Genomic DNA, 144,179 nt, shown 5'->3' with positions numbered 1-144,179 from the left:
TGATGCAGTCAACCCATTGCCCCTTGACCCAACCCCTCCCGACCCTGATCTGCTTCCTGTGTCTGCGAACTTAACTGGTTAGTCTGGGTATTTCACACAAACACCATCACACGATACCTGATCTTTTGCATCAACGTAACATTTTCGAGTTTCCCCAGGTTGTTACATGGGTTAGTGAGTCATTCCTTGTTATGTCTGAATATGATTCCTTTGGATGGAGAGGCCACATGTTGTTTTTCCACCCGTCAGCTGATCAAGGCTTCTCTCACCATCACTGTGAGGGCCACCTCCTCTCCAACGCGGCCTCTCGGTCCCGAGGGAGCCTGGCCTGCTGGCTTACCTGTGCCGTGTGCCGAGAGAAGGCCATTGCCAAACCAAACTGAGCCAGAGCCCCCTCTCCAAATCAGCAGCCACCCCAAGACGCTGGACTCATGAGGGGGGCCCTCTCCCACCTGCTGCTTCCTCCCAGGGGTGAGCCCCAGTCATCACACAGAAGGCAAGAGGGCGGTGCTGTGCTTTATGCTCTGAGAGATGACGCATCTGCGCCCCTCCGTGTCTGATGAGGACTCAACAAGCGGGCGCGTTTGGCCCCAGAGGTGCAGGATGTCCTGGGGCAAGTCACCGGCGCTCTCTGAGCCTTGGCCTCCTCATCTTTGACCTGAGGGAATTGGACCTGTGCTAGGGGCTGGGCTGCCTTCTTGACCCTCCCTAAGGTGGATCATACTCACACTTCGGGGAGAGGATGTAGTCCCTGTCTCCCTTTCCATGTTTCAGAGAGGTGGAGGGAAATCGGGGCTCCAGACCTGCCTTACCCCAGCTGAGAGAGCCCCTGCCCATCCTGTCCCTTCTGACTTCACTCGTCCCATCCATCATGTGAACAGCAGCTGCCCCACCACCTCTCAGGGAAAGCCTGATAGGATTATGAAAGTGCCCTAAAAATGCTGAAGAGGAAGTAATGGGTAAGAGCCCAGAGCACTGGACTTCTCGAGGGATCAGGCTTGATTCAGAAGGTCCGTTGCTGCCATCCCCAGCCTGTGCCATGTGCCCCCCCGGGGCCGGCCCTAGAGCTGCAGACGTGGTGAGCTTCCAGGTGGGTGAGCTGGAAGGACCTCAGGCAGCGGTCACAGAATGCACAGGGGACGGAGGTGGGAGCCAGCACCACATGTCTGGTTGTCCACGATGGCAGGGGAGGTGGTGAGACGTCGGGGGAACCCCGTCAAGACCAGGTCACAAAGGCCCCTCATGTCTTGCTCAGGAGTTGGGGTCTTGATCCGAACCCAGTGGGGAGCCCCCGGAGGCCTCTAAGCAGAAGAGGGGCCTGATGTAATTGGCTCTTTAGAGAAATCACCCTGACAGCCAGGTCCGGAGGAAGGGGGAAGACTGGAATTTGGAGACCATGTAGGAGGCATGGCTCAGCTGTGCGAGGTTAACAGTTGGAACCGGAAAGTGGAAGGGAGATGGAGAAGGGGACAAGCGGGGAAAGAGATTAAAGGCTACACTGATCATCACTAGTGGCCGGGGATTGGAGGAGCACGGCAGTGGAGAAGACAAGCCAAAGAGGCGGTAGTGATGGGGTTTGCCAAGCCAGAGCTGCTGTAGGAGGAAGTTTCTAAGCCGGACACATGGACTTAGGGGGCTTCCAGGTGTCGGTGGGAATTGCAGCCAAGGGTATGATCGTCCAGGGATAAGGGGAGGGAGAAGAGAAGAAACTGGAGTCCTGGGAAACACTGTCGGTATGGACAGGTGAATGAGAAGGTGTGGCCACGGAAGTGGGAGGAGTACCCAGAGCCTCTGGTACCCTGGAGGCAGAAGGGGGGTCCTTGAAGAGGAGGGAAGTGCCCAGCGCACCACACGCCGCCACATTAAGAAATCACAGGATATTCTCCATGAGACCTGACAACAAGGGGTCGTCCATAACCAAGGTGTGAGCGGTTCCACCGCTGTGGTGGGGCTCATGGCAGATTGCAGTGGGTTAAGTGGAGACGCATCCTCCAAACCTCTGCCTGGGAGAAGGGAGATGGCAGTGGCCAAAGTGAGACATGGAGTCAGTGAGGGATGTTTTAGAATGGAGGAAATTGAGAAGGTTCTTGGGCTGAGAGGAAGTTCTGCAACTCAACTTTGCACAACTTGTGTTATCTCAGGCTTGCTTCCTGACCCGAGGGCTGGCACAGAACGCACACGCTCAACATTTAAGGGACTGACATTTGGTCATGTTGTCCACTACCTCATGCTCTACCCTACGGGCCTCTTACTCATTCTTTTAAGGTAGCTGGGAACCTCCTGCCAAAATGAAGCCAGCACCAGGGAGAGTGCAGCCAGTTTGCCTGGGAGCCCAGGTCCCCCGGAGGTGTCGGAGGTGTTGGCTACTGTGACTGGTCAGGAGGTTCACGTGTCGACCCCTAGGAAGACACCAGCCTCCTGGGGAGGAGGCAGTCTCTGGCTCACTGCTCCATAACCATGGATTTTGAGGGTGTAAGGATGGAAGAGTGAACGGGAGGCTGGTTCCTCTGCTCCTGTTTTATCAACACCTAAGCCTAGGAGGTGCTTATTGTGCTCCACCCATCACCCCCAATCTACACTTGTTACCCAGAAAGCCTTTTTTTTTTTTTTTTTAAGATTTTATTTACTTATTTGACAGAGGGAGACACAGCGAGAGAGGGAACACAAGCAGGGGGAGTAGAAGGGGGAGAAGCAGGCTTCCCGCCGAGCAGGGAGCCCGATGCGGGGCTCGATCCCAGGACCCTGGGATCATGACCTGAGCCGAAGGCAGACGCTTAACGACTGAGCCACCCAGGTGCCTCCAGAAAGCCTTTCTTCTGCGCGCCAATTCAAGACCGCTTTCAGCCCCTGTAAGGGTTCCTCACATTTCTTACTTCTTCCTTGTGGCTGGATCCTGGATTCCATGTCTTCCTCTTGCTGCTCTCGTTTAACCTGGGGATGGGGGGGATTTGGAGTCAGCAGCTATCTGGGCAGAGAAAACTTGCCCAAGAGTAGATGTGCTTCTTGAAAAAGTGCTTGGGGTCAGCCCCCAGCCACCTAGTGCGCGCTGTGGGTAGTATTCCCTAGGCCAGCCTGCACCCCCCCCTTCCCCCATCCTGCCCAGCTGCAGTGTTGCGGGGGCAACACTGTGGTGTTGCCCAAGATGAGGGTACCTGAGGTGGGAATGAAGAGGGGCCTGAGGACCAAAGGGTTTACCTGTTTCTCCCTGAGCCTGTTTCTGCACCTGCAAGACAGCACAGGAGCTGGGCTTATAGTAAACACATAATGCTGTCACTGAGGTTTCGCCAAGACTTTGGCCTATCCCATGTGTCAGAGTATCCTTATCTCCTGAAGGCAAGGTTGGAATGAAGGAGGCTGAAAACCCTCAGTCCCAGGTGGGAAAGAGGCAGCTAGAGCTGAGGATTTCAGTTCCCTTGGACCCTTGCTCAAAGCCCTTTGCAACTCTTGTGGGCAGGATTGCAGGAGGAGGGGTCTAGGGGTGGGAGTGGGTGATAAAACATTGCCCTGCTCTTGTCTTCCCCGTGGAGCTTTGTAGCAGCCCGGTGAGGCAGGCAGCATGGGGCGCGAGTCCACCTTTGTCCTAGCCGTTGGCACATGCTTAGTAAGGGAGAGAGCCAGAAAGAGAATCCGAGTTTTGACTGCTGCTATAATTCTCCTCCCTGTTGCATCTGGGCATGTGGCCTCCCTGTTTTCACTCGGGGCATGTCACTTGATAAATCCCTATGGTTTCCGGTGGGTACCCTAGGGAAGTTTGTGGAAAAGGCATATTCCTGGGCCCTGCCCGCAGAGATTCTGATATCTGGACCTCCATGCCAGCCCAGGAATCTGCAGCTGAGACAGATCCCCAGATCTTGCTGACACAGGGGGTCCTTGCCTGCATGTTGATAAACACAGCCATCTCTGGATGAGTCAGCCCATGGCAGGGCAGTGTGGCCAGGTGCCTGTCTCCGCGGAGGTTGGGTGTCTTGGAGCTGGCTTGTTCTAGCTCTGACTCGGACTTGGAGCAGCTGTCTCCAGGCCACCATTTCCCCCTTTGCGGTGGGAGGCTGGACCAGGAGGTGTTTCCACAGCCCTCTCCACAGCTGGCTTGGGCTGTTCTGTTTCCATGGGCCGGGTTAGGAAGGAAAGGCTCCCCCAGAGGAGGGTGACATGAGCCGGGCCTCAGAGGACAGATCCTGGGTGGGTGGGCCAGCAAGGAGGGAGGCAGGGAGCCCCATGCCCCAGCTGCGCGGCTTGTTTCTGTGGTACTGCTTCAGTCCTCCAGCCGCTCAACTTCCATCCCTTCCTCGAAGCCCAGAGGCTCGGAGCGCGCTGCCTGCTGCTGGCTCCTCACCTCGCGGGGGTTGCTGGCTGCAGCTCATGCCTGGCCGGCTCCCTTCTTCATCCCCCAGCCCCGCATCCCCCGGGCTGCTGCTTGCTTATAAAGAAGAGGCAAGATTCCTTTTATAGGAGGTTCCTAGAGGAGTCAACCTCAGGAACAGAAGGTAGAACAGTGCTGGCAGGGGGGGGGGGGGGGGCGGGGGGGGGGGGGGGGGGGGCGGGGAGTTCGTGTCTAGTGAGTACGATGGAAAACTTCTGGAGACAAATGACGGTGACAGTTGCATGACAGTGCAAATGTACTTAATGCCACAGTACACTTTTAGAAATGGCTAAAATGGTAAAATTTATGTTATGTGTATTTTACCACAATCTTAAAAGAGGACAAAGGAGAAGGGGAAGCAGCAGGAGAAATCCTCTTCGGACCAGGCCCTGTTCCCCTCTATCCTGGCCTGCACTTTTTGCTTCAGGAGCCTCACAACTGAGAATTTGGAGTGGATGTGGCTGGTGTGACACTTCAGAGGCAACAAAGACCAAATTTCAATGTCAGCACAGTTAGATGGATTGAACAGCAACCAGAGAAACCAGGCCCATGGTGGTTACACTGCTTGAGTATACTATGCAGAATCAAAAATGTCTGGGTCCAAAGGCCAGCTCACCATCCAATGCCTGAGTGACCTGGGCCGCCTCCTTAATCTCTGTGAGCTTCAGCTTCCTTCTCTGCAAAACGAGAACCACATGTGAGGAGGGCTGGCCCAGGGCCCGGCACTTATTGGTATACAGTAAATGGCAAAGGTTAGTTTCATAAAGAATTGGAAGATTCATATCATTTAACCCATCTCTCTGGCAGAGGGGAAACTGAGGCCCAGAGAGGGGATCTGACTTGCCCAAGGCCACACAACAAGTCCATTACTGAGCTGTGATCTCAAGATATCTTGGACCTCAACCCAGATTTCTGTCCACCCACTTGGAGCTGTCTTACAGTTAAGCACGGGTCCCCTACCCGGGAGATCAGGAAGCCATGTGAGAATGGACATCAGGCTGTCACATGACCTTCTCTGTTGTCAAAGGTGCCGCCAGCATCCCACCTATTCATTCCTTCGTGAAAACAGGATAGTCTTTTATAAGGAGGAGATGAATTTTATCAGCCAAGCCTTTTTGTGGTTTAAGTGTGGGTGGAGATCCATGGGCTTTCACCAGCTTTGTTGAGTTCAGATGGCTGGTCCTGTACTGCAGCACGTGGGAGAATAGACACCGTCTGGTGTGAATTACTGTGAACTAGTCATCTTGGTTTAAGAAAGGGCCTCCAGACAAATGTACCAGTGTGTAAGTATTCTCTTTGGAGGGAGATGTATGTAGCCTTGATGAGGAAACCTGGCCTGAAGGCAGCAGCATTGGAATAAATTACTAGGGGTTTTAAGGAATTAGTCATTCATGCGTGCATGTGTTCATTCACTCAAACCTCACAAGCATTCCGTGTCTACTCTATGTCAGGGGTTGGGGGTAATGGAGAGAAATCGGTGTCTCTTGAGCCTTGACTGGGGCATCAGGGAGGTAATCACCACAAGGTACGATGAAGTGCCGCAGAGAGTGACTGATGTTCCAAGTTCTACAGGAACAGCAAGGAAAGAGGCACTGAGCCCAGGGAATGTGGGAGAACTTCATGGAGGTGACATCTGAGCAGAGGCCAGAGGGACAGGAAGGCCTTTTCCAGGTAGAGAAAGGAGAGGGCACTGCTGCTTAGCGCACAGGCCACGCTACTCTAACAAGAAAACAGAAAACACAAGGGCTTCAACAAGGCAGGGTCCATTTCTCTCTCCTGGAAGGACAGGTGGGGTGAACGGCTCAGGCAGATGTGGCGGGTGGGGCCGCTGGGGACCCAGAATGCCTCCATCTTGTCGCCCGGCCCGCCCGCCCTGAGGATGGCTCACCACCACACCTGCACGTTCTAGTCTTTGGGAAGAGGGAAAGAGGAGCCTAATACCTTCCACGGCTGGGAAATGCCAGCTGTAGCTGGGTGACCATGCTAATTATCCAGTTATTCTCTAAGAAAGAGAAGAGATGGGGTGGGGAGAGGGGTGAACAGACAGTCTGCCCCATGCAAAGGCAAGGCAAAAGAGGAAAGAGCTTGCATGTTTGTAGATTTGTGGCATAGACAGGAGTGCCGGAGATGACTGAGGAGAGGGAGATGGGCCTGAGTGCTTTTCCAAAGGCTAGGAGTATATCCTGTATGTCCTGGGAGCCCTGCAGGGTGTTGGGGTGCAGGGGGAGGCTTGCACAGATCGTGACACAAACCAGGAGCTGAGGCAGCGTGGTAGAGAGGGCATGTGGGCTGAGAAACAGCGGGTGGTGAAGATGTTTTCCATTACCGAACAAGGATGCAGAGCCGGAATCTTCTCTGCTGGGGGTAGGGAGGGGCAGGGGCTGGAGAGCAGTAACTATAATCTCTTCTCTCATTTCCTCTCCTCAGACTGTTCTGCGGATTGTGGTCCTTGGGATCTGGGATTATATTGAAAACAAGATAGAGGTAAAGGCCAGTGTCCACGCCCACCCCCCACGCTGGCCATCCTGGGAGCTGGAAAATGTCCCTCCGGGTGGGAGCATCAAAAAGGCCTGCTCCTTCCACACTGGATGCAGGAGACCCTGCAGCTCTGTTGTTGGGGTTGAGGGGAGGGGGCAGGCAGATGGAGAAAGTTCCTGGCAAAGGGACCGTCTAAAAATTCCCCTCAAAATTCGGCAAGATTTAAAAAGTTTTTCTTGAATCATTTGGAAAAGCTTTGAAATGTGTCTTAAAACAAACGAGTCCACTCTAAAATGGCCCATTGGCCAGAGAGCTAGGCCAGAAACCATCTAGGCACTTCTCAGCCTTGTTTCAGCAGAGCATCCAGCTGCTCTGCTTCGTGTAGAAGGGCCTGGCGCAGTGGGTGGGGATGAGGGGCTGAGGAAGCCTGGCTGTCGCTGGGAGTTTTGTGCACTTAGGACAAGGCAAGATGGTCAGTGTCTGCTGTCCATTCCTTCCTCGCCCACCCCCTGCCCCACATCCACACTGTAGCCTCTTTGGGCTTAATGCTGGGAACAGACACGGAGGCCTGGCCCATAGAAGTCTAGATGAACCCAAGCTTGAGCAGGTAGATAGGTCAGGGCCCAAGGCTGAATCGCCGCATGCTGAATTGCCCATGCTGGACCCCCTCTTCTCCTAGCCCTGCCTCCCTGTGTGGTGAGAGACTCGGCATCAGATAGAAATGAGATGTGGGCTCTGGGCTCCTCTGCTACCCAAGGGGAAGGGTCCTGCCTTCAGCCCCTACTACCAATGAGGGATTCAGCGAGGCTAGAATAGGAACCCTGGGACATGGAATACAGGCCCCATCGCAGGAAGGGATGAGATGCTGGGAAAAGATGCTGGGAGCAACCCCAGGCCATCAGAACAAAGGCTGGGGATGGGCTGAGGTAACTTAAGAGGAAAAAGAGTGTTCAGGAGCATGTCTAGGAGCGGGGAGGTCACTAAAGAGACTGAGGAGAGTCAGGAGAGACAGCCGGGGATAAGGGAGCCTGATGTGGGGACAGATCTCCTGGAGAAACCGGCCGGCACCAGCTGCTTTGCCTGACCTGCTTCTGGGACATTCAGGAAGGTGGCCCAAGACACTGAAATCCAGTTCCTCTCACAGGTGTTTGACGGGGCTGTGATCATCCTGTCCTTGGCCCCGATGGTGGCGTCCACCGTGGCCAATGGGCCCAGGAGCCCCTGGGATGCCATCAGCCTCATTATCATGCTCCGGATCTGGCGGGTGAAGAGGGTCATTGATGGTGAGTGGTCCAAAAAGGGTCAGCAGAGCTGGCTGGGTGACAGGTGGCTGCTACCGAACCTGGAGCTATCAACTAAGAGAGGAGAGAGACCACATGTTACGGGATGGGGGGAGGGATGACCCAGCCAGCCTCAGGGATTGGCGGACGGAGACTGCTGGCTCAGAGAGACCCAGCCTGTCCCTGCTCATTCAATGTCACGTGTTCGGGAACCACACACGGTGCCCAGAGGTCACATGCAAACACTTGAGCGTTCATTCCAACAGAACTATTTATTGTATGTTCTCACATGAGAACTTACAGCAGGGCCTGCCATTCTGGAACACCAGTGTTGTACATCCTGAGTGTTTGGATGCACGCCTGCCGCTGACTCACCACTGGCTCTGTCCAGCTGACTAGTAAAGGGGTTGCTCCCTGCGGGGCCCATCTCCCCTCTCTGTCCAACAAGGGGTGCCCCACCCAAGCCTGTCAACCCACAAACAACTTGAGAGTGTTTCCAGGGAGGGGCTGGCTTGGTCTGGGTTTTGGCTTGTTTTAGTCAGTTTCAGTGACGCATGCTCCCATCTGGGCCTCCGTTCCCAGAGAGTGTCTGATCCGCTCTGCTCTCTCCCTGCCTTCTACCATCAGAGGCAAAGGCCACCCTCCCCACAGAGCCACCTCATTTAGAGAGCTCTGCCCTGACCCGGGTGGTTCATCTACTTCCAGAAAGTGGTGACAGACCTGAGTGTGTCTCCCCCCCTCCACCCCCTGAGGAGGGACGCCTGGGTGAGAGAAGATTGGAAACCTTGTCCCCGAAGAACAGGGCAGGGAACTAGGATGGGGTGGCCTGGGGATGGGGAAGAGGGAGGAGCCAACTCCAGGTTCCAGAGGGTGGTCCTTGGACCTCGAAGGACATGACAGGGAGGCCCACCTAACCTCAGCCAGACTAGGCACAGAGCCACTGCAGATGGTCTGGTCTGCCTCTCTGGGAGGTGGGCTCCTGTGGGAGTGTGGGCAGCCTGAGCCAGGTGGTCGCGTGGAGGGGCAAGGCCTGACAAGGAGGTTGTACAAATGATGATTCCCAAGCTTTTTTTAAGTCGCAAAACCCTTTCTTCTGCAAAATCTTATGCAGCTCTCCAGTGTGAAAGATAGATTAAAAGTGGAGTGTTTGGGTTAACTCAGAGTTGGGGGGTCAGAGCCCACTTCCTTGCCTCTCTTCTCTGGGGGGCATCTCTAAGGACCTTCTGAGCCTCTGGAGCAGGTTCAAACCACTGGGACACACTGTTAAGACTATAGACTGTATAGGGCGCCTGGGTGGCTCAGTTGGCTAAGCGACTGCCTTCGGCTCGGGTCATGATCCTGGAGTCCCGGGATCGAGTCCCGCATCGGGCTCCCTGCTCGGCGGGGAGTCTGCTTCTCCCTCTGACCCTCCCCCCATCTCATGTGCTTTCTCTCTCTCTCTCAAATAAATAAAATCTTTAAAAAAAAAAAAGACTATAGACTCTATAGTATATAGACTCTAAGGTCACTCTGGCCCTGAATTTGGGTTGCAAATGTCAGAAATCATGGCTATGAGAATACCCCAACAGCATTTGCCAGGCAGTGGGGGGAGGGTATGAGGCAGGAAGGACAGCCTCTGGGGTCTCTCATCCCCTGGCAGGGCACCCTCTCCCTTTTCCCTGCCCCCACATCCCACCCAGTTAGCTCTGTTGGGTGTGATGTCTTGTCAGGGAGCTAGCTCCTAATCCAGAATCTTCATCAGCCTGGAATGTGACTGGTCCAACTTTGGAAGGCCCGAACTGGGAAGGCTCTGAGAGGTCGTGTAGTCCATTCCTGTCATTTGACAGATGGGGAAACTGAGGCTAAGAGGGATAAGGGTCACACAGCAAAGCAGGCTGTGAGCCCGAAGCGGAACTCAGGCCCACTGGCAACCACCAGTGTGCTCTTTGTTCACTCACCCCCATCTGCTCAGGGCACTGTCCTTGGCTCCATTCACGAGAACATCCTTTCCCTGCAGAACAGGAACAGCGCCTTCTGGCTCTTCTCTGCCGGCTCTGAACAGCTGGACACCCTCACACTGATGGATCTGACAGCCCGTTGTGAATGCTCTTCCCAGCTGCGCCCCCTTTTTCCTGACACAGCAGGCGTGGCTGTGCCACTAGGTGCCTCAGGATAGGGATGTGCTGTGTGTACGTGGGGGTGTTAATTTGCTTCTCTCACCCTGGGTGTGAACTGGCTTCAGCAGAGATCTGAGAAGGCAGAAGCCGCTGGAGCCAGCCTCTGGAGCCTGGAGACAGGTCTGCGGGACAAGTGAGCTGCCCTCCAGTTGAGAAGCAAACAGGAAAATTCCGCTTCCTCTGCTCTGCATGATCCCTGCGGCAGCCAGAGAACGCCGGGGGTGGGAGACCGCGGGTGGAAAGGGACTAGAAGAGTGGAGATGTGGAGAGTTGTAGAATACAGTTTCTGACAGGTCAGGAAGAACTGGGTTCTGTGACGTGAAAAGAGCGTGAAGGCCAGAGGCCAGGGTCAGGTCAGGAATTGATACTGAGACTTCACAGAGCCCAGAGAATTGCGCAAGGGAGGGGCCTGTGGGGCTACCACTAGCTGCAAGATCCTGGGGCCCTCCAACCCGAGTCTAGGCTCTCTCCTCTGGGTCCATAGGACTGTCCATGAGTAACAGAGACCCAGAATAACTGACTTAGAGCAGAGGCCTCTTTCTCTCACATGAGAGTCTGCAGGTTGGCAGCCCCGGGCTGACATGGTGCTCTCTGTAGTCGAGATTCCAGGGTCCTCCTATTTGTTGCCCTGCTGGACATTGTCTACTTTCCAAAGTCATCCCCATGGTCCAGGATGGCTGCTGCAGGGCCAGCCATCACATCCTCATCTCAGCCACTAGGAAGAAGGAAGAGAGGAAGAAGATAAAGAGGCAAAAGGAAAGCCCCAGCTGCTCTTTCTCTTTAGACATCTTTATTGAGATACAGTTCACACACCATGGACCACCCATTTATAGTGCACAATTCAGTGGCTCTTAGTATATTCCTAGAGTCATGCAAATATCACCAAAACCTAAGCTTAGAGCCTTTTCACCACTTCAAAAAGAAAGCCTGTACCCATTAGCAGTCACTCCACATGACCCTCCCAGCCCTAGGCAGCCGCTAACCTACTTCCTGTCTCGGTGGGTTTGCCTCTTCTGGACGTTTCCTATAAATGGGACCATAGGATACGTGTCCTATTGTGTCTGCCTTCTTTCACTGAGCAAAAGCATCTTCAGGGTTCATCTGTGTGTAGCATGTATCAGAGCTTCATTCCCTTTTATTGTTGCGTCGTGCTCTTCTGTATGGACAGACCCCATGTTCTTTATCCACCCATCCGTTGCCAGACATTTAGCTTGTTTCCACTTTTGGCTTCTGTGAACATCCATGTCCAAGCTTTTGTGTGGAGGTATGTTTTCGTTTCTCTGAGGTGCCTAGGCATGGACTCGCCAAGCCCTGTGGTCACTCTGTCTTAGCCATCTTAGGAACTGCCCAGCTGTTTTCCAGAGTGGCTGCCCCATGTTACTGTTCCACCAGCAGTGAGTGAGGGTTCCAGTATTTCCACTTCCTCATCTGCCAGCTCCTGGAAGCTGCTGCATGACGCCTGCCCTTGCCTGCCAGTGTCCGGACTGTGGCCTCCTGGCTGCCCACAGCCGTGCAGGAGACTCAAAAAGCCAGCCCTTGCTCTGGGCATCTGTGCACACGGCCGGAATGAAGGGTGCTGTCACTAGGGCAAAGGAGGAAAACGGATCTCTCAGTCACCTAGCCCTCTTAGACTGGGTGCTCTGGGGGTGCCTAGCATCCCCCTAGCCCCCACACTCCCTGGCTCCTCTAGGAACTGCTCCTGGACTTGAACCTGTGGCTGGCTGGCTGCTGGGACCGGCCCCTCCCCCGCCTGAGCCCCGCTATTGCCAAGTTCTTCACGGAGCTGTCTCTGTCTTCCAGCTTATGTCCTGCCGGTGAAGGTGGAGATGGAGATGGTCATCCAGCAGTACGAGAAGGCCAAGGTCATCCAAGATGAGCAGCTGGAGAGACTGACGCAGATCTGTCAGGAGCAAGGGGTAACGCCCTGCCACTTCCGGTTCTGTTCAGGGCCCAGAGTCCTATAAAGCCGCAGGAGGCCAGAACTGCAGGGCCCCCTAAGGCCCAGAGAGTGGGAAACCAGTCTCTTAAGGTCACTCCTGCTCAGCCTAGCCAGGCCTGGGCTCGGCACCGACTCCCAGGCCTGGGTGCTTTTTCTTTGTACCACAGTGACCAGTCAGCTCTCCAGCCTGAGCCAGCTGAGTCACCAACTCAGTTCATCAGAGTCTTCTCAACACAGTGGTCTCTAGAGCAGGGGACAACTTCTCTCTGCAGAGGTTGCTGGGCAACACTGTGGGCCAGTCACCACCCAGGACCCCCAGACACCCCCAAAGAGGTGTTAGCAGTTCTCTGTGCTTTCCAGGAGCTGTGGGGGAAGACAGAGAGGTGACAAGCCCTGTGAGGCCATGCTCGGCAGAGCCAAGGGGGCGGGCAGCTGGGTCCTGCAGCAAGGCTACAAAGCTCTGTAGAAACACAGCCTCCAGGGAACGAATGATCTGGTACCCGGTGTGCAAGGTGGGAATGCCATAGAGGGGACCAGCTAGCAAGGTGGTAGAAAGTGTGGAGGAGAATAGACTGACATATATGGTCATTCTGGCCTCTCCATTGCATTCTGGGGAAACGACAGGGCCACTGCCCTTTGCTCTATGAGCCACATAAGCTATGCCCCGCACCCTTAGTCCCCAGGGCCAGTCCAGGCACTTATCCTGTGTGGGGCTCAGCACTTCTGGTTTGCAGTGCAGTGAGGCTGGACACCCCTCAGTCCTTCCCTCTGCCCCACTGCCGAGCACCCGGGCACTCCCCATGGGGGTCTGAGGGCCGCACGCGTCTCCCTAGCTTGTCAACGTCATACCTCCTTCATCTCGTATATAAACACTCTGACGGAGTCAGATGGAGTCACCTGCCCTTCTGACAAACCCCGTGCCATCCCATCCCTTCGTTCTGGTTGTGCTGTGCTCCTTGCCTGAACCCTTGCCAGCCCTGCCTAACTAATTTGTGTGCAGCCTGCAAGTCCTGGCTTTTCCACTAAACACGGCACTCCCCTCCTGCAGCAGTCACTTCTCCCTTACCCCCCAGCCCTGCTGTGGGCCTCCACAGAGCACTGGGCACTCGCTGCCGCGGGCTCTGGTTATCTGCGCGCGGAACTGCTTCTCCCGCTGAATGGGATGCTCCCCCAGGGCAGGCCTCGTCTGACTTACATTTGCCTGCAGCCCCGCACCCATTCGTGGTGGGTCTCCTGGCTCCTCCACCCCAACCTCTCCTAGCTGGAGGAAGAGCTGGAGGGAGTGGGAAACCTGTGGAATGTCACCACAAATTAATCTCTAGAAATGTCCCACAGGAACAGGCACACAGAGTCTTCAAAATCATCTCCCTGGAATGTCTGTCAGGGAGCTAGATCTTTTTATCTACTTTGGGAATACCATGGCCTTTTATTTCAGCACAACATGCTTATGAGTGACAAGAGGGGACATCAGGGGACACAACCCTCAGGAGTGCATCATCCATGGGATCCTGGGTGTGGGGCAGTCTTTACAGGATTGTGGACCCGGAAAGACCGGTGTTCTAGTCCCGAAGTGGTTGGCATCAGCTTCATTCTCCCATGTGCATCTGGTCCACCAGCACCATCCCAACCTGTGCTGGGCACTGGGGGCACTGCCATGGAGAGGATTTGGCCCCTACCCCCAGGAGGCTCTGGGTGACTCTAGTCTGGTAGGCCCGTAAATGAACAGGGGCAGTCTGGTACATGCATGTTTCAGCAGGGACATATCTGGGGTTCTGCACGCCGGGGTTTGGGGGCAGGGGAGTGGATGGGTTTCCAGAGGAGCCAACATTGGGCAGGGCCACTTGGAAAAGGGTGCCTGGCAGAGGGGACAGGTGAGGCATTAGGGTGGGTGTTGTACCAGGGGAGCTCAAGGCCATTCAGGGTATGAGCAGAGAGAGGAGGTAGGAGGATCTGGAGGCAGGCTTGGGAAAGGCCCACGTGGCTGACCTAGGAATTTGGGCTCCACCCTGTAGGGAAGCGGGAGGCCTGGGAATATTAGAAGCAGGGGTGGGAGGTCTGCTCAGGTTGGAGTTTTTGATGGATCTCTCTGGCAGCTGTTGGAGGCAGGATGGGTGAGGGCAAGGAATGGAGATAGAAAGCCTGGGTTGAGAGGCTGTTGCAACCACCCAGGGGAGAGAGGCCTAGGTTTGGGGCAGACAGAGGTCTGGAGGAAGAGGGGAGAGGACAGATCTGGGTGTCATCCAGGACCTGGCTGGAGCTTGTTCAGGCAGCTCTCAGTCTACTGTCTAATAGGAAAATGAACACCATGGGGCTGCAGTTGGCCACGTGACAGACACAGACGGGGTGCCACATGTGCCCTTCATAAACTCTCACACAGCCTCCCAGCCCGGCAGAGAACAAGCTGACCCTACCGCATGCCTCACGGTAACAGTGTATGGGCCATGGGGCTGAGAGAAAACCCTAATGGCAACCCCACCCCCAGTGCTTTCCATCAGGAACCCCCGTCCTGAGCCCACAGAGACCCCACATGTGGCCTCCTTCCCCGGGGTCCCGGCCAGAGGGAGACTCCCTTGGATTCTGCACAGGAAAGAGCTAATAAATAAAGACAGATTCCCTCTAGGTAGCGACATCTGGAAAAGAGATGAACAGAAACAAACCATTTTAATTTAAAAAACACCTGAAGCCTGTCATCTTAGTTGAAACAGCAAAAAGGGCCAGCTGGGCTGGAATCCCAGCGGGCCACAGGGAAGGCAGGAGGGGCCGGTAAGAGCAGAGAAACCAGGACTGCTGCTCTCCCAAAGCTGAGTAATGCCCACTTCATGGAGTGGGGCACGTGGACGCCTCATTTTCAGCTCTATTTTAGGACCAGGTTTGAGACTTGACTGGGTCACAAATATCCTTAAAAAAAATGAGAGTGCCGGCTCATGACACATCAGGGATGGCCAAATGCTTTGAGAGAGTAGCATCTAGAACGGTTAAGAATAGACTTTAGGGACAGACCTGAGTGCAAAGCCAGCCTGGCCACTTATGGGCCTTGTGGCTTTGGTCACTGAGGGGACCTGCGTGGCCCTTGATTTTCCTAATCTGAAAAAGAGGAATAGTTAATAAAATCCTTGAAGGATGGTTGTGAGATGGTGTAGCCTAAAGCCTGACCCATGATGAATGGTGACTATGCAAGCCCATCGCCTCTCCCCCACATAGACCCATTTATTTTATAGATAAGATGACAGAGCAGTGGGTGATTTGCCTGAGAGCTCACGGCTAGTTGAGGGCTTTTAGAGCCAGGAATAGACCCAGCTGTCCTAATGGAACACTGTTCTTTCCCAGCCCACCTTGCTTAGGGTCATTTTTCTACCCATGTCACTTCTGGGCGCTCGGTGGAGACGCTGGCCAGATAAGGCGCCAGGGTATCTTTAAACTGGAGCCTGCACGCAGCTCTCGGACAGGCACAGACGCAGCTGTGCTCAGCTGTCTCAGTGGCATTTCCGAAGAGTCCCTTGCTGCTACCCACCTCCCCACCGCCCCTGACCCCCCTCTAGGTCATTCTAGTCCTCTTTGTCAAAAACTCTTGCTTTCTCTCTCCCTGCTGGAATTCTCAGTTTAATAAAGCAATCTCCACATCCAATTCATATGTGCTACCTAAAATGCTGAAATTTACCAAAGTTCCCATGAAATGTGTAGAATCTCAGTTTAAATGAAACAGTCAATTTGCATTCATCCCACTCTCTCCCTGAGATATATCTGTATAAATATTTCCCAAGATTTTATTCATCTTAGCTCTTTTTAAAATAAACTTTATTTTTTAGAACGGTTTCAGATTTATAGAAGAGTTGTAAAGATGGTACAGAGTTCCCACATACCCCATACCCAATTTCCCCTGTTAACATCTCACATTAGTATTGTGTGTTTGTTGCGATTAATGAATTAATATTGGTATGTTATTATTAAAGTCCATACATTGTTCTGATTTCCTTAGTTTTTAGCTAATGTCCTTGATCTGTTCCAGGATCCCATTCAGGACACCGCATTACATATGGTTATCATATCTCTTTAGGCTCCTCCTGGCTATAAAAGTTCCTCAGACTTCGTTTTCGATGACATTGACCATTTGGAGTACCGGCCAAGTATTGCATAGGATGCCCCGTGACTGGGATTTGTCTGATGTTTTTCTCATGATTAGACTGGAGTTATGGGTTTTGGCGAGGAAAATCATCACATCACATCACATCACATCACATCACATCACATCACATCACATCATGTCACATCAAGGGTGCCTACTATCAACATGACTTCTCACCGCTGACGTTGACCTCACCTGGCTGAGGTAGTGTTTGTCAGATCTCTGCTCTGTAAAGGCACTCTGTTTCATCCATCTTAGCTTTTTTAGAAAGCTTAAATTGCTTGTCGCTGTGACCCTGTAGAGACTCCCGGGTGACACAGTTTGCTGGTTTCTTGCCTGAATATCTTGTACAGTTGATCTTCTGCGCCCCATGGCAGCTCCTTTCTTACCACAGGCACACCCAACATGTCCCAGGACCACTGTATGTTATAAATGAAAGGGTCCTTAGAGGGCATCTGGCCCAATCCTAGATTCAGCAGATGGGGGCACTCTGAGGCACAGAGAAGGGGAGAGGTGTGCCCAACATCACACAGCAATTAGGAGATGAAGATGGCAACAGGGGTCTCTTAGGGCTCATTGCAGTGCTTCCCCCCTGGACCACACTGGCCTCTGGTCTTCGCAGGGAGACAGGATACAGTGTTTCCCTCATTTCCATCATCTCTTCTGACCCCTGGGCTCACCTCATCCTTAACAGATTCCTCCTGGAAATCTGGGGCGAGCAGAGAAGGAGGATACTCTGTTGGGCAGTCTTACCTTTCCAAAGCCCTGGCTGGCCTTCAGCGGTCTGCTTCCAGATTGCTCACTTCAACAGAAGCAGATAGCCTCAGACCCTCTGCAGAAAGTTCCTCCCCATTCACTTGTGTTTTGCTCTCTGTTTGGATCCTGGCCAGATTTTCTTAGGCGTTAATCTTGCTGGTACACAGATGGAGTCCAGAGGCGGGATGCTAGTTACTGTCCTTCAGAGAGATGGTGTGAGTTTTTTGTCTCTGTGTACTGGCTGCTTTAAAACTTTTAGATGCAGTGGTTAAGTCACTGCAGTGATATATTCTTCCAACTCATCTTAAGAAACCACTTCTGAGGTTTTATGTACAGCTGTGTGCAGGATCTAGCTCGAATTTTGAAACATATTCTGAAGTTCCCATTGTACCTGCTCTTTGTCCCGTAAGCTTTGCCTTTGGCCTAGAGTTAATAGGATCCAACTTGGCCCACTGTCAAAATGTATTTCTCTTCTCTGCTGGGTCCTGTGGAAAGGATGGAAGGAAGTTAATTTCTCTTTCCTCAGTACCATTCACCCTGAGACCATTAGCAAAAACCCAGGTATCTAGGGTGACTTGAGGCCCAGCCTGCAAAGGAGGCCCATGGAGCTCTGTGAACCCCTTAGGGACAGCCTTAGGCCTTGGGCCAGCGTCAGTCCCTGAATAAGGAGTCCTCCGTGGGGGCAGCCCGGAGGGGTGGAGGGAGTCCACTTAGACACGGAGCCAACAAGCGAGATTCTAACCTCCACTCCAACAATGACTAGTCTCCCCCTTAATCCCTGGACCTTGTTGGAAAAATGGAGGAAACAAGGCTTATGTCACGAGGATGCTGTAAGGATCAGACTAATTTAAGTAACATATATAAAGTCTGGTCTACTGGTGTCTTTCAGTAAATGTAAAAAAAAAAAAAGGAAAGGAAAGAGAAAGTAAGATAATACTAAATCACTCATATAATGGTGGCCACTTAACAAATGCACTCCCATGTATTTTAGCTTCCTTTGATCTTACGGTCAGAGCAGGTAGGCTAGGTCTTATTAACCCCTTTATGGATGGAAAGACAGCAGCTGAGAGAGGCCATTGCTTGCCAGGGTGGCAAAGTTTGTGGTGCAAGGGCTGGTGGGGGTGGAACTTGGCGGTAGGGTCCGTTTGCCTATGCCAGAAACAGGGTGTCTGGACAAGTCACTGTCAGGAGTAACACAAGCTGCTACATGAAACAAATCCAGAACTCGCAGTGGCCTAACACAAGAAGAGTTTGTCACTCACATCACAGCCCAGAGTAGGTTGCCGTGGGCAGTGGGTGACGAGCCACCATTCCCCAGTCACTCTGGCCTCCAGGCGCCTCCCATTTTCTAGCTGCTGCTTCTAAGTCCTCGGGGCTTTCTCCCTTCAACAGGGGAGAAGTAGAGAATTGTGCAGTTAGCTAGGCTTCTGCCCCCGTTGTGTAAGTGGAACTCAGTTACGCCGTCACACCTGAGGCACCTGAGGCATACCGAGGTGGTCTGTGTGCCCAAGAACATTCTCTGCCCCTTTCCCTAGTCCCCATGGGCACAGTCACATTTAGTAATCCTCCCTGGGTGATGCAAGTCTCCCTGGCCCTTTTCTGGGAGAAACTGGATGATAATCTTGACCCCAAGCAACAGGCTTTTCTGGTGGCAGTCGGAGTGCGGGGAGTCCTGCTCTTCCCCACTCCATCCATTCTACTTTCCTGTGCAGGGGGTCAAAGCCCACTTGTTAGGTGGTCGGAGGTGCCTTGGAGGCCTTGCTCTGCACCCACAGCTCCCTGGTGCTCAGCACCCCTGAGAGAAGGCCGATGGCTGCACAAATTCTCACCTTTGAGGCTGGGCCGCCAGCCCTGAGAAGGGCCTCTGTGGCCATCAGGAGATGGGAAACTGCAGAAAAGGGGTCCTACCCTGGTTCTGGGGCTGGTGCTTGATGCTGGCTCATTCCAGAGAGTCCCCTCTTTTCCTGCAGAGGCCACAAGTCCCCAGCTCAGCACAATCGCCTTTGTTAACCTGGATTATTCAAGATCTCCACTGTGGGAACGGAAGTGCGCGCGCGCGCGTGTGTGTGTGTGTTTAAGCATGGGAAGTGATTTGTAAAACAGCCGATAGCTTTAATGACAAGCCTCTTTAGCTGATAAAATTAGCCATCAGAGGAATAACTTATGTTATACTTTTGCCATAATTTAAATTTATGGCCAACTACCAGTCATCTTCACAATGGATGGAAAGGGGCCAAGGTCGAATTCAGCTTCCCCCACTGCTAAATCATTAGTTTGCAACTGTCTCCTGATTTTTATTGTTACCAACAACGGCAAAGCTAATGGAAATAAACATTGGATGCCATCCCAATAGCAGATAGGTTTAAAGGCAGGGCAGGCTGTGCAGACAGCACTAATAGGATGGAAGAAAATTACTGCTGTTGCATTAGGATGCCATTGAGCTTCTGGCCAGAATGTGCATTGATCAGGCCAAGGCCTTGTCAAGCGTACTCCACAAACCAGACCACTAAAGGCAGAGATGGACTGGGTGTGCCGGCCCTGCCGGCCCTGCCGCCCCAGGGGTCTGGCCCCACCTGAGCAGGCACTAAAAGCCCAGCCCCAATGGAAGGGGCCTGACTCACTCTGTAATGCACGCTGAGGACTTCCCTGTGGATCCTGGCCAATCTGCTCAGGTTATCTGATAGAAATACTTAGCAAATGATGTGCATTAAGAAGGGCTGTGACTACACTTTCATTCTTCCTGAGTCTCGGGATGGTCTTTATTTCCCCAGGCCAGTGTGCCAGTGAAAAATATGCTTCATTTTGCCCTCAGAGCCCCCATGTGCCTTCAGCCCTGGAGGCCCATGCAAGCCCTGGAAAGCCGGAGTGCTGCTTCTTGGCTATTTTCATCAGTCTGACTGCAGAGTGTCCAGGGGTGGGCTTTTGTATTTATCCTGTTTAGGATTCTGAGTTCCTTGAATTTGTGGATTGATGTTTTTCATTAGATTTGGAAAGTTCTTGGCCACGGTTTGTTGACTGATTGCTTCTGTCTTCACCCTTCCGTCTCCTCCTGGAGCTCTGGTTGCACGTTAGGCCCTTGGATCATGTCTCCCATCTTAGACCCTCTTCCATTCACTCGCTCCTCCCGCCTTTTTTTTTTTTTTTTTCCTCTTCTGGCCCTAAGTCTAGATGTTTTTCTATAGACGTATCCTCAAGTTCAGCAGTCTTATCGTCTACTATGTCCAGTCTGCTGCTAAACCCATCCAGTGGAATACCCAATTTCAGACATTGCATGTTGAGGTTCTAGAAGTTCTATTGGATTCCTCTTATAGTTTCTGTTTCTCTGCTGAAATGCTACATCCATTCTGTTTATCTTTCCCCCACTTTAACATATTAATCACAGTTATTTTGAAGTCCTTATCTGCTAACTCAAATAGGACATAGGTCCGCTTCAGTGGGAATTCTAAGCAGCCTCTGAACTGCTTTATGTCTTAATAATCTATCACCTTTTTTGCTTATTTGCATGACTAGTAATTCTTATTGTGTGCTACACACTGTTGATAATGTGTTTTAGAGATTCTGGATTATGTTATCTTTCTGTAAAGAGCTGGCCCTCTGGGAATGGGGCATTTCATCAAGGAGCAGGGGGTGGCCCTCAAGACAGGAGCTACCTGTCACTTGTACTTTATTCCCTCCCAGCGGGAGTCCCAGAGCCAGCATGGAGCTCGTCTTAGACTCAGAGTTTGGCTGGTCCATTTGCCTTATTGAACACACAGTAAAACCGAGGCCCAAAGAGGAAAAAAGACTCACCACAAGTCAGAGTGAGGGAGGGTGATGGGCCCAGAACTCAGGCTCCTGCCTCCTCCAGCCCTTGCTTTTTCCCCACTTGGAAGCCTCCTGCTTTTTCCCGGCCCCTGTAACCATCAAGCCCTCTGTATTCTGCTTGAGCTCAGTCTCTTCCATCTCTCCCCTAAGGCTTCCCCTTGACACAAAGTCTGTGAAGCTAGAGGCCAGAGGCCTGGGTTCCAGGCCCGGCTTTGCTTCTGATGCATCCTGTAGTCTTAGCTTTTCCCTATCCTGTCTGCCAGGACAGAGGCTCCTTCCCACCCTAGAGCCCCAGCTCACCCACTGACTAATGAGGTCCTGATAGCTTAGGACCCCCGACAGCCCTTCAGTCAGCTGGGGAAGCACACGTGGCCCTGTTCAGTATGGGGGAAGCAGCAGCCAGGCTCTGAGGGTCCCAGGGTCCTGCCAGCCCCTTGGAGCTGAGCTGGGCTGAGCTGAAAGCCACTGAGCTATCTGCAGTTCCCCTGTAAGGAATCCATCATTCCTCCTCAGGGCAAGGGCCGAGAGCATCCAGCCACCCACACCCTCTGAAGCTTGTGAACTTATATCCCTGTCCTTCACCCATTCCACTCATGCCCATGCCCACACTTTGACCTCCTAAATAGCTCCCTTACTTCCTGTCTCCACTGTCCCCAACCTCGTCCAAATCCTGGTCATCAGGCCCGTGTTGCAGAAGTAGCATCCTGGCTGCCAGTCCCGCCTCTACCCTGGCCCATCTCTGTCCGATCCCCCGCTCTGCTGCCAGCACCGTCCTCCCAAAGTGCTCGTCTGAATCACCGCAACACCTCCTTCAACACTCTGCCCTTCTGCTCAAAAGACCTCAGTGGTTTCTTGTCGCTTTTTTAAAAAAGGCTGACATCCTTGTAACATCTTACCAGGGCTAATGGGCTCCGCCTGGTGTGGCCCCTACTCATCTCCCCAGCCTCTCTCACCCCCCAGCCCCCTGTCTTGCAGACACACCACCGTCAGCCCTTGAGACCGTCATGGAAGATTTACTGCGGTGCAGCAGACACTGCCCCCCTCGCTTGGGGCCACTGAGGACTCACTTCCAATCTGGGAGAGGCATTTCCATTCTAAAACACGTAACAGTTTGAACATAGCCCTCACCATGCTTTACCTGAGTAAGTGAATGAATGCATGCCTGCCTAGGAGAATTCCCATATGCTTGGGGTTCATATCTCTAGCCTAAAACTTGTCTTAATGTATGTGCCTATGTCTGCACATGTGGGCTTGGGGCTGGGTAGGCCCCGGCCTCTGGCTGTCTGGCCTGAATTCCAGTGGGACACTCATGGGCAGCTCTGGATCAATTACAAGTTATCAATAATGCATCTGTTCAGAGTGGCCTAGGAGGCCATTAGATGGGCCTACTGGCCCTGATGAGCAGCCTTGGAGAAAGTGGGCTACATATGCCCATGGGACGTTCAGATCAGCCTGGGCAAGAGGAGCTCAGGAGGTTGCCTCTTAGGCCCTATGTGACCTCTGAGAACTTGCTGCCAGAGGGGTAGCTTGAACTCTCTCCCCATGCACAGAAGGCCACCCTATAGTAAGCCAGCCTCACTTTCTCAGCCTCTGCAAACAATAGACGCATTTGAGTATTGGGTTGTTGAGGTCCAGAGTCTGAGCCTAGACTGAGAGCAGAGTCAGGGCTCAGTGTATGATCAGGCTTGGGACTCAGTGTGTGAGCAGGTGTAGGGCTCACAGTGTAACTACGGTTGGGGCTCAGTATGTGACCATGGTCAGAGCTTAGTGTGCGAGCAGGGTCAGGGCTCACACTTTGTCTCAGCTTTGGGCTAGGATTAGGGCTCAGCCTGAAACCACAGAATTGAGCAAAGCTGGATAGTTTCATTCATTCACTTATTCAACAGTATTTATTGAGTGACTTCTCTATACCAGGCAGCAAAACAGACAAATCCCTGCTCTGCCAGAGACTATATTTTATTAAGGGGTGAAGGGTAGCAGTGGTGCGCTGGAGCTCTCGCTCCTGAGAGCCAATTAAGTACACGTCTTCCCAGTTCTCCATGACAGTGTGTTGGTAATTTGAAATTGGCCATGGTGGAGTATTTGCACCACAGAGGTTAGCATAAACTACTCATCTGGGCTTTCTTTTTTTTTTTTTTTCTTTTAACCAGCATACCATCACTGCAGTGAGAGAGAGGGAAAACCAATAGGCAGTTCTTAAAATGGTGGAGTGACCACACATATTTATCTGATCTCCTTTCCCAAACTCCACTAAAATGATAATTTAAAAACCATGAACACATAAGAATTAAGAAAGTGTCTCTTTAAGGCCTGTCCATAACGACAAAGAGGATAGAGATTTCAGTGGATTTGAGGAAAATGAACAGCGGATGAGAAAGGGGTAACCGATCTACCAGAGTGGAGAATTTATAACTAAAGTGCTTGCGGAGGATAGTGAGGGAAATGGGCTAATTCTCCCCTCAGAACCCCTGAGAGTTTGGGAGGAAGGGGGTGAACGGGAAGCTGACCAAAAGGAGAGGGGTTGACTAAATGCCTGTACACACAATATTTGAGCCCCCTAGGCCCCCTCCCAATCCTGCACAGCCAGGAGACCACACCCGCTCCCACCCTACAAGAATCATAGAGGTTTATTCTCTGGAGAAACTGAACCAGAAGGCTCTGCAAGTGGGCCCTGGGTTAGGCAGGGCTGAAACCAAGGATTCATTGAAAATCCTTCCATGTAATGGTGGGACCCTCTACCCCATCCCCCTGCCCTGCTCCCACACAGAGGCAGCCAGAGGCTGATGAGCTCTCTGAAAAACTGAGTGGTCCCAGAGACGAAGTCTGTGGACACTGACATTGGGAGGTCGCCCCGATGTCAGTCTGCAGCCTGGCATCCCTAATGTTAGTGAATGCTTTAATTGTGCATTTCACTGACACCAAAGGAAAAATAATAAAATATTAAAATAGATTTTAAAATATCAGAAGGTGATAAGTACAATGCAGAGAATTCAAACAGGCTGGTGTGACAAAGTACCTGGGTGGCTGCCTTGGGTCGGGGGTCAGGTCTGAGATAGACAGGGTCAGACCATATACCTGCCTTGTAAATCAAGGGTGAAGAGTTGGGTTTTCTCCCAACGGACCTCAGTTGTCACAAGGGGGGGGGTGACATGATCTGATCTAGGTTTGCGAGAATCCCTGTGATTCCTATTGGAGAACAGATTTGGTAAAAGGCTATAGAAGTTGGAGTTGCCCAGGTGGTGGAGGTGGAGTGGGGTAGGAAGGCTTGGGATAGCGCTTGGAGGTGAAGCTGGACTTGGGGACAGATTGGATGGTGGAGGAGGGAAAGCAAGGGAGCGAAGAGGTGATTACATTTTTGGCTCCAGCTAAGATGAGATGAAACCACCTGAGGAGCAAGTTTTTGGATACAGTGAAGAGTCCTATTCTGACCAGGTCGTTTTTGTGATTCCTATAAGCCAATTCCGTGTTGCTGTCAGGTAGGAGTTGGAGATGTGAAGCTAACTTTACAGGGAGGGGTCAGGGCTGGACACTGAGTCTGATGGGGAAGTAGGTAATCTAGGTAGGGATCCCAGGCACTGGGCCTCCCTGGGACCACGCCCGTCCCCGCTTCAGGCCTTTGGGGGTTTGCCAGCAGGTTGTGCACAGCGATGCAATGTGTGCTTGGGGCACTAGGTGGCAGTAAAAGCTCTCCTTACCTGAGCCCACAGCCAGGCCCTTCAAGGTCAGACTCAAACTTTGCTTGGCCCAGATGGCCCAGAAAGGTCCCAGAGTGTAAACAGCTATTTCAGCCACGAACACAACAGGCATCTGGGAACCTCTTTAAAGAACTTTTCCCAACAACAAAATTAACCAAAATCAGAATGTGTGCAGCGTTTTACAAAGCCCTTATTTAGCACTCAAGTCCTCAAAGAGATGGGGAGGGGGTGGCGAGAAACCCTATTACACAGATAAGGGAACCGAGGCCACATGGCCAGAAAGCTACAGAGCGGGGGCTAGAGCCCAGTCCTTTCTGAACACCTCCTAGAAGAGGGGCGTGGGTGTTGCTGGAAGACAAATGGATGGTGGACAGACAGCCCAGCGAGCACATGATGCCAGGATGGGCTCCCAAGGCTGGTTAGGCTGGTCCTGGATGGTCCCGGGCATGCGGTCTTCGCTCAGCATCAGTATAAGACACCTGAATAAGGCTTTCACTTTGACAAGCACCACCCGGTTCGCACATTTAGGCAAGGAACTAGACAGAACAAGATTCAAATCCGGGTTTTTCGACCCCCCCCCCTTCAGTACCCTTCCCACAGACCACAGCTGTGTTTCCTCTCACGGCCATCTTGTCTTCACGATGCGGCCAGACTACACAGTATTCCAGAAATGAGACACAGGAACACACCTTATTGCTTGGAAAAGGCTCCAGAAAAGTCCAAGGCTCTGGCGATGAGTGGCGTTGGAGATCTGTAAGGACCGCCCCATCCACACCCTGCGGACGCTCAGCGCACGCCTCCCGCCCCCACCCCGGGGCCCAGGAATCAGGCTCAGCCTGGCCACACCCCGCCCGCCCCCGCGCCCCCCGCCACCCACGGCCCCTCTCCTCTTGCAGTTTGAGATCCGGCAGCTGCGGGCGCACCTGGCGCAGCAGGACCTGGACCTGGCTGCGGAGCGCGAGGCGGCGCTGCAGGCCCCTCACGTGCTCAGCCAGCCGCGCAGCCGCTACAAGGTGGTGGAGGCCGGCACGTGGGCCGAGGAGACGGCCGCCGAGAGCGTCATGGAGGAGCTGCAGCCCTCGCCAGGTGAGCCCGCCCGCCGCGCCTGCCGCCCCCGCCGCCCCCGCCCAGGGCTCTGCGTCCAGCTGCCCGCTGGCGGGCGCGTGTCCGGGTGGGCCTGGGGCGGGCCCGGGGTCAGATCGGGGGACCCCCACGACGACCTTTGTGAAACTGGGGGCAAGCGTTTAGCCAAGATACCTTGACCCAAACTCGCAATGAGCCTAGTGAACTGTACCCATTTCATGCCTGTGGGCCACTGATGTGCTTTGCGTGCATTATCTCCCCGGCCCTCAGTGCAATAGGAAGTATGACTTTCCTATTTTGTGGATGAAATAAAAGTTGTACAAAGGCGCATCACTAATAAATGGCAGAGCTAGGCTTCAAGCCAGAGACCTGAGACTCTTACTGCCCAGCCCGCAAGGGCCCAGATAGTAAGTCCAGGCCTAGGGCCAGTACAGCCCAGAACCTAAGTCTTGGCGCTGGTAGCTAATTGATGGACAGGTGGTGTTAGTGGAGATGGGAGCATGGGGCATGACCCGGGGCCGAGTGCTGTATAGAAGGCCAGCGGTGTCACCTTGGACGGGGGACTTAACTCTCTGAGCCTTGGTTTTGCTTGCTAACAAATGGGAACAATGCAGAGCTTTTCTCACAGGGTTGTTGGGAGGCTCAGGAAAGTGGGTACAAGTGGCCTCCGGAGCTGCAGAACAGTCCCACAGATGTCAGGGGGTATTGTTTTGTCATAGGGTGAAAATACCCTCACCTATGTCAGGTTTGGGCCTTCGCAGGATTTGGGGAGGCTGTGTTCTAATGGGCTCAGGCCAGGGATCTACCTCAGCGCAGGGGGGATCTGCGCCCACCTTAGGACCCCAAGGGGATCTTGAGAGCTCCCAACACAGACTCCCCCTCCCCCGCCAGGCAGCTTTCCTGTTCATGTCTGAGTCCTCCCCGTCCTAACTTGCACCTGACAATGTCATTGCTAAAATGATGGGTAAGGGGTTATTTCACTTTACCAAGAAATTCTTTTAAATATGGACCTCCCCTAATAATTCAGAGTAATTCATCTTCATGCTTTTTACCTAAAAGTAAGGGAATTAAAGTTTATCAAAGCCCTCCAAGGGAAGATTTTATAGTGGGACCTGGTTTAATCCTCACACCTCCTTTGTCTCTTATGGAGCAGGAAACTCAGACCCAAAGAGGTCAAGAGAATTTCACAGGGTCACACACTGGAAATGGTGGTGCTGGGCTTGGAACCCAGGCTGTGGGACCCTAAACCCCAGCTTGATCGAGGGCCCCTTCACCTTGCTGTGCCATGTTCCCCTTGCCAGGACAGCCAGGCAGGGCTGGGCGGTTGGGAGGTGGGAGGCCAGAGCCCCGGACTCCACTACTCCCCAGCTCTATGACTTGAGGCTTAGTGTTCCCTTCTATAAAGGGAACTCCAGCTCTGTCTGCCTCTTAGGAAATAAAAGGAGCTGATGGAGTGAGAAAGCTCTGGAGTAAGGCACTGTGAACAGCTTTTGTGGAGTGGAGTGATTGCACTTATGATCTTCTGAGAGACCTACAGATCTCAGAACTATAGAATTTGGGGGCTGGGAGAGACTTCTCTGAGTCCAGCTGATGTGCTAATCCCATCTAAAACTCTCGCCGGCCTCAGCTTACCTTCCTTTGACAGTAGGTGCTCCCAGCCTCCCAGAGAAGCCCACACCAACCCAACTTCAAATGGCTCTGCCTATTAGAAAGTAATTTTTCAGGGGCGCCTGGGTGGCTCAGTCAGTTAAGCACCTGCCTTTGGCTCAGGGTCCTGGGATCGAGCCCCGTAGCCGGCAGGCTCCCTGCTCAGCGGGGGGTCTGCTCCCTCTCCCTCTGTCCCTCCCCGCCATTCATGCACGCACTCTCGCTCGCTCTCTCATAAATAAAATATATATTTTTTTAAATGTAATTCTTCAGACTGAGCTGAGGTCTGCCCCCAGGTACCTGCCTCTCCCACTTGGCTGCAGTTTTTATGCATTGGTGAAAGGCATCCTTTCATTTTTTTTTTATTGAGGTATATTTGACACGCAATGTTATACTGAGGTGTCCTTTTGGAGACTGGCGTCTAAGTGTTTTCTCCTCCGGGGACTGTCACTGCATTTCCACACCAGTCCTTGGGGGAGAAGCTCTCCAGGTTCTTGCTGTATTGTCCCTTCTTGAACATTGCAATGTTTTGGTTCCTCTTGGAGTGACACCCAGAACAAAACGCAGTTCTTGGGGAGCTGCAAGGGGCCACCCCTGCTTTTTTGTTCTGAATCTAAGACCCCTTCGATGTGGCTGGAAGGCTCCTGAGCCTTCTGGTGGCTGCCCGGCCTGAGCTCACAGCTGACCCAGGCCCACTGTTCCCCACATGGGCCCCCACAGCCCATCCCTAGGCCGTGCTTTTTGCCCCCTGCCCTCCCCCCACAACCATGCAGCACTTTACATCTATCTGCGTTGGGCTGTAGCTTGTTGGATTCCTCCCCAATTTAACACGTTGGCTGGTGGCTGCTAGGGCTGCCGCAACAAGCCAGGGGCTTAAACGTCAGTTTACGGTCACACAGCTCTGGAGGCTGGAAGTCTGAGATCAAGGTCTTGGCAGGGTTGGCTCCTCCTGAGGGCTGTGAGGGCCTCTCTACTATAGCTTCTGGTGGTTTGCTCGTAATGCTTGGCGTTCCTTGGCTCCCTCTCCACCTGGCATTCTCCCTGTGTGTCTGTGTTCACACTTCCTTGTTTATAAAGACCCCAGGCATCCTGGGCTGGGGCCCACCCCACTCCAGTATGACCTCACCTTAATCACTGCCACATGAGATTCCATTCTGAGGTACTGGGGGTTAGGGCGACGGATACGTTTGGGAGGGACACGATGATCCCCCTCTAACAGGTGGCATATAGACCCTTGATGCTCTCGCTTCCACAGCCTCACTCCCCCCACTCTCTTCACCTTCCCTCAGGCGGGTGGGACATCTAGTTCTGTGAGTGTTCTGTGCAGCTGTAGGTCTTGGAGCTTTTCCACATGCTGTGCACTGGCAGGCCAGGCCTGCCTGCCACACTTCTCTTCCTCCTTAAAACCCATCTCTGAGTGAGCTCCCAGCCACCACTCTCTCCTCTCTAGACCGGACCGGAACTGCCGCGAGGCCCCGATCATTCGTGCCATGGGGCCGCTGGGCCGTGAGCGTTTATGTGTGTGTCCCCACGAGGGCCGCCCAAGCCTGGCCCTCAGCAGGCTCCCCCTGGAGCTTGTTGTGTGAAATGTCATCTGCAAGCCCGCAGCTGATCAAAGAATAAGACGAGGCTGGCAGATACCACGTTTTCTCGTGTGGGTCCCTGCAGCCCTCTGAGCTCAGGCCCATGTGGCAGCAGTCCACTCCAGAAACCCCTCTTGACTTTCAGCTCCCCAGGTTGGTGTTTGTGGAATCCAGAATACAAGAATATAATAAAAGAATATTCTTTTTGGGAAAGTTCTCTGGAAGTCAGCAGCTTTTGCCCACTTGTTTCACTTCCCAAGGACAGGAGGGACGGTGTCCCTCCCAGGAGCTTCCTCCCTGATCAGGCAGAGGGAGCTGGAGGAGCCACTGCTGGGCAGCTTCTTGCTCTGCCCGCGGAGGCGGGGGGCTCCGTGTCACTCGCAGTCCATCTGGAGGCTGTAGCTCGCCTAGGGCTTGGGCCTGCTTGGTTCTGTTCCCTTTTCGTGTGTGCTCGTCTGTAAACACCTGAGCTCGGGTGAGCACTTCCAGAACAGCCCATGTCCTGTAGCACCTCTCTCGTCAGGATCCTCAGCTCTCAAGATAACAGCATGGCCATTATTACTGCCCCTCAGCCAGTGACCTCCAGACCCTCGACACCTGATGCCCCATTTGGGCCCCCAGGGAGTGAAGATCTGAGTTTGGAGAGTCTGCAAACAAACTAAGCCTTTAAAATAATCCCACACGTTCTAGGAGTTCCTGCCTCTCCGCTCCCTCCCTCTGCTGACCCCGTAGTGAGCAACTTCCAGGAGGGAAAGCAGGGAGGCGGAGTAAGAAGGGAGAAAGCTGGGTCACACTTGAAGCACACTCAGGGTGAATTTGACCAGCTGTGCGTCACCAGCCAGGATGTCCCAAGGTCTGTGCCGACCCTCCTGGAGACTGGGGGGGGTGGGGTGTCTGAATGAGGCACTCAGGCCTCCCAGAGAGATGCCAAACATGCCCCTCTGGGAGCAGCTGCAAACGCTCCTCCCTTCTAGTCCTGGACCCCCACCCTGCCGTCCGTTATCTCTCCTGTGACACCCCCACCGCCCCCCTCTCTAGATGCATACCTGCCCTACACCTGCCCCGGTCCGTCCGTGCCGCCTGCCCAGTACATTCCCGCACGTACCTCTTGTGCCGCCTCACAAGCAACCTCCAGAGCCATAAACAGCAAAGCCAACACCTCTGAGACGGAGGGCAGATGCAGGGGCCCAGCAAGCGGCGTGCGTGATTCACAGCCTCCAGTGGGCCAGGGAGACAGGGTGTCCCCCAGCTGATTTCTCTCTGACCAGGAGCTGTGTCCAGGGAGGGATTTCCACGACATTAGAAATTACGGCCGGACAAGCTAGGGGTGCTCTGGGCCACTCTGGAGATGGAGAAAGGGCAGCATCTGTTGCTCACAATGAGCTTCAGGCCAGTGAGGGCTCTGAAGTCCACCGTGTCACAACAGTGCACAGGCGGTCGGGGGATTAACCCGCAGAAGTGAGCTGGGAGTCACAGGAGCCGCGGGAGGGGGCCGTGCTCGCTGCGGGAGGGCAGCCCCAAAGGGCGGGAGGGCCGAGGGGTCCCCGCGGTTCAGCAGTTGCTCGCAGGTCAGAGCCAGACTAACGCCGACCAGCTTCTGTTTAGACTTGCTCTGGCACAAATCATTTTTAAAACCCAGGCTGCAAAGTTCCAGGCTTTGGGGCCTGCCAAGTTCACGGTGCCCCTGTGTAGTCATTAATACTTCCCTCCCAAATTTATTAGTCTTGAACCTCGCCCATAATTTATGAATTACAGCCACGGGGGGAGCGCCACAGCGTCCACCGTATATCATGGCCAACGGCGGCGGCCCTCCGTGCTGCACCGGTGCTCAGAGAAACCCCCCAGATGTGCCCGGCGGCCGGTCTGGGCTTTCCCTCTGCCAAGCAGAGCTGGCACCGGCATGGGCCCTTAGGAGAGGAGAGGCCCGTGTGCCGCCGAGACCAGTTGGGGTTTCTGCCACCACTGGCCTCCTCAGGTTCCTCGAAAAGTTAAAAATGGAACTTCCATAGAATTCCACTTCAGCGTATTTATCCAAAGTAAACAAAAACACTAACTTGAGAAGAGGCGCCCCCACATTCATTCCAGCATTGTTCATAACAGCCAATACAGGGCAACCATGTGAGTGTCCAGTGGTGGACGGATGAGGACGATGGGGTATGTATACACAGGGGAATATTACTGGGGGGCACTGAGGAGCCGGAGAAGCTGCAGAGCTGCAGGGCTAGACCTGGGAGTCCTCACACAAGTAGTGAAGCAGCTGATGGGGCAGAGAGGGGTACGGGGATATAAGGAAGGGACGCCAGTGGAAGACTCAGGGCTGGGTTTGAATCTCAGCTTCGCCTTGAACAAGTGACTTAACTCTCTGAGCAGGACTGGCTCCATGGTTGGGTGAGCCCGCTGGTCACATAGGGCCTTGAACTTGGTTCACTGCTCTGCCGTCACCCTCTTGAAATTCTTAATGCTTTTTTTTTAACTGATGTGTAATTGACATATAGCATATTACTTTCAGGTATACTATGTGATCTGATATTTATATATATATATAGCAAAATGATCATAATAAATCTAGTTAATGCCTGTCACCATACATAGTCATAAAATGTTTTTTTTGAGATGAGAACTTTCAAGATTTACTCACTTAGCAACTTTCAAAAATGCAATACATTGGGGCACCTGGGTGGCTCAGTCATTAAGGGTCTGCCTTCGGCTCAGGTCATGATCCCAGGGTCCTGGGATCGAGCCCCGCATTGGGCTCCCTGCTCAGCAGGAAGCCTGCTTCTCCCTCTCCCACTCCCCCTGCTTGTGTTCCTGCTCTCGCTGTGTCTCTCTTTGTCAAATAAATAAATAAGATCTTTTAAAAAATGCAATACATTATCATTAACTGTATTCACCATGCAATACATCATATCTCCACAATTTATTTATTTTATAACAAAATTTATACTTTTTGACTCCATTCACCCAGTTCGCCCAACCCCCACCTCTAGCAACTACCAGTGTGTTCTGTGTCTGTGAGCTCCGAGTTTCTTGTTTTCGTTTTGTTTTTAGACTCCACATAGGTGAGCTCATATAGTATTTGTTTTTCTCTGCCTGACTTATTTCATGTAGCATAATGCCTCCAGGGCCATCCATATTGCAAACGGCAAGATTGCTTTCTTTTTTTATGGCTGAATAATATTCCATTGTGCGTGTGTGCGTGTGTGTGTGTGTGCATGTATACCCCATCGTCCTCATCCGTTCACCACTGGACACTCACATGGTTGCCCTGTATTGGCTGTCATGAACAATGCTGGAATGAATGTGGGGGCGCCTCTTCTAAAGTTAGTGTTTTTGTTTACTTTGGATAAATACCCCAAAGTGGAATTCTATGGAAGTTCTTTTTTTAATTTTTTGAGGAACCGCCGTACTGTTTTCCATAGTGGTTGCAACAATTTGCATCCCACCAACAGTGCACGAGTGTTCCTTTTCTCCACATCCTCTCCAACACTTGTTGTTTCTTATGTTTTCAATTTTAGCCATTCTGACAGGTGTGAGGTAATAGTTCATTGTAGTTTTGATTTGCATTTCCCTGATGATGAGTGATGCTAAGCCTCTTTTCATGTGTCTGTTGGCCATCTGGATGTCTTCTCTGGAAAAAATGTCTATTCAGATCCTCTGTCCATTTTTTAATTGGTTTAGTTCTTTTTGCTTTTGAGGTGTATGAGTTCTTTATACAATGTGGATGTTAGCTCCTTATCATAATATGATTTGCAAATATCTTCTCGCATTCAGTAGGTTGCGTTTTCATTTTGTTGATGATTTCCTTTGCTGTGCAGAAGCTTTTTGGTTTGATGTAGTTCCACTTGTTTATTTTTACTTTTATTGCCTTTGCTTTTGGTGTCAAATCCAAAAAAAATCATTGCTGAGAATGAATTCAAGGAGCTGACTGCCTATGTTTTCTTTCAGGAGTTTTATGGTTTCAACTCTCACATTTAGGCCTTTAATCTGCTCTGAGTTAATTTTTGTGTATGATGTAACATAGTGGTCCAGTTTTGTTTTTTTGCATGTAGCTGTCCAGTTTTCCCTGCACCATTGTTGAAGAGACTGCCCTTTCCCATATATGCACGGGTTTATTTCTGGACCTTCATGCTTTTTGAACAAGGGGCCCCACAGTTATGCTGCTGGTCCTGTCTCTGAGCCCCAGTTTTTCCAAAATAAGAACAGTAGCAGAAGCCTATCTTCCCTGAGAAAAATTGGGCTTTCAGTTGTGGCCACAGCTCTCCTGCATGGCACACAGCAGGTGTGCTCTTTCTGGGCGGGCTGCTGAGTCATGGAGCAGCAAGTTGGAGTCAGGGAGGAGGAACCCCGAACCAGGAACCAGGGCTTCCCTCTGGGCGCTGGGGCTTGTGTCTGCACAGGATGCGGGGTCTTGGCACCCCCACCCCACAGCACAGCTCCTCCCACCCCCTTCAGGAGCCCCAGCTGACTCCCACACTGTTGCTCAACTTCTGCCTTACCAGGCAGGTTGGGGCTCCGCCCAAGGGGCAAACACACATGAGGAGTGTTGCCATGACCAGCACTCGAAGGGCTTTGAGCGGATTAGTCAGGATGCATTTGCAGAGCGCTTTTCCCCCAGGAGGGAAGGCGCCAGGCAGCCAAGAGCAGCTGCCACAAAAGACTCATGACTTCGGGTCGGGAGGGAACACCGGGGGTGGGGATTCGGAGAGGTACCGAACAGCCCTGGGCTAGATTTGACATGCATTATCTCAGTAAGTCTTAGAGCTCAACAGCGTTTTACCTGGGAGGAAGCTGAGGCTCAGGGGGCCTGGGGATTTGCCTGGGACCACAAGTCGGTGGGTTTCGGGTTTGTCCTGAGCTCAGCCCTCAGTGTGAGGTGTTTCCTCCGTGGTCCCAGGGCGCCTTGGGGCTGAGTCAAGACAAACCCTGGGGCGGGGGATTGTTCTTAGGTGGAAAGTGGGCACACCCCTTGTGGAGGCTCAGTGGTGGCCTGTTCCTGGCCTTAAGCCTCTGTGCCTGCCTCCCCTCCTTTGCCCCAAGCCCCCAGGCACCCAACAGTCACCAGCGTCCAGGCAGGTACTAGTGACCGGGAGCGAGGCTGTGTGCCGAAGAATGACAGCGCCTCGCAGAGGGTGAGGCAGACGGTGCCGGGAGGCCCTGCAGGCCTCTCACCCAGACACAGTCGTCTGTCCAGTCAGCAGCACTCTTTAGTGGAGGCTGGCATAGGCCAAGCCCCGTGCTTAGTGCAAGGGAGATGCTGAGTAAAATGTGGCCCCTGCCCTCAGAGGCTCTCGGCCCCTGTGTGGGTGGGGACACAACCCCAGCCCAAGTGGTCCGTTCTGGAGAACTCGAGGGCCTGCTTGAAGCAGAGAGCAGGGAGGGGCAGCGTCAACATTGCTGGAGGAGTCCAAGCAGGCCTCGCTTTCAGATTTGTCTTTTTTTTTTTAGGTTTTATTTATTTGTCAGAGAGAGAGAGCACAAGCAGGGGGAGCGGCAGGCAGAGGGAGGGAGTGGGAGAGGGAGAAGCAGGCTCCCCGCAGAGCAGGGAGCCTGACACACGGAGCTCAATCCCAGGACCCTGGGATCATGACCTGAGCCGAAGGCAGACGCTTAACTGACAGAGCCACCCAGGTGCCCCTCGGATTTGTGTCTTAAAGCTCATTCTGAGGCCCCTGTGTGGGTCCAGGTTTGGAGTAGAGGGAACAAATGCGGACTGGACAAACCTCTGGAGGCCATCTGGGTGGGACCTAGGTTCAGTGTCACACATATCCATGGAGCTAGAATCCTGTTCATTAAACCCACAGATGTCACAAGAGTCCAAAGGGGAAAGCATGAGGTCTGACCTATGGCTGGACCACCAGACCATAGCAGAGGTACCAGGGGGTCCCTCGACTAGTCACAGACTTGGTAGGAGTTGGGTTGTTGGTAAGGAAAGAGAAAGCACAGCGAAGTGACCAGGGTCCCAGCCTGGGTGGGCAAGGAAACCATTCACCAAGATGGAGGTGGAGGGAGAAACTGAGTTCTGTTGTGGACATGTTGTGTCAGTGGTGATTGGAGGTCCTGCAGGAGACGTTGTCCAGTTGACCAGGTCAGCCAGAAGCTCAGGAGAGACATGGGGCTACAGTTCACCTAGCCTAGGTGGTTTTTTCAATGGTGTAGATGAAGATGTGGCATTCTCCATCAACACTGAGATAGGAGGAAGAGCTAATCCCTGACGTGCAGCCAAGATTAAGAGTGCTCCTCAGCACACTGCCCTCTCTGCTGAAACCGGCAAGCTGACATTAGCCTGGGATGAGGAACATGGAGTCCTCCGTGGGGGTGACACAGCCAAGTGCGCTCAGGGCTTGGCCTGCCCCGCCACTGCATGGAAGCCCCGGGCGGCTCATGAGTCAGCGGAGTAGGGCGGTTGCTGTCTGGAGGGTGCTGGGCTGCATGAGGGGAGTGATCCCAGATCTTGGGAAGAACCAGTCTACTGAGTCATCCCCGCCTCGCAGGGCAGTGGCGAGGATTAAAGAAGTATGGTGTGTGCCTAACCCGAGGTGTGGCGCTTCGAAGGCGCAGTGAATGCCGGCTCCCTCCCTTACCCTCCTCCACCCATTTTGGTCACCTCTGTAGCCCGCAGGGAGGCCTTCAGAGTGGGAAGGCTGGAAAACTCGGGACGGGTGGGAAACGGACAGTGGTTTCCCAAAAGAAACTTCTCAGGAGGGCTTTTTAAGTGTCAGAAGGTCTGTCACATAGACAGTGAAGAGCAATGGGCTTAGCCCTGGTAGCTGTGAAGACAGGACCACGGTCTGCAAGGCTTGATTAAACGGAGATGGGCTGTTTGACCAAGGTATGGCATCCTGGGGAGGCCCTGACTGTGCTCCTTGGAGGCAGGGAGTCCTGGCCTCCGTACCCAGCGCGGGGTGGGGCACACTGTGATCCTGCTGAGCACAGGTGAACAAGAGCTGCCCACAGCTGGTTATCCGAGCTGCTCAACAGAGAGGTGGGCACCCCCTTCCCCAGGTATGCCGGCCACGGTGGAGACCCCCATCAGCAGCGAGATGACTCCTGCCCAGGCATGCGGCGACGGCCCCGATGCCTCTGGCCCCCTCCTGCGCTGCTCTCTCCCCTCTTGGAGCTTCCAGAGCTGGTGGAGGTGCCGGGGGCATCCGGCGCAGCCGCTCACGATCCGCAAGAGCCTGCCCAGCCCCTGGTGGTACGGATGAAGAAACTGAGGCCCAGGAAGGGGAGGTGACCTGCTCAAGCTCTCATGGTAGTGGCACGCACAGGATGGGAACTAGGATCTGGGTGTTTTTGTTTTTGTTTTTTTAATAAGATTGCGGTTTCCCTTTTTATAATTTTTTTTCATTGAAGTACAGTTGACACACAATGTTACATTAGTTTCAGGTGTACAACAGTGATTTTACAAGTTTGTATGTTACGCTCTGCTCACGAGTGTGGCTACCATCTGTCACATACCACACTGTTACGGCCATCGACTGGATTCCCCATGCTATGCCCTTTATTCCTGTGACGTACTCATTCCATAACCAGAAGCCCGCAGCTCCCACTCCCCTTCGCCCGTCCTGCCCATCCTCCACCTCCTCCCATCTCTGTGTGTATGGGTCTGTTTCTGCTTTTTGTTTGTTTATTCCTCTGTTTTCTAGATTCCACGTGTAAGTGAAGTGATACGGCATTTGTCTTTCTCTGACTTAGCCTAATACTCTCTAGGTCCATCCATGTTGCCTCAAATGACATGATCTCATCCTTTTTTATGTCCAGTATTCCAGTGTGTGTGTACCACATCGTTATCCATTCATCTATCGATGGACACTCAGGTTGCTTCATATCTTGGCTGTTGTAAATAGTACTGCACTAAACGTAGGGGTGCATGTGTCTCTCCAATTATTGTTTTCATTTTCTCTGGGTAAATACCCAGTGGTGGAATTGTAAGGTAGTTCTATTTTTAACTTTTTGAGGAACCTCCATACTGTTTTCCAGAGTGGCTGCACCAGTTTGCATTCCCACCAACAGTGCACAAGGGTTCCTTTTTCTCCACATTCTTGCCAACACCTGTTGTTTCTTGTTTTGTTGATTTGAGCCATTCTGACAGGTGTAAGGTGATACCTCATTGTGGTTTTGATTTGCATTTCCCTGATGAGGAGTGATGTGGAGCATCTTTTCATGTGTCTGTTGGCCATCTGGATGTCTTCTTTGTAAAAATGTCTATTCAGGTCCACTGCCTGTGTTTTAATGGTGTTTTGCTGTTGAGGGGTATGAGTTTTTTTATGTATTTTGGATATAGCCCCTTATCAAAAATAATTTGCAAATATCTTCTTCCATTCAGTAGGTTGCCTTTTCATTTTGTTGATGATTTCCTTTGCTGTGCACACACTTTTTAGTTTGGTCTAGTCCCAATAATTTATTTTTTCCTTTGTTTTTCTTACTTTAGGAGACATTTCAAGAAAAACATTGCTACAGCCGATGTCAGAGAGATTACTGTCTGTGCTCTCGTCTAGGAGCTTATGGTTTCAGGTCTCATATTTAGGTCTTTCATCCATTTTGAGTTTATTTTTGAGTATAGTGTAAGAAGGTGGTCCAGTTTTATTTGTTTGCATGTAGCCATCTAGTTTTCTAGGTTCTGGGTTTTTCTTCTTCACCCCAGGCCACCTTCTGTGAGTAACTCCCTTGGGATAAATTCTCATGAGTCTGCAGATAACTTCAGCTGAGTTCATAGTTCTGCCCATGTCACAAGGCCTCCGCAGCCACGGCCAAAGGCTCATCCTGAGGGAAGTGACCAGAACCTCCCGTCTGGCCCAAGAGGCCTGGTGCCACTGCCTACTCTCACTGCTGGCCAGAAGCAGCCTCCCCAGCCTCCGCCTGCCCCCCAGGGTGACCTGCAGGGCCAGACAGCATTTACCATGTCAATAATGAAGAGCCATGGAGAGTTGTATTGCTGTGTGATTCTGAGGGAGCTTTGCTGGCTGATCTTGGACCAGGGTCTAGAGCCAGCCTCGGGCCTCTCCCTCAACTCAGGCATTAATGCAAAACACACCTCTCACCGCAGGCATTTAAAGATCAAAAGAGGCCAAAAAAGCTTTTAGGAGCCAGGTCTGTATGTGCTGCCACGCAGCCTCCCAGGGTCCGGCCGATTGGCGTCCACAGTGGTTTCAGGTGTGCCCGGGAAGGAGGTCACAGAAAGCGTCTGGTCCATTCATCCATAGACCACCGCTCCTGGGAGAAGCGTCAGGCATGTGGACTCCTTCAGACTTCTGTAGGAGAGGAAGGACTAGACTCCCATGTGTTTGAAGGCCTTCTGTGTGCCTGACCCCACTCGAGAAATCTGACATTTGTTAGCTCCTTTAATCTCCTTAACGGACAGAGGCTTAGGACCTAAGCGAAAGGTCCTTAGCTAAAACGTGGTGGGGTTGAGGTTTGAAATCAGGTCTGATTCTGGTACCCTTTTAGGACCCTAGGACCCAGGGGAGACCATAGTTGCTAAAGAGCAACCCCTGAGCTCGGTCTGACAAGTTGAGTCAACTGAGTCATCTTGTCATTCTCCAAACCCTGCCAAGTCCCTCGTAATTATCACTTGACCCTGGTCCCTCCCTTCCTCCCCAACAGGCATCACCACCCGTCCCCACCTCAGAACCTGTCAGCCTCACCTGGGCCTCGTTTCTGGTCTTCCTGCCTAAAGTCTGGGACCTTCTGAACTACTCTTCCCACAACCTTGGGAGGGAGTCACACCTGACCATGTTCCAACGTTCCTGTGGTTCTTCAGTGCCCTTGAACAAGGCCAAGCTCCTTGGGGTCTCCAGTCATCTGCTTTTCCTCCCATTCTCAGGCTACTCTGAATTTCTCGCCTCTCCTCTCTCCCATTCCTTCTTTACTCCTGTCAAGACAATGAACCAACATTTCCTTGAGACCCTTGTTCCCATGTCATCTCCTTGGACAGCTTTACACCTCGTCATGCATTATTCACGCAATAACTATTGACTGAGCGCTCACTGCATGCTAGGAACTGCGTAGGTGGGTCGGGGGGGAAGAGCAGCCCCCGGCCCATCCCCATACTGCGTGGGAGACTGGGTCCTCTGATAGGTGAGCCAGTGGGCTGTCACCAACAATCAGCCTCTGCAGCTGGCTGGGTGGGGCCACTAGCAAGGCTTTGAGACTTTTGTACTGAGGACAGTGGGCACCCTGAGACCCTCAGGTAGACTCAGAGACTCGGGCCGTCCTGGCAGGGAAAGCCCTGAGGAACTGTTTCCATCTCAGAGATGGGGGAAACAGGACAGAGAAGGAAAAGGCTCTGCCTATGCCCTATGTCAAGCCAGATGCTTCATGAGGACCTGGGTCCCTGACGCCCAGTCCAGCCCAGCCGTGGGGCGGATCCCCACTGAGGATTGAGAAGCAGCAGAGAGCTCCCGGGCAAGACAAGAGCCTCCTCTCGTGGTGATGGGGAGGGGCGGGAGTACGAGTAAATTGGCCACACTCCCCTTTCTCTGTCCTCCTCTGCGAAGGTGCTGCCGTGAGAGACGACATGAACAGCTATGTCAGCCAGTACTACAACGGGCCCAGCAGTGGTGAGTCCATGTCCGGAGCCGCTCTGCACACACCAGAACCTCTGTGCCGCCCCACGCAGCCCCTAACATTGAGAATGGGGACAGCTTGGCCTGGCGTGCCCATCCCTTGGTGCCTGTGACCATCACTGCAGGCAGAGTTCAAGGTTCAAATACCTGCAGCTTTAGCTCCCAGCAGAGTCCAGCGCCGGGGCTGTGGATGTGGAGGTTGGAGTACTCCGTGATCCCTAATGAGGCAGCATGTGGGACCCTCATATGGAGAGGGGGCTGGAATCAGAAATCTAGGAGACCTCAGCACCTCTCAACCCGAGACCCTCATGGAGTGATCACGATGGGGGTGAGGTAACAGCAGAGTTGGGCTTGAGAAGCAACAGGTGTGGGGCATGTCCTTGCTCGATTTGTTTCATTCTTTCTCTTGAAAGAAGTTTCAGGGAGCCTAGTGGTTTTCATTTGTGGGAAAGGTTGCGTTTTAAAAGAATACCCCGTTTTCCTTAGCCAATGTCTTGGAATCTCAGTAGTTTGTATTTGACACTCCTTGAATCCTTGTATACTCCTTTGTGAGGCTAGAATGTTACATTTTGTGACATGTGTCATGCAGTGGATTGTTTTCTACAATGTCACCCCCTAAAGATCTCTTCTCTCTTTCTCTCCCTCTTTCAAAGCTTCATCCAATCTGCTGATTTCAGAGACCGCCATCTCTAGCTCAGACCTCTCCCCCAGTGCACTCTCCCCACAACTCTGGGGAGAGACCTTGCCCCCACTGCACCCACTGGAATGCAGCCCCTTGGTACTTCTTCCTTAAAGATCTCTGGAGTGTTCTCTGTGCTCACTCTGCAATGCATCCTACAGGGATGACACAATCTTCTGAAGACACAGCTCTGATCATGTCACTCTCATGTTGGCCCCATTTAAAACTGAATGACTCCATCTGACCATGAAGCCCGGATTCCTAGTCCTGGCACCGCCTGCTTTCTGAGTTAGGATGAGCTAGGTTATGCTGCCGTGGCAAATAACCCCAACATCTCCGTGGTTTAAATCAACACAGGTCCATGGCAGATCAGCCAGGGACGCAGCTCCTGGGTTGTCAGCTTTCCTCCAGCACCTAGGGGGCAGAACAGCTACCGTCTATTCTAGAATCCTGCTGAGCACCGGGCAGAGCACAGCTGTTCAGAGAGGCCACAGATCAGTCCTCACAGATGATTGGCCAGTGCGTGTCACATGTCCGGAGAAGTCAGCCAGAGGAGGGTGGGGCAGAATCCTTGCAGGGCCGGGCCGCGAACTCTGGGAAATTGGACCACAGACCCAGGCGTCCCCCAGCAGAGCCCGTGCACACTCGCTAGCTGCCATTTGGGTCAGAGGCGCCCCCATCAGGGCCCACAGAGGTGTAGCAGAGGGTGAAGTGTGACCGGCATCCCCTCCTTTCTTGCAGACAGTGGTGCCCCAGAGCCAGCCTTGTGCGTAGTCACCACAGCCGCCGTCGACATCCACCGGCCCGACCTCTCCTCGGACCTCTGCTCAGTCGACGTGGCCCTGAAGCCCGGCAGCAGTGGCACCTGTGCCAGTGCCATGTCCGAGAGCGCCTCCCGCTCGACTCACAGCTCTGTCACCCGGGCCCAGAGTGACAGCAGCCAGACGCTGGGCTCCTCCACAGACTGCAGTACCGCCCGCGAGGAGCCACCCTCAGAGCCCGGCCCCTCTCCTCGGCCACTGCCACCACCACCCCGGCAGCAGATGGCAGAGGCCGCAGTCCAGGACCTGCTGTCCTCCCTATCGGAGGACCCCTGCCCGTCCCAGGGGGCCTTGGACCCAGCCCCTCCCACCTGGCCCAGCCCCGCGGGCTCGGCCCAAAGCAGCCCTGAGCTGGAGCCCAGGGTAAGTCTTTTCAACCAGAAGAATCAGGAGGGCTTCACAGTCTTTCAGATCAAGCCTGTCATCCACTTCCAGCCTGCTGCACCCATGCTGGAGGAGAAGTTCAGATCTTTGGAATCCAAAGAGCAAAAGTTGCACAGGGTCCCTGAAGCCTAGAGCCTCCAGCTGGGCTGGGTGGGAGGAGGGCCGAGAGCTGTCTGGATGCTCTCCGAGGGCCCCGGAGGCCGCCAGGGGCCACACACAGGGCCTCCCCCAGGGTGCTGCCTGCCTCCAGGGAGGTGTCACGGGGCCAGGAGGCCACATGCCTCAGACCTCAGAGCCCAGAGCTGGCGTCTCCTCGGGCCCTGCTCAGGGGAGGGTGGTGCTCATGGCTGGGGTCTTTTTAAACCATTTTTACAAAAACCAGCCCGTGGCCCAGCTTCAGCAGGGTAGAGCGCAGGGACCAGCCCAGCCTCTTCCGTGGCCTTCGTCCCTGGCGCCCACCCTGGAGCCCTGGGAAGAGCACTGTGAGCAGGGGCTACCTAGCCCCACCCCCAGCCGTCTCATCTTTTCCCGGAATCCGGGGTGGAGCCGACACAGTCACACACAGACCACCATCTGAGACCGCCATCTGAGCCTATTTCGTTCATCCTCATCTCCTTCAGCATGAGCATCTCTGAGTCTTTTCCAGACAAATCTAGTTTTCACCTTCACAGGACATAATGGGATGAATCTGGAGGTGGGTGGGAGGGCCATGGTGGGGTGCAGGGACAGCCGTTTTCCAATCTTGGCTTTAATAATAAAAACCAACTGCACTGAGACTTCTGGTTGGCGGAGGTTTTCCTTTGCAATTGCTAGCCCCGGGGGGAAGAAGCCGGCGTGGCTCTTCCGGGTTTGGGTTGGCCCGGCCTGGTGAAAAGCCACCCAGGGAGGCCCCAGGGAGGCTCCAGGGAGCCCTGGACCCCAGGCGAGAAGCTCTGGCACTGCCTGGCAAGGCAGCTGCCCTGGTCTCTTCCCCCGCCCCCTTCATCTTCCCACCAAAACAGAGCTCGGAATTCTGCCTTCCTGGCTGACGACTCCCACACTCAGCTCCCTGACGCAGGCAGGACTCTATTCCTTGGGTCTTCGAACTCCGCAGGTCCAAAGCTGAGTGCAGCATGTTGCCCAAAGGGAACCTTCCTCGCAGGTTCCCAGCCGGGGCACCAGCATCCACCCAGCTATGAAGATGCGTGGCGTTGGCGCCCTTGATGCCCTTGGCACCCTCCTCCTCCCTCAGGAGCAGTCATGAGCCCCGGCCATTCTGCCCTGCAGACCACCAGCCTTAGACCCCATCACAGCCTTGCTGAGGCCCAGCTGTAGCCTCTGACTCCACGTCCCACTAGTGGGTCCTCCCAGGCTGATGAGCCTGATCAGTGTCTCCCTTGCCAGAGAGGCTCCAGGGATTCTGGGTTTGTAACCCCTATGTTTTGTTTTATGTTTAAGGGAAGACTTAATTTTAATTTCGAGGGCTCACGTTGTCCTAGCTGAACTCAGCATGGTCACAGTCCCTTAGCTTACCTGTCCCTTTGGCTACCCTCCCAACCTGTTCTTTGTCCCCTCCATCTTTGGGTGGTTCTGTGTCTCACTAGTCCCTCACTGTAGGTCAGGGTGTCCTCGGGGCTTCTGTGGCCCCTTGGACTCACTGTTAACAGTGCAGTGTCCCATGGCAGCATCTGCTTCCCTGCCTGCCTTCCCCTGGTCCTCGAAAGCGGGGCTCAGGCCCGAGTCCCATTAGAACCCCACAACCCTGCATAGGGTCACAGGCTTGGGCAGACCCCCTTGGGAAAGACAGCTAAATTGTCAGATATCCCCACCTGCAGGCAAAGAGCTGCATCCTCATATGTGGCGAGATGAGCAGTGTCCACCCGAGCCGTTGGGGAAATCAGAGGCGTTCTGAGTCAAGGACGGTGTCATTACGGCCACCGTTGCTGAGCACTCTACTAAGGCCTCTACTCCCTTGGGCTCCTTTAGCCCTTCCAGCAATCCTGTGGGCAGGTATTTCTAGCCCCATTTTACAGATGGAAGAATCTGGGGTTCAGAAAGGTTTAAGAGACTTTCCTGAGGTCAGACACTAACAGGAGAAGCACTGAAACCGGAGCCCACGTGCACCTGGTCGTGTGTGAAGTGCTTAGGGCTCCCAGGGTTCAGAACTTTTGGAAGCAACGTGCGGCTCTCGGCTCTGGTCACATGATGGGTGGAGGCCCTCACGTGGGTGATCATCTCCTGGGTGGGAGCCACAGGGGCCTGTACTTAGCAGTCTGCCCCTGTGGGGCTAGAAACCGCTCCAGTCCTCAGCCAGGCCCAGCTGGCCGAGCCCTCATCTCCCTGGCCCTGAGGCGAGGGCTGGCTACCCGCCCCCCTGCCCTGCACCCGCACGGACACCCAGGCGCCAGCCAGCACTCACCGCTACTGCGGACTGCTCCAGAGGAAACCACAGCACAGGGAGGACAGCCATGGGGTCAGACGCTAAGTGAGGGGCACCGCTCTCTGCCTCAGTTTCCCACCTAGAAATGGGGTTTACAGAAGAGCTCTACTTTTGTAAGCTAATTTCTGAGGGCATTTGCAAACCGCTGTGATGTGAAACTCTGTGTGAGCGCTCAATCTTGGCTTCATGCCCGAACAGGCAGTACCAGTGTTAGGCTTTCCCCACGAGCCAATTAAAACTGAGGACAAAGAGACCAAGAGGTGGCCCCCAGCTCTCGGAGGGCAGAGTCCACAGTCACAGTGTTAGAGGCTGCACACACAGAGAGGAAGCCACTCGCCTGCCTGGGGACAGGCGTGGGGTGGAGCCGCAAGGCCTGAATGCAGGAGGTGGAGAGTAAAAGCTTTGGCTTTCACTGCTCCCCCGGGTGCCGTAGCCCAGAGTCATGGTCGGCGGGCAGCTAGCTGGGGGCCGGTGGAGATGGAGGCTGAGCACTCCCTGGGAGGTTTGCAGCTCTGGGAAATGGCTCCGCCTTGCTCATCTGCCCTCTCACGGAGCCCACACGGGGAGGAGAGCTTGGGGAACAGCCATTGTGTCCTATAAGCCAACAAGGGAAGGGTGAGAATAATGACTCCCATGTATCCACTTCCTGTTGTCACAGGTGCTCTTTGCAGTCTTCCCTCTTTGTCACAGTCTGCAAAGTGGTGCTGTTTTCCCTGCTTTCCAGAGAAAAGAGGCGCAGAATGATTGATTAAATGACTCGCCAAGGACACATAGCTAAGTAGTAAAAGAGTGGCAGAATTCAAACCCAGGTCTATCTGGGTTAGATACCATGCTGGACACGCTGAAATGAGCTTCCTGGAATTAAACCAGGTGTCATCATAGAGCCAAAGATAGAAATCAGGACTCTGGCCCCCAGGCCATCCATCCATCAGCCCACACACCCCCCTCCCTCCCCCCGGTCTAGAGGGATCAGTCCACTCTGTCTGCAGAGTCCCATGGCCCCTCTTGCAGAGCCGCCTCCCAACTCAGCCTTGCCCCTGGAGCTGGAGAGGAGCCAGTCCTGTGGCCAGGGTACCACCCTGACATGCCAAATCTGGCAGCAAGGGCAAGGGTCAGAGCTAGGAGTGCTGTTGGCCACCTCACAGCAGAGCTGGGCTGGAGCCCTGCAGACCTGGTTCAAAGTCTGCCCAGGACTGGGGAGCTGTAAGGCCCTTCCTGAATGACATACTGGTCCCCCTCCAGCCAGCCCTGGCCAAGGCCTGCAACCCAAACCTTGGCTTTTCATATCAAGTCCACAGCTGTGGGGTTTTTCACAGATCCTGCATGATCGGAGAGAGGCTAGTGGCATGGAATTCTCTTTAGCATGGTGGGCGTTCATTCCATCCATGGCCCCCAGCTCAGGACCTCCTTTCTCACTCCAGGACTGCTCTTGACTGAAGCTCTTGTCCTGGGGCTGCCTCTGTGCTCCTCTCTGGTGCAACTTCCTCATCTCGAAAGAGAAAGACTAGGGTGGGAGTCTTACTCTCTCAGCTATGGAGAGCCTCAATGAGATAAGGTCCAAGGAAGCCTTCTTAAAAGGAGAGTATCTTACTAGTCAATAGGATACTTGTGTAGAGTTGCTTAGCGAGGACACCCAACAACTCCAGGGGCTGGCATGGTTAACCCCAGCTTTTGAATGGACTCCTCCAGGCTGGAGAGAAGTCAGGGTCACTCCACCATCCTTCACCTCGGGTGCTGTTAGGCATATAGGGTGTGTCAAAACCCAGGCACCTGGATTGTCAGCCTAGCCCTGTTTCCATCTATGTGGTTCCAAGACAATCCTTGGGCCCACCTCCTCCCCCTGTACAACAAGAATAATCACTCCTGGGCCCCCCCACCCCCAAGAGGGTTGCTGGGATAGCTAATGACATAATGGAAGGGAAAGCCCTTTGAGAACGTTTCAAGGGAGACACAGAAACCATCCTTATTAATAATAGATGCCTGGGGTGTTACACTTCTGGGGAAAGCTGTGCATGAGACGCTAGGTTATTTCATTTGCTGCAGCAGAGAGTGTGGGGTGGGGAGGGTGGTAGTGGGGTGCACGTGTGCTGGGAGGACAAGGGCCCTGTCCCCGGTCCCCAGCCCCAGTGGCCAGCCAAGGCACGGTCTGCTCCTCCGAGCTCTCCCTGCTCGCATATCTCCACTGGTTCCTCTGTAAGTGATGCCTCGGAGCCACCCTGAGTGGGGTAAGAGAGTACAGTTCTCAGACAGGAGGCAACTCGCCGGCCTTCCTGTCCCTTCTCCAGTACAAGCTAAAAACCTTTGTTTTTCTGACATAAACTGAGCGAGGATTTTTTTTTTTTCACTCCAGTGCTGAGAAGTTTGGTATCATCTCCTGGTGAATAGTTAATTCAATTATCCAAATAAAATGATGGAACATTTGCTGCTAAATTTATTGCAAGCTACCAGAGATAGCGCTAGCACAATTTTATGCAGAGCCCTAGGCTACAGCATAGGGAGCAGACTGCCTATTCATCCTGAACAAGCAAATGCAACGGACTACCCCGGAGATCAACCAGGACATTAAACACTGTGATGGATGTGGAAGAATTTTTCAGTGTCTGAGATTCACGGGGCACCTTTCACCAAGTGCTCTAGGAGCCTCCTCAACATCAACTAGGCTCACCTCCGCCTCCGCTGCACGAAGAAGGGGCGTGGGGTTCTGGGACCTGGGTTTGCTCAATGTTGTGAAAGAGCCAGTGTGCAGACCAGATCCAGATTCTAGTACAAAGACCCCTGCTTCCCTGAATGGAGTGGTTCAGAATGGAGGAATATCAGGCTAGCTGGGGAATCAGGCGCTGGGGGCCAGAGTCTGTCATGTCCTCGGTTTCTGTACCTTGTCCTGGCCGGGCATTCTTCATTGGTGGTTTCAGCTGCTCCTTCTGAACTTGGCTCAGCAGCCTTGTCTTGCACCTCTCCATTCAGCCTGCCCTGGCCATGATCCCAGAGGACAGGACATGTGCTGAGAGTAGATGTTGGCCTAAGGTCGCCATTTACTAGCTGTGAATCTGTGGGCAAGTGTTTTTAAGGCCTGGAGTCTTTCATTTTCCCATCTGTAGTGTGAGGACTACTGCTGCACCTTGTAGGGTAGGAGGCTTGAATGAGGTAATGGGTGTAAAGGGCTCAGCCCAGCAACGTGGGCATAACAAGCTCTTAAACAGAATTTTGTCTCCATCTACCTAAGCTGTTTGAGATCTGCCAACACATTCACAGGTTAAATCTGAAGATAGCTTGAAAGATCACCAAGTTCAGTTTGCCATTTCACAGATGATGAAAATGAAGCCTGAAGGAAGGAGCATGACCAGGCTGGCCCTGAGGCAGTAACAGAACCAGGGCAAGAGCACAAGTCTCTGTGACCAGCCCACTCAGTGTCCCCAGGTCCCAGACCCCAGTGATCCCCATGCAGCCCTCACACTGGCCAGAGGTGGGTGCACTAAAAGTCAGTAGGAAACCTGCCTTTAACCACATGGCCGGCTGTGGGAGGCAAAGGGAAGCCTCATTAGGACCTGGCCATTCATCAATCCAGGCACTGTAGAAAGCAAATGCCAGCTTCCTTCCCAATGCCTCCTCTGTACCATGCTTCTAATGACAAGCTCACTGTTTTGAGGCGACAGCAGCTAGAGGAGAGTCCTGAAGAAGCGGGGAGACGCTGGGAGGCAGCCTGGTATGGTGGAAAGGTCAAGCTCTCCAGACCTGGCGCCCCGTTCAGGCCGCATGTCTCGCTGACAGCGCCTCTCGGGTCAGTTACCTCTCAGCCTGTCCGTTCATCCAGAAAGTATGGGTGATGATATCCATTTAGGGATCACTGTATTAGAGAAGGCTGTATAAATGCCCCTAGAATATTCTTAATAAATAGTATTTGCTAAGAATATTGCTTTGTGTTCCAGTTTTACCATTTGCTTTGTGACCTGGGGCACTTCTCTTCTGAGAGCCTGATTTCTTCACCCTTTACTACCCTTTTCACTTCTGATGAGTAACTTACATGAAAGTGTTTTATAAACCAAGTTATCAACAACTTTTCCTCATTTGTGCTCCTCACAGGGCTATATGAAATTGTGGCAGCACATCACCCACTATGGGCTTTTTACAAGGTTATCAGTCAAGCCTCCTTTAGCTCAGCAACAGCTAACCAAATCCATCTGTTATAATCAATAGTGTTCTTCGGGTTTCCCAGCCTTTTAAGCCCACTTTTATGTAGACCAAACCAAAAATCCCTCGTGAGAGACAGCGTGAAATGCAACCAAGCTGATCATCCCTTTCAGAAAGATAGCAGAGCGCACTTACGGTTGGGGTTTCAAGGCCTCCAGCCCCGTACAGACACGCCCAGGCTCTGCCGGCAGCGAGGCTCCCACACCGTCCCGGGAGGAAGGGCCCCACTCTCTGCCAGCCTCGCCCACAGCGCTGGACCCATTTTCACAGTCTCCAGGGACCCATTCTACAACCAGAGAGCTTTCACCCAAACCCATCTGGGGCATAAGGCCAGAGGATTCCTGCAACAGCCTCCCAGTCCCTTCCGCCCTCTCCTCCCCCAGCCATCCTGAATAAACCACCGGCTCAAGGTATTCTCCGAGATTTCGGGACCCTCCTCAAACAAATGTCAACGGCTCCCTGTTGCTAGGAGGCCGCTTACGACTTGTTCAGGTGGCAAGGCCTCAGGAAGTCAGGTAGCACTTTGTGGAATGTTCTTGATATACGGACATATTTAATTCTAACTTGCAAACAAGGAACAATTATCAACTAGCAGAAGGTATTAAGAATTCCACACATATCCAAGAAACAAAAGCTGTAGGGCGTCAGTCCTGCTGACCTCCTTAGCTAATAACCATTTGCTACTTGTCCTTTCACTTTGGAATCTGCTTAAATTCCTAAGAAGACAAGGGATAGCAGCCACCAAAGTTTTAGGGAAAAAAGTGTGCAAGACTTAGGATTGAGTAAATTCTATTAATTTTCTCTGCAAATCAGAACAAGACCTTTCACAGTACCATTATTCCTGGTCTAGCTCCTAAAATGGCAGTATTCCTTGAGGGCAAAGTTTGAGAACCACTGACCTATGGGGGAAAAGGCCAAACTGCTCACCTATCAGTCAGTGGCCTCCACCACCTACCATCCTCAGCCCCTGGTCTCTGTCCCTCACTGCTTCAAGCATCCATGTGAGTTCTGTTTCTACTTCTGCCCCACATGCAAATATCAAAGCCCCCAGGCCAGAAGGAATGACTGTGGCCAGCCCACTAAGAGAGCCCTCTCCGTATATGCTGTTCGTACAAGTCTCCTTTTGAATCACTCCTTAGCTGCAAAATCTTGGGGGCAGGGGCTCTGCCCCCAAAAGCCTGTATTCTCAGAGCCCAGCAGGATGCTACTTCAGGGCAGTGGCTGGGCCAGACTGCTGCAGGGGTTTATTCCAGAGTCCCACACAGAAAAACCAGTTAGCCAGGGAACCCAGCAGGGAACATTCCCCACGGTACTGCTGAGAGAACCAGGACCAGGGAAAATGCTAGATTTCATGCTTAACTACTGAAAAGCTCAGCCCAGACCCTCACTGGGTCCCAGTCCATAGAATGAGGAGGGCATTTGCTTGATCTAGACGGCTGTCCTCAGAGAGCTGCCTTTCTACATGTGTACTTTTGTCCTCTCGGGGCTTCTGTCTGGCCAGAGTAACCAGGCCACCAAACTCCCAGGGCCCGTATGAGCTTAACCAAAGACTTCAAGCAACTAGGGAGAAAAGCAGAAAACTACCCCTAACATCTTTCCCCACACTGCTTCCAGCTGCAGCTCTGGGTCCTCAAGCCCGAGACAGGGGCAGAGGCATCAGGAGCTGACAGCTTGGTGTCCAATAAAACACAGGCTTGGTATCCAATAAAACACAGGGATAAAAAGAACACATTAAATTTCACCTTCTGGCATGTATTACAGTTTTAACAATTTGCCTCCACCTCACATAGATGCCTTTTTAAGGTAAACTCTAAGTGGGCACTTAAGAGGAGCTTTTTGAGTTGAATATAATCCTGCAGGAGACACAAACCCAGAACACGGGCTCTCCTCCCCAGCTAGGATCCTGAATGTGTGCCCTGCCCACTGGCACCAAGCACTTAGTGCCTTTTACCCGAGGTTACTGCGCAGCGAGTCTCCCTGTTCCTTGAGCCTAAGTGAGGTAGAAACATCTACCGGTAAAACCACAGCTCTGAAGCCAGACTTCCTGGTTTCAAATCCTGGCTCTCGTTACAGGCTATCTGAATTTGGGCAATTATAGAACTTGTAGTGTCTCAGCTCCCTCGCCTGTAAAACAGGGATGATGATAATAGCATCAATCTTACAGGGTGTTGAGGGCTGAAGGGGTTTAATATGTGTGAAGTGTTACAATGGTGCCTAGCATACAATGAGTGCCATACTCAATGCTATGATGATGATGAGTTGTACCCAGTAAAACAGTTGAGTAAACTGCCTGGAGGTGGGACACAGCAGTCATGACAGGAGGAAACCGAGAGAAAGACCTATCAGTTCCACTCTGAGGCTAGGAACCATGCAAAGGTACCACCTGGGATTGGTCCTCCCTGAGCCAGCATACCCTAGCCTCAGGGTACCTCTGCATCTCTCCTGTCCCCAAGTTATAGTGTCCAAGAGGGTAAATGGAGAAGGACCTGAGCAAGGTTAGCTCCCCCGGGAAGAGCCTCAAACGCAGCAACAAGATATGGGAATCATGTTCACAAGAGTGGTTCAAACCACATGGCCTCGGACAAGTCAGCTGGTTCTCTTCACCATTTCTCTGTGCTTCAGTATCCCTCTGTGAACAGGGGTGCTGGACCAGACGGTCGTGCTCGGCTCTGACATCCCAGGATGCTGTGGTTCATTTTCTTGCCATCCGCTCATCCTATAAGGTTCAAGAAGGTTGAGATGCCAGAGACATTTAACTTCTAAAAGTGTTTCATAGCAAGTGACTGTGACAAAATCAAAAAGAGTCCAAGCAGCCAAGCCCCAGGCTGGCCACAGAGAGGGACAGGCCGACCACCTTGGCCCCCATCCCCTCTTGTACCACTGGTCACTCCCCATCTCCTCCCCGCTGTTGTCCTTAGCCTGTTAACTACTCTAACTTCTGCAGACCTGCTTCGGTGGCAGTTGTCTTCATTCTACTCACCTGCTGACCCTGACCTTTCCAGGACCTTTCCAGGACCCCTTCCTGCAGGACGGGCCAAAGCCTCCCCGGCCTCTGTTCCTGGGCCGCACGCACACCCTCCGTCTCAGTCACGCTCTAGGGCAGCAGAGTGAGAGTGCCAAAGCCAGCCACGCATGCGGCCATCTCACATGCTTGGCTGTCTTCTAAGAGAGAGCCCAAAGGAAGCATCAGGAGGGCCAGAGACAAGCCAAAGCATTCTCTGAGTGGGATTTTACCATTTATAATATCAAACTATCTGTCAGCATAAGAGGCTGTACTGTGTCAAAGCAGTCCCTCCTTCTCCACTCCCCTCTCCTTAATAGACACAAACTCCTATAAGCTGAACGAAATGGAAAATTAATTTTAATTTAATGTAAGGCAACTTCAATCAGTAGGTTCAGGTTTAAGTCGGGTCTGCTTTTGTCCTATTAGTTATGGCTTTCTGAAGACTGGAGTATATTTAACATAATATTCATGCTTTGCGGCCATGCTTTTTTAACTCTGAATTTGCCAATCTAGGTCCCTTCTCTCAACAACTAGATTAAGATGATTAGTCTGGAGAGAACATTCATATTTACAATCTTGCCTAAAACAGTGTCCATGAACAAGAAAGGCAAAGAAAAAAATTTTTACTCCCTTTCTTCAATTTTCTTTCTTTACAAAGCTAGGCATATTTCTGTCAGTAGTTTTAAAGCTGTGGAAATGTTTTATTATATATTTTATTACAGAATTAGAAAACTTTAAAAAATAATTACTTGGAACCACAAATAAAAGAAACAGAATAATAGGCTCACAAAAGAGCACTCTGGGATCTGTGAGAATTTTTCTCAAATTATGATATGTAGCTCTCCAAACTTTCCAATGATTACTCTAATAGCCATGAATTTCTATTTCAGTTGAATACTTTGACATATTTTCCTTCTTAAAACATTGTGACTCATTTCTTCTTCAACAGCTCAGTCATTTCAGGAACTACCTGCAAATAAAAAAAAAAAAACAAAAAGTAATTAAGCAACTTGAGTTGTGAGATGGTCACAGCTCCTTAAGAAGTACACAGAGGTAGGGGCGCCTGGGTGGCTCAGTTGGTTAAGCATCTGACTCCTGATTCCAGCTCAGGTCACGATCTCAGGGTCGAGGGATTGAGCCCTGAGTCGGGCTCCACACTCAGCAGGGAGTCGGCTTGAGATTCTCTCCCTCTCCCTGCTCATGCTCTCTCTTTTGCTCTCACTCTAAATAAATAGTTTTTTTCGTTTTGTTTTGTTTTTTATTTGACAGAGAGAGAGACAGTGAGAGCAGGAACACAAGCAGGGGGAGAGGGAGAGGGAGAAGCAGGCTTCCCGCTGAGCAGGGAGCCCGATGCGGGGCTCGATCCCAGGACCCTTGGATCATGACCTGAGCTGAAGGCAGATGCTTAACGACTGAGCCACCCAGGCGCCCCTCTCACTCTAAATAAATAAATAAAATCTTTTTTTAAAAAAGTACACAGAGGCCAAAAGAAGCCATGTGCATTGCTGCTGAGGCTCGAGGTGCGCCCTCATTCCCACCACCCTCCCCTAGGCTCTCCTCTTGTCTGTGGGAATGTGGGATGACTACATACGTTTCTTTTTTAAAGATTTATTTATTTTAGAGAGTGAGAGAGGGGAGAGGTAAAGAGAGAGAATCTCAAGCAGACTCCCCACAGCGCAGAGCCCCATGGGGGGCTCGACTTCATGACCCTGAGATCATGACCTGAGCCGAAATCAAGAGTCAGACGCTCAACCGACGGAGCTACCCAGGCGCCCCAAGACTACAACCTTTGAAGGGAAGATCATCCGGACACAAGGCTGCTAAGACCATGAGCACCCACACTGCCTAGGAACTTTTGTTCTTTTTTTTTATTAAATAAATATTTATTTATGTATTTTAGAGGGGGAGAGGGAGACTTTTTGTTTTTTAAGATTTTATCTATTTGAGAGAGAGCAAGAGAGCAAGAGAGCACAAGCAGTGGGAAGGGGCAGAGGGTGAGGAGAAGCAGACTCCCCACTGAGCAGGGAGCCCGATGCGGGGCTCGGTCCCAGGACCCTGGGATCATGACCTGAGCGAAGGCAGACACTTAACGACTGAGCCACCCAGGAGCCTGGGAGAGAGAGTCTTGAGCAGACTCCACATTGACCATGGAGCTTGACCTCACGACCCTGAGATCACGATCTGAGCCAAAACCAAGAATCAGACGCTTGACTGACTGCGTCACACAGCCGCCCTGCCTGGGAACCTTTCAGACACAATCACAAACCTCAGAAAGGCACCACAGCAAATGGGAACCCACTGTTTCTTCTGTGAGGAGAGTAATGTGTATTTTTTACTTTCGTATTTTCTGGGTATTCTTTCCCTTACTGCACCCCTGCCTTTGCTCCGAAGTCCACACCAAAGTCTTGTTCGGACACGAGCCTGTCAACCTCCTCTAGCACTTGTTTTCTCATTGTTCATTTGCTCACTCCTCTTCCATTCCACAAACACTGTAGTTGCTTCCTCAGCACATGTTCCTATCTTTCAGCACATAAAAATGAGCTGCATGCTGAACATTCAATTTCATCATTCTTTATGAAATTAAGGCCTTGTGCTAATGCAGTGTCTGGTCAGCAGACAGAGAAAGAAACCACAGTGAGGGAAAACTGACCAAGTTGGCTCCCATTTTAAAAAGGATGAATTACTAACTCTTAGTCTTGGCAGTTCAGTGACTACAACTGGAGCTTTCAGGGTGGAGCTGCTCTGGGGCAGCCTGGATGACACAGGTGCACGGGGCATGGGGACTCAGGGGAGTGTCACCTGAAAACGAGCTGAGCCACCTGTGTAAAAGATCAATTACCCAGTCTTCCATGGGGCTGTCAACTGTCCTAGCTCAGAGAGATCCCAGCTGAACTCACCACTGATGAATACAGCCTCTCAATTATTTAAGAGAGCTACATTTCCATTAGGTGGAAATAATGTGTTCGTACAAAATTTATTAAGGAAATTGTCGACATGTTGTTTCTTCCGAATGTCACTTTGTCTCCAGCCTATTAAAAGGCCCATGTTTACCATGGAGCCAGTAGGCATTAGCTGAAGGGCAGCACTAAGTGCTGGTACCACTTCTCCCAGCTCTGCTCGTGGAGAGACCATGAGCTGATGCCAGTCACACAGATGACATGCTAAACAAGCCTCTCATGGGACCTACGCGTTTCATGAAAAATAGGCTAGCGCCCAACTTCTTTTAAATGAAACATTAACTTGATTTAGAACATACAATTTTTAAAAACCTTCCAGAATGTCTCCCTGCCACAATCCCCCCCCAAAAAGGGCTGAGGGAACTTTGTCCATCATCTATATCCTTTTTTAGATCAACCTCAGACTTTCCAAGCATACTACACAATGCCTTATTAGTTAGGGAAAAGAAAATGCCCCTCAAGTTCACTGAATGTCTGACAGCCTGAGCAAACTCAGAGATCTGGATTCTTATTTTTATTTTAGATAGTGTAGACACACAGCTCCCTAGTCAGTAAGACCAAATGAAAGTGAATTTACATTTAAAATAGGACAATCTACTGACAGAAATCACAACACAATTATATTTCAGTCATTTAATTAGTATTTCCCCAGGGTAAGCACCATGGGAAATAGAGAAGTTCAGGCCTAATTTTTGCCCACAAAGAGTTCCACCCCCTAGTTGGGGAGAAAAGACAGAGGCCTATGAACGACACAATCAAAAATGTGCCCATCTTACTCTGTAATGTAAGAAGATGAGAAGAATGGCACTAAATGCTCAAAATCCAGGAGTTCTGAGGAAGAGATTAAGTGTGGACTCAAAAAAATCAAAACATTAACATGGAGGAGAAAAGGATTTTGGAGGAGGCAGACAGAGATAAGCCCTGCAGGTTCCAGAGAAAGAGCGTAAAGAGATTAGAATGATTCTAGTGAACAGCTATGTTGGGGAGAAGTGGAAATAGTTTAAAAAAAAAAAAAACACGTGGTATGCAAAGTCCCATCAATGGGAATAAAATAGTCTCTCCAAAAGAGACAGTGCTGTGACAATATGCAAAAGAATGAAGATGGAACCTCACCTCACACCATATACAAAAATTAATCCAAAATGGATCAATGGCCTGACTACGGGAGCTAAAACAATAAAACTCTTAGAAGAAAACTTAGTGCTAAATCTTCATGACCCTGGATTTGGCAACGGATTCTTAGATATGACACCAAAAAAAATCAGCAAAAGAAAAAATAGATGAATTGGACTTCATCAAAATTAAAAACTTTTGTGCAAAGGTCATTATAAAGAAAGTGAAAGGACAACCTACCTACAAAATGGAAGAAGATATCTGGAAATTATATATCTGATTAGGGTTAATAACCAGAATACATAAAGAACTCCTACAACTCAAGAACAAAGACAAACATTCAATTAAAAAATGGACAAAGGATTTGGATAAACATTTCTCCAAAGAAGCTACACAAATAGCCAATAAGCACATGAAAAGATGCTCAACATCATTAGTCATTAAGGAAATGCAAGTCAAAACGACCATAATGAGATGCCATTTCATACCTACCAGGATGGCTCTGATTTGAAAAATGAAAAGTAACAAGCGTGAGCAAAGGTACAGGCAAACTGGAAGTCTTGCACACTGCTGGTGGGAGCGACCGACCAGCAGTGGTAAGCGACTGCCTTCGGCTCAGGTCATGATCCTGGAGTCCCGGGACTGAGTCCCACATCGGGCCTGCTGCTCAGCAGGGAGTCTGCTTCTCCCTCTGACCCTCTTCCCTCTCGTGCTCTCTATCTCTCATTCTCTCTCTCTCAAATAAATAAACAAAATCTTTAAAAAAGAAAAAAAAAGAAATCAGCTCACTGATTCTTGAGGTCCCTTTCCACTTTTACTGTCTTAGGACTCTCACCAAAATACCTCTTTCAGCACACACACATGCACATACCCTCACTCGCTTGCATACTCTCTCATGTCAAACCTGGGAGCTGCCCTTTAATGCAAGAGGCATAGTGTGTATGACACCATCCCATCAGTAATCGCTTACAAAGATGCTCCTGCTCCAAGACAGGCATCCACTGTATAAACATCACAAATTTCCAACTGTCTAACACTTCATCCATTTATCAAGTAAGCCCACTCTATAGATTGCCATACACAGTACACAAGAAAACAGAAAAACATATCCTAAAAATAAACAAAATTAGGGACGCCTGGGTGGCTCAGTCGTTAAGCATCTCCCTTTGGCTCGGGTCATGATCCCTGGGTCCTGGGATTGAGCCCCGCATGGGGCTCCCTGCTCAGCGGGAAGCCTGCTTCTCCCTCTGCCTGCCACTTCCCGTGCTTGTACACTCTCTCTGTCAAAAATAAAATCTTTAAAAAAAAAAAAATTACTTGTAAACTTACTTAAATATGCTCTTGGAGAAAAATACAAGGCAACTATAGTAGATGTCTGTTTGCAAACATGTCAACTCGATACATGGTGAGGGTTCAGAGGTGTTTCATTTTTGAATTAAAAGGTCTTTACTCCTTTAAGCTTCTCACTGTAGCTAAATGCTTGCTACCTGAACCAAATTATCCTTGTACAAGAGATACAAAAAATTTCTTTCATACTAACTTTTCCTCCCACTGGTACATTATAGTGGTCAAATGACTGTCATTAATTATCGTTTGTTCTTACACAGCTGGGCCAGGTAACAGGAGCAGCAGAAATACCTAAATCCTAAATTTCAATTATAGGACCCCAGGATCACTGAGGAGGGGCTGTATTCTTCCCAAGGCAAGATAAGGGGGCAGGGAGCGGGTGCCAAGGGGAAGGCTGACCCAGGGCAACAGCCCCATTCTAGTCTCTGCATAAGCAGATGAAGGGTCCATCTTCACTGGGCATGAACATATATATACTTCAAAGTACAGATGTGCTCTCAAAGTACAATCATTAGTTCATCTGCATCATATATAGTGCTGGTGAAGCCATGGTAATGGGGGCCAATTCTCTTGCCAAGGGGACCACCCTGGCTCTCTTCTCAGGCTGCAGCCTCTCTATTAAGGCCCATAGTAACTTGCTGTAATTCTGTGCGAGGGGCTCCTCACTGTAGCAAACCCACTTAGTCCTCCCAGGGTTGGGTGCTACTTTCAGAGCCTCAATGCCTGCATGAGTGATTTCTGCACAAGGCAACGAGGAAGTCTGTAGGCAAGCCCTGAGGGACAGAAAGAAACCAGGCCAGGCATGAGCTGTGACCTTTAAATGTGGCCAAATGGTGCACATCAGTATCACTAAAGTAATTTTGCTCATGGGGAGGGCAAATACAGGGGTTGTGGCGGGGTAGAAAGAACACTCAAAAAAGTACGAGAATGGGAAATAAGTGTTCTCCCCTACATATATGACATCAGGAAGGCCTTTAACTCTCAAACACAGCAAGCAGAGCCTACTTGTTGAGTCAGATAAGCTGTATCAGAGTGCCCAGTCTTCCCTTGAAATGTTGTAGCATTGGGGCGCCTGGCTGGCTCAGTCGGAAGAGCATCCGACTCTTGATCTCGGGGTTGTGAGTTTGAGCGCCACGGTGGATGAGAAAAGAAAAGCTGTAGCATTTCTGGCAAATCTTTGAATGAGGGTATTTGATGTGAATTTCTTTAAGGTACCTGCCAAATATGATTCTAGGTCACAGTTACTTGAGTCACTTCACACTGTGTCCTAACTTAGTACACGAGATGCCAAAAGCCATGTGGATATTTTAAAGACAATATGGACTCCTTAAAAGTAAAGTTATAATGCTCTATATAAACTTCATGTATTTATTAGGACAACTTCACAGTTAGCTCAAAACTGTGTACCTATATTAATATAATACATACGAAGACAGACACCCAGGTACACAAATATACAATGTTTTCCTATAATGGCTTCCTTTCTGACCAACTCTAAGAGGTTCTTGGATGATAAGCTAGGTAACAGCCATCTCTCCCAAGGCCAGCTTACCTTAAATAAATCAGCGACTATTCCATAATCTGCCACTTGAAAAATTGGAGCTTCTGGGTCTTTGTTAATAGCCACAATTGTCTGTGAAATAAAAACAAAGAGTTTGGCCTTTATCAAGAAAACATACCATAGATTGATGGTTCTAGTTTAACACTCCCAACAACAAATTTGTATGTTTAAAAATGTCTACTAAATAAGATTAATTTGATTCATTTGTGCCAATGTTGTAAATTTAGAAATTTCTGGGTTTGCACATAAAATTATCTCCCACAGCACCACTAGCCCATCACAGTATTTAAAACGGTTTTAAACCATTACTTTTCTAAGTTCTTTACTGACCTATGAAAAACGTTTTAGGAAGTAACAAATCAGAGGAGAGGATTCTGGGAAGATGGCAAAGTAGGAAGCATCAGGAGGAATATGTCTTCCTACTTACACTGCTAACTGCGCTGGCAGAATCTGTCTAATGTAACCATTTTGGAAATCCAGAGTCTACTGAAGGTCTGCAACTTCTAGGGGAAGGCTTGCATGAACTGCAGCTCTTAGTGCAGTAACAGGTACTCATTCCCCACCCCCAATGGCAAGCAGCTGTGCACATGTTCCTGCAGCAGCTTGTACACAGCCTGCAGGAGACAGAGTGGACAAAAAGAACCCTGTCCTACAACTACTGGGGACCTGTGCTTTAATTACTGACTGCTGCTACCGATCAAAGAGATGCATACAAAGAGGAGGAAGACCACTGCTGTTGCACCTCCCCCACTGTTACAAGCCCCTCGCCTCCTCTGGCTAAAGTTACCTCCAGGGGATTTAAAACGTCAAAGCACTTCTGCCTCCCTTCAATGTTCTTTTCTCCTTTTGGGAGCCAGACATTCAAGACTAGGACACTCAAAAGCAACTGCATCTACAGGGAAAATTACAAACTAACCTCACATACAGGCTCAGAAAAGACACAAAAAGACCTTAAGTTTATACCTCAGGTTAATCTTTGGCATAGAGAGAGCCTGCAACAATCAAAAAACAAGGATAATTAATAAAAACAAGAACAACAAAACAGCAAACCCTGGGGAAGGAGGAGAATCTGATTTCCAGGAATACATTATTAGATTCAAATATCTAGTTTTCAACAACAACAAAATCACAAGGCATACTAAGAAACAGGAAAATATGGGACTATTCAAGGAAAAAATATCAACAGAAACTGCTTCTGAAAAAGATCTGATGGCATCTCTATTAGAGAAAGACTTTAAAACAACCATTTTAAAGATGCTCAGGAATTATAAAGATGTGGAGAAGGTCAAGAAAACAATGTATGAACAAAATGGAATTATCAAAAGAGAGACCGAAAACCTAAAGAGAAACCAAAAAGAAAATTCTGGAGATGTAAAGTATAATACCTGCAATGAAAAATTCACTGGAGAGATTCAAAGGCTGATTTGAGCAATCACAAGACAGAATCAGCAAACTTGAAAGTAGGACAATGAAAATTATCAAGTCCTTAGAATAGAAAGAAAAAGATTAAAGGAACGTAATCAGAACTTAAGGGTCCTGTGGACCAACATCAAACAAACCAAAATATGTATTGTGGGAGTCCCAGAAGAAAGAAAAATGGGCAGAAAGAATAACTGAAGAAAGTGGCTGAAAACTTTCTAAATTTGATGAAAGACATGAAGATAAACATCCAAGATGCTCAACAAACTCCAATAAAGATGAATTCAAAGAGACCCACACCAAGACACATTATATTCAAACTTTCAAAAGCTAAAGATAAAAAGAGAATCTTGAAAACAAGGACAGGTGACTCATTACATACACGGGATCCTCAATAAGAATATCTTCAGATTTCTCAGAAATTTTGGAGGCCAGAAAGCAGTGAGCTGATACATTCAAAATGCTAAAAGAAAAAAACTCTTGACCAAAAATCTTATATCCACTGAAACTGTCCTTCCAATGACATTTTTTCCAAAAATTAAAAAACCTATCCTAAAATTCATATGGGATCTCAAGGGACCCTGACTAGCTAAAACAATATAGAAAAGGAACAAAGTTGGAAGATCCACACTTCCTGACTTCAAAACTTACTACAAAGCTACAGTAATTAAAACAGTGTGGTACTGGCATAAAGACAGATATACAGACTGAGGGGATAGAACAGAGAACTCAGAAATGAACCCTCATGTATATGGGCAAATGATTTTTGACAAGTGTCAAGACCATTTAATGAGAAAAGGACACCTTTTTCAACAAGTAAATTATTATGTCTCCTACACTAACTACCAAAAGATCCTCTTATCTCCTATAAAATTTTTTAATGTGAAGAGTTATGACAGATTTGTAACAAATTAAGAAGAAATAGTCCTAAAAAGGGTGCTACATTTACCAATTTTATTAGTAACAGATTTATATATTACAAATAGTTTGGTATTCTCCATAGATGCTTTTTTAAAAAAAAGATTTTATTTATTAATTCGAGAGAGAAAGAGAGCACGCATGCACATATGGGGGGAGGGGCAGCAGGAGAGGGAGAGAGCCTCAAGCAGACTCTGTGCTGAACACAGAGCCCGAGGTGGGGCTCAATCCCACAACGCTGAGATCACAACCTGAGCCAAAACCAACAGCTGGATGCTTAACTAACTGTGCCACCCAGGCATCCCCTCCATAGATGCTTCAATGAAAGTAAAATTAAGTTTTGACTCTGATATTTGACTCTAATGTGGTGTTGTTTTAATAGATTATGATGATATATATCTCCAGAAGTAAAATTAAGTTTCTACCTGCTTGTGACTCTATCACCTGAAAACAGCTGGAACATATTTAAGAAAATTTTGATACAGTCTGACTTAACATATAGGCTACATGACATATGTGTAACTCCCCCGGGGTCTCTCAGAAAGATGAAAATATTCCAGAATATCTGAAATTGAAGCACAGTGTAGTCCAGGTAACTACTATTCCAGTCAAACATGCCATATGTATTAAAAGATGTGTGGTCTGAGACAAGAAATGATGGTTTCAGTATGAGCCTCAAATCCAAAGTCACAAGTACAAACATTTGGAATCACAGGCATTTGATTTGCATCAAGGTGTTTCTCTTCTGGGAATATGTAAGCCTGCTTCACAGAAACTAACAGAGATTTATTTAATTAATGATGGTTAATGATTTTCCTGGAGGCCACCTAGTCAAACATCTGACAGTTTAATCATCTGAAAGCTTTTTCATTCCCAGTATATAAAAGTTATTTTTAAAGCAAGAGCACACAACTGTAGGCAAGGAACCACTAAAGTATTTAAGAAGAAAGATTTGGGATGGTTATAGTTTTTCAAATCACGAAAAGAATATTCCTGAATTGTCAACTGTAAACAAGTATCATAAAATCTTGCTTGCATCCTAGAGCTCTCTTAACGTGTCCTTATAAATTCATGCTCCTCTCCTTATACAGCTTTTAAAGCACAGATTGTATTCAGTGATATTAATATGTACATAGTTCAAAAAGTACTCTCATTACATTGATTTGTTTAACAACCAAATCTCATATTCTTTAAACTATATGACGATGTTAATTAAAACTGTAACTTGTATGCAGTGTTGAGTGTCAGATTTAAGCCAATTACTCTAATACCCCATTTTAGACCTTAACCAAAATTACAACCAGAGATTGCTGTGTCTCCCACACGAGGCAGTGATGACAAGAGCTATGTTTTTTTCATTTAAGCATCTCCAGCATCTAGTACAAAGTAAGTGCTTAATAAATATTTGTTGACTGCATAAACAGACAACATCTTGGCTCAAATTTATTCTTATAGATGCTTCCCAACACTGGTCTCCTTACTTCAATTGTTCCCTTTTTGCTTTAACATATACTAGCTAGTCCATCTCTCCCCCAATCCAGACCTGTTGCCACGGCATGACAATTTTTACCAGGATCTTCTTGGCAGGCAGAATCTTTTATTTTAGAGAAGTAGAATTCTAGATATGTCTGAACGCACCCAGCTAAAAATATTTTTTAAGTTTGCTGGTATTGGAGTGTTTTTTTTTTCTTTAATGCAGCAGTAACATTTTCCCCACTGGCACTGCTTGTTTTCATAGCTCAGTAAAGAAACCTGCCATCCAACTGTGAAATCTGACTGGTTTTAGGCCAATTCATTTAGAGGTTACAAGGAGGTAGTGAATGCTTTTTTTCAAGTTAGAAGTTAAACCTGTTAAAAGTTTTATTACCTTTTATATCAAACTTCCATCTGAATGGATAAAAGCTGGAGTGTCAGAAGCATCTCTGTCTTCATGAAAGACTAAGTTCATAATTCAAACTGTGCATTGGTATGCATGAATTAATGTGTCATATTCTGAAATATATGCTCAAGAGAATCCTTACACAGGGCTTCCCGATATAATCCAAAGTAGCAAGTTAGCATCCAATGTTTCCTTTATACACTATATTGTTAACAATTACTGAGAACTAAGATATTAAGATGCTCCAACCCTAAATGTGTCTGTCCCACCTTAGGAACAAAACTGAGAAGAGGAGCTTTGCTGCCATATGAGGGTGGGACTTTTAGGAGACTAGGGTGAAGCAGACAAAGAATCAGGGATCAGAAACCTCATAAACTAGTTAGATGGTCAGAACCTCATCAAGCTCTCTTCAAGCTAAATTTTCTACCCATAGATGGTCAGAGCTGAAAGGAACCTTAGACATCATCAATGAACAGCTGTATTAGGCAAAGAACTGAGGTGCACACAAGACACATCATGTGGTAAGCGAGGGGCAGAGATGGAACTCAGGGTCACACTTCTTTCCATGACATAGCACTGCCTCTCTTACCAACAGTGAACAGCACCTTGTATTTCTTTCTATTCCTAGACAGTGTTAATCTGAATGGTTGAACATACATACACTGTAACTATATGGAAACAGAGTGAAACCAAAATTTTAAAATATGAAAATTTTTCTTTTAGGATTATTATTGTGTAGTTACCTTGCTGTCTTTCATCCCAGCTAAATGTTGGATGGCTCCAGATATTCCTACAGCAATATAAAGCTCCTGAAACAAAAGAGACCATATCATTAGTATGTACTTATATATATTATATTGTATCTTCCACAGTATTGCTATTAGCAATTCAAGTCTTAGGCTAAAGATATTTTAAATAAAATAGATGCAATATATTTTACTTAAATTATGTTTTCCTCCTTCCCTGATCTAACCCATAGTCGTCTTTTTCCTCTGAATTCCTACATTAGTGGCAATATAATAATAAATATGCGGATAATGAAAATCAATGAGCAGTAAGTATGTGCTAAGCATTTTACATCAACTGTTTCACTTAAATCTCATTAATTTCCTGTGAGGTAGCACTTTTTGTCTGGACTGCTCATTTAGATACCACATTTTAACACATCACTCTGTATATATCCATTCACTATATACACACACACACAGGTATATATATCAATATCAATATATATCCATATATATCCATTCACAATATATACACAATGTACATATAAACACATACCCATATTAAAATATATTTTGACTTGTTTGCGTCCTCATAAAAGGATATTTGTTAAAATGATAATTAAGATATATTTATTAAACTTCATATTTAGAAAAAAACAAAAGTACAAATCAGCCTTAAGAGGTTCTAAACACAGACACACATACATGTGCACATGCACACACAATCTCCCTAACAGAAACTTCTTGAAGGACTAGGCTAAACCTCTGTATTTCAAGGTTTATAAAAGGACTCCCAGACTGTAGTTTCTAAGCAAACATTGATGATAATATCTGCACCCAGTAATAACAAAGAGCATGACTACTGACTGCTGTTCTCTACCCCTTTATCTAAAAATGTAAAGTGTCCATATTTGGAAAACTAGTAAGTGCTTAATTTAAAAGAGCTTAGCTGCTTCATTCTGTCTACTAGATATAATTAAAGCTTTAACTGAAAAGCTTTCCCCCACACATAAAATGAACAAGTCCTGCCTTGGGTAGGGGTTCATCTACCATGTAACCAAACTGACGTTATGGTTTTGTCACAATGGACAGCAGTCTCTCCTCAGTATGAATAAGGAGGGAGGCACTGAAGGTGGCTTTGTCACACTCAGTTTGATTACAGGGCAGAGACTTCAAAATCAATGGCAGTGTCAAGTGGTCCCACCTTTTCTGCACTCCTTATGACTTACTTTAACAACTGCTCGCTCCAAAATGTGAGAGCATTTCAACCAAGATTTGAAGATAATGTCAGTAAATAACGCTATGATTTTTCATAACACCTCAGTGTGTGTGGCTGTATGCAAGTCGATTTCCCCCTCTCTCAGTTTCTCAACTGTAAACAGAGGGGGTATAGCCCCAAAATCGGAGCTTCTTAAAAAAGCTCCCCAGGATACTCTAATGTGCAGCCAGAGCTAAGAACCACTAGAACAGATGATCCCTCAGCTCTTATGCAGCTTAAAACCTGTAATTCTTTCCAACAGGACCAGGCCAGGGGATGGTATATACACAGGCTTTATCTTTAAAGGCATAAAGTAGGGGCAACCCGGGTGGTTCAGGTGGTTAAGCATCTGCCTTCGGCTCAGGTCATGATCCCAGGGTCCTGAGATCGAGCCCCACATCAGGCTCCCCACTCAGCAGGGAGCCTGCTTCTCCCTTTCCCTGTGCCTGCCACTCCCTGTGCTTGTGCGCTCTCTCTCTGTCAAATAAATAAAATCTTTTTAAAAAATAAAGGCATAAAGTGTCCAACTGCTTCTAAAGCAGCAAGATACCACTATATACCCTGGAAAAGGAGACAACCTAGTCCCCAAAGTGAGTTCAATCATCTAAAAATGAGGTGGGCTTGTTTTCCAATTGAACTTGCTCTATAGTTATCATGAAAAGCCTAAATGTAAGTAGGTACAATTTGGCCTAAAAAGATGGTCTTAGGCTGTAGGAAGTAAAATGTATGGGTGAGGATAAAAAACAATCCCAAGCTCCATGATTCCATCTTAAACATATGCAATGTGTCTGTTATGACCATTTACATTTGGACAATGCAATAAGACCCTGGTATACTTCTCATCAGGCATGGCCACTACTACCATGAGTGATAAACAAGCTTCTTTTTTATGAAAAAGCAGCACTATTTTTTATTTAAGATTTACAGGTAACTTCAACTGATAATTTCAACATCCTTTCAGTTATTCTGACTAGCATTTCTTTCATAAAAGGACAATCATTAAATTGTTAATCAAAAAATATACTTATTAAATCCCACATTCAGGAAAACCAGGCCAACAAGATTTGCAAAGCAAGTTATTTAGAAAGACAAACATCCAGATAGACAACTGTCTCACTAACCACTCTTCCAAGTACATTCTCAAAGCAAGCATTGGAAAAGATCAATAGTTCTGTAAGTGAGTCCTTCTAACATACATGTCTACATTAAAATTCAACAAGTCTTAAAAGCTCCATTTGCATCATAAAATGCTAATAAAAAATGTTGATCATTCTGGCAGTAAACATCTACATAAATATAATATAAATGAAATGTATTTTAAACCCCCTGAGAAATGAATACTACTGACTTTAACCATAAATGTCACGAAGGAAATTAAAGATTCTGGGCCAAAGCAAACCAAAGGGCCATTCCTGCCTTTCTGGCCAGCGTAAGTGATCCAGATGGGTTCCCATGACCAACAGGACCTCATTTTACTGTCTTACAAACATGGTTCTCTGAATAAATATAAAAGCATTGAAACAATAACCAGAAAGAGTCCTGGGATTTGGGCTGCTGTTCTGAGATTTGTTCTGAGATCTGACAGCTCTCTCAGGTAGGAAGAGAGACTTTTTTCTTCTTTTTTAAAAAACATGTACAGGCAATTAGACTATTATCTTAGGATGCTTCTTTATGGCTCAGAAAGCATTTCTGTATTTCAATAATAATAATTAGTATATATAAAACTCTCTACAGATGTTGATTTATGGAGCACTTTAGACACTGCTTCACAACATAACAAGGCAATCCCTGCCCTGAGGCACTTACCTTCTAAAATCAGAAAGTAAGATAATTTGGATAGAAAATGAGATATGATTTTGGAGGGAGCAGCAATTAAAGGTTCAAAAAGAGGTAGGATTAAAGAAAGGAGCAGACAGAGAAGTAAGGAAGGGTAGTCCTAGAGATAAAATCCTAGGAGCCTTAACAAAGAGAAGGAATCTAGAAGTGAGATTAGATCAACCTATATGAGTTGGCAGCAGTTTTGGCTGTCATTCTGCAAATGAAGAATGGGGACTGGTGGGAAGAAGTAAAGCCACCAGGGCAGTAAGAGGACCAGAGGTTATTCTGAAATATAAAGAAGGGACAGCACTTACTTCAAGAGAAACAAGGACCAGCAGAAGAAAGCACAAATCCCTCTTCCTTTGTCAAAACCTAAAAAGACTGACAGCTGTAGACTCATCCAAAGAACTCAGGGGCAGGGCTCTAAAACACCTTACAGTGGGCTGAGATAAAATCAGGAACAGGGCTTGGAAACTGCTGCATCCAGTTTGCAAGAGGAATATATTATTGTGGTTAAGAACCCAGGCTCTAGAATCTCATTGCCTATGTTTAAATTCCAGCTCAGCCACCTGATAAGACACGGGACCATGGGCCAGCTATTTAACCTCTCTATGCCTCTGTCTGCTCATGTGAAAAACTGGGATTATAAGAATCCCTACTTCAAAGGGACTAGTGAGGCTTCAGTCCTTAGCATAGTATCCAGTTTCCCAAGACACTGATGTGCCTGGAGTTTTGCTCAAATATTGATTCTCTCAGCCCACTGGCTGGCCAACTAGGCCCCTGGGGTGGCCTCAAGGCCCCCACATACAGCTGAGCTACTAACTGAACAGCTCTGGAGGGAGGTGTCACTTACATCATAATCATTACAGAACTCATTTTTATTACAATAATTTTCCAACAGATGGCAGTAAAGTAACTTGAGAAAGAGGTACTTTTCTCCTAAATCATACAAAGGAATTGTATGTACTGGGCATCCAGAATCCTCTGTGGTACAAACACTGTAATTTTTTTTTTTTTTAAAGATTTTATTTGAGAAAGTGAGAATGAGAGAGAGAACACATGAGAGGGGGAAGGGTCAGAGGGAGAAGCAGACTCCCCGCCGAGCAGGGAGCCGGATGTGGGACTTGATCCTGGGACTCCAGGATCATGACCCAAGCTGAAGGCAGTTGCTTAACCGACTGAGCCACCCAGGCGTCCCACACTGTAATTTTCTAAGTATGCCATAACAGGAAAAAGTTGAGAGACACTAGTTAACTATGATTTTACTGTTGTTATACTGCTGTTATACCTTACAGGTACTATATAAAGACAACTGTGATTCTTTGTCCCATGTCCTCAAGAAGATCACAGTCTAACAACATAGGTTAAGGTAAAATAATAAAAGTCTATAATCTTGACTGCTGAATCACAGACCTGTACCTCTGAAACAAATAATACATTATATGTTAAAAAAAAAAAAAAGAAGAAGAAGAAGATAGCAGGAAGGGAAGAATGAGGGGGGGAAATCAGAGAGGGAGATGAACCATGAGAGACTATGGACTCTGAGAAACAAACTGAGGGTTCTAGAGGGGAGGGGGGTGGGGGATGGGTTAGCCTGGTGATGGGTATTAAAGAGGGCACGTACTGCATGGAGCACTGGGTGTTATACGCAAACAATGAATCATGGAACACTACATCAAAAACTAATGGTTTAATGTATGGTGATTAACATAATAATAATAAAAAAATTGAAATTACTATAAAAAAAAGAAAGAAAGGGAAAGTGTTAAAGAAAAGTGGATATTTTAGATTATCCTAGGAGGGAAAAGATTTATTGGAGATATAATCTTGGAATTACTTTTTTATAATTAGATACAAGTCACTTACCAAAATAAAATTATATTAAAAATAAAAAAGTCTATAGTCCAATCTAGGGGGAAAAATCGAAGTATGACAGAGCTCTGCTGTCTTGTGCAAATGCTTTCAGTACCTGCCACTGAGAAGTGGAAAGGTCTCTGGAAGCAGGAAGCAGGAAGCCGATCAGGGGATGACATTCCTCTGTAGTCATTTCTACTCTCTGCCAACCAGGAACCCACTTTTGCAGCTTATCCCATCTGCTCTGGCTCCCTTAGTCCATCAGACAAAACAAGCTTTTATTTAATTTTTTCAAAATGAGCTTTTAAAAGCAGGTTTTATTGTCCTAACTAAATGATAAACCTGCACGTCTGATAAACAGAAAGATGACTGGAATGAAATCTTAAATACTTTTACAGAAATTTAACCAGCCTGTGGAATCAACATGGCCAGAGAATTCTCTGATAGGTGATTTGAGTTTTGGTTACTTTCTTCAGAAAGAATGAACATCACTCCTGCTTAACACAAACCTTGTGCAGGAAACCTGGAATTCTAAGAGGTATTATCTGAGTCCTACTCTCCAGAGGATTTTAGTGCAGAAGCTAAGGAGAAAGCGGTCTCTTACTTGCACATTTTAATTTTTGTCTAATGCTGTTGTTAAATCCAAAAAAGATTTATAACGTGAGCCACATATTTAATTTTTAAAAATTTTTTAAAGATTTTATCCATTTGAGAGAAAGAGAGTGCCAGAGAGAAAGAGCACAAGTGGAGGGCAGAGGCAGAGGCAGAAGCAGTCTCCCCACTAAGCAGGGAGCCCAACAATGGGGCTTGATCCCAGGACATCAGGACCAGAGCCAAAGGCAGATGCTTAACTGACGGAGCCACCCAGGAGCTTAACTGACTAAGCTTAATGAAGCTTAATAGCCACACTAAATAAAGTAAAAAAACCAAACAAATAAAGCTAATTTTAATAATGCAATCTCAATTCAGACTAATTACATCTCAAGTGCCCAACAGCCACATGTAGCTTAGTGGTTATCACACTGGACAGCACAGATCCAAGATAATTTTAGAATAAGCTAAAGAACAGGTTTTTTGTAAACTCTACAAGGTTACTATGGCACATGGTCTAACAGTAGATCTAAAGATAAAATGATATTAGTCTCATGTGTCTGCTTTGCTTGTATTGGCTCAGAATAAGATCATTTATAGGTTGTTTTAAACTCTGAGAGAGAACCGAAAAGGAAAGTCAGCAATGTAACAAAGCTGAAGACCAGCATGAGAAGCAGCAGGATGAAACAAGAGGGCAGCCAAGAGAGTCACAAATAACTGACAAAAAGTCCATCAAATTTTAGGTAGTGTGGACCATTACAGGAAAGCCAGAGGCAGATGAAAACCACTGGCTTAATTAATACAGTAAATTTATACTCCGAAAAGAAACTATCAAATTTTATCCTCTTGTAAGTTATAATTTTTCTTAAAACTCTAGAAGGACCTGAAAAATCTAACCTTAAAAACACACTTTCCCCCAAAAAAAGTATCTAAATAATCTGAATAAAAAAAATTTTTTTAAATAGAAATTTAAAAATACTTGGAATGAAACATCAAAAAAGGCAAAGCTTATCAGAATTGTAGGATGCAGCTAAAGTTATACAAAAAAAAAATTATACCTTTAAAATTTTTATATTAGGAAACAAGGATTATAGAAAATTAGTGAGCTGGGGCGCCTGGGTGGCTCAGTCGTTAAGCGTCTGCCTTTGGCTCGGGTCATGATCTCAGGGTCCTGGGATGGAGCCCCGCATCGGACTCCCTGCTCTGTGGGAAGCCTGCTTCTCCCTCTCCCACTCCTCCTGCTTGTGTTCCCTCTCACTGTGTCTCTCTCTGTCAAATAAATAAAATCTTAAAAAAAAAAAAATTAGTGAGCTAAGATCTCAATTCAAGAAAGTTGAAAACGAGGGGCACCTGGGTGGCTCAGTCGTTAAGCATCTGACTTTGGCTCAGGTCATGATCCCGGGGTCCTGGGACTGAGCCCCACATCGAGCCCTGCATAGGGCTCCCTCTGCTCAGTGGGGAGTCTGCTTGTCCCTCTCCCTCTGCCCCTCCCCTCTGCTCATGCTTGCTCTCTCTCAATAAAAATCTTAAAAAAAGAAAGTTGAAAATAAGCAAGTATACAAAACCACTACATTTATTCAGTCACTGTTATAACTAAATAAATAAGATCAGAGAGAGATGGGTTCAGATCCTGACCGTTCCACATACCCTCTATGTTCTCAGGCAAGTTATTTAACCTCTCAAAATCTCAATCTCATGTGTAAAATGGAGATAAACTGTAGCTAATAGGACTGTTGTGATCATTAAATAACTCAATGGATGCGAAGTGTTCAAAATAGGTTAGATGTTATTGTTTATGCTATTATTATTACTAAATGATCACTAAATCTTTAAACTAGAAGGCATAAGACAGCCAACTATTATCTACATTCCACTTTAAAGTGGCGACCACCACCTCAAGGAAGTTGTTATTAATCTGATATAATTTTTCTGGGATAATGTGTTGGGAAAATTTCTTCTTATTGATACTTAGTAGTTTATTGCATATAGTACTAACAATAAAGTTGGAAATTCTGCCTAACTTTCTAGACAGTGCTGGCTGCCTTAGAAAGTTGGGGTAAATTTCTTTACAAGATTCTAACACAATCTTATATAGAGATACATACCCCAGATTCAGGTACCAAGACATATCATACTGGTTATATAAAACATATATACATATATATATATGGGGCGCCGGGGTGACTCTGGTTTCGGCTCAGATCATGATCTCTGGGTCTTGAGATCAAGCCCCATGTTGGGCTCCACGCTTAAGATTCTCTCTCTCCCAGGCGCCTGGGTGGCTCAGTTGGTTAAGCGACTGCCTTCGGCTCAGGTCATGATCCTGGAGTCCCGGGATTGAGTCCCACATTGGGCTCCCTGCTCAGCGGGGGGTCTGCTTCTCCCTCTGACCCTCTTCCCTCTTGTGCTCTCTGTCTCTCATTCTCTCTCAAATAAATAATCTTAAAAAAAAAAAAAAGATTCTCTCTCTCCCTCTCCCTCTGCCCTTCCGCCCAACTTGCATGCTCCCTCTCTCTAAAAACAAAACAAAATCCATATATATATGAAATTGAAATTACATGAGTTTATGATGTAAACTCATACATTGACTGTTTTTCTGGAATTGGACAGTATTCTGCCTACAGCAACTTTCGATCTGCTTTACTTTAAACAAAGTAGAAAGATTTAAACATTCACTTTTTTGTTTATATGAAATATGAATATGAGTGGAGTAGTTAAATCTGAAGCTTTTTGAGCAGAAAAGCCAAGCCAATATTGCTTCACCTCTTTAAAAATCAGGTTTAAAATTTCTTTTCTACCAACAGTCTTCCTTTCTAGATAGAGTTGGGGAAGGAACATAAAAAAACTACATTTCTTCAAAGACAAAAATTTTAAAAGGCATCCTCTAAGTAATTCCAGAGCTCAGAGATCCAATGTTATGTGCTCAAAAACAATAACCTTATGATGGCTTCAGATAGGACAACAGTTTCACAAAATAGCAAATGCTTTCTCAACCTTCTCATTTAGAAGACTACAGAGGCATTACCTTAAACAGCAACTGTTATAGCTAAAACACAACACACATACATAGGACAAATGCCAAGTTAGGAGTTAAGTGTAATTTATCATAGCAAATAATGAACATCTCTGAGAAGTAGATTAACCAAACTATATTTTCTAATTACTGCAAGTCTCCTGTGCATTAGTATTGCTATATTTCATCCTGTTGCTCATTTAAAAGGCCAAACTATTTCCTCTGTTTGCCAAATTGTGTTAAGTCTCTTCTCTTTTTGGAGGAGGCCCGAAAACACAAAGCACAACTATCTGTGGCTCTTTTCTCCAACAGCTCTATGCCTGTGTTACAAAGTTCTCAGGCAGGATTATGGCTAAACTAAGTTTTACATGAATGGAGGACTTTACCCATACTCTCGATTTAAAGCTGAACATATGTCCCAGCCATTAGACAATGCTTCTATAATAGGACTAGCTCAGGTTTTTATCAGGAGTCAAGATGGCATACTAATCATCACAGTTACATGAATTGTCTATGATATTCTGGTAACCACACTGTACTTTACAGTGTTTACAGATACAGACATTATCTCACATAACTATGACAGTAACTCTATAGGATAGGAATTACTCCCATTTTATAGAAGAAAAAGCACAGGTTCAGGCAGGCTGTGTGTTGTCCAGGGTTATGTATAGTGTACCTAGTAAAAGACTGGCTTATTAACTCAATTCCTTTGATTTTATTTTTTTTTTAAAGATTTTATTTATTTATTTGAGAGAGAGAATGATATAGAGAGAGACAGCATGAGAGGGGGGAGGGTCAGAGAAAGAAGCAGACTCCCTGCTCAGCAGGAAGCCTGCTTCTCCCTCTCCCACTCCCTCTGCATGTGTTCCCTCTCTCATTGTATCTCTCTCTGTCAAATAAATTAAAAAAAAAAAAAGCTTTAAAAAAATAAAATAAATTCAGTACTTTTTCTACTATACCACAAATAACTCAATATTATGACAGTACTGGTAATATGCTTTTAACTGAAGCCACTAGTCTATAAAACTGCAATAAATATATTTATCTTAGAGAAAAATCACTCACACGAGATGAGATGAACAGCTAACTTAAGTTTATGTATAGAGAAGTACCATCAATTTTAGAGGCGCCTGGGTGGCTCAGTCGGTTAAGCGTCTGCCTTCAGCTCAGGTCATGATCCCAGGGTCCTGGGATCGAGTACCACATGGGGCTCCCTGCTCTGCAGGGAGTCTGCTTCTCCCTCTGCCCCTCCCCCCCACTCATTCTCTCCATCTCTCTCGCTCTCGTGTTCTCTCAAATGAAGAAAATATTTAAAATAAAATAAATTTTTTAATATTTAGCTATTTTGCAATTAAATGTGCAGCATTTGCCTAATTCACTTCTGTGCTAATTCAGACTTTTCACTGTGGGAAAATATTCCTCAAGCATACTTGGAATAACAGAAAGCCAAGTTTCTTATTATATACTTCGCTAAAATTATTCAGATGATTAATTTACATTGAAATATTTGGGAATATACCATCAAAACACTTAGATATAGAATCAGTCTATTTACAAAGCTTCATATTTTAGCAGGTCAAATAAAAAGTTTGATTATCAAATTTTTTGTCAGCAAGGTTTTTTAATTGATCGAAATCAGAATTATATATACCTATGTAGAATTTTGTAGTAAGGCACCTCTGAGATTGTCTATGTAATTGCTTTATTTTATCAATGAAAAAATTGAGGCCCCACAAAATAGAGATGGAACTAGGACTTAACTTCCAAGCAGTATTCTTTCCCTCACCAAGCTGTCTCTTTCCTAAAATTACTAAGAAGAGTTAGGCCATTGCTTCTGCATAGCATTTCTTGATCTTTACTCTAAAATTCTTAAGATAACTTCTATGCCAAGGACCTCATGAGAGCTACAAAGTAACCAGAGGAAAGCAGTTTGGCCATTACTCAAAAACCTAAACACAATTACCATATGACCCAGCCATCCTACTCTTAGATATAAACCCAAAAGAACTGAAAACAGACTCAAACATATACTTGTATGTGAATGTTCATGGCAGCATTATTCACAATAGCCAAAAGGTGAAAACAAAACAACCCAAGTATCACCTGCAGATAAATGGATAAACAAAATGTTCATGGAATATTAATGGAATATTTTTCAGTCTTAGATAAATGGATAAACAAAATGTTCATGGAATATTAATGGAATATTTTTCAGTCTTAAAAAGGAATGAAGTTCTAATGCATGCTATAACATAAATGAAATCTGAAAACATGATAACTAAAACACGACACTCACAAAAGGACAAATACTGTAATGATTCCACTTTTATGAAATACCTAGCAGAAGCAAAACCCACAGAGACAGAGTAGATGAGAGATTAGCAGGGACTGGGGTGCGAGGGAACGGAGAGTTACTAATTAATGGGTATAGGGTTTCAGTTTGGGGTGATGAAAAATTCTGTGTTTTTTTTTTTAAGATTTTATTTATTTATTTGACAGAGAGAGAGAGAGAGCACAAGCAGGGGGAATGGCAGGAAGAGGCAGAGTTCGGAGAAGCAGGCTCCCCGCAGAGCAGGGGGAGCCGGATGTGGGACTCGATCCCAGGACCCCGGCATCATGACCCAAGCCAAAGGCAGTCACCTAACCAACTGAGCCACCCAGGTGCCCTGGGGTGATGAAAAATTTTGGACGTAGATGGTGATGGTTGCATAACACTGTTAATGTAATTACTGCCACTGAACTGTACATTCAAAAATGGTTAAAATGGCAAATTTTATTAGACTTTACCACAATAAAGAAGTCATTAGAAAGTTATCACCTTAGGGCGCCTGGGTGGCTCAGTCATTAAGTGTCTGCCTTCAGCCTGGGTCATGATCCCGGGGTCCTGGGATCGAGCCCCACTTTGGGCTCCTTGCTCCACGGGAAACCTGCTTCTCCCTCTCCCACTCCCCCTGCTTGTGTTCCCTCTCTCGCTCTCTCTCTCTCCGTCAAAAAATAAATAAAAAAAAAATCTTTAAAAAGAAAGTTATCACCTTGACAGAAGCCTTCACACAATTCTCCACCTTCAAAAAACTTAAGTTCTAGAATGTTATGGTTTTGACAATTATCAAAAATAAACAGTTCACATAACATTAAAAAAATAACAACAATAATAGGGGAAACCAAGTACAGGATTTATAGAAATTCTTTGGAGTATCTTTGCAAATTTTCTGTAAAGCCAAAACTGTTCTCAAAAGTTTACTTAAAAAAAAAAGAAAGGCAATCAGAGTTGTGAAGTTCAGTCCAAGTTACACAAAGACTCCTTTTAGTACTTTCTAAAGTTATAAGAATTTTAGTGGTGCTAATAATGTGGAAAAGGAAAGTGCCTATAAGAAAATAATAAATTGGGGTGCCTGGGTGGCTCAGTCGTTAAGCATCTGCCTTCGGCTCAGGTCATAATCCCAGGGTCCTGGGATCGAGCCCCGTGTCGGGCTCCCCACTCAGCGGGAAGCCCACTTCTCCCTCTCCCACTCCCCCTGCTTGTGTTCCTGCTCTTGCTATCTCTCTGTCAAATAAATAAATAAAATCTTAAAAAAAAAAAGAAAATAATAAATTTACTATTCATCCAACCTAGAGACCCTCTAAGTAATCTCATTTTAAGGAAATGGAATACACGCTTTTGTCCCAAACACCATACCATTTCCCAAATTCCTTTTCAGACTAAGTTTAGTTAATATTAATATATAACATTATATATTAATTATATATATAAAAAATAATTAGACTAAGTTGTTCAAATATTCTTTTGTACCAGATTTTAAGTATTCATATCTTTGGCCCTAAAGTGAACAAAAAGACTGAAGTACATAGGCTAAATGATCAATTATCCATTAAATAAACATTTCCTTCTATCACAGTGTCTCATGTTCTCTGACATTCATGTGCATGTTTGTCACATCTGAAGCTATATATGAGACAATAAACTAGCATTTATGTAAAAGAACAAAAATACAGTAAGAATAGAAATTTAGAGTAGTTTTATTCCTTTCCAGTTACCACACAAAGGTAGCTAAGACAAAGATCTGCTGTCTACTCTTACCGATTTTCATGCCAGCTGTGAAATTAGATGGACTGCCTATACGACATGTCAATTTAACGTAACAGTGGCATGCTTTTAAACAGCTATATACGGAAAAAGAATTCAAGACTCTCCAAAACTTAAAAATTTCAACCTTATATATAAAATGGAAATGAATAAAAAACTTCACTAATATTGGTCCTCTGGAATAAATGTTTAAAGAAATCAGTCTAATAAAAATTAGCTAAGAAATCAAAACTATAATTTGAATGCAAAGATACAATCAGAACTAATTCTTAGCAAAAAGGTTTTTAACTACTGCACAACAGAACAAGTTACACAGCCTAATCTCAGTTTATAAATTCTACAACTTCTCCTTCGTCATTTTAAACTTCACCGTCAGGACTCTGATCATCCAGGCCACGTAATTACCTTTAAGAAGCATGCTTAGGGTGTCTTCTGGACTGCAGGTCCATACAGCAGTTCTCTTGGCCCTCTTAGGAATAGAACATCAATTGCTTTCAGCTAAATGCACTCACATATGAATATTTTAGTACAATTTAATGTTTCTATACCAACCCCAAAGGAATAGAGCATCAATTTGTGAACACAGTTCTCGTGGAGTTAAAAGCCAAGCTGGATAATGCAGTATGAAAGGGCTTGTCAATCTTTAGCTTTTTAGCAAGTCAGAAAAGCAGTCCATAAAGTCAGTCCCAGCTGTATACAAATAACTCTATCAAGTTTGTTCCTACACAGACTTTTCAACATTAGTGAATTTTCAAAAGAGAACCCCCAAAACAAAATTTCTTGTATTGGTAAATTCCCCCAAACTGCTTGTTCACCTAGTAACTGTTCATCTACGCTCGGAGTTATAAACAGACCTGTTAGTAAAATACCAAAATATAGACAAAGTAATCTACTTCCACTAAGAAGTTGCACTAAGCGTAAAAACACATTTCCCTGGCAGTAGGTAACAGATTCTTTAATCACTGCAGTATGCTTACGTTTGGATGCATAAGAAGGTTAAGTCACAAACAGAGCTTCTAAAAGGCAATCCAGAGAAAAATGTAAAACGGGAACTACCATTATATATGCCAAGGCTTACAAAGTCATTCGAATTAAATTCTAGTCATAGCATAAACATGTCACTCCACTGAGCTCAACTGAGCTAATTAATGTCCTAACAAAATCCAATGAGACTGTCAAATATGAGTTATAGAATAAGACTGCAATACCTGTTCATGATTTCAAAACAAAAAAATCTCTCAGCAAACAAGGATTTGTAACTGTAAAAACAGCTAACACATAGTACTTATACTATACGCCAGGTATGGTTTTAAGTGTTTTACATATACTTATTCTATCTTCACAATTTCCCATGAGGTAGAGACTATTATCACCATGATATAGTTGAAAAAACTGTGGTACACAGAAGTGAAAGTTAAGTTACACAAGCAAGCAACTGTTATATGACACTATTATAGAAAACTTCTTTAATCTCATAAAAGGTATCTACTAAAAAGAGATAGCAAACATCATATCTAGTGGTGAAAACTATTAGAAATTACTGGAAAGTAAGGGACAGGATGTTTATCATCACCACTTCCATTAACAACATCCAGGGAGGCACAGCTGACATAGTAAAAAAAAACTAAACAAAAGGATGAAACAAAATTTCATTATTCCCAGAAGACATGACTATGTATGTACAACACCCAACTACAGATAAATTAATAAAAGCAATATATAAACATAAATTGCATTCCTATTTAACTATCTACATTTATAAAGAAATTATAAAACTACCTAAATAAATGGAAGAAATAAAATCATGTTGTATAGAAGACTAAATATTGCAAAGATATCCACTCTCCCGAAATTAATCTATGCATCCACAGTTCCTCACTTGGAGGAATTTTTGCTTCTGAGTATTTACAACTTGTACTTTTCAAATCCAGAAGTCACTAATCAAATAAATTTTTTTAAAAAACTATAATGAATTTGCATGAGAGCACATTTAAAGTGGTTATGAATCTCAGAGAGACTGCTGTGTCCACTCAGCAGTTGTGTCTCGGCTATTTAACTGACAGGATCATATCTCATGCTCACACTGTATAACCACAAGTAACGAGAACACAAGGAGGTATCTATTTTGAGATTTTTTTCATCTTGTTGCTTAACTGCAGTCTTTGGACAATGATTCACAGAGAGCCAAGAACAGCTAAGACAATTCTGGAGAAGAACAGAGGAGAGGGGAATTGCCCAACTAGGTAATGTTATTATTACAGCTTTAGGTGTAGTGCTGATACAATGACAAACTGACTGATAGGACAAAACAGAGAGCCCAGCAACAGACTTGTGCATGTATAGAAACACACGTATGAGGTGACTCTAGAGACCAGGGGAGGAGAAAGAGAATGTGTAATCAAAGATTAGTTATAGGAGGATAAAACTGAATACCTCCTTCACACCAAACATAAAAACCAAATCAAGTAGATTAAAAACCAAAATGTGCAAAGCAAACTTCACAAGTTTTAGGGAAAAGAGTGGTGCCTAGGTGGCTCAGTCAGTTAAGGGTCTGCCTTTGGCTCAGGTCATGATTCCAGGGTCCTGGGATCAAGTCCTGCATCGGGCTCCCTGCTCAGCAGGGAATCTGCTTCTCCCACTGTGCCCCCCACCACCTGCCCCACTCATGCTCACTCTCTCAAAAATAAATAAATAAAATCTTGAAAAATAAAACTTTTAGAAAAAATACAGGTGAATATCATTATGACCCTGTCTTAGGAAAGATTCCTTAAACAACACACTGTAGATATTAAAAAGGAAAAAAATAAGTTCAACCACATTAAAATTAAAAGCTCTGTTTATCAAAAGACATAATTTTTTAAAAAAGGAAAAGCTGGCTAAAAACTGAGAGAAAATTTATGCAACACATATAATCAACAAAAGATTAGTACCTAAAACGTTTAATTAAAAACTTCCAAGAACCAATAAGAAAAAAAAAATTCAATAGAAAAATGGGCAAAAAGATATGAACAGGAAATTCAGAGGGAATAAATCATTAACAGACATTTAGGACGCCTGGGTGGCTCAGTCGGTTAAGCATCTACCTTCGGCTCAGGTCATGATCCCAGGATCCTGGGATCAGGCTCCCTGCTCGGTAGGGAGCCTGCTTCTTCCTCTGCCTGCCACTCCCCCTGCTTGTGAATGCGTGTTCGTGCTCTGACAAATAAATAAAATCTTTAAAAAAAAAAAGTAAAACAAAACCCATTTAGAATATAAAGATGCCTAATAACAACAAATAAAACAGATAAAATAAATAAAAAACAGTGAGATTTCATGCCCATCAGACTAGCAAAGCTTTTTTTAAAAAACTGTGGCAAATATACATTACATAAAATTTACCATTTTAATCACTGTTAAGTGCAGTTCTGTGGCATTAAGTATATTCACCTTGTCATGCAACCACCACTGCTATCTCCAGAACTACCATCTATCTCCAGAACAGCAAAACTTTAAAAAACCAAAAATACCAAAGTTCAAAGAGGATGGGAGTAAAGGTAAGTTTTATAAACTGCTGGTAAGTATAGCTACTTTGGTTGACCTTTCATCAACATCTGGAAAGCTGAACATTTCCTATAATTGAGCAGTTTCACTCTCAGGCATACTTCCTGAAACACTAACATACAGGGAGATATAAGAATCTTCCAGTAACATTATTTGTAACAGCAGGAATTACAGACTACCTAAATAAAGCATCCATTATTAGGAAAATGGGTGATGTGTGACATATTTCTGTAACAGGATACCATACATTAACGAAACACAAATGAAAAACTGCTACCTGAATTAAAATGGATGAATCTCACAAACATAGGACTGACTAAAAAACATAAAGAACACACAGTATGCTGTTGCTATAAAGTTATAAAAATGTATACAAAAAAACAAAAACAAAACAAAGTGTATACAAAACAATGTTACCTATCAGTGTTTCCCAATTTTTTTATATCATGGCACAGAGACAATGGCAGCATGTGTGTGGTACCCGGGGCTACATGAACAAGTCTAGTCATAATGTCTCCTGTTCCAAAGGCTGAGAGGATCAACATCTCAGCACACTTGTAAATCACTCACGGTACTCAAGTTGAAAAGTTCAGCAATATACTGTTTAGGGAACTGTAGATATACGGTAAAAGTGAAATGTATTGAAATCATCAACAAATTTAGGTAATGATTACTTTTGAGGGAAAGGAAGGATGTGTATTTTTTTTTTAAAGAGAATTTATTTTTTTTAAAGATTTTATTTATTTATTGAGAGAGAGAGAGAGAATGGTAGAGAGCATGAGAGAGAGGAAGGTCAGAGGGAGAAGCAGACCCCCTGCTGAGCAGGGAGCCCGATGCGGGACTCGATCCCGGGACTCCAGGATCATGACCTGAGCCGAAGGCAGTCGCTTAACCAACTGAGCCACCCAGGCGCCCCGGAAGGATGTGTATTAAAGAAAGTACATAGGGGCTTTCAACTGTATTATAATACTGTTTCTTAAATTTGGTAGTAAAAACAAAGGTGTATACTGTATTCTTTATATTCTTTATATATACTTATATATATAAAATATGTATTTTGTATATATATTCTTTATATACATATATATTTTTAAATAAATAGAAAAGAATGGGAAGCAAAATGGATTTAGCAAACGTAAGCTACTTTTTCAAGCTTAGCCTACCAAGAGAGATGTAAAGGAAGCTAGCTAGTAGAGAAAAGAGACTGCTGGGTAGACAAAGAATTTTCCTTTTTAAGATTATGAAAAAAGGAGCAGGAGAGAGGGAGAGGTTCTGAACCCAGAACACAGGGGTAAATAATGGAATACTGTCCCAAAGGAGGTAGGAAGTAATGGGATCCAAGGACACAGGTAGAGAGATGAGCATTAAATTATAAAAGGCTCACCTCTTTCTTTGATGTATATAGGTTAGGTTGTATTGTTTTGCTTTTATGGAGAGAACCGTAAGTTGACTTATGAAGTAGAAGAAAATAGCAGCGCCTGAGAATAGGGAAATAGTACTAAATAAGGAGTTTCTAAAATTGGTACAATTTAAGATAATGTTGATATACACTAACAGAGGACAAAAGCAAAATTCAGTTCAGAAGATCTATTTGTGGAAAACTGAGGCTATGCAATCCACCAGTTTTTCCTGGACAAGTGGTTTTTAAAAATGTGCTCAGGGCTCTAATCATTCTGCAGAGGGGCCATAGAGACTCTTTGAGAAAAATGAGAAGGGAAAGAGCTATGTTGGCAACGCTCTAGGTTACACCCCTCCACTGCAACTCCACTTTTCCTATTATCCATAGGGCTTCCTGACAAGATTTCACCTGAAGGGTTCTACAACTAAGTCACTACTACTCTGAAATTTTATCCTGGAAAAGTCAGAGCAGCAAGCCCCAAACCAAATAATTGTGGGCCCTTATGGAAATGCACTTAAATGTTAAGCAACTGGCTGACACTGAGGGACATTATAAAAAAAACAACAACAAAACAACATCCTTATGAAACCACTGTCCTATTTATAGTAAAGACATTGTTGAGGATGTTAATCAATAGTGTCCTCTTTATAAGGGCTCAAGGGATAAATCTCTCTCTCTGATCTTGCTATCAGGCCAAATTATGCTTCCCATGTGCAATTAGTTTCTTTTCACCTTAGGGACACTATAAATCAGGACACCGATCTTGTTTCCCAATATGAACTGGCTTCTAGAAAACCTAGTGCCAAATTTGCAGACTAAATCTGGCAAATGGATAGAATGATACAGAATTTGTTTTCTTTAAAAACCTCTCTCCTAGTTTTAACATATCTCCAACCTTTGTTTATCTTCCATCTGAGTTTTCTCAAGACCAAACTGTCACCCAGCACCTCCCATGAAGAGACAAAAGGCAGTTTGGCTACTACAGGTAGGGGGCTGGGGAATAGGAGTAGGAACCCTAAGAAACGTACAGAAGGCCTAAGACTTAGGTTAAATAAGAAGTGAGAGTTACTCCTTACTACAACCATGAGACTAAAGATTAAAGAGCTATGACAACTAAACGTAATACCTGACCCTAAACTGGATTCTGTATGGAGATGGGACAATACTATAATGAGCACTATGAAACTAAATGATAAACTGGAATATCCCATTAGAATACAGAAGACAAATTAGAATTTAAATTGACAAAATCCAAATAGAGGATGTAAGCGTACTTTGGTTGTGTAAGAGAATATTTCTGTTCTTAGGAAATACACACTAAAGGGGCACCTGGGTGGCTCAGTCGGTTAAGCGTCTGATTCATGATTTCGGCTCAGGTCATGATCTCATGTGTTATGAGACTGAGTCCCATGTTGGGTTCCGCGCTCAGCGGAGAGTCTGCTTGAGATTCTCCCTCTCCCTCTCCCCCAACTTGTGCTTGCTCTCTCTCTCAAATAAATTAATTAATAAACGAAATACACACTAAAGTATCTAGGGGTCATGCTGTTAGTGTCATATGTTTAGGAAAAAAAAATCTGTGTGTATAAAAAATATGTGTGTATAAAAAAATGTGTATACACACAGACACTGTACTATTTTTAATTTTCAACTTTTTCTTAAGTTTGAAATTATTTCCAAATAAAAAGTTAATTAAAAAATGAAGAGTAATACGTAAGAATTTGTTGCAACAGTAAGCTGTTAGATTAGTGGTTCCCCATCACTAGGTCTGAATTCTTGCAAGGAACATGAATCCATAGATGCACCAGGAATTGTTCTCTCTATATATGTTCAATCATCTTCCATATGCATGTGTAAACTGCTATGAATGATAAAAATGTATTTAAAAGTATAACTAAATTCATGGCATCTTTTGGGTTATTATATATTTTCCCATTTTCTCAAACAATCGGTAATAAGTGTTCTGTGAGGATAACAAAATTTGCCTTTGTGTCCCCTTACTTGAATAGGGAACTTCTTACTGTTTTCAACAGAGAGAACCACAGTGATGCTTCTCACAGCTATTACTGGATGGCAACAAAACAGAACATAGGATCTTCAAAGAATGTAAAGTTGAGAGGAATGTGAATAGAAAAAAATCAAGCTTTAAAAGATTCATGAGGCTTCCAATGGTGGAGAACAAAAACCCAAATTTAGTAACGACAGTGTTCAGCTTTAAACACAAAGAACACTTCATTATTATTAGACAATGGAGACATGGTTTAACAGACAATAAAATATGGGTGAAGGAGAAGACTGAGAGTTTGGATGTCCACAAGTGTAATACATGCCAACAGTGGGATATGCCTGCCAAAAACCCAATGCAATATCAAGTAGCATTAATTAAAATATTATTTAGGAAGATAATAATCTAATTCTGTACTCATCAGAGCACATATGAAGTAATGCATTTGACTCTGGGCCTTAGGACTCCTGCACATGGCCCTGAGGGAACTGCTTATATCAGACTAAACCTTCCTGCAGAGAAAAACTATGAAACCTTGTTAAAATATAGACAGCAACTATTTAAATACTCTGGAGATCAACCAAGACAGGTAGCATTTAAGAAGGCCGAGTTCTGTAGAGGAGGGAAGCACAACAAGATGAGTCTACCTTATACCACTACTTTCTCCCTTGGGGCATTTGCAGATTTCCCACAGGGGATAAAAGCCAATCAGAAAGCAGTCGCTTTCGATAGAAACCTGCAGTCTTACTAGTTCAGGAAACACACAAACAAATTTGTGGCTGCCACGTTAGCTAGAAAGGAAGGAAACAACTCCAGAGAGAGAACCACCAATTCGACATACGTACTCTGCTTAAAACCCTGGGGACCCCTGCATTAGAGATGTGCAAGGTGGCTTCTCAGCTGCCAGGCTAGTATTAAAAGAGAAGACAGTTTGGAGTTGCAGCTTTGTTTTGTGTTTTAGTTGTATTTGTCCAGAATCAACACCAACTAATCATTTAAGAATTCCTTTATGTGAATGCTTGGCAACAAGAATGGTGCTCAAATAAGTACTCAGGGTTAAATAACTTTTTTGAATCTCATTATTTATCCTGGAAAAACTGTACTGACTTTGCACTGATGATGCAGAAAAACAAGAGTGGGTAAAACTATTGTCTGCATTAGTCCAGACAGCCGCACCAAACTGAACTAGTTGTCACAGCATTCTTCAAGGCCACATACCCAGTTTAAAAAAAACCTGAAAAATAAAAAGCTGGTTTCACTTAAGATTGTTCCTGATGCAGGACAAATTATTAGTTTTATTAAACCTTGACCTTTGAGTACACACTTTTTAGTATTCTGTATTATAAACTGTGAAGTATACAAGGTACTTCCACTGTGTATCAAAGCACAATTGTCATGAGGAAAATCACTTGGGTGATGGTTTGAGTTACAAGCTGAACCAGCCACTTTTTTTATGGAACAACATTTTTACTTCAAAGAACAAGTGGCAGATATTTGATGTTTTAGCAGACATTTTATTGAAAATGAATGAAATGAGCTTATCAATTCTGAAAAAACTACTTAAAAGTTTTGTTGCCAATGACAGAATTTGAGCTTTTAAGTGGTAATTAGAATTCTAAAAAACTTATATCCATAAGCATGAGCTTTAAAGACTCTTCTAATGAGATGAGCGGTGATATTAATGAACCTGACTTTTTGATACTGACAACATTTGTCAACATTTGGGAGATCTGCAAAACTCAGTAAACCTTTACAGCATACTTTGGGAATATTGTGGGTTCAGTTCCAGACCACCATAATCAAGCAAATATCACAGTAAAGCATGTCAAATTAATTTTTTGGTTTCCCAGTACATGTTCACCCTATACTAGTCTATTAAGTGCACAATGACACTATGTCTAACAAAATAATGTACATACCTTTATTTAAAAGTACTTTATTGCTAAAAAATGCTAACCACCATGTGAGCTTTTCACAAGTTATAATCTTACTGCTAGTGGAGGGTCTTGCTTCATGTTGATGGCTGCTGACTGATCAGGGTGGTGGTTGCTGAAGGCTGGGGTGTCTTATTTCTTAAAATAAGACAACAGCACAGTTTTGTCACATTTTTCTCTATAATTTCTCTGTAGCATGTGATGCTTTCTGATTTTATCCACAGTACAACTTCTATCAGAATTCGTTATCACTAACTCTATGTCATATTCTAAATCCTCTGTTGTCAACAATCTTCACACCATCTTCACCGAGAGCAGTTTCCATCTCAAGAAATCACCTTGGCTCACCCATAAGAAACAACTCCTCATCCATTAAAGTTCTATCATGAGATTGTCACAATTCAGTCCCATTTTCAGGCTGCACTTCTAATTCTAGTTCTCTTGCTACTTCCACCACATCTGCAGTTACTTCCGCTACTCAAGTCTTGAACCCCGCAAAAGTCCTCCATGAGGGTTGGAATCCACTTCCTCCAAAATCCCATTAATGTTGGTATTTTCACCTCTTCCATGAATCATGAATGTTCTTAATGGCATCTAGAATGGTGACTCCTTTCTGGAAGGCTTTCAATTTACTTTCCCCAGATCCATCAAAAGAATCACTATCTATGGCACTTAGAACCTTACAGAATCTATTTCTTAAACAATAAGACTTGAAAGTCAAATATTGACTCCTTGATCCATGGGCTACAGAATGGATGCTTGTGTTAGCAGGCATGAAAACAACATTCATCTTATACATCTCCATCAAAACTCTTGGGTGACCAGGTGCATTGTTGATAAACAGTAATATTTTGAAAGAAATCATTTTTTTCTGAGGTCTCCACATTTGGCTTAAAATAGTCAATAAACCATATTGTAAATAAATGTGCTATCATCCAGGCTTTCTTGTTCCATTTCTAGAGCACAGGAGGAATAGATTTTGCATAATTTTTAAGGGCCCTAGGATTTTCAGAGTGGTAAATGAGCACTGGCTTCAACTTAAAGTCACTATCTGCATCAGCCCCTAACAAGCTTTAAAGCCAGGCATGGATTTTTCCTCTCTAGCTATGGAAGTCCTAGATGGCATCTTCTTTCAAAAAAAGACAGTTTTGTCTATTTTGAAAATCTGTTTAGTGTAGCCACTTTCACTAATTATTTTAGCTAGATCTTCTAGATAACCTGCTGCAGCTTCTATATCAGTACTTGCTGCTTCACCTTGTGAGACGGCTTCCTTCCTTAAACTTCATAAACCAACCCCTGCTGCCTTCAAACTTTTCTTCTGCTGATTCTTCACCTCTCAGGCTTCACAAAATTGAAGGGATTTACTCTGAAGAGAATTGCTCTGGAGTAAACGACTTAAAGGAATGTTGTGGCTGGTTTGATCTTCTATCCAGACCACTGAAATTTTCTCCATAACAGCAATAGGCTGTTTCACTTTCTTATTCATCTGTTTACTGAAGTAGCTCTTTTACTTTCCTAGGAACCTCTCTGCATTCAAAACTTGTCTAACTGTTGGGCACAAAAGGCCTAGCTTATGCCCTGTCTCAGCTTTCAACGTGCCTTCTTCACGTAGCTTAATCATTTCTAGCTTTTGATTTAAAGTGAGAGATACGCAATTTTTCCTTTCACTTGAACACTGAGGAAGCCATTGAGGGGTTATTAATTGGCCTGATTTCAATATTGTTATGTCTCAGAAAACAGGGAGACTTGAGGAGAGGGAGATAGATTGGGGAACACCCAGTCAGTGAAGGTCAGAACACATACAACATTCATTGATTAAATTAATTGTATTATATGGGTGAGGTTCATGGTGCCCCCAATTATAATAGTAACATCAAAGATCTCCGATCACAGATCACCATAACAAATAAAATAATAATGCAAAACTTGAAACTACTGTAAGAATTACCAAGATGTACACAGAGACACAGAGACACAAAGTGAGCAAATGCTATTGAAAAATAGCGCTAACAGACTTGCTAAATGCAGGGCTGCCAAAAACCATTAATTTATTTAAAAAAAAAAACATCAGAATATATGTGAAGTGCAAGAGAAGCACAATAAAACAAGATATGTCTTTATTTTCTAAATGAACAATGCATGATGTACAAGATGGTAAAAGATCCATTCAAAGTGCAATATAGACCAATGGATTTTAATATAAAAGTATGAAAAGGTCAATGATATGGTTTCATATTCCACATTGTAAATGACCTTTAAGAAATTACTACTTGTTGGGGCATCTGCGTGGCTCAGTCAGTTGCGCATCCGACTCTTGACTTTGGCTCAGGTCATGATCTCAGCGCCCTGGGATCAAGCCCCGCATTGGGCTCCCCGCTCAGCGGGTAGTCTGCTTGTCTCCCTCTCCCTCTGCCCCTCCTCCTGCTTGCTCTGTCTCTCTCTCTCTCTTAAATAAATAAATCTTTAAAAAAAAGATTACTACTTGTCAAATTTTGGTATAATGTAAAAGTAAAAGAAAGATATCCAAAATTTTCTGAAGAGGCTATTAAAATACCTTCTTCCCAACTATATATATGTGTGATGGTAGATTTTCTTCATGTATTTTAATCAAACTAATACAAGAAAACAGTGGAAGCAGAAATAAGAATCTAGTAATTTTCTATTAAGCTATGAAGCCAAAAATGTAAAGCAATGCAACTATTCCCATTAAAAATCATTTTTCTTTTAGAAAAGTTACTTTCATCAAAATATTTATATTAAGAAAAATAGTTTTATTATTTTCAAGTAAATATTTAAAAATATTTAAAATCTTTCTCAGTTTGAATTTCTAATACAGTAAGTATTAACAGATATGACCCACATAAACAAAAGCTCTTTGAGAGCCCTCAATCTTGAGAGGGAATCCTAAGACAAAAAATTTGAGAAGCACTATGCTACACATATAATGAAACAGGAAAATGTGAAAATACAATCAAAGGAGATCAACCTTAAAATAACTCAGATTTTGGAATTAGTACACAAGGATTTTAAAGCAGTTATTGTAAGTATGATCAAGAATGTAAAGGAAAAGTTAACTGCAATGACTGCACAAATAAGAAATGTCAACAGAGAAATTAAAATTATTAAAAGAACCAAATGCAAATCTAGAACTGAAGAAAATGTGAAATAAGAAATTCCCTAGATGGCTTTTTTTTTTTTTTAAGATTTTATTCATTTATTTGACAGAGACACAGCAAGAGAGGGAACACAAGCAGGGGGAGTGGGAGAGGGAGAAACAGGCTTCCCGCCGAGCAGGGAGCCTGATGCAGGGCTCGATCCTGGGACCCTGGGATCATGACCTGAGCTGAAGGCAGACACTTAATGACTGAGCCACCCAGGCGCCCCTCCCTAGATGGTTTTAACAGCAAATTTGAAATTATGGAAGAGTCAGTGATCTTGATGACAGACCAACAGAAATTATTTAAATATACACTTAAAATATGTGTAACTGGAGTTCCAGGGTAAAGTACAGGTGGCACACTGTCCATAAATGTTCAACAGGCCAAATCTAGACTGCTGCCCGTTTCTGTATATAAAGTTTTACTGGAATAGAGCCATGCTCATTCATTCATTTATTTGTCTATAGCTGTACATTCGATGGCCCATAGAACAAAAAATATTTGCTGTACTACTCTTTACAGATAAAGTTTGTTGACCCCTGGTCTAGATCTTTTATGTTCTTACTGAATTTCTTGGTCTATTTATTTTATCAATTACTAGGAGAAAGTGTTAAAATCTCCAACTATGAGTATGAATTTGTCTATTTCTAACTTTAGTTCTCTCAGTTTTTGCTTAAAGTCTTTTGAAACTATGTTGTTGGGCACTTCTACAATCATGATTGTTCTGTCTTCCTGATAAATTAATCCTTTTATTATTATGTAATGTCTCTCTTTATCTTTGGTAGCAGTCATTGTCTTAAAGTCTACTTTCTCTGATATTAATAAAGACATTCAGATTTCTTTTTTTTTTTTTTGGGAATGAAAATCAGTAATTTTATTTATTTTATTTTTTTTTAATTTTTTATTGTTATGTTAATCACCATATATTACATCATTAGTTTTTGATGCAGTGTTCCATGATTCATTGTTCGTTCATAACACCCAGTGCTCCATGCAGAACGTGCCCTCCTCAATACCCATCACCAGGCTAACCCATCCCCCCACCCCCCTACCCTCTAGAACCCTCAGTTTGTTTTTCAGAGTCCATCATCTCTCATGGTTCGTCTCCCCCTCTGACATACTCCCCTTTTCTTCCTCTCCTGTTATCTTCTTCTTTTCCTTTTTTCTTAAAATATGTTGCGTTATTTGTTTCAGAAATACAGATCTGTGATTCAACAGTCTTGCACAATTCACAGCGCTCACCGTAGCACATACCCTCCCCAATGTCTATCACCCAGCCATCCCATCCCTCCCACCCCCAACCACTCCAGTAACACTCAGTTTGTTTCCTGAGATTAAGAATTCCTCATATCAGTGAGGTCATGTGATACAAGACATTCAGATTTCTTAATTTCTTATGCTTACTGCTTGTATGGTACATGTTTCTTTTTTCCCCCAAAGATTTATTTAAATTCAATTAATTAACATATAATGTATTACTGGTTTCAGAGGTAGAGGTCAGTGATAAAGATTTATGTATTTATTTGAGAGAGACAGAGAAAGCAGGTGCACATAGGGAGGGGCAGAGGGAGAGGGAAAGAATTTCAAGGAGACTCCCTGCTGAGCATGGAGCCCAGAGCCCAGACACAGGGCTTGATCTCACAACCCTGAAATCATGCCCTGAGCTGAAATCAAGAGTTGGACGCTTAACCGACTGAGCCACCCAGGCACCCTGGTGTATCTTTTTCTTTCCCTTCCCCTTCAGTGTATATCTTTTTTATATTTAAAATGCATTTCTTATAGGTGGCACATAGATGAGATCTTGCTTTTTATACATTCTGACAGTTTCTGCTTTTTGACTGGAGCGTTTAACTCCTATTTTTCTGACTGCTTTTAAGAATGTCTTTTTATCATTCTTTAAACACTTTATGATGTGCCTGGTAGTTTCTGTCACGTTTACTGTTCTTGGGGCTTGTTGAGCTTCTGAGATCTGTATGTTTATAGGTTTCATCAAATTTAAAAATTTTCTGGTCATTATTTCTCCAAAAAGTTTGCCTATTCCAACTATACATATATTAGGCCTGCTAAAGTTGTCCCAAAGCTCATCAATGCTCCATCCATTTTTTTTTTTCTGTTTTTTTTTTTTTCTTATTTTCTCTTTGTGTGTCATTTTGGAGATCTGCTACCATATCTTCAAGTTCACTAATGTTTTTTCCTGCAGTGTCTAATGGCACATTACATTCTTTTCAAGTTCATCAAGATAGGGCATTTACCACGCCATGAGTCCCCCAAAATTTTAAGATTGAACTATTACAGAGATATTCTCCAAAATTAAATTAGAAATCAGTAATAGAAAGCTCTCTAGGAAAAAAAACACAAATATTTAGAAATTAAACATTTCTAATTTTATAAATTAGAAAGTATTTTTAAATAAATGATAAAAATATATCAAAATTTGTGTGATGCAGCTAAAGCAGTGCTTAGACAGAAATTTATACCTTTAATATTTACATTTAAAAATAAATAATACAGCTTGACTGGCTCAGTCAGAAGAGCATGCAACTCTTGATCTCGGGGTCATGAGTTTAAGCCCCACGTTGGGTGCAGAGATTACTTAAATAAGTGAACTTCAAAAAATTTTTTAAAAATAAACAATACAAAATTAATGAAGTTCTGCCTTATGAGCAAGGTAAACCTGAAGTAATTAGAGAAACAATGCAAACAAACAAAGCTAAAATTTGGCTCACTGTTGGTGTAGCTGCTATGGAAAACAATTTGGCAGATCCTCAAAAGGTTAAACACAGAGTTACCATATGATCTAGCAAATCCACTCCTAGGCATATATACAAGAAAAATTAAAATATATGTCCACACAAAAACTTGTAAATGAATGTTCATATCTGCATTATTCGTAATAGCCAAAAAGTGAAAACAACCCAAATGTCCATCAAATTATGAATGGATAAATAAAATGTGGTATACCCACATAATGGAATACTATGACATGGATAAACCTTGAAAACATTATGCTAAATGAAAAAAACACAAAAGATCACCTATTATATAATCATCAATTATTACAAAATATTAATATGAAATGTCCAGAACAGGCAAATCTATATAGACAGAAAGTAGAATGTTAATTGCCTTGGCCTGGAGGAGTTGGGGAAAAAAACAGGTATGTGTCTTCTGGGGGCAATGACAATGTTCTAAAACTAACTGAGGTGATGGTTGTATAACTCTGTGAATATACTAAAAGCCACTGAATTAAACGTTTAATTGGATGAATTGTATGGTACAGAATTATATCTCAATAAGTCTGTCATTCTAAAAAAATTGGATCACCAAGATTTTTAAAAATTTTTTATAAACTCTTCACTAGACTGATGAAGAGAAAGTGAACAAAAAAGGAAGACACAAATTACCAATTGCAGAAATTAAAGAGGAGCTATCACTCCAGATCTTATAGACAATGAAAATAGGGCAGTATTATAAACACCTTTATCCAATACATTTGACTTAGAAGAATTGGACCAATTCATTGAAATAGATCACTTAGCCAAACAGACTCAAAATAAAATCAAAAATCTGAATAGCCCTAAAACCATTAAAGAACCTGAGTTAGTTGTCAAATACTCCACCAAAGAAAACTCCAGGCCAAAATGGCATCACTGGTGAATTCTATCACATTTAAGACAAAACACAAAACAAAACAAATATATCAATCTTACACAAACCTTTCAGAAAATAGAGCAGTAAGGAACACCTTTCAACTCATTTTATGAAGTCAGCATAATGCTGATACCAAAATTAGACAAATATACTCTTTAAAAAGAAAGTTAGATTTTGATCAAGACAGACCCCAAAATCCTTAGCACAGTACCAGTCAATCAAAACCAACAGTATATTAAAAAGATATCATGATCAAGTAGGGTTTACCACAGTAACTCAAAGTGCTTTAACATTCAAAAATCGAACAATGTAATTCATCATTATTAACAAAATAAAGGAGGAAAAAAACATGATCATTTTAATAAATGTAGAAAAACATCTGACAAAATTCAACAACCATTCATGGTAATAACTCTCAACAAAATGGGAACAGAAGGGAAGTTCCTCAACTTGATACCATTAAGAAAATAAACAGGCAAGCCACACCTTGGGAGAAATATTTGTAAAACATATCTGATAAGAAGCTCACATATTATAACTACATAACTGCATAAGTAATTTAGTTATATATATAACATATACATAATGGTGACATTTCAATAACAAAAAGACAAGCAATAAAAAAGGGCCAAAGAATTAAACACACTTCATAAGGAAGACATGTGAATCCTCAAAACACAGCAATGTTCATCATCATTAGCTATCAGGCAAATGAAAATTGAAACCACAATAAGGTACCACTACACATTGACTATTCAACAGCTAAAACACCAAATACTGGTAAAAATGAGGAGCAACTGGAACCCAAATACATAGTTGGTGGGAATGTAAACTTTGGGAAGAAATGATCCAGACAGGAGTATCAGAGTCCAAGCAAAGTGGGGAGGGTATCTATATGAAAGGACTGTTGGGTGCAGGGTGTCAGAACCTGAGTGGGGCAAGGAGGGACGGCATTTGTGCAGGGCAGAGTCCAGGTTTTTCACTGTAGAAGAAGGGCATTACAAACAGGGAAGGGGGAGAACCAGAATTGATCCTGTGGTATTGGACTGGAATTGGCAGTATCAAAGTAACTATGGTTTTCAATATATGGAATAGAGACTGATACAGAAATACAGATGTAAACGTGTGTGTATGTGCCTACACATACACATAGCTATGCACATTCCCGAGCTTTTTTCACTGAGAGGTTCTGGGAATAACAGCATCCCAATAGCAATGAAAGCAGCTAACATCCAGCTGTTGGCTGCTAAATACTATTCTTCACTAAAAGGAACCAGGGCTCTTTAGAGAAAAGACGGATTCCAGGGCTGGGATAAGAAAACTACAAAATGAGCCTGGAACATACTGTTCTGTTAGAAAGTAAGAAAGGGAGAGAAAAATGGGAACACATCAAAAAAGACACAGAAGCCACCTTTAAGAGGTTCTCACTGGCCAAATGTGGGACAATTTGTACAACAATGATGACAGATTTTCACCCACTCAGTAAAATGCGAATCAGAAGTCCATACTGATATAAATAAATATATGAATTGAAAGCCTAAGGACAATTGGAATGTTCACATCATTTCAAAGTACCTCCTCATAAAACATTTATTAATTACAAAGGGAAAAGTAACTTTATAGCAGAGAATTTTCACAGATATCACCTTAATGAAAAGATCCAAGTGAAAATCATTAGTAATAAGACAAAATGAAATTGTGTACCACCTGATAGGATGAAATACCACTTCTGTGATAATCCTGTCCAAGATATATAACCTAAATTGAATTGTGAGGAAACAAGGCAAACCTAATTTGAGGGACATTCTACTCTTCAAAATAGCTATCCTATAATCTTCAGAAGTGCCAAGGTCATGAAAGTCAAGGTAAGACAGGAACTGTTTAAGATGGAAGGATATATAACAACCATATGCATCATGTGATTCTGAGCTAAAGCCTCTTGCTATAAAGGACATTACTGGACAATAGGCGAAACCTGAATGGGATCTGATGATAAGATGGAATTAATGTATCAATTGTAATGTCCTGATTTTAAAAGTTGTATGGTGGTTATATAGGAGAATGTTCTACATAACTTATCTGCGGATGACGGAGTACCATCTCAGCAACTTACTTTCAAACGGTCCACAAAAATAAAGGTTTTTGGTCTGTACTCACAAGTTTTCTGTACACTTGAGACTGCTTCAAAAAGGTTTTTTAAGGGTTTTTTTTAGGAGAGAGAAAAAGCACTCAGGCACACATGAGCAGACGGGAAGGGCAGAGGGAGAGGGAGAGAATCTTAAGAAGGCTCCATGCTCAGGGCGAAGCCCAACAAGGTGCTCGATCTCACTACCCTGAGATCATGACCTGCGCCAAAACCAAGAGGCAGGTGTTTAAACAACCGAGCCACCCAGGCGCCCCTAGATTGCTTTAAGTTTTAAAGCCTAAATGCGCACGTGCGCACACACACACAAATATATACACATATATATGACTAGGCCTAACTCACAGTTAATGGATCAAAATCTCTGGGGATTATATGATTTATGTTAAAGAAAGTCTTTAAAGTGTTCAATATATTTAAATTCCTTATAAAAAATTTTAAATAATTCTATATTCACAATGGCAATGTTGAAGAAAGCTGACTGTATAACATTTATTTTCAATACAGATAAGGATGCCACTGGTCATTCCATCATTCAGATGTTCTACTTAACAAGTGCTGCCTTTCAGTCAAACTAAATAAAGGTTTGTCTGCCACCTCAGTGCATTCTGAATTTCTCGGAGAAGTATTATCAATCAGAAACGTTGTGGGTCTGATCTTTGTAAATTCAAGCCTGAAGATGTCTACTCATGTAATATGCACAATCATTAGATATGGTTAGTGACTGAACTTTGAAACCAAAGTATTTATTTTCTAAGTTTTGGATAGGTTTAACTGAAGAATATTCTAGTATCACTTATCTATATGGATCAGAATTTTCTGAATTTCATGCAGCTAGACAAAACAAGAGAGATAAAGTAGGTGGTCAGGATGAGACAACTATTATTCACAGCCCCTGATTTCAAGATTCTGTGTTCATTAATACAGTTTTTATTAATAATAGGCTTTATGGTAAATAAATGTTAATGTGAACTTATAAAATCCATTTACTAATAAAATGTTATTTTCACCAATTTTATATTTGGTGTTGTGATGTGAATTTTTTTTAAAGATTTTATGTGAATTTGACAGTGTTCCACTGCTTTAAAAAAATCCAAAAGACACTGGATTTTTTTTTTTTTTTAAGAGAGGGAGAGAGAGGGTGGGGAATGACAGAGAGAGAGGGAGAGAGAGAATCCCAAGCAGACTCTGGGCCCAGCGCAGAGCCCAACATGGGGCTCGAACTCACAACCCTGAGATCATGACCTGAGCTGAAATCAAAAGAGTCGGACATGCACCCCAAGACATTAGAATTTAAATAAAAACTTTAAAAAAAAACATCTGAAAGACAATGCTGGATTTAAGAACTGCTAAGCGTTTTAACTGAGACCAAGAAATCCACAGACCTTCTGAGGACATGTTCACCACTGTAATGGCTAACTGCTTAGATACACTGAAAAGTATATGAGATGGTTATTCAACAAATATACATATATACACACACACAAACTTTTTATCCCCAGAGAATTTTACACAGCATATTTTATCGCAATACTCACTGGTGCTACGATTTTTCCTGTCTGTCCAACTTGCATGTCATTGGGAACAAAGCCAGCGTCAACAGCGGCACGAGAAGCACCAACTAAAGAGGAAAACATATTTGTCATTTTTTTTTAAGTGCTATTCATCAGCTGGTTGGGATATTCACTAAAAACAGTATAAAAAGATACTGATAAGTACAATTACAAATTTATTTTATAAAGGCCTTGTTTTAGAAAAAAATCGCCTTATCACTGATCAACAATTCTAAAATGAAGTACTATTGCACTTTATACACAAAACTTCAAAAAATGCCTTCTATTTATACCCAAGGATTTAAAATTTTAAATTTGGCTGAAGTCCTCTGCTTGCTTTATCAAAAAGGCCTCTAGGCATTCATAAAACGTATATTATCATCTGTTTGGGATACCATTATATAACGCTCCCTTATGCAATAACTTCACAACTTTTGAAGGTACTATGATATCATTATCTCCTGTGATCAGATAAACACAAGTTACACATAACACAAGATAAATTTTAACCTATCTAAAAAAAAATGAGAAGTAGCCTTTTATCCTCCTTCAGCAGGAGTCAACAAAGAGCCCTGTACTTGGAGTAAGGTCACCCCTCTCAGCGGGGCTCAAGAATGAGTCTCAGGTCCTCTTCATCTTCATCTAGAGAGGACAAGAGGAAGCCACAGACAGTACTCCTACTACCTCCTAAGGCACACCGTCTCAACACTACCCGAGTCAGTGAGGATTGGTCACATACTGCCCTTTATTTACTTCAGTCACCACAAGGCCCAGATTCAAAGGTTATCCTTCATAATTCACACACTAATCTCCATAATGCTCTCATGCTCCCTAATCTACACCCATCTTCCCATTTGTCTAGATGCTCTCTGAGGACAACAACTCCCCTGCAGTTCCCTAGAGCAGATGTTGCTCTGCCACCATCTTCATACCACTGGGCCTGGAGGTTCGGGACTCTTCACTGACACCTTCAGAAAGTTCTCCCTCCTTCCTCCTTAAAAGCCTTCAGCTTTGAATCTCACGTCGTCAGATCATGTCACCCATTCATTGCTGTGTTGGCTATTAACCATGAGTCCAATCCCCTTCATTTCTCAATGATTTTTAGCTTCTGAGCCATTGCCACTTTCTCCAACACTAGTCTTAATTCTCAGAGGTCTCAACACCTGGTCTCTTGGTTCCTTAAACTCTTCTCCAATCATCTGTGTCCTCAGCCACACCCATGGTCATATGCCCAACCTTTCCATTACCAATATCCCTTGACAATCTCAATTTCCAATGTCTCTCTGTGACCTTACTTTTTCCAGCTGACTCCCTTCACACCCAGCTCCAACAATCCTCTGACCTCACTGGGATCTACATTTCTACTCGCTGACCCTCTCTCCCACTATGTTGTCTCCTCTTTACCTGGCTTAAATTCTATGATCAATGACTCTAATCACTTCACTGCATATGCCTTCAATCTCCTTGCCTTCATCATCACACTCAACTAGAAAAAAATCTCCATCTCCAGTTAACAGACTAAACAACCTCTCTACCTTTTCCATACCTGTCCCCCTGTAGTTCAGCATAACTGGAGAAAAACACCTTTAAATAAATAGGCCTTAATTCTGTTTCCTAAATTAAAATTTCATATCTTTTCTTCTCTTGTCAAATGTCCAATACTCTTTAACATCCTCACTCTCAGCTGATGACCTTGCTTCCTATTTCACTTAAGAAATTGAAGTCATCACGAGCGAATTTCCACATGTTCCAACTAACATATATCCATCAACCTACAGCTGTGTCCATATTCTTTTTTTGCCAACTTAAGGACATTACTCCAGCAACTCTCCCCTCCCTCTCCTGCATGATTAATTTTTCCCTCTCAACTGGAGCATTCCCATCAGCATAGAAGCATGCTATTATTTGTCCCCTCTTTAAAATGCCCCTCTGTTGGCCCCATTCCCCCCTAAATACTGTTCATTTCTCTGCTTTCCCATATAGCAAAATCTCTCTAAAGAGTTGTCTGTATTCTTTGATTCCAATTCCAGGCCTCCGAATCTTTTTCTAAAAACTTTATTAAAACATAACACACGTACAAAACACATGCAAATCACAAATGTACTGCTCAATGGTTTATCATAAAGTGAACGTTGGGCGCCTGGGTGGCTCAGTCGGTTAAAGCGTCTGCCTTCGGCTCAGGTCATGATCCCGGGGTGCCGGGATCGAGTCCCGCATTGGGCTCCCTGCTCCTTGGGAGCCTGCTTCTCCCTCTGCTTCTCCCTCTCTCTCTGTCTCTCATGAATAAATAAATAAAATCTTAACAAAAAAAAAAAAGGGATGCCTGGGTGGCTCAGTCGGTTAAGCGACTGCCTTCGGCTCAGGTCATGATCCTGGAGTCCCGGGATCGAGTCCCGCATTGGGCTCCCTGCTCGGCGGGGAGTCTGCTTCTCCCTCTGCCTGCTACTCTCCTGCTTGTGCTCTCTCTCTGACAAATAAATAAATAAAATCTTAAAAAAAAATAAAGTGAATGTAGTCATGTAACCACCATTTAGGATCATTCTTTTAAATCCATTCCACTCAGTTTTGCCCACCACTCCACTAAAAATGCCCTAAGTCACCAATGACCTCTAAGTGGCTAGGTCAGTTAGTTCCTCCCAGTCCTCCTCTTCCCTGACCCACTACAATACCCGACTAAAACACTCACTTGGATCCCAAAACACCATGCTCCCTGTCCCAGTTTTCCTGCCCTACTTACCACACTCCTTCTGGACTTCTTTCTCTCCTTCTCCCCTAACTTTTAATCTTACAATGTCTAGGGCTTAGTCCTGCGACCTCTTTTTTATCTACCCTCACTCCCTTGGTGAGGTCATCCAGTCTCATGGCTTCAAATACCATCGAAATGCAACTCATTCCCAAATTTATACTCCAGCCCAAACTTCTCCAATGAACTCCACATTCCTGTACCAACAAGTTTAACTGACATTTCTACTTGTATGTTTACTGTTAACTCAAAACTTAATATGCCTAAAATGGAATTCCTGATCTCTCCCTGGAAACTGTGCCACTCGGGGTCGAAAATGTTTCAGCTAATGGTAATTTCATCCTACCAACTGCCAGATAAAAACTCTCTCTCATAATATATATGTCCAATCTATCAAGAAATCCCAGTTTCTTTACCTTCAGCTATACATCCTGAACTATTTCTCCCTACATCTACTGCTAATAACGTGATCCAAACCACCAGTATCTCTTACCTGAATGGTTAAAACAGCCTCCTAACTGATCTGCCTGTTAATGCACTTCTCCCCCTACACTCAAAACTTATCCCCCTATGCTCAAAACTGTAGCTAGAGTGTCAGGTGATGTGACTCTTCTACTCAAACCTTTCAATGGTTTCCTATTTCATCAAGAGAAAAGCAATCTCCTTGCTAAGGCACATAATGCCCTATATGGTCTGGTCTATTACTCTCTGTCTTCTCTCTTACTACTCTTCCTTTTTGCACTTTCCATTCCATTTCCATTTTGCACTTTCCCCGGTCTCCCAGGACCCTGGGATCATGACCTGAGCCGAAGGCAGATGCTTAACCAACTGAGCCACCCAGGCGCCCCATATATTCACTTTCTAATCCCCAGAAGCTGACAGCAGATATGATATAAAGGATCTTAAAAGAGGGTGCTTATCCTGAATTATCTAGGTGGTCCCTTAAAACGTCATCACATGTATCCTTATAAAAAAGGGATACAGAGGGAGGTTTGATACAGATACACAAAGAAGGTGATTTGAAGACAGAGGCAGAGATTGGAGTGATGCAGTCACATGCCCAGGAATGTTGGGGCAGCCTCTAAAAAACTGGAAACGAACAGATTTGCTCCCAGAGTCTGGTCCTGCCAACACCATGATTTCAACATACTTCTGGCCTCTAGAACTATTAAGAATAATTTTCTGTTGTTTTAAGCCACAGAGTTTCCAACTGTTTGTTACAGTAGCCACAGAAACCAATACAAGTCTAGTCTCACCCAAATACAAATATAACTTCCACAAGGGGAGAGACTGCTTATTTTGCTCACTGCTATTTCCCAGTGCCTAAAATAATGCCTGGCATATGGCAGACACTCAATAAGTATTTGTTCAATTAAAGAATAAATGAATGAAATAAACACCTTCAAATAAGACCATTTGATTATAGAGTCAATATCATGCCTTTATTCAGACAAAACCATTACTGTTTCTGAGTACATATATCAGGTAATGTAAAAGCATACGAAAAACCTAGAAAGTTATACACAAAACTCTTAACAAAGGGGAAGAAAGAAGAATGGAGACTTTTTTTTTTTTTTTAGAGAGAGAGAGATGGGGAGGGAGTGGGGGAGAGAGAGAATCTTAAGCAGGGAGGGACGGGGAGAGTGGGGGAGAGAGAGAATCAAGCAGGCTCCATGCCCAGCATAGAGCCCGACGCAGGGCTCCATCTCACGATCCCGAGATTACGACCTGAGCCAAAATCAAAAGTTGGACACTTGAGCAACACAGTTACCCAGGCAGCCCACTGTAAAAAGAATATATTCATGCAATAGTTCTATAGTTAAAAACTAAAATATTTCCAATTTTCTGATTTCAAAAACCATTCCATTCTCACCAGTACATTTTTAATACATTCTATCTTTCCTATAAATGGTTAACTACAATTTTAAAATAATGTTAATTTCTACTTTTATAAGAGATTGTTTTTAAACTACCAATAGAGAGAAAAACAAGGGCATTCCTGAATCTGAAGTAGGCACATTTAAAAAAATTTTTTTAATGGAAAAACAGAGGCGCGTGGGTGGCTCAGTCAGTTAAGTGGCTGCCTTCGACTCAGGTCATGATCTCGGAGTCCCGGGATCGAGCCCCGCCATCGGGCTCCCGGCCCAGTAGAGAGTCTGCTTCTCCCTCTGCTCCTCAACCTGCTCTCAACCTCTCTCTCTCTCAAATAAATTCTTTTAAAAATAAATAAATAAATAAATGGAAAAATAACAAAGATTCCACAAATATAAGAGCAACAGATAAACAATAAAAAAGCATAAGGACCCTCTCCACACTGAATGCTATACCATTTACTTGCAGACTAAGAAAAACCATTTCAGAGAGAAAAGTTGAAAACCAGAAAAAGCAAAATAATCTGCAGCCTTGAGTGACTTATATATAAATGAAGTAATAAAGAAAAAATATTTCCAAAAGAAAGGGAGTATTTTTCTACTAAAGAAAATAACTTTACCTGCTGCATGAAGTTGATCTGCCAAATCATATAACAACTTAAAGTTCTCTCCACTCTTCAAACCCCGACCTCATTGAAGAAGATGAAAAAAAAAAAAATTAAGTAAACATAAACTCCATTCCATACAGCTGTGGCGATGACTTGTACCATGCTCCCCCTGGTGCCAGCGATACAGATATGCAACTGAGAGCCCAAATTGTGTTATCATCAAGCTCATGATTTCATTTTCCTAATTGGTAAAATAGGAATAATACTTGCAATCTACCTACTTCTTACATTTGAAAAAAAAAAATCTGTGCTCCTCTAAAATAAATATTAATAAAATCAATTTTAATTTTACAACATCTTTTAAAATGAATAAATTACAATATTCCACTTACCACCAGATACCACCACTTTGGCACCAGTTAGCTCCGGTCTATCACTTTTTGTTAACTTCTGGTCAAGCCACTCTGCTATCCCCACTGGGGAAGGACTTGATGCTGCGTACGTTGATACAGATAACAAAAGAATGACCATGAGTTAAAATTCAATAATAGTAATTTTTAAAAGAAACACATAAAGAATTAATTCCATGAAATTTAAGTTAGTTACTGTGAATTTTTTGTTTTTTTTTTTAAAGATTTTATTTATTTATTTGACAAAGAGAGACACAACGAGAGAGGGAACACAAGCAGGGGGAGTGGGAGAGGGAGAAGCAGGCCCCCCGCGGAGCAGGGAGCCCAATGTGGGGCTTGATCCCAGGACTCTGGGATCGTGACCTGAGCTGAAGGCAGACGCTTAACGACTGAGCCACCCAGGTGCCCCATGAATTTTTTGTGCTTCTAGTTTCATTCTCTCTGATTTCTGGAAAGAATTGAAGGGTTTAGATTCCAGCCTTCACCTCATTAGCTATATGACCTTTGAGAAGTCATTTAATTCTCTGAGTCTATCTATAAAACTGGAATAACCCTCCATGAGGTTCAAATAAGGTACCTATCTATCTATCTATCTATCTATCTATCTATCTATCTATCTATATTAAAGAGTAACACCCTCTACACATTTACTATTAATTATATTCTTCTATTATACTGAGTCTCCCAAGTATTATAATAGGAAACAGTAAGAAAAAAGTAAAGCAATACCCCTTTGATCTACCAAAGCAACTATATCAGTACCAAAATTGATATGAAAAAGGTACATTATAAATATTTCTTCTTTTTGGAAAGCTTGGGAATACTATTTAGACTGAGCTCTCAGACACTGTTTAAGAAATTTAACCAGAGGCCATCTCTTATTCTAATATAATCAGTGAACTAAAAAACAAGAAACAAACTTCAAATGAACACTCACCGTTTTCTGAACTAGCACTACCTCCACTTGTTGCTGCAGCTTCAAAAGATGTTCCTCGGACAGAAAACACCTTCACTTTCTCATCACACTTCACTGTACATAAAGCATTTCCTGAAATACACAACTTATTTTTTTTAAAAAATCCATGAAAGGCAAGTAATCCTTTGAGATTCAGAACTTACTTCATGAAAATAAGGAAGAAATAACTATGAACCAGTTGTTTTCTACCTCTACTAAGTACAGAAAAAAGGACCATAACACTTAAGGAATATAAACAAAAGCTTCCTTCTCCAAGAACACAGTAACTCAAGAGCTGCAACAACTTAAGAATGCAGCTACTAGGCTTACTAAGAGAAGAAAATAAATGAAAACATGACAGGCAGGGGCACCTGGGTGACTTAGTCAGTTAAGCGTCTGCCTTTGGCTCAGGTCATGATCCCAGGGTCCTGGGATGGAGCCAGAGTCTGCTTCTCCCTCTGCCCCTCTCTATCCCCCGCTCATGTGCGCATGGGTGCTCTCTCTCTTTCTCTCTCTCTCTCAAATAAATAAAATCTTTTTTTTAAAAGAGAAAGAAACATGATAGGGCATAAAGAACAAGAGGTGTCATGTGCCAAGATTTTAAAAGAATTTATGACATTTCTTATGGATTAGCAATCACCTAAGAGTGACCTAAACTTGACCAATATTTCCCCTCAAACTCTATTAAAGATGAAAGATCTAATTTGAGAACTGACCATTAAATTGAAAACACACAACTTCAATCAGAAAGAACAAAGAGTTCACTACTTTTTCTAGCCACACTAGAGACCAGTGTGCTTAGCAGAAGATCAATCAACTAAAGAGACACTGAAATGAATTTCTTAATGCAGATGGAAATGGAGTAGAAGCAGCGAAGATTAAGAATACTATTTTTTTAATGGAAAAGTTTTGCTTCTCCAGGTGCCACTTATAAAATGTATTGAATAGTAAATCTAATTTTTATTGATGACTGGAAAAATCTCATTGCTCTGTAAACTGAATAACCAAGCAGGAAAGAACTGTACTTTGGATCTATCAAACAGAATGTCACGTCATGGTCTAGAAGCAAATCTAAGATTAAAATTTTTCTCAGAAACTTTTAAGATGGTCCATTTAAAGCAAGTGTATGACTTGTTTAAAATACTAACTTTAAATTAATTTCTGCTTTTAAAATTCACGAAAAGTTAACATGTTGATTAATTATCTTCCTTGGGTACTCACCTGCATAAATAGTTCTCACAAATATGTCAGGAGACTTGATTGCAATGATGTCAGAAACTGGGGCAACATCAAGTTTGGCTGCTATTCTGGGCAAAAGGTTCTAAAAGCAAAAATAGTAGTAAATTACACACATATAGTAACTTACAGATAGCTATCAACTATCAACACTAACATTCTCAAAATACATATTCTGCAGAAATTTTAATTCAAATATTTTATATTTCATATGCATTTTTAGACATACTATAACTTCCAGCACAACTTTTTGGATAGTCTTTGAGATTAAGTAAGAGTCTATCATTACTCTAACTACATCAAGAGTTTTATGAGTTTTACAGTAATAAACCATCTTAACTCATTATGTTGAATTACAAGATATGATATTTGCTTTAATGAACATCATTCACAAAGTGTGACCATCATGGATTACTGAATTTAGGTAAAACAGAAAAATGTTTAGAAGAGTAGTAAAATTCTCAAATACTAAAATAGATTATATATGTAAATATTTACTTAATGTTTATGAAAGAAAAAAATTCAAAGCAGACATTTTCACCTTTTTAAAAACTCAGTATTGCATTAAAAAAGATCAAAACTAACCTAAATATCCATCATCAGGGGATAGGTCTATTAATTATAGCTCATCCATATAATGGAATCCTATGTAACCATAAAACAAACAAGAATGAGAAAGGTGAAGCGCAGCCTGTATAATCTGTACAGGAGTGACAAAATTAACAGAAGTGCTTTCCCTTGTACGTGCATATAACACCTCTGAAAGAGGTACACGTGTTCCCTTGTACGTGCCTATAACATCTCTGAAAGAGGTACGCGTGTTCCTTTGTACGTGCGTATAACATCTCTGAAAGAGGTACGTGTGCTGGCCTCGCACTCACGAGCAGAGATCACGGGGAAAGTATCCCCAGGTCTCAGTTATGTCACCTCATAAATGACAGAAAGAGAATTCCTAGTTTTAGTCTAAAATTCTATGACTCGGGCGCCTGGGTGGCTCAGATGGTTGAGCGTCTGCCTTTGGCTCAGGTCATGATCCCAGAGTCCTGGGATCGAGTCCCGCATCGGGCTCCCTGCTCGGTGGGGAGCCTGCTTCTCCCTCTGCCTCTCTCTCTGTCTCTCATGAATAAATAAATAAAATCTTTAAAAAAATAAATAAATAAAAGTTGTTTTAAAAAAATAAATAAATAAAATAAAATAAAATAAAAATAAAATTCTATGACTCTAGGGATCTAAAACAGAGTTAGTGAAGACTGAATGTCCCTATTTTCTAGTCTCAAGGTTTCCTTAGATGATAACATCATCTAAGTGTAGTCAAAAAAGTGAAGTTTATTTTTTAACTTAAAGATTTATTTATTTGAGAGGGAGCGCACATGCACATGCCCATGAGCAGGGGTGGGGATACAGAGGGAGAGGGAGAAGCAGACCCACCACTAAGCAGGGAGTCCAAGGCGGGGCTCCGTTCCAGGACACAGAGATCATGACCTCAGCCGAAGTCAGATGCTTAACCCACTGAGCCATCCAGATGCCCCGCGCTGCTTTTATCACACAAATGGAAAGCTGAATTCTACACTGCTTTCTACACAGAGCTTACTCCATGGCATCTCCTGAACTTGGTATCATGACACCATCTCTAGCAAACGCTCACTATAACACTATGCAAGTTCCTTTCCTCCATTCCATCCCCAAATCCTCTTTGTTCTCTAAGAATTCTCCCAAGATTACCCTCTAATTACTCCTTTATTCTGTATCCTCCTACATGCATACACAATTACATTATTTAATTAGGCACTAACATGTAGTTTGTTTTAAAATAACTTTAATATACATACTTATAATGACCCTCAACTAAACTTAAGCACTCCCAGGGTAGAGGTTTTGTGTCTTCCATTCCTCTTGTGTCCTACCCTGTATCTAATAAGGGGTTCTATATATACTGATGCTAACAAGTGTTGACGGCCTGAGTCAATTTTCCTTGTGTTGTATCTACAACAGGAAAGATTTTCTAATTTTCAGTTTATTTTTACCTTTATTACATAGCAGTCCTCTTTCAACCATGACAGAAGAACTACTGAAAAGTACCAGTTTATAAAACCACAATTAGAAAAAAATAAGATCTCTCAGAAAATAAAGCATTTGGGAAAACAATTAAAATGCCATTAAACATACTTCTAACTTGGTAAATAAGTTTAGAAGATAACTACTTTCAAAACAAATCAAATTTGATAGTATTTAAAGCCTGCTTCACTAAGTAACTCTTTTTTGAAATCACCTTCTTTAACTATTCAGGAAATACCACTGGAATATTGTTACCTGGCTAAGCAAATTCTACTACAAACATTATGTTATGCAGACTGTGTCTCTTTTTATAGTTTTTAACTTTCTAAATTGCTTGAAACTTATTATCTTTTGTACTTCCATTATTCCACGTTTCGTTTTAGCACACCTTGAAAAAACTTTACCATGGTGCTTAAAGGCATATGTTTCTCCAGGTCTGATCTTTCATTTAAATGTCCTGAGAGGGTAGATGGTGAACAGATCTATCTCTACACTATCCAAACAGGCTTGACTACATTGGTTTCAGGGGAAAGACCTCTCTCTCTCTCACTCACTCTCTCGAATGAATAAATAAAATCTTTTTTAAAAAAACCAACTTTCATATGTTACAACACAGCAATCAAGGTCAGACTACTAAAATCTAGCTAATTAGATGCAACAAACATCCTTTCTTGGTTTAGTAATCTTTTCAGAGAACTGTCACCACAAACTCAAGACTCATGAAATTTGTTTATATCATCTAACACAGAATCAAAACTCTCAGAGATAGAATGGTCCACAAAGATCTTTTAGTTCAATGTTCATCTATAACAGAAGTTGGATTTTAATCCTCTGACTTAATCTTCTCCAGAGTAAGGGAAGAAACCCATCCCTTTTTTTTTAACGTCTCTCTTTGGTAGACCTTGGACATCAATTGGTCATACTGCATCATTTTACATATAAGAAAAACAGACTTCAGAAAGGTAAAATGACTAGCCCAAGGTCATATAGGTATGTGGAACCACTTTAATTATCAATTACTAAATTCTATAAAAAAACTAAAAATTTATGATAGTCTATAATGTGACAAGCTAATAATAAAAGGGTAATTATTCATTAAACTCATGTGTTTACATTGTTACTGCCTAGAAACTGTTAACCTTAAAAGAAAAACTTTAATGAGTTCAAACTGATAATTCTAAAGGTTAAAAACAAACTACAGCAATTTACATGGGTTATTGTGCAAGTTCTCTACATGGTTTGCAGCGATTCACGTCTAGAAGCAATACTGCACCAAAGATAAATATTCACGAACACTACTCATTTTGCAAAAAAAGAGACTGATGTCTTGGAAGCTCACTGTTACTGTCACTCAACATGATTATTTGATATAAGAGGTTATATCTTATTCCTCAAACTTATATTTTAAAATCAATTACAACAGAATTATGAAAGTAAAAGGAAAAAAGTTAAATCGAGACAATTCAAAGAAGAAATAAAAACCAGTAACCGGCACATTCTGCATGGAGCACTGGGTGTTATGCACAAACAATGAATCATGGAACACTACATCAAAAACTAATGATGTAATATATGATGATTAACATAACAATAAAAATTAAAAAAAAAAACAATAACTGTATGAAAAGATATTTGATCTCATGATCAAAGAAATGCAACATTTAAAAAGATAAAGTTTTTCACCCATCGGATTGGGGGAAAAATGTTAAAATGTACAATACCAGGTGTTGGCAAGTCACCCTCTCATGCGACTGATGGAATGCAACTTGAGACATCCTCTTAAGATAGCAATTTAGCAATATATATCAAAACTTTAAAAGTACATAGTCTTTGACCCAACTATTTTCACTTCTAGCAGCACATGTATACAAGGATGCATATACAGGGACATTTCCTTACAGCAAGGTTTACGAATGCAAAAAATTAGAAACAACCTAACTGGCCATCCTTGGCTAAATTTGGAGTATTATGCAGCCATAAAAAAACCCGAGACAGACATGTTTTATTTCTCAAGACACACTCTTCTTTTTTTAATTTTATTTTATTACATTATGTTAGTCACCATACATTACATCATTAGTTTTTGGTGTAGTGTTCCATGATTCATGGTTTGCGTATAACACCCAGTGCTCCATTCAATACCTTCCCTCCTTAATAACCCATCACTGGGCTAACCCATCCCCCCACCCCCCTCCCCTCTAAAACCCTCAGTTTGTTTTTCAGAGTCCATAGTCTCTCATGGTTCGTCTCCCCCTCTGATTTCCCCCCCTTCATTTTTCCCTTCCTACTATCTTTTTTTTTTAACATATAATGTATTACTTGTTTCAGAGGTACAGGTCTGCGATTCATCAGTCTTACACAATTCACAGCGCTCACCATAGCACATACTCTCCCAATGTCCATCACCCAGCTACCCCATCCCTCCCACCCCCCACCACTCCAGCAACCCTCAGTTTGTTTCCTGAGATTAAGAATTCCTCCTATCAGTGAGATCACATGATACTTGTCAAGACACACTCTTAAGTAAAAACCACCAGTCACAAAACAATTCATGATATATTATTACATTTTGGGAGTAAAAAAAAAATTGATACAGGTATTATAATTTCAAAATCCACAGCAAGGGGACTAAAAGAATGTACAACTTTAACACTGTACTTCTGAAACGGGAAGAAGGAGTTGGGAAGAAAGGGGGACTTTGATACCTTGCTCTGCATATTACTGTACTATATGCATCCTTTATAATAAAAATGTATTTGTGTACAACCTAATTTATAATCTTTAAAACTAAAAACTGTAGCTTATTAAGAATGGGATAAAAGAAAAGGGAATTAGAAAACCCAGGGCCACAAAGAGAGCAAGAACAACCCGGTGACAAATTCTCTTAGGCTCCCCCTTAGTTTGCCTCCCTCTTTTTTAAAACTTCGTGCAGATAACTAACCATCTGATAGCACATTCTTTCTTCAGACATATCACAATGCACATGATCAGATGACAGCTTTCTTTACCCTAAGGATGTTTCCAACTACCACAGAGCCCTTCCAAATCCCCCAAGGAGACAGAATTTGGCCTTTGTAAATATCCATCAGCCACCCAAATAAACCACTGCTGAAGATGGGTTACTACTACAAATCACATTTACAGGCACAGACAATTCAACATTGTTTTTAAAGAAAAATAATCTTTAAAAATAGCCTGGAGTTTTCTCCATGACAAAATTTGAAAATCTGGAAGTGGCATTCTAATAATTATGACAAAATCTTGAAAGAATAGAGTTGTCTCTCTGAAAAAATTTGAAAATGTGGAGGTGGCATTTTTACAGAAATTGTAACAAAGTCTTGAAAGAATAAATTTTAGCAGAACTACCATATTAATTCAGAAAGCCAGGATTAGCTACCTAAACAGAGTCTGTTGTACACTTTCAGCACAATGAACTCTAACCCATCAAGTAATGACATCAGATTCCACATTTTCAATCTTCTCACCTTTCCAAAGGCAGATGCTCCAGCACAGATGTGTGTGTAATTGAACTGCTTCTGAGTTGCCAAAATCAATGGCGTCAGCTCCTCTGAGAATTAAACACATTTGATAAACACATTTCATAATATTTTCATATTCTTATATTCAAACATACTTCAGACATTACATTTTTTCCACTGGAAAAGCTCACCTGGAAGGAAGCCTTTGTATGTATCATGCTGAGCCACCAGAACTTTTGCTACACCTGCTACTTTGCAGAGATCTTGTACCACCTATAATTAAAAGTTTTTAATTATCCATCTAACAGAAAGATACAAATAGAGCCACCACTACAAATATCAACAGAACATAAAATCTGATGGTCAAAAGAAATAATTTTTTTAAGCTACAGAAATTGTTCTGAACAGAAAAAAGGGTGACATAAGTGAAAAAAAATTCTTTAACAAAAAAAAAAAATCTTAGGCCAATTGATCTTACTACCAATTATCTTTAACAAAAATTCCTGCCTTGAAAAAGAAAATTATTATTGGCTTATTAATTGATAAGCCACAACTGGCACAGCTCTCTCTGCAAATTTAGTTATAAATTGTGCTTTTTACCTTTCAATTAATGCAAGTATAAATTCATCACTGCAGAAATGGTGAAAATGAGGCAATGGTTAGGTTCTCTCTCACACACACAATAATAACACAGCCAATGGGCTTCCTAGAGGTAAAGAATAGGACCTAACCATACTGGTTTACAGGCCACTGCACTTTACTTGGCAATAATAATTTCTGCTGATATTAAAATTAGTGAATTTAGGCAATAGAAAAATCTTATATAACAGTCCATTGTCAACTTCTGAGTTCCTGCCCACCTACATATATTTATCTATGATAAAGCAAAAAAATTTTTTATTTTAATTCCTCATTTTTCCTGTGTGGAATGAGAATGAAGTTCTGGGAAAGCTTTTTGACTACTCAGATATCCTGTGTATAAAAGGCAAGTAGAATTCCCCTTTTTAATTCTCTAATTACAGCAAGACTGGCTTTCGCTTTAGCAGAGACCTAACAATCATATCATGGTCTGTCTTCTTGTTTACCTCCGTGCTGATTCACTGATGAATAGGCATAAAAAGCTGTGCCTCCTGCCCCCCACTCAATGGAAGGTAAGGTTGCAACAAGAGTCACTGTTTCCCAGGTAGCAAAAAATACCTCTGCTGAACCAAGTATGCACTGGCAGACGATCTTGTACTATCAAAACTATCTTTTTTACCAGCGAAAACTTCTGGCAATACACAGAAAAATCACTTGCTGCTTACGATAAATGACTACAAAAAACAGCAGGAAACTGAAATCTGCCTAAGCTATTAATGGAATTTCTCTATACAGGTACTGTTTTTCTTTCAGATAGAAGGCGACAAAACAGTAAGATTGTAACTAAACAGAAAATGATTTCTGCTTTGATTTTTCTCAAAACAGTGTGAATAAAATAGCATTTCAAATAGTTTTAAAATAATATTTGAGTAATTATTTAAAATCACAGCCAAATAATCAAACCCAGAACTTGTATATCTAAAAACAGGGCAACCAAAAAAAATAGCTTAGCCATGTCATCACACCTTCTGGTTACTATCAAATAAATAAGATCCCTAGTTGTTAGCAGGATTTAGGTAAAGAAATCCATGCAACTTAACCCCAAACCTGCTAGAATACATTCTTTCAAGATACTAATTTCATGTGAGAAATTAGACGGAAGTGACTCTAGCATTCTGAACCTGCATTATAACACATGCTCTGCATCAATGCTCTTTAATAAAAAATAAGTAAAATCCTCTAAAAAGAAACATGCTTTCTCCAGATTTCTTCCTCTGAGGTCCAAGTCCCCAACTGCACACTTGGCAACTCCTGTATGGTATGGGAGGGAATTGGTGGCTCAACCTAACTGAAGCATGATTTCAACTACACTGTAGCCCAGTGGTACAGATCCTGCAAACCATATTCTAGAACCTTCCTAGAGGGTTAGTTTACAAACCCGTTATCTCATTTCAACAACAACAACAAAAACGAAGAACACCTTTTACTAACAGTTATAGTTTGAAAAGCATAGTACTTACATTTGAATTCTTACACCAATTAAAAATTAATATCCATGATACTTTGTCCAGATTTACCACTTTCAGGAATTAAAAGCAATTAGCTGGTATATTCATCAATACAAAAAAGGAATCGGCTATTAACCTCTAAGGAGACCCAAATATTATCATTCTACTTGGTACCTGATGGCACATGATGGTGCCAGTGGAACTAAATCAAGTATTTTACCTCATTTCAAAAGACAAAATGCTTAGTGAGCAAACCTTTTAGTTCCTTTTTCACATGTAGTAATGACTATGACATTGGCCATTTAATGAGGATTAGAGCCCAGTTTGGGTTACAGTCCTCAGCATAATTCTCTGTTGTCATCTTTCCCTGTCTCTTGATGGAGATTATATTTGCTATGGTTGACCTTAAAAATTTCTCACCTTGTCACATTTGGTTCCAGCTACTAAGCAAGACACTTCACCTCCAAGATGTTTGGCTGCAGTGATGGTATTTAATGTAATGGGTGCTAGGGTATCATTTGCATGCTCGGCTATTACCAGGGTACTCTGAAATCGTAGCACTGAGGCCTAAAAGGAAAAAAGAAGGTGGGAAAGAATATTGTAATACAAATAGGTTTTTAAAATTCTTAATTATTAAGCATGTATGCTTTAAAAAAACCGTACACAACACTCAGTTCTATAAATGTATTCATAAAGTACTTACTCAATGGCAAAAATTAAGCTATTTGTGTCTATCATTCTATTACTAATATTCTTACTTAATAAAAACAAAGTGCAAGTTTGTACTGTTAGAAAAATTTAATTATTTTAAAACAACTTTCCCACTAATCTATGTTTCTGAATATTGTGTGTTCAATGAGAAATTGCTAACTACATCTAAATTTAAAATTCTTAAGTAGAGGGGCGCCTAGGTGGCTCAGTCAGTTAAGTGTCCAACTCTTGATTTCAGCTCTGGTCATGATCTCAGCACCGTGAGGTGGAGCTTGGGATTCTCTCTCTCCCTCTCCCTCTACCCCTCACCCCCACCCCCGCTCAGGCATGCATGCTCTCTCTCAAAAAATAAAAATAAAAATTAATAAAATAAATGTAAAATTCTTAAGTAGAACATATTAACTATATCAAACTTGGAATCAAACTAGGAATCAAACTATTACCAATTACATCCACTTGCAGCACAACTGCTAAAGATACAGTTTATCCAGAAATAATGGGTTTGAAATCAATTACTATAGTCAATTTCTATTGCTTTCAGGCAAAATGCATTCAATACCCAAATAACTGATAATGTAAATCTGTCTTTAAAATACAATACCACACAGTAATTTTGCTGGGGTTCCAACTGTTTAAACATACTTCTGAATTCAAAAAAGAAGCTTGCAGACCATATCTTGGAACCAACCAGCAACCACCTATATCTACTGTGGACTATCAAGAGATAGTCATGGTCATCTGGAATAATTTCAAACACCAGGAACACAAAGATGAACAAGAATGGTCACTGTACTCAAAGATTTTAAGGGAAATATGACTTGTTTACATACAATTATGAGAACAGTTTTTCAATGAAGAGATCCAAAAGGCTGGAGGTTGCAGATCATGAAATATAGAATCAAGAGGAACAAAGGAAGAAGTTTAGGTTTTTCTGTCATGTGAAAACCTGAGGAAGGGCACCACAGATGTGACAAAATAAAAAAACTCTGGAACTATCCTTGTGAAAAATCACTATGAGAAATGACAAAAGGAGGCACTGAGGATCAAGTGGCATGGTTATATGGCTTAATTCAGCAATAATCTTTAATCTGGAGCTGGAGTGAGGAAAGCATGGTACATAATTTACACCAGAGCTGGGAATTTACAAAGGAGGGAATGAATGAAAGGCAGACAGGCATGGGACTATAATGCTCATTACACAATTAAATTTACAAAATACATACTTTTTTCATTTACTATACTGTAAATACCAATTGCTGTATTTTAATATTCTTTACCTTTTTATTGCTGTTAAGTATATGAGCATACCAGTTTAACCAGTCCTGTAATCATTTGGGTAATTAGTAACTTATTATTTTTTATAAAGATTTTATTTATTTATTTGAGAGAGTGAGAAAGCACAAGTAGGGGGAGCAGCAGAGAGAGAGTGAGGAAGCAGACCCCTTGCTGAGCAGGGAGCCCCAACATGGGGCTGGATCCCAGGACCCTGGGATCATGACCTGAGCTGAAGGGAGACACTTAACTGACTGAGCCACCCAGAGGCCCCAGTAATTTTATTATCACAAAAAATGCAGAGGCCTCTGGCTGGCTCAGTCAGTGGAGCATGCAACTCTTGATCTCAGGGCTGTAGTTTGAGCCCCACATTGGGTGTAGAGATTACTTTAAAAAAATAATAAAATGCATAAAAACCAAACAATGCAGAGAAGACCATCCTTACAGCTAAATCTTTACACTCATCCTCAACAAATGAGAGTTTGTTTTAGTCTAGAAAGACCCTTCTGATTGGAACCTGGCCAGACCTTAGCTGCTCTCCTTCCATAGAAGACTAAGCCAGATTCTCTGCAACCTTCAACAAGCTATAGGGACCCCCTCCCCCTAAGCTTTCTATCTGTACCAGTTCATCCTCAACCTTCTCCTCGGTCTTCTCAATCACCTCTATCCTTGGTGAACCAATCCTGAGCTGGGGACCGGAGACTACAGGGATATGCCAGAGGAAGGAATCACTGCATTACATATCATGGATGGCATTGCTTGTCTTTTTCTTCCCTTTCTGTTTACTCAAAGGAAGCAAGGAAGCAGGGCGGGTGGGGAGAATGAGACTTTTGTTATTGCCAGATCAAGTACCTGCTTGTATAACTTTTTCTTTTTTACAATAAAAAAATTGCCTTCTTACAGGAGGTGGTTAAAGGTAAGAAATCTTTATGCATATCTTATGATTATTTTCTTATAACAAATTCCTAAAAATGTTAGATCAAGAGATAGGCACACTTTTAAAGCTTTTAATACTGACACAAACTGTTCTCCAGAAAGTTGTAGCAATTCACAACAGTTCACAATTCTTGGGATGGAATGAAAGTTCTTAGAAGGCAAATACCATGTCTATTCAAAGAATCTAGTACAATTTTTTTAAATATATATCTGTAGAAATATATAGTACTTTCTCTTTTTTAATCAGAAGATCACAGTATCTTGCAAAGAACTCTAATTAGGACTTAATGGCATAATTTATGATTTAAAACACATTTCACAAGAATTGCCAGTAACAAACTCCTTATTACCAATATATAACAGATACCATATTTTTTATGTTTCACACATCATTTATTATAAAAATTATGAGATTTCCATCACCATTTCAAGAATAAATCCAACATCTGGTGGCAGAAGGCCCATATTTGCCGTAAATTATAGTTCTATCATAAGATAAATTAGGCAGTTCTCCCAAGGAATCATCAAGGTTTTTGGAACTTCTAGGGGTACACTGTATATTCTTTTTATTTTTTTTTAATTTTTTAAAGATTTTATTTATTTATTTGACAGAGAGAGAGAGAGAGAGAGAGAGAGAGACAGAGAGACAGGGAACACCAGCAGGGGGAGTGGGAGAGGGAGAAGCAGGCTTCCTGCTGAGCAGGGAGCCCGATGTGGGGCTCCATCCCAGGACCCTGCGATCATGACCTGACCAAAGGCAGATGCTTAACGACTGAGCCACCCAGGCGCCCTGTATATTCTTTTTAAAAAGACTATTCAAAATTATAACAGAAAACAACAACAAAAGAACATACGTAAGAACCCACTCAGTTCATCTACCTGATCAATCTTTACTAATTACTATTACATCATACAGGCACTCCATATTACTTTATCACTTGACTCCTTACAGTTTTTTTAAATTTTATTTTACTATGTTATGTTAATCACCATACATTACATCATTAGTTTTTTGAGGTAGTGTTCCATGATTCATTGTTTGCGTATAACACCCAGTGCTCCATTCAATACGTGCCCTCTTTAATACCCAACACCAGGCTAACCCATCCCCCTACCCCCCTCCCCTCTAGAACCCTCAGTTCGTTTCTCAGAGTCCATAGTCTGTCATGGTTCGTCTCCTTATACTTTTTAATACTAAGCTTCCTTCTGTGTTCTACCTTCTATTCCTCAGATACCACCTAAAGAGAAGCTACAGTACCTAAACATGGTTATGTGGCTTAATTCAGCAGTAACAGTTGTGAGTAGCAGGAGAAATTGGTCTGTAGCCTTTAAAATGTTATGCCTCAATCTAGAGCCCAGTTTCTTTATCTGCAAATTGAGAGAGATGAGCTAGCTCAGAGGATTTCAAACTACATTCCATGTAAGACTAAAGGTGTCAGGGAGGCACACCTCAGGAACCACCACACAGGATAAAGTAAAAACCAGGCAAGCAGGGTTGCCAGAATGGCTATCCAGCTCTGCTTTAACCAAATTAAATAAACCAAAAGATATAGATACTGAGAAAGAGTTGACCCTGGAACAACATGGGGGTTAGGGCACTGATCCTTGATGCAGTCAAAAATCTACATGTAACTTTTGACTCCTCCAAAACTAATACCCTACTGTTGACCAGAAGCCTTCCCAATAACAGTAGACAATTAACACATATTTTGTATATGTATTATATACCATATTCTTACAATAAAGTAAGCTAAAGAGAAAATCTTTAGAAGAGAAAATACATTTACTGTACTGCACTCTTTGTCAGAAAAAAAAAAATTCACATACAAGTGGACCAATGCAGTTCAAATCCATGTTGTTCAAAGGCCAACTGTATATCTTATTTAAAATTCATAACTCTATGATGTAGGTATTATTATTACCTTGACTTACAGATGAGGAAACTGGAGCTTAATGGCTACATAGCTAGGAAGCGGAGCCTTTTTAAAAGTGTAAGCAGTCAGGGGTGCGTGGGTGGCTCAGTCAGTTAAGCAGCTGGCTCTTGATTTTGGCTCAGGTCATGATCCAGCCCCACACTTAGCCACTTAGCAGGTAGTCTGCTTGAGGATTTCTTTCCCTCTCCCTCTGCCCCTCCCCCTGCTCATGCTCGCTTGCTCTATCTCAAATAAATAAGTAAACCTTTTTTTTAAAAAGTGTAAGCAGTCAGACTCCAGAATTTGTGTTTTTAATTACTAGCTCACATCAAAGTACCATTATTTTTAAGTTCTTTTATATAGGTATCCCCAGCTTTTCAAAAATTCATTTTATGCCACTTTACTTTTATGAAAGACCTACATGTTTTCTTTCTTTCTCTCTTTTTTAAAGATTTTATTTATTTATTTTGACAGAGAGAGACATAGCAAGAGAGGGAACATGAGCAGGGGGAGTGGGCAAGGGAGAAGCAGGCTTGCCGCCAAGCAGGGAGCCCGATGTGGGGCTCAATCCCAGGACCCTGGGATTATGATCTGAGCCAAAGGCAAATGCTTAACGACTGAGCCACCCAGGCGCCCCCCTACCTTGTTTTCACTAACCAAAAGAAATCTGAAGAGGATTTTCATTTTTATGAAAAAAGGTGAAAAGCAAAACTAGTTTTGCAGCAAGCTGTACCCAAAAGCATCATGCACCCCAAAGCAGCAAGAGGGGCACCATCAAGCTCCTTCCCTGGAACTACACTCAGCATCAAGCCACCATAGATTTGAACTGTGTGAGCATCTGTGATTTGTCTTAATTTATTTTGTGCATCCATTAACAAGATGTATCCTATGATATCAGAAAAGCCTAAGAGAGGTTATTTTTTGGGTCTGAGAACACTAAAAAATGTTTCCGTATAAGTGAATGGCAACTGCTTCTTCACTTTACACCGTTTTAGCTTATGAAAGGTTTTATAGGAAAGCTCTATTTTGCATAGCAGAGGAAACCTGTAGATGGGTCATTCCTATAAGATTTCATTTAGCAAGTATTTTCCTGGTTTTTAAAAAACAGCACTGATCAAAAAGAACCAAAAAAAGATGATGTAAAAGTCCTCTTTTCCAGCTCTAAACATTCTAAACATAGAGCCCTAAAATCCTACTTTAGGTATAAGAGTGGTATAGATAACTACTAAAGATTCAAAAAGGTCCATTACTGAAAAAGGTTTTTAAACAAGTTACATTTTATTACCTTATGATCTACTGCACCTGTGTACTTTAGGGCCCTCTTTTTTTATGGGGGAAAAAAGGAGCCAAATTCTTTAACATTTAAAGATAACTATAGAAAGACTTAATAAGGTAACAGCCCAGAAAGGACTCTCAACCTCTTCAAAACACTGTAATTACTTAATGCAGGCTGCTGTCACCATAAATTCTGGCTCATCGACCTTATCTGGACCCTCAAAATTGCCTGACAATGTTCTATGTTATCCACGTTGGCACTTTCACTCTCCACAGCAACTATTTCAAATATCCCCTTCTGATGTTTCTCAACTGCTAACAGAGTCTGTTTCCTACTCTCAGAAGAGAGCCTCATTTCCTACTTCATTCACAATGAAAACTGAAGCCATTAGGGAGGACCTGCTTCACCTTCCTGAGACCCAACAGAAATTACTGTCCCTACTCTATCAAAATGGAAGCTGCTACAAGTCCTAGATTTGATCGCTTTATCTGGACTCTAGATTCTGTCCTCTCAAATCTAGTTGAAGACTTCTTTCTATAATCTCTCAGTAATATCTCTAACTTCTCCCATTTCCAGAGCTTCTTCCCATCAACACTTAAACATGTCTGAGGCTCTCCCAATTTTAAAGAAGCCCAAAATTAAAAACCCACTAGTACCATCTTCCACTCCAATTCTCTAATTCCCCAATTCCCATTCATGCCTCAACTGCATGCACTCTGGCTTACGTCCTCCCCAAAATTACCAACAGATACTTTTCAGTCTTTACCTTACTATTCTCACAGGAATATTTGAAATTATTGACTATTCACTTCTCATTTCCATGGCTTAATTTATAATTTACCACCCATAAAAGAAACACATATATATTGGAGGAAGGGGGGAGAAAGAGATATTAAATCTTGTTCCTAAGTGCTAGACCTAAAATTAAGTTACTCTCTGCACTTCCAACTGCTTGACTTGCTGTCTCCATCAAACACTCTCCAACTCAGCAGATCCAAATCTTAATTCATCTTTCCCCTGATCCTCTAGCCCCTTACCAGATTTTATGTCCAGAGTTCTTCAGGGGATGTACCACTCTCTAACAAGCTGCCCAAACCATGATCTGAGAGTCATATCTGAGTTTTTTCTCAACCCTCACATCCAATCAGCTACTAAAGTCACCAATTCTCCCTTCTAAATACAGTATCTCCTAAATCCATTCACTTCTCTCCATCATCAATGCTACCACCTAGTGCAGGTTATTATCCTTCCCCTATATCACTCCAAACATCTTCCAACCCAGCTTTCTCCCCTCCAATCCATTTCTCTGTGATCTTTCCATGACACAAATCTAGCATGTTATTCCCCTGCCTAAAACACATCAATTGCTTCCTGCCCCCCTAGGATACAACTAGACTCTTTAGGTTGGCTTACCAGGCATTTATTTTATGGCGTGATCTATCTCTCTAGCCATATATTCCTCTCTCCATTTACACCTTATTTTCAGATACTTGAACGTGCCCTGCCCTCTCTGACCCCCAGCCTTCCCTCACATTGTTCCCTCTACCTAGAGGACCTCTTCCCCTGTTACCTGATTAGCTTCCAGTCAATCATCCTTAAGTTTTCTGCTTAAATGCCAATCTTTCCAAGAAGCCTTAGTACAGTGCAGTGGTAAATAGTATAGGCTCTGGAGCCACCCTGCCTGGGTTTGAATTCCACTTCCACTGCAACTTCTCTGCGTCTTGGTTCCCTGATCATAAAATAGAGATGATACTGATGATAACCTCACAGAGCTGTGAGAACTGAATTATTGGAATAGTGCCTAGAACATAAATGCTCGATAAACATTAGCTAAACATAAAAACTTTCTTTGGATCTCCTTGGACTAGTTAACTTTGCTAGTACCAACATAGTACACTGAATTGCCTTCATTATAGCACTTATCACACTTGACTATACTCATCTGATTATTTTGCTTTCCCCACTTGATTTTGAGGACAGGGGCCATATCTGATTTTCTTACCACTATAACCCCAGCTTCTACTTTAGTGTCTAGCCCAGAGGAGATATCCAATAAATGAACTGAACACTGATTTTAAAAACTACTTCATCAAAAGAACGAGATGACAAGCCACAGATTGGGAGAAAATTATTTGCAAAAGACATATAATAAAAGGCTGTAATCTAAAAGAACACAAAGAACTCTTAAAATTTAACAATAAGAAACTGATTTTTAAATATGGGCAAAAGATCTGAACAGACACTTCACCAAAGATATATGGACAGTAAATAAGCACATGCAAAGATGTTCAATATCATGTATTAGGGAACTGCAAATTAAAACAAAAATGAGATACTACTGCATACCTATTAGAACAGTGAAAATCCAGGGGCACCTGGATGGCTCAGTCGTTAAGCATCTGCCTTCAGCTCAGGTCATGATCCCGGGATCCTGGGATCAGGCCCCACGTCGGGCTCCCTGCTCAGCGGGATGCCTGCTTCTCCCTCTCCCACCACCCCCCCCAGCTTGTGTTCCCTCTCTGTCTCTCTCTGTCAAATAAATAAATAAAATTAAAAAAAAAAAAAGAACAGTGAAAATCCAAAACACTGACAACACCTAATGCTGGTGAGGATGTGGAGCAATAGGAACTCTGGTGGAAATTAAAAACTGTACAGCCACTTTGAAAGACAATGTGGCAGTTTCTTACAAAATTAAATATACTCTTGTCATACAATCCAATAGTCATACTCCTTGGTATTTACCCAAATGAGTTGAAAACTTATTTACATACAAAAGCCTGCATATGGATATCTACAGCAGCTTTATTCATAATTGCCAAAACTTGGTAGCAACCAAAAAGTCCTTCAGTAGGTAAATGGATAAACTGTAATTCATCCAGGAAACAGAATACTCAGCACTTTAAAAAAGAAAAAAAGGCGTTATCAGGCCATGAAAAGGCTACATACTGTACAGTTCACTTAGACAACATGCTGGAAAGGCAAAATTATGGAGACAGGGAAAAGATCAGCAGTTGCCAGGGGTTGGGGGCAGAGGGGTTAGAGGGAAACAAACAGAGCACAGATTTTAGGGCAGTGAAACTATTCTGTATAATACTGTAATAGTGGATACATGCCACTGTACACTTGGGATACACCCAAGTACATCCATACAGAATGTAGAACACTAAGAGTGAACCCTAATGTAAACTATGAATTTTGGTTGATAATATGTAAATACGGTTTCATCAATTGGAACACAAGAACCACTCTGGTGCAGGATGCTGATAGTGCAGAAAGGTGGGGACAAGCAGGGGGAAATACATGGGAAATCTCCATAGTTTCTGCTCAATTTTGCAGTGAATCTAAAACTGCTCCCCAAATAGTCTATTGTTTTTCATATATTTTAAAAAAAATCTATTGCTTCAAAAACATCCTTTAAATACTTCTACTCTATACACTGAGCTGTAGAAAGCAATTAAGACTCTAGATCAGCCTTTCTCCAAGGCTGCTCACCTAAGCCACAGAAAATCTAAAAGACTGTTGTCTTAATTCTCCCAAGAATGAACATAGCTAGGACCATTCTAGACACATAGGAGAGAAGTTAATTCACTGCATATAGTGGGTGCTTTAAAGGCTTGTTTGCCACCTTACACTTATATCTTCCTTTTATATGTGTGAATGTACAAGTTTATTGGGGAGTACTCTGGAAACAACATCTATGAGGCATCAAGGAGTCAGGACTGGGTAGTGGAAGAAGCTAAACTGCAAGAATGCAGAGCAGTCACAACAAAGATCTAGGCTGAACCCACAAAGAGCCATGGAGCTACGACAGCCCTTCAGAGTTACACAGAAATGAAACAAGGGTGCTACAGATCTTCCTTTTCACAGTGTCATTACTCCAGGACTATTTTTTCTTAATTTCCAGGGCTCCTTCAGCATGTTCCACCTTACCTTAGACAAAATTCACATGGACTTTCGATTTTGTTTTGTTTTAACAACCAAACTAACACGACTGATGCTTTATTTCTGTTTCTAGCTCAACCCTGCAAATAATCCATATTTAAAAACCAAAATATCTAATTAAGAACATTTACAATATGAACAGAATTAAAATAAACAAGTGACTTAAGATAGACAAAATTCAAAAATGATGTTTTCATCTAAAGAAAATCCTCCACCCTATTACTTTATCACTCAATAACAATTATAAAGCACCTCAGTTTACAAAGTAATTTCAGATATCTTGTCAATTTTCCCAGCCCCCTAACTAGATTATCCTCCCTGCCATTCCATGTTCCCCAAATACCCTATACACTTTTCTGTTACATCGATCATACTTAAAATAGTGTGTTCAATGTCTGTCTCCCTCATTTATCCACACCATGTGGGCAGGAATTAGGCGTGTCTGTTCCCCACTGTGAATTTAGTACCCACTAAGTGCCTGGCACACAGCTGGCACTCAATAAATGTTTAGTGACTAAATGAAGTTTCCCCAGAATGATAAACTAAAAAGCAACTCTTTGTTATCTCACTAGTAACTTAATTATCCAAGAACAGTATATAAACTTGTTAAATCACTACAACAGATACCCCATCATGCTTTCAGAAAACTTACCAAAACTGATTAGACTTAAATAGTAAAATGTGAAGTTTTCTTTCACATACCAACCACATACCTCATAGAGCTCACTGGCCTTTCTGAGAGGGTATACTTTTTGAGGGCAGGGCTAAAAGGGGTTATCATTCTCTCTCCACTCTTTCAGAGCCAAACTTCTTGAAAATAATGTCTGTAAGCACCAATTACTGCCTCATCTTTCTCTCCTTTACTCACAGCAAACTGGCTTTCACATCCACCATAAGACTGAATCCAATCTCTTCAAAGTCACTAACAACCTTGTTATAGCTAGATCCAATGAATATATTTTGGTTCTTCTCTTATTCAACCTTAACAGTGTTGACACTGCCTTTGATGTTTTCAGTCTTAGGTGTAACCAAGAGATTTACTGCTCAGGAGTTCCCACTATGACTTCAACTCTGTGTTCATGTAATAAACTACCATAGGTGTTAGAAGAAAAAAAAAAGCTGGATTCTAACTCCCTACTTTACCCTTACAAACCCACTCAAACCTAAAGTAGTAAGAATAATTTTAACCTACTCCCCCCCCCCCATCATCTTTGAAAACGAAGTGAGATTTGGGTAAGGGGAAGGACAGCATGAGGGTCTTTTTGCTTCTTAAATCAAAAATAAAAAGGCAGGAATAAACTGTAAAACTTTCCAAGTTCTGGGGCACCTGGGTGAATCAGTTGGTTAAACATCTGCCTTTGGCTCAGGTTATGATCCCACAGCCCTGAGATGGAGCCCCATGTCCAGCTCCCTGCTCAGTAGGGAGCCTGCTTCTCCCTCTCCCTCTGCCCCCCCACCCCACTTATGCTCTCCCTCTCTCTCTCAAGTAAATAATATCTAAAAAAAATAATCTTCCCAAGTTCTAATGATAAAGATAAATAATATGTAAAGTCACCTATCCCTACTTTAACATACATTTTGTAATAATAAAACGTGTAGTACTTTTTGTACTTAAATAACTTACTTTAACCTCTTTAATAATAAAATATGGTAGCTTTTAATCATGACTAGAAATGTCGTATGACATTGACTATAATATTAAAAACACACTCAATTTACTTCACTTTAAAAAACAGACAAGACCCTTAGTAGACACATTGGCAGGCAGCATAATTTTACAAAATTCACCTTATACAATAAATCTTTTAGAACCATCGAAATTGGCTCTCTTTCTTCTTTCAAAAGAAATTAAAATTTGCATGCAAATTACATAGTTCAATCTCATTTGTCAATGATAGGGCATGGACTCTGAAAAATGTCATGTTCCTTCACACCAATTTCATAGCTTCTGAATCATGATTGTTATGCCTCCCTGTCTGGCAATGAATACAAAAACAGGAACATTCAAATGCCCTTGAAAAGGGTTGCTTCACTCTCCACATAAAGTATTTCTTTGGTATCTTAGTCAACAAATCAATTTCAAATGCAAATGAATATAAAATAATACTCATAATTCAGATGAATTTCCCCACAAGAATGTTAACCAATTGCAAATGCCTACCGATTTTCCTCTTAATGTGTTCTCTAGCTCTTTATTGTAGATGTAAAATACCACCTTCATTAAACAGACGACTTGAAGAGCCCCCCAAAGATGAAGGACTTTGCTCAAGGGCACAGATCAGGTCAATACTGGAAACAACCTAGATACCAAATGCAAGTCATTTAACTTACAGTCTAACAATTTAAGGTATTTTTTTTAACTGCAGTAAATAACACTTACAAAATTTATCATCTTAATCATTTTTTTAAAAGATTTTATTTATTTATTTATTTGACAGAGAGACACAGTGAGAGAGGGAACACAAGCAGGGGGAGTGGGAGAAGGAGAAGCAGGCTTCCCGCCAAGCAGGGAGCCCGATGTGGGACTCGATCATGACCTGAGCCCGAAGGCAGACTCTTAACGACTGGGCCACCCGGTCCCCCTCATCTTAATCATTTTTAAGTGCAGTTAGCTATATACACATTGTTAACAGTTCAAGACAATCTTTTAATAATCTATCATTAAAAATATAGTTTTATAGAAATATATCTTCCTAAATAACTCATGGTTAGCTACAGAACAAATTTTTTAAAATTTCAAGAGTAGGGATTTCAGATAAGCTCGACTTTATGACATCACTGATGTATAAATATTAAGGTTCAGAGATGATGGCCAAAAAAGAATTCTTGAGATGTCTTCAGTGCAAAAAGGTGGTTTTATTAAGGCATGGAGACAGGACCTGTGGCAGAAAGAGCTATACTGGCACTATGAAGGGTGACTAGCTACTGAGGGGCTAGCCATGGTTAGGGAAAGGTCATTTATTACCGTCTATAACCTTCATCATGAGACCCTTCAAATTAGTAGGCCATATTCTTTTTTTTTCCAAGATTTTATTCATTTATTTGATAGAGAGAGACACAGAGAGAGAGGGAACACAAACAGGGGGAGTGGGAGAGGGAGAAGCAGGCTTCCTGCTGAGCAGGGAGCCTGATGGGGCTCGATCCCAGGACTCTGGGATCATGACCTGAGCCACCCAGGTGCCCCTAGTAGTCCATATTCTTAGAGGATGACTGAAAACATGTATCTTGAGGGTAAAGATAAAGGAAGTTTCCAAAGGAATTTTTATGTTAAAGAAGACTTACAGGATCCTGGAGGTCAGAGTCATGTTAATCATAAAGGCAGCTGAGTTCCTAGAGGGAGGTCACTCTACCTGTTTCAAGGACTTGTCAGTGGGCTGTAGGCAATAAGGAAATTTAATTTTCTTCTTTTGTGTTTGTTTCCCACATCATCATAAGAAAACAGGAGCCAGAGGGACTCCCACTTTAGAAATATAGGACAACTTGAGAACATCAAAAAATTAAGATAGTGAGGCACCTATGTGGCTCTGTTAGTTAACCAGCCAGCTTTTGATTTCAGTTCAGGTCCTGGGATGGAGCCCCATGTTGGTCTCTTGCACTCAGCAGGGAATCTGCTTGAGGATTCCCTCTCTCCCTCTCTCTGTGCCCCTCCCCCACCAACACAAGCTTGGGGGCGCACACGCTCTCTCTCTAAAATAAATCTTTTTTTAAAAAATGTGATATTAGAGGGAGAAGCAAGATGGCGGAGCAGTAGGAGACCTAAATTTCCTCTGGTCCCAGGAATTCAGCTAGATAGGGATCAAACCATTCTGAACACCTACAAACTCAACAGGAGATCGATGAAAAGAATAGCAGCACCCTCTGAGCAGAAAAGTAACCACTTTTTGAAAGGTAGAACATGCGGAGAAGTGAATCCAAGGCGATATTCGGGAGGATAGGTGGCGGGGGAGAGGGCCTCCATCAGCCAGTACCGGCAAGTGATAGAGCAGCAGAGCATAAAATCGAAAATTTTAGAAGTCGGCTCCGCTGAGGGACATCGCTCCAGTGGCTAAGTGGGGGAACCACCGCTGGGACAGTGTGGTCTCAGGACCCTTGGGGTCACAGAAAGACTGGGGGTACCTGAGTGCAGCAGAGCTCCCAGGTATCAGAGCGGGGAAGCCAGCTGCAGAGACGGAGCTGAGGAGTGGGCTCTCAGCTCAGGATTGGCATAAACCAAGCACAATGCAGGGATCTGCTGGGTTTGGAGACTCCACGGGGGTTCGTGTGCCAGAGACAGAAATGCTCAGTCACAGGCCGGGTGAGCAAGGAGTGAGGCCAGAGACCGGGCAGACGGGAGTGATTGACTGCTTTTCTCTGGGGGCGCACTGAGGACTGGGGCCCTGAGTTCTCGGCTCCTCCGGGGCGGAGATTGGGAGGCTGCCATTTTCACTCTCGTCCTCCAAAGCTGTTTGGAAAGCTTGCAGGAACAAAAGCTCCCAAGAGCAAACCTGAGCGGATTACTTAGCCCGCACAGGGCAAGGGCAGGGCAAAGGTTTTTGGGAACCATGGCAACAGGCCCCTCCCCCAGAAGATCAGCAAGAACAGCCAGCCAAGACCAAGTTTACTGATCAATGAGAACGGCAGAACTCCAGGGCTAGCGGAATATTGCACACAGAATTCATGGCTTTTTTCCCCTGATTCTTTAGTCTTTCAAAGTTAATTTTTTTTAACTTTCTTTTTCTTTTTTTCTTTGAATTTTTCTTTTTCCCTTTTTCAACCAATATCTTATCAATCTCTTTTTTAAAAAATCTTTTTTATTTTTCATTTTTAGAGTCATACTCTATCCCTTCGTAGTAGTTAACCTTATTTTTGCTATATACATATATATAAATTGTTCTGTCTTTAAAATTTTAGGATACACTTTCTTCTAACAGACCAAAATATACCCTAAATCTCTAGTGTATGGTTTTGTTCTAGTCTCCTGCGTGATCACATTCTCTCCGTTATTTTTTTTTAATCTTCTTTCTTTTTTCAACCAACTCCTTATCTTATCAATTCCTTTTATAAAATCTTTTAAACTTTTCATCTTCATAGTCATATTCCATCCCTTCATCGTGTTTACCCTTATTTTTATACATATATAAGTTTTTCTTTCTTTAAAATTTTGGGAGGCACTTTCTTCTAACAGGCCAAAATACGCACAAAATGTAGTGTGTGGCACTGATCTATGCACCAGCCTGATCATATCTGATCATATTCTGTTTTGTTAGTTTGTTTTTATCTTTTTCTTTTCTTTCTTTTTTCTTTCTTTCCCTTTCTCTTCCCCTGGTTTCAGGTCTCTCCTGATTTGTTTAGTGTATATTTTTCTGGGGTCATTGTTACCCTGTTCGCATTTTGTTCTCTCATTCATCTATTCTCCTCTGGACAAAATGACAAGACGGAAAAAAATCACCTCAAAAAAAAAAAAAGAACAAGAGGCAGTAGCAACTGCCAGCAACCTAAACAATACGGACATTAGTAAGATGTCAAAACTGGAGTTCAGAATGACGATTTTAAAGATACTAGCTAGGCTTGAAAAAAGCAGGGAAGATGTAAGAGAAATCCTTTCTGGAGAAAAAAAGACTAAAATCTTATCAAGTTGAAATCAAAAAGCCTATAAATGAGGTGCAATCAAAAATGGAGTCTCTAACTGCTAAGATAAATGAGGCAGAAGAGAGAATTAGTGATATAGAAGACCAAATGATGATAGACTGATGAAGACCAAATAATAAATAAGCTGAGAAAAAGAGAGCTAAACAACTACTGGATCACGAGGGCAGAATTCGAGAGATAAGTGATACCATAAGATGAAACAATATTAGAATAATTGGGATCCCAGAAGAAGAAGAGGAAAGAGAGAGGGGGCAGAAGGTATATTGGAGCAAATTATAACAGAGAACGTCCCTAATGTGGGGAAGGAAACAGGCATCAAAATCCAGGAGGCACAGAGAATCCCTCTCAAATCAATAAAAATAGGTCAACACCCGATATCTAATAGTAAAACTTACGAGTCTCAGAGACAAAGAGAAAATCCTGAAAGCAGCTCAGTATAAGAGTTCTGTAACCCACAATGGTAGAAACATTAGATTGGCAACAGACCTATCCACAGAGACCTGGCAGGCCAGAAAGGACTGGCATGATATATTCAGAGCACTAAATGAGAAAAAATATGCAGCCAAGAATACTATATCCAGCTAGGCTGTCACTGAAAATAGGACAGATAAAAAGCTTCCAGAAAAAACAAAAACTAAAGGAATTTGCAAAACACAAAACCAGCCCTACAGGAAATATTGAAAGGGGTCCTCTAAGCAAAGAGAGAGCCTAAAAGCAGCATAGACCAGAAAGGAACACAGACAATATACATTAAGTTACCTTACAGGCAATACAATGGCACTAAATTCATATCTTTCAATAGTTACCCTGAATGTAAATGGGCTAAATGCCCCAATCAAAAGACACAGTCTATCAGATTGGATAAAAAACAAGACCCATCGATATGCTCTCTGCAAGAGACTCATTTTAGACCCAAAGACACCCCCAGATTGAAAGTGAGGGGGTGGAAAACCATTTACCATGCTAATGGACACAAAAAGAAAGCTGGGGTGGCAATCCTTATATCAGACAAACTAGATTTTAAACCAAAGACTGTAATAAGAGATGAGAAAGGACACTATATCCTACTTAAAGGGTCTATCGAACAAAAAGATCTAACAATTGTAAATATCTATGCTCCTAACATGGGAGCAGCCAATTATATAAGACCAATTAAAAACAAAAGCAAAGAAACACATCGACAACTATACAATAATAGTGGGGGACTTTAACACCCCCCTCACAGAAACGGACAGATCATCTAAACAAAAGATCAACAAGGGAATAAAGATTTTAAGTGACACACTGGACCAAATGGACTTCACAGACATATTCAGAACATTCCATCCCAAAGCAACGGAATACACATTCTTCTCTAATGCCCATGGAACATTCTCCAGAATTGATCACATCCTAGGCCACAAATCACGTCTCAACCGGTACCAAAAGATTGGGATCATTCCTTGCATATTTTCAGACCACAATGCTTTGAAACTAGAACTCAGTCACAAGAGGAAAGTCGGAAAGAACTCGAATACATGGAGGTTAAGAGCATCCTACTAAAGAATGAATGGGTCAACCAGGAAATTACAGAAGAATTAAAAAAATTCATGGAAACCAATGAAAATGAAAACACAACTGTTCAAAATCTTTGGGATACAGCAAAGGCAGTCCTAAGAGGAAAGTATATAGCAATACAAGCCTTTCTCAAGAAACAAGAAAGGTCTCAAATACACAACCTAACCCTACACCTAAAGGAGCTGGAGAAAGAACAGCAAATAAAGGCAAAATCCAGCAGGAAAGGAGAAATAATAAATTTCAGAGCAGAAATCAATGAAATAAAAACCAACAGAATGGTGGAATATATCAATGAAACTAGGAGCTGGTTCTTTGAAAGAATTAACAAAACTGATAAACCCCTGGCCAGACTTATCAAAAAGAAAAGAGAAATGACCCAAATAAATAAAATCATGAATGAAAGAGGAAAAATCACAACCAACACCAAAGAAATGCAAACAATTATAAGAACATATTATGAGCAACTATATGCCAGCAAATTAGATAATCTAGAAGAAATGGATGCATTCCTAGAGATGTATAAACTACCAAAACTGAACCAGGAAGAAACAGAAAACCTGAACAGACCTATAACCACTAAGGAAATTGAAGCAGTCATCAAAAATCTCCCAACAAGCAAAAGCCCAGGGCCAGATGGCTTCCCAGGGGAACTCTACCACATATTTAAAGAAGAATTAATACCTATTCTGAAACTGTTCCAAAAAAATAGAAATGGAAGAAAAACTTCCAAACTCATTTTATGAGGCATTACCTCGATCCCCAAAACAGACAAAGACCCCATCAAAAAGGAGAATTACAGACCAATATCCTTGATGAACATGAATGCAAAAATTCTCACCAAAATACTAACCAATAGGATTCAACAGTACATTAAAAGGATTATTCACTATGACCAAGTGGGATTTATCCCTGGGTGCAAGGTTGGTTCAGTATCTACAAATCAATCAATGGGATACAATACATTAATAAAAGAAAGAACAAGAACCATATGATCCTCTCAATAGATGCGGAAAAAGCATTTGACAAAGTACAGCATCCTTTCTTGATCAAAACTCTTCAGAGTATAGGTATAGAGGGTACATACCTCAATATCATAAAAGCCATCTATGAAAAACCTACAGCCAATATCATTCTCAAAGGGGAAAAACTGAGCGCTTTCCCCCTAAGGTCAGAAACATGGCAAGGATGTCCACTATCACCACTGCTATTCAACATAGTATTAGAAGTCCTAGCCAGGGCAATCAGACAACAAAAAGAAATCAAAGGCATCCAAATCAGCAAAGAAGAAGTCAAACTCTCACTGTCTGCAGATGATATGATACTTTATGTGGAAAACCCAAAAGACTCCACCACAAAACTGCAAAAACTCATACAGGAATTCAGTAAAGTGGCAGGATATAAAATCAATGCACAGATATCAGTGGCATTCCCTTACACCAGCAAGGAGACAGAAGAAAGAGAAATTAAGGAGTCGATCCCATTTACAATTGCACCCAATACCGTAAGATACCTAGGAATAAATCTAACCAGAGGCAAAGAATCTGTACTCAGAAAACTATAAAATACTCAGGAAAGAAATTGAGGAAGACACAAAGAAATGGAAAAACGTTCCATGCTCATGGATTGAAAGAACAAATATTGTGAGGATGTCAATGCTACCTAGAGCAATCTACACATTTAATGCAATCCCTATCAAAATACCATCCACTTTTTTCAAAGAAATGGAACAAATAATCCTAAAATTTGTATGGAACCAGAAAAGACCCTGAAAAGCCAGAGGAATGTTGAAAAAGAAAAGCAAGGGTGGCGGCATCACAATTCCGGACTTCAAGCTCTATTACAAAGCTGTCATCAAGACAGTATGGTACTGGCATAAAAACAGACACATAGATCAATGGAACAGAATAGAGAGCCCAGAAATGGACCCTCAACTCTATGGTCAACTAACCTTCCACAGAGCAGGAAAGAATGTCCAATGGCAAAAAGACAGTCTCTTCAACAAATGGTGTTGGGAAAATTGGACAGCCACATGCAGAAGAATGAAACTGGACCATTTCCTTAAACCACACACAAAAAATAATCTCAAAATGGTTGAAAGACCTAAACGTGAGACAGGAGTCCATCAAAATCCTAAAGGAGAATAGAGGCAGCAACCTCTTCGACCTCAGCCGCAGCTACTTCTTCCTAGAAACATCGCCCAAGGTAAGGGCAGCAAGGCAAAAATGAACTACTGGGACTTCATCAAGATAAAAAGCTTTTGCACAGCAAAGGAAACAGTCAACAAAACCAAAAGACAGCCGACAGAATGGGAGAAGATATTTGCAAATGACATATCAGATAAAGGGCTAGTATCCAAAATCTGTAAAGAACTTACCAAACTCAACACCCAAAGAACAAATGATCCAATCAAGAAATGGGCACAAGACATGAACAGACATTTTTCCAAAGAAGACATCCCAATGGCCAACAGACACATGAAAAAGTGCTCAAAATCGCTCTGCATCAGGGAAATCCAAATTAAAACCTCAACGAGATACCACCTCACACCCGTCAGAATGGCTAAAATTAACAAGTCAGGAAGTGACAGATGTTGGCAGGGATGCGGAGAAAGGGGAACCCTCCTCCACTGTTGGTGGAAATGCAAGCTGGTGTAGCCACTCTGGAAAACAGTATGGAGGTTCCTCAAAAAGTTGAAAATAGAGCTACCAAACAACTCAGCAATTGCACTACTGGGTATTTACCCCAAAGATACAAAGGTAGGGATCCAAAGGGGTACGTGCACCCCGATGTTTATAGCAGCAATATCCACAATAGCCAAACTGTGGAAAGAGCCAAGATGTCCATCGACAGATGAATGGATAAAGATGTGGTGTATATATATAGAATGGAATATTATGCAGCCATCAAAAGGAATGAGATCTTGCCATTTGCAACGACATGAATAGAACTGGAGCGTGTTATGCTGAGCGAAATAACTCAATCAGAGAAAGACATATATCATATGACCTCACTGATATGAGGAATTCTTAATCTCAGGAAACAAATTGAGGGTTGCTGGAGTGGTGGAGGGTGGGAGGGATGGGGTGGCTGGGTGACAGACATTGGGGAGGGTATGTGCTATGGTGAGCGCTGTGAATTGTGTTAGACTGTTGAATCACAGACCTGTACCTCTGAAACAAATAATATATTATATGTTAAAAAAAAAAAAGCAGGAAGGGAAAAATGAAGGGGGGGAATCGGAGAGGGAGACGAACCATGAGACTATGGACTCTGAGAAACAAACTGAGGGTTCTGGGGGGGTTGGGGGATGAGTTAACCTGCTGATGGGTATTAAAGAGGGCACGTTCTGAATGGAGCACTGGGTGTTATACGCAAACAATGAATCATGAAACGCTATATCAAAACCTAAAGGAGCTGGACAAAGAACAGCAAATAAAGCCTAAACCCAGCAGGAGAAGAGAAATAATAAAGATCAGAGCAGAAATCAATGAAATAGAAACCAAAAGAACAGTAGAACAGATCAATGAAACTAGGAGCTGGTTCTTTGAAAGAATTAACAAGATTGATAAACCCCTGGCCAGATTTATCAAAAAGAAAAGAGAAATGACCCAAATCAACAAAATCATGAATGAAAGAGGACAGATCACAACCAACACCAAAGAAATACAAACAATTATAAGAACATATTATGAGAAACTCTATGCCAGCAAATTAGATAACCTGGAAGAAATGGGTGCATTCCTAGAGATGTATCAACTACCAAAACTGAACCAGGAAGAAATAGAAAACCTGAACAGACCTATAACCACTAAGGAAATTGAAGCAGTCATCAAAAATCTCCCAACAAACAAAAGCCCAGGGCCAGATGGCTTCCCAGGGGAATTCTATCAGACATTTAAAGAAGAATTAATACCTATTCTCCTGAAACTGTTCCAGAAAATAGAAATGGAAGGAAAACTTCCAAATTCATTTTATGAGGCCACCATTACCTTGATCCCAAAACCAGACAAAGATCCCATCAAAAAGGAGAATTACAGACCAATATCCTTGATGAACATGGATGCAAAAATTCTCACCAAAATACTAGCCAATAGGATCCAACAGTACATTAAAAGGATTATTCACCACGACCAAGTGGGATTTATCCCTGGGTGCAAGGCTGGTTCAACATCCGCAAATCAATCAACGTGATACAATACATTAACAAAAGAAAGAACAAGAATCATATGATCCTCTCAATAGATGCAGAAAAAGCACTTGACAAAGTACAGCATCCTTTCTTGATCAAAACTCTTCAGAGTATAGGGATAGAGGGTACATACCTCAATATTATAAAAGCCATCTACGAAAAACCTACAGCGAATATCATTCTCAATGGGGAAAAGCTGAGAGCTTTTCCCCTAAGGTCAGGAACGCGGCAGGGATGTCCACTCTCACCACTGCTATTCAACATAGTATTAGAAGTCCTAGCCAGGGCAATCAGACAACAAAAAGAAATCAAAGGCATCCAAATCGGCAAAGAGGAAGTCAAACTCTCACTGTCTGCAGATGATATGATACTTTATGTGGAAAACCCAAAAGACTCCACCCCAAAACTGCTAGAACTCATACAGGAATTCAGTCAAGTAGTAGGCTATAAAATCAATGCACAGAAATCAGTGCCATTCCTATACACCAACAACAAGACAGAAGAGAGACAAATCAAGGAGTCGATCCCATTCACAATTGCACCCAAAACCATAAGATACCTAGGAATAAATCTAACCAAAGAGGCAAAGGATCTGTACTCAGAAAACTATAAAATACTCAGGAAAGAAATTGAAGAAGACACAAAGAAATGGAAAAACGTTCCATGCTCATGGATTGGAAGAACAAACATTGTGAAGATGTCAATGCTACCTAGAGCAATCTACACATTCAATGCAATCCCCATCAAAATACCATCCACTTTTTTCAAGGAAATGGAACAAATAATCCTAAAATTTGTATGGAACCAGAAGAGACCCCGAATAGCCAGAGGAATATTGAAAAAGAAAAGCAAAGTTGGCGGCATCACAATTCCGGACTTCCAGCTCTATTACAAAGCTGTCATCATCAAGACAGTATGCTACTGGCACAAAAACAGACACATCGATCAATGGAACAGAATCGAGAGCCCAGAAATGGACCCTCAACTCTATGGTCAACTTATCTTTGACAAACAGGAAAGAATGTCCAGTGGAAAAAAGACAGTCTCTTCAACAAATGGTGTTGGGAAAATTGGACAGCCACATGCAGAAGAATGAAACTGGACCATTTCCTTACACCACACACAAAAATAGACTCCAAATGGTTGAAAGACCTAAACGTGAGACAGGAGTCCATCCAAATCCTAAAGGAGAACACAGGTAGCAACCTCTTCGACCTCAGCCGCAGCAACTTCTTCCTAGAAACATCGCCAAAGGCACAGGAAGCCAGGGCAAAAATGAACTATTGGGATTTCATCAAGATAAAAAGCTTTTGCACAGCAAAAGAAACAGTCCACAAAACCAAAAGACAACTGACAGAATGGGAGAAAATATTTGCAAATGACATATCAGATAAAGGGCTAGTATCCAAAATCTATAAAGAACTTATCAAACTCAACACCCAAAGAACAAATAATCCAATCAAGAAATGGGCACAAGACATGAACAGACATTTTTCCAAAGAAGACATCGAAATGGCCAACAGGCACATGTAAAGGTGCTCAACATCGCTCTGCATCAGGGAAATCCAAATCAAAACCTCAATGAGATACCACCTCACACCCGTCAGAACGGCTAAAATTAACAAGTCAGGGAACCACAGATGTTGGCGGGGATGTGGAGAAAGGGGAACCCTCCTACACTGTTGGTGGGAATGCAAGCTGGTGCAACCCCTCTGGAAAACAGTATGGAGGTTCCTCAAACAGTTGAAATTAGAGCTACCATTCGATCCAGCAATTGCAGTTCTGGGTATTTACCCCAAAGATACAAATGTAGGGACCCGAAGGGGTACGTGCACCCCAATGTTTATAGCAGCAATGTCCACAATAGCCAAACTGTGGAAAGAGCCAAGATGCCCATCGACAGATGAATGGATAAAGAAGATGTGGGATATATACACAATGGAATATTATGCAGCCATCAAAAGGAATGAGATCTTGCCATTTGCAACGACGTGGATGGAACTGGAGGGTGTTATGCTGAGTGAAATAAGTCAATCAGAGAAAGACATGATATGAGGAATTCTTAATCTCAGGAACAAACTGAGGGTTGCTGGAGTGGTTGGGGGTGGGAGGGATGGGGTGGCTGGGTGATAGACGTTGGGGAAGATATGTGCTACGGTGAGCGCTGTGAATTGTGTAAGACTGTTGAATCACAGATCTGTACTTCTGAAACAAATAACGCAACATATTTTAAGAAAAAAGAAAAAGAAGAAGATAGCAGGAGAGGAAGAATGAAGGGGAGTAAGTCAGAGGGGGAGACGAACCAGGAGAGATGATGGACTCTGAAAAACAAACTGAGGTTTCTGGAGGGGAGGAGGGTGGGGGGATGGGTTAGCCTGGTGATGGGTATTGAGGAGGGCACATTCTGCATGGAGCACTGGGTGTTATGAACAAACAATGAATCATGGAACAGTACACCAAAACAAATTATGTAATATATGGTGATTAACATAAGAATAAAAAAATCTAAAAAAAAATAAATAAAAAAACTAATGATGTATGGTGATTAATATAATAAAAAATGTGACATTAATGGATTATAACCTAATAATAAAGGATCCATAATAAATACATAAATAAGCAATAAGGAAATGTTCTGCCTTATAAAAGAATGCTAATAAATGTAGAAGGAATGATGGAATTCGAAAAATTACCATTTTACATTTTAGTAATAATTTCTCTTAACATCAATAGATGTTAAGACTAATGGGTGAAAGTCTGATGAGAAACAGGAGATTTACATAATCTCAATGTATCTCCCTACAAATTAGTTAAAAATCACAAAGGTAGAAGTAGTAACTTGTTAGTGGAAAAACCTGGTGAACAACACTTTAGCTAAGTAAAGTTAACATCACCAATAATGGGATAAATCAAATTTATGAGCCTCCTAACATGATGCACTGAGAACATGTATCACTTCTGCGAGACTCCCGCCAAAATAACCATGAGGAAACACCAGACAAACCTAAATCGGAAAGTTAACAAAAAAGGCCTGCACTCTTCAAAAATGTCAATGCCAGGGCTTCTGGGTGGCTCAGTCGGTTAAGCGTCTGCCTTCGGCTCAGGTCATGATGGGATCAAGTCCCGCATCAGGCTCCCTGCTCCGCGGGAAGCCTGCTTCTCCCTCTCTCACTCCCCCTGCTTGTGTTCCCTCTCTCACTGTGTCTCTCTCTGTCAAATAAATAAATCTTTAAAAAAAAAAAAAAAAGTCAATGCCATCAAAGCTAAAGAAAGGCTGAGGAGCTTTTCTAACAAAGACTAAAGAGACATGAAAACTAAATGCAAGGCATGATCCTGGACCACCCTAAACCAAACTTTTAGAAAAACTGCTATAAATGATATTAATGTGACAACTGGCAACATATGAATGTCTGCAGATTAGATAATAGTACTGTATCACTGTTAACGTTCCTGACTTTGCCGATTTTACTGCAGAAATGAAAAGTGAACCTCCTTGTTCTCAGAAAATACACACTAACTTACTTAAGAATAAGGGGCATGTCTGCAACACATTCTCAAATGGTTCATAAAAATAATAAGGGGCACCTGGGTGGCTCAGTCAGTTGAGTGGCCAACTCTTGGTTTCAGCTCAGGTCAGGATCTTGGCTCCATGAATCCAGCTCCAGGGGATTCTGCTTCTGGATTCTCCCTCTCCCTCCCTCTGGCCCTCCCCCAGAGTGCATGTGCTGGTGCACGCTTGCTCTCTCTCTCTCTCTCTCTCATGCATGCACACGTGCTTTCCCTCAAATAAATCAATCTTAAAAAAAGGAAAAAGAAAATAAGTATATATGAAAAAAAATAAAGCAAATGTGCCAAACTGTTAACTAGTAAAACTGAAAGGGTTTTGAGAATTATGTACACTATTCTTACAGCTTTCCTGTAAGTCTGAAATTATTTCAAAATTTAAAAAGTTAAATATGTATGTGTATTTATGGATCTATTTTAGAAGTGCTCCCACCACTTCCTTATATTCTTGAAATTCAACTCTGAAACATTCTTATGACTTTAGAGCAACTACTCTACTTAGCTTGACTTCTTATTTTCAAAGTAAGTCAAGGTCAAACTCTTTGGCAAACCACAATAAAGATTTGGAAATACCATGTATGTCTATTGGCAAATTGTGTTAAACTTAAGCTAATCATTCCATTTTTTCTGTTAGATCTATAAAACATCTGAGTCCTAAATTACCCCCACTAAAATTATTTCACTTATTTTTTTTTTAAGATTTTATTTATTTATTTAAGAGACAGAGAACACAAGCGGGGTGGGGGGCAGGAGAAGCCGACTACCCACTGAGCAGGGAGCCAGACAGGGGGCTCGATCCTAGGACCCTGATATCATGACCTGAGCTGAAGGCAGACACTTAACCAACTGAACCACCCAGGCGCAAGATTACTTCACTTATGCCAGACTCCTAACCTGCCCACAAAACTACCTTCTTATTACTGCATAGCTATTTTTCTGCCAGTCTCACTCTGATATGTGGAATTTTCCCAAATCAATGACTTTAACTTGTTTATGTCTATATCTTCTGAGGAAAAAAAAAAATCTGGGATAAAAAATGAACAATGCCCTGAAAGATGGGGATTTGAACTTTTCTCACAAGGGACAGGGACAAACAGGAATTTTTTTTTTTTTTAATGAAACAAGGAATACACAGAAAAAGAACCTACAGACATCTAGGAAGATTGCCAGCTATGTCTCAGAAAAATCTCTGTGGTGGATGGGAAAATATGCATGCTTAAAACAACCTGTAGAAAAAGTACAAAACATCAGCAAGGTTTCTGACCCAGTTTAACAATCTTGTTTTTCAGTCAACCTAATTGGAAATTGGAAAACTTACAGAATCCACAATATAAATTGTTACTTGACTTATAATTGGTTAACCTCCAAATACTATTGTCCCATAGCATAAAGACAAAAATATACTTTCTATCAGTATTTCTCACAACAGAAAAATGTGGTAAACTCATGATTTGTCACTAAGGAAAGTATCAAAAACTTACCACTATCAAGTTCCCTGGCTCTTTAACCAACAATCTACTACTGGTTTAAAAGCAGGTCAGCCTGCAGTATGAAAAGATGCCTGCTTTTCAAAACTGGCTAAAGCTGTCAAATTGGATGGCTGACGTTACACTACAATCACCTATACTCAACACTGCCCAATAGCCAGGGAGCAGAGCAAGTTTCCACAAAACCACCCTACCCCTTCCAGCCCCCCAGTCCCCCAGACTGTGAACGGATGCCAGCAGCCACGACGCGCCCAGAAAAAAGGTTTTAATTTCTCCAGAAACGCTGGCTTCCAGGTGAATTCAGGTTTTAAACTCTTTCCAAAAGGGCATCCCAGCAGCGACATTTTCCTCCCTCCGCTAGTGATTCCCGGGGACGTGGCAGCCTGCTCCCCGCCAATGCGGAGAACCTGGCGGCCTGGGAGAGTGCGGAATAAACCCGGAGAGGGGGCGGGCAGAAGCGCAGCTTCATACTTGAGGTCACCCTGACCTCTGACTTCGCCCCCGCCCCCCAACGCTGGCGACCCGGAAGGAGTCCAGAGCAGGCCCCAAAACTCTGAGCCCGAGCTACAGATCGGGCTGGGCCCGTCTACGTTAAGGTCGGTCAGGTCTGTGGGAGACGATGACCTTCGCCAAGACTCTCACAGGGACAGCACACTGAGGCTGGACCGTCACCGGTCTCGGCCCACCCCTCCGGGACTCACCGCCCGCCGGAGCCGCCCTGGAGCTGCAGCTCGGAACATGGTCTCTGCTCCCGTCCGCTCGCAGCACCGTCACCCTTCCGGCAGCCGGGAGCCGAACCCCGCCTCTGGGAGTCACTATAACGCTCGCGAGACACGCGAACGAGAGCGGAAACACCTCAGGCGAAGAGCGCGAGCTCACGGATTCTGTCTGCCCATTGGGCAGTCGCACAACCAATGGGGACGGTGGAAAGTTAGGGATCAGACTTGGAAATCGAGAAAAGGCCAGGCTTTACTCTGGGAGGCCGCGGGTGCCGAAGGCCTGGCAGAGCTAGTGACTTAGAAGTGACGGTGGCCCAGAAAGCCTCTCAGCCCCACAGTGGGCACCGTTGTTACAGTGAACTGTACCCCTGAGCTGCTGACGTCACTCTCCTGGCTTCCCAGCCCTCTCACTCCAATTATTCTTTTGCTCGCTCATTTATTCACACATATCAACGCTACACACCTGTAATGTGCTGAACATATTTTCCATGTCAGGGGAATATAATAAAAGGATGCATGAGATGTTGACCTCATCAGACTCTGGAGGAAACATACAAATAAACATATCATTCCTATATGGAAAGAGGGATTCACCAAACTGTTGATATTTGAGCTAGGTTCTAGAAAAAAGAACCCTGTGGGCAAAAACCCATAAGGGGAAGGTCCAAGGACAGGGACAGGACCGTGTGCTGCCTGCAGAAAGAGGCAAAATGACTGGAACAATAGACTGGGCAAGGCTTTGGATGTGGATGACTTGGGGCCCACCCTGGCCCTCTCCTCTCCCCACTCTGCCTGTCATTGGGCACCCCACCCACATCCTGGCTTCAGTGCCTTTGGCTGCCAAATCTCTCCTGACCTTTGGATCCACATATATACCAGCCTACTTGGGCATCTCCTCAGGAAGTCCAGCAACATCTCAAACCCACACAATTGACAGCATCCCCTTCCAGATTTAATTATTCTGTATTCCCTTTTTCAGGAAATGCTTTCCACCTCCACACAACTACTCAAGCCAGAAACCTAGGGACCATCCTTGACTCCTTTCTCTCCTTCATTCCCTTATCCTACCAGTCACTAAGTTCTAGTGACTCCACTCCCAAACAGCTCCCAAATCCATCTAGGACTCTCTTCTACCCGACTCCGTGTTTGGATTGCTCTAGTTGCCTTCTTACTGTTCTCCCAGCTTCTAGTCTTCACCCTCCAATCCATCTCCCACTGCAACCAAAGAGCTCTTTCAAAAGGGTAGATTGGTGATGTTACTTCCCTGTTGAACACACTTCAGTGGCCCCCTATGGGCTTTTAAGATAAAATGCAAACCACTTAACATGACATATAAACCCTATTAGCTCACACAGGGTTTATATGTCAAGGATACACATTTTTGTTCATTTGTTTATTGCTGATCTGCTTGCGTGGGAATGTAGGTTCTCTGGAGCAAGAACTTTGAGTCAACAAATATTTTAAGGGTCCCGTGCTCAGATTTTGCTCTTTCCACTTTCCTTTACCCCACCTCTACTCCACCTTTAACACTCCACTCAGGGGACATTTCTTCTGTAGCGTCTTCCCTGATCTTCCAGGATAAACAAATCCTTCCCTCTTCTTCATCCTCCTGGTTCTGTGAACAATGAGGTGAAGACTCAGCTTGAACATAAGCTGCAACCACCTAGATGATGTCTGTGCCCATGAGGAGACTGGAGCTGTTGGACGCCCTCCAGTGAATCGTCTGTGGAAGGGACAATTTAGTGTTCCACTTATCACTGCATTTGCCTCCCAGTCCGGTCCCCTACTCGATTCTTATGAGTCCTGTGGAAGTGGAAGGAAGAGGGTAGCGTACTTTAAGTAAAAACTGAAAGGGATATTTAACTAAAAACCATGTCAAAAATGGGTACACAAACTAACCTCCTCCATGCCTCCCCACCCATGACAAAGCAAAACACAAAAGCGGGGAGAACATGCCCCAGCCTCACCCCCATGGGACAGCTCTGTCACCTCCCAGGCTGCGGTGAATCAACAGCATCTATGCCTGCGGAGGTGCAATACCCACAGAGTAGAGCGACTCCTAGCAGAGCAGAGCCAGAGGAGAGGAAGAGGCAGAAAACTGCCAAAGTCTGTGATAACGGACCAGACCTGCTCTTGAACACATGTGAGACGCCCCCTAGGGACTTTGTGGGGGAGGGTGGGGGAGTTTTATGTTTACCTGGAGGTCAAGTTCCACCAAAACATGAATGCTAAAACATTTATATTAGAGGATTTTCTGCATACGTATTTGGGTGTCTGTCATTCCCACTCAGTTATGAGATGCTTTGGTAGCAAGACCCATGGTTTTTACTACCTGGTTCATGTTTGTGGATGTTCAATGAGTGGAAAAGGAAGAGGTGGGTGGGGAAAGGGAGGGCGGATTTGCCACAGTCAACCCTAGAAGGCCTACTCCAGTCTATTTTGGAAAACACCTCACTGTCTTCTTTCCTCTTCACAGGCTGGTTTCAGGAATGCTCCCCCAGGATTCCTGGTGGAAACATAGAAGAAGAGGGTGAGTAGGACAAACCAGAGCCCGAGCTACTGCACCTGTCCACGGGCCACAACTGGTACTCATTGTCTCCTTACTTGTTTTCAATCCTAAATTCCCCTCCCCCTCAGCAAGCATCTCCTCTGGTCTTAGTGGCTTACCTAAGGATCTGAGCTCCTGACCACCACAATTTCTCAGGGGCACAGGGTTGCTGCACTTGTCCATTTATTGTCAAAATTGAGCAAGAGAGTACTGAGAACCACCCAAGTAGATCACTCTAGGCCAAGATAATGACTCTCCTTCTTGCCTGCTGGTCCCTGCAAACAAGGTGTCCAAAGTGCTCAGGTAGCCACTGTAGCTTAGTTCAATAGAACTCTTGCTGTGTCCTCTCGTGGAAGATTCCCCCCTTGGGGACAAATACCTCTAACCCTGCAGAGCCCAGAGTTGTGAGATTTGGAAGCCCAAATTCTACAAGTGCCCACTGAGAGTAATGGTAGCAGGTCTCTCCTGCTTCTACCCCGTGGTTCCTGGGTCCGTGTATTCTTCTGACTGGGGACACAGCACCATATAAAGGTCTTTGATTCAAGATGTACGTGGCATCCTGGAAGATGAAGCCTGTCCTCATTAAGTATTGCCTCCAAGCTGGCACCTCGAGTGGGCCTTCAGGAGGCCATTCTGATGCCCTTTCAGGCCAGCAGCTTCTGGGTGGTCCAGTCTATGACTAGATGAGTGAATCCTGTGATCAGGGACTCATTCCTGAACCTGCACTTCCGTGAGTTGGGTCCCTGATCTGACATGATGTTATGTAAGATCTTGTGCTGGTGAATGAAATATTCAAAAAGCCCTCAGGTAGCGGTACTGGATAGGATCTTGTGGGCAAGAAAGGTAAACAGTACCCAGAATAGATGTTAATTCCTGCCAGGATGAATCATGGCTTCTCCAGGATGGAAGGTGTTCAATGTAGTCAACTTGCTACTACATGGCCAATTGGTCTCCTGGAGGACTGCGATCATACTGGGGATATATTCAGCAGCTATAGTAGCTAGCAGTAGTCCTTGTAAGTGGGATTCCATGCTATTAGGCTCATACTAGCCTCTATATCTGCCACTGTGGCCACTTTATTAATGTGTCCTTAGTGCCAGCACTGGGTGGCTGATGACAGAGACTGGCTAAGGTCACCTGGCCAAGTGAATTTTGCCTTTCTTAGTTATTTAATGCCTCTTCTATGGTGGATGCCTTCGGGTGGGTGTTAACATATAATACAAAGATCTTCATACTCTAGGGGCACCTGGCTGGCTCAGTCGGTAGAGCATGTGACTCTTGATCTTGTGGGTCGTGAGTTCGAGCCCCATGTTGTGTGTGGAGACTACTTAAACAAAGATCTCCATATCTTGTAGCAACTCCCATACATCTATCCATCCTTGTGCCTCTATCCCAAGCTTCTTGTCCCTAATCTTCCCAAATTTCTTCTTCCAGGCCCCTCCCAGCCATACATTTCCTTTCACCATTGCCCCTGAGTTCATATATATTCTAACTTTGGGGCACTTCTCTGTTCACAAAGTGGATGCCCAGGTGCACCTCCTGAAGTTCTGCCCACTGAGATCTTCTTTCACCCCTGTTTCTCAAGGTCACCCCTAAGTGAGGCTATATCGTAACTGCCATCCATTCTCAGTCACATACTGAGGCAACTTTCCACAAGCCAAATACAGGATTTTTCCTCCTCCTGCAGCTGGTTGTAAGGAAGCCTACATATAGCCATCAGTGCGAGCTGAGGAGGTGCTGCTCTAATGGTGGTGTGATGACCTGGCGTCTGGGCTGCCTGCTCAAGCAAAACTTACTTGAACCATCTGAGCCTACTTGTGTTCAATCCCAGATGAACCAGTTCCATCAGAGGATGGATTGTTGCTGGCTGCCTGATATTATGTCTTGGTGGGTTTGATAGAACCTGCCTCATGATGAAATGCGGTCACTTGGTGTCCTATGATCAGGCCCTGCATGTCAGCAGTTTTTTTCAAAAGGCACATAAATCTCTCCTAGAGATGGCATGGCCAGGCTCCAACACTCCAAGGTTGTGACTCCCAGTGGAACTTGCCATAAACTGCACACAGCATCTTTTTTTACCACTGAAAACACTGATACCATCTATACCATCTATAGAAGCATAAAGGGACTGCCTGCACTGCAGCCTGAAACTGCTCTATAACCTTTTTCTGCCCTGAGCTCCAAGGAAAGCTGGGGGCCTTTTGTGTCACCTGGAATATGGGCCAGAACAATATTCCCGGTGTGAAATATACTGTGTCCAGAACCCAAAGAGAACTACCAGGCATTATGCTTCCTTCTTCATGGTAGGAGATGCAGTAATTTCTCTTTTTCTTTGGATGGGATATGTGGCATGCCCTTGACACTAGACCCCTAAACATCCTTCTGATATGACAGGCCCCTGAACTTTATACAATTTATGTCCCACCCTCTGGAGTATATGTGTCACACCCAGGCCTCTAATGTGCTAGCCACATTTTGCCCATCTGGCTGAATTAGTATGACATCATCAATGTAATAGATTCAGTGTGATGTTCTGCAGGATTATGACAGGCGGAAATTTAACACAACTTTGGAGGATGACCACAAATGTACGTATACTGTTGTATGTTCCATGTGAACGCATACTGTTTCTGAGCCACTCTTCTCATAAGGATTAAAAAAGAACCCCCAAAAATCTTTTTTTTTAATTTTTTAAAAGATTTTATTTATTTATTTATTTATTTGAGAGAGAGAGCATGAACTGGCGGAGGGGGAGCAGAGGGAGAGGGAGAAGCAGGCTCTCCACTGAGCAGGGAGCCTGATGTGGGACTCGATCCCAGGCCTCCGGGATCATGACCTGAGCCAAACGCAGTTGCTTAACCAACTGAGCCACCCAGGTGCCCCTAAAAAAATCTAAAAAAAGAAAAAAAGAACCCATTCATCAAATTAATGTCAATAGGAAATATACCTGGGGCTGTGTTAACTTCTCTAGCAAAGATAGGAAATCTGGTGTGGGAGCTGCATAGGGCTACTCCTTGGGTGAGTTTGTGGTAGTCTACTGTTATCATCTAGGTTTTATCTGGTTTTTGCAGGGGCAATACTGGTAAATTAAATAGAAAAATGATGGGGATCCTTTAGATCCTTGAAGGTTGCCTTGCTGTAGGAGGCCCTTTAGCTTTTATACAACTGCCTGTTAATTACTCCTCGCTTTTATTTTTTATTTTTTAAAGATTTTATTTATTTATTTGACAGAGAGCAAGAGAGATTGAGAACAGCAGAGGGAGAGGGAGAAGAAGACTCCCCACTGAGCAGGGAGCCCAATGCGGGGCTCGATCCCAGGACCCCGGGATCATGACCGGAGCTGAAGGCAGACGCTTAATCAACTGAGCCACCCAGGTGCCTTTAAAGACTCCTTGTCTTTAAAATAATTTTTTCCATAAGGCCTCAGTGAAGCTTAATAATTGCCCACCCAGTCCCATCATGCCGTTTCCTTCCCCCCAGGTTTATTAGGTGCCTCGTACATTCCCTTCTGGAAGCATACCATCCCAGTTTACCACCAGTGAAAGTCTTCACACCTGGACTACCACTTCAATGCTAAGAGTTATCTGTGTCCCAGGTCCCGGCAGTGAGGGGGTCCTCAGTGCTAGAAGAGAAAGATGGCTCCAAAACCCCATCTCATCACCTGCTTTCTCAGACCCCTCCTACATTCCTGCTCCTCTTGGAAGCAGGCTCTTCTCTTGGAACAAACCCATGGGGACGAGCAGGAGGGTGCTCTTAGGATCCACAACTGTGTAAGGTGAGACAGAAGCAGAATTAGGCAGAAGGAGAAGCTGGGCTGATGTGCCAGCCTGAACAGTAATCCAACGGAATGTGAATTCTTCTGTTATTGAACTAGATGGCAATGCATTGTGTTTATTATGCAATAACATGATAGCCATGCTAAAAGAATACAATATATATTGACAAAACACCCAATACAACATTCTCGATTCATAGGAGAACAACCATCAGAAAAGCTAGAAAATTTAAAAGGGAATATAATCTACGTGAGATATTTAAAACAGACTATCTCATTACATCAGAATTTCTTCAAGATGGTAGGGAAGGCAAGTGAACTGCAACCGAAG

At 43.8% G+C, this 144,179-nt stretch overlaps 2 protein-coding genes across 4 annotated transcripts in view; one reads left to right on the top strand and one right to left on the bottom strand.

The window, feature by feature from the left end:
- TMEM266 (transmembrane protein 266) overlaps positions 1–42,045 on the top strand; it is a 133,253-nt gene extending 91,208 nt beyond the window's left edge. Inside the window, exons 6-11 of one of the 3 annotated variants that reach the window (XM_025884192.2) lie at positions 6,788–6,844; positions 7,983–8,121; positions 12,075–12,190; positions 25,488–25,677; positions 39,401–39,463; positions 40,890–42,045. In XM_025884192.2, the coding sequence (XP_025739977.1) occupies positions 6,788–6,844; positions 7,983–8,121; positions 12,075–12,190; positions 25,488–25,677; positions 39,401–39,463; positions 40,890–41,485 (1,161 nt within the window). In that variant the 3' untranslated portion in view covers positions 41,486–42,045. The remainder of the gene's footprint in view (positions 1–6,787; positions 6,845–7,982; positions 8,122–12,074; positions 12,191–25,487; positions 25,678–39,400; positions 39,464–40,889) is intronic. The other 2 variants (XM_073877427.1, XM_073877428.1) reach the window with 2 other exon arrangements.
- Positions 42,046–51,641: 9,596 nt separating this feature from the next.
- On the bottom strand, positions 51,642–137,653 carry ETFA (electron transfer flavoprotein subunit alpha). The gene is made up of 12 exons (XM_025884120.2): positions 137,508–137,653; positions 110,752–110,898; positions 108,436–108,517; positions 108,251–108,333; positions 102,696–102,795; positions 101,457–101,567; positions 100,502–100,603; positions 100,122–100,190; positions 94,873–94,955; positions 62,902–62,967; positions 57,934–58,014; positions 51,642–51,934 (listed from the first exon to the last, which is right to left on the bottom strand). Exons 1-12 carry the CDS (start codon positions 137,544–137,546, stop codon positions 51,896–51,898), a joined length of 1,002 nt encoding a protein of 333 aa, XP_025739905.1. The 5' UTR covers positions 137,547–137,653; the 3' UTR covers positions 51,642–51,895.
- Between the last annotated feature and the right edge of the window lie 6,526 nt (positions 137,654–144,179).

Source organism: Callorhinus ursinus, unplaced genomic scaffold (genome assembly GCF_003265705.2).
Source record: "Callorhinus ursinus isolate GAN/ISIS: 27379988/994484 unplaced genomic scaffold, GSC_fseal_2.0 scaffold25, whole genome shotgun sequence".
NCBI classification, from domain to species: Eukaryota; Metazoa; Chordata; class Mammalia; order Carnivora; family Otariidae; genus Callorhinus; species Callorhinus ursinus.
Note: the sequence above shows the minus strand (reverse complement) of the source record. Positions and strands in the feature narration are given on the sequence as shown.

Coding starts and splice junctions, on each gene's coding strand:
- ETFA (XM_025884120.2), bottom strand. CDS start 137,546: ATGTTCCGAGCTGCAGCTCCAGGGCGGCTCCGGCGGGCG. Junction 108,334..108,435: donor ATACAAAGGCTTCCTTCCAG/GTGAGCTTTTCC, acceptor TTTAATTCTCAG/AGGAGCTGACGCCATTGATT. Junction 94,956..100,121: donor AGATCAACTTCATGCAGCAG/GTAAAGTTATTT, acceptor TTTCCTCTTTAG/TTGGTGCTTCTCGTGCCGCT.